The following is a 129,375-nucleotide window of genomic DNA, read 5'->3' as shown; positions in this document are numbered from 1 at the left end:
GTAGTTTGCCTAGAGGAAGAACGAATAAATTTTGTGTAACCCATTGCAGTGTGTGCGTGGTGGTTTGTTGCTGGTCCTTACTAGAATTCCTATTCTTTTTGCATGGAGGCTCTCTTAACAGACCTCCCGTAACATTTGGCGTTTGTCGACAGGATTTGTGACCAGTATACAAACCTACCTGCCTTAGACTGATTAATATGGCGGATGAGTTATCTGAAACCAGGAATATGGCGTCACCATTTTTTATCGGTGCGCCCTGGGTACCAAAATTTTGTGGGCTTAATACGAATTATGAAGATTGGGAGAGTCAAATTAGCGCAATGCTCCGTGCTCAAAAGTGGTCGATAGAACAGCAATGTGATTTTGTATTGAGTGCATTAGGAGGAGAATCACGACGTGAAATTCTTATTCTGGAACAAGCGGAGCGGGATACGCCAGATAAAATCTTTCTTCAGCTTAAAGAACTGTATGGGGACAAAACAGCCGTGGGTACCCTGCGTGCCATGTTTTATGAATGTAGACAAAGGACAGAAGAGCCTATTAGAAAGTTCACGTTACGCTTAAGGGAGTTGGGCCATCGCCTGCAGACAAAAGAGCCACAAGGGTTTCGGCGGGCTGACCTGCACCTGCGTGATCAGTTTGTCTTGGGTCTTAGGGAGGGTGAGATACAGCGTGATCTGCGGCGTTTATTAAGGCACGATCCTGACCTCTCATTTGAACAGGTGCGTAAAGAGGCTCTGCAATTGGAAGCGGATGCGCTGTATGGTGTACATGAGGACTCCGCTTGTGCTGTAGTAAGAGGGGATTTAAAGTGGCAGGATACTCTGAATTGGAGAGATAAGTTTAAAGTGGAGATCCTTGCAGAAATGAAGGAGCAAATTATGGATCTCAAAAATACTCTTCAGGAGGAGCTGAGGGAATTTGTCCGACCAGCACCAATGCCACGGACGTTTTCAGCTCCTAGAGGTGAGCGAGAAAGGTGGAACCTTAGTTCCCCTCAATATAGGGGAGGTGTTGAAGTGTCCGAGCCACCCCCGGTGACAAGGCAAACCCCACGGTTAGTGGAGCGACCACGGCACAAGTGGGATGAGCATGGGCAGCCTATTTGTAGTAGGTGTGGAGTTAGTGGACACATGGCAAGAGAGTGTCGGGGCACTTCATCTCAGATGGCTTTAAACGAGTAAATCCAGTCGCTATGGGCCAGGTGATTGGAAAGGATGATAGTGGTCCAACTCAGTTAAACCACCCTCAATTTTTAGGGGCATGCCGTCAAGTAGAAGTATTCATTGATGGTAAAGAAGTGACATTTTTGCTGGATACTGGGTCTAATGTAACATTAATGCCACAAGCCTGTTTTAGGAGATTGTTTGGTGAACAGGAGCCGGGGAAAGAGAGTGATCTTAATTGGCTAAAGCTGAAGGCCGCGAATGGATTGGCTATTCCTTACGTGGGCTATGTGTTAGCTGAAGTACAGGTGGGAGACATTACCCTAAAAGATATGGGAATTGTGATTTCAAAGGACGACCCCAATAATTCTAATGCATTACCTATATTAGGTATGAACATCATCGTTCCATGTTGGGATGTGTTTTTTTTGAAACCTCAGACGCAGACCCAGACCTGGCCTGTTGGCTCGACTGTAGACGCTCAACAAGCGTGGGCATCTGCTTTTCAGGACTGTCAAAGAATTCAGGCAGCTGTCCCCGTACCACAAGTAGGGACCCTGCGACCCGCTTACCGCCACCCGGTGAAGATCCCTGAACACAGTGAGCAGGTGATTTGGGCTAGGGCCCCACAGACACTGAGGAAAGGACAATGTATCTTGGTGGAGCCATTGGAAGGGCCTAGTACAGTTGCCGTTGCTCGATCGCTAGGAACTGTCTATAGAGGCCGGGTCCCTATCAAAGTAAGGAATCTCAATCCTTTTCCTATTACGTTACGACGTTATGAGGCCCTGGCTACATTCTCCACGGAAAATGTCGACATTCAGGAACCTTTTGAAGTCACGTTTGAGCAAACCAGGCCAGGCATCGTTGAAGTGGGCGTATCCCAGGTGAGCTCGGAACCATCTGGTAAAGCTCCTCACATTGAAGTTATGACACAAGGGCGGTCGAATCTATCTATGGAGGAGCAGGAAAAGTTAAATGGTCTCTTGAGGAAGTGGGGCGATGTGTTTGCTGCCGACGAAGAGGATTATGGCCACACAGATGTAATTACGCACTCTATTCCGACAGGTATGGCACCTCCTATTAGAGAGCGGTATAGGCCAATCCCCCCTAAAATGTATCAGGAAGTGCGAGAATTGCTGAATAATATGATTCGATCAGGGGTGGTGCGAGAGAGTACAAGTCCCTGGGCAGCACCCATTGTCCTGGTAAGGAAAAAGAATGGGGAATTGAGATTTTGTGTGGATTACCGCAAGTTGAATGCAGTGACACATAAAGACGCCCATCCATTACCTAGAATTGAAGAGACCTTGACGATGCTGACTAAATCAAAATACTACTCCACCCTTGATCTAGCAAGTGGGTATTGGCAAGTGAAAGTTTCTGAAGCTGACAGGGAAAAAACTGCATTTTGTACTCCTTTTGGCTTGTATGAGTTTGAAAGAATGCCTTTTGGATTGTGTAATGCTCCAGCAACATTTCAAAGGTTGATGCAGAGTTGTTTGGGAAGTCAAATCACAGAGTCCGCTTTTGTCTATCTGGATGATGTGATAGTATATTCACCGGATTTTGACAGCCACCTAGAACATCTGCAGGCAGTGTTTGCAAGATTGAAGAGCTATGGGCTGAAGTTGCGACCTGATAAATGTGTTCTTTTCCAGCAACAGGTGAAGTTCCTGGGTCACCTGGTGAACAGTGAGGGTGTGGCTCCGGACCCTGATAAGATTGCCGCTGTACAGAAGTGGCCGGCCCCGCAGACTATTCATCAGGTGCGTTCCTTCTTGGGCTTTGCCGGTTATTATCGGCGGTTCATTGCAGGGTTTGCGGGTGTTGCTAGGCCTCTTAACTCGCTGCTAGTGGGAGTACCGAAGAATAAAAAACAGAATATCCCCATAAATTGGGATGAGGATTGTCAGCAGTCCTTTGATCTTCTGAAGCAGAAATTGCTCGAGGCTCCTATTTTAGCTTTTGCTGATTTCAGATTACCCTTCCGGCTTTATACGGATGCCAGTAAAGTGGGCCTTGGTGCAGTACTGTCTCAAGTACAAGATGGGAAGGAATGTGTGATAGCCTATGCTAGCAGAAGCTTAGCACCCGCCGAAAGGGATGATGCAAACTATAGCTCCTTTAAACTGGAGCTGCTCGCTTTGAAGTGGGCGGTGACTGAGAAATTTAAAGATTATCTATGGGGGTCTCTGTTCACAGTTTATACTGATAATAATCCATTGGTCCATTTATCGACTGCAAAAGTGGGCGCAGTGGAACAACGGTGGGTAGCCCAGCTCGCAAATTATCAATTTGATATTAAGTATCGGCCTGGCCAGGAAAATGTGAATGCTGATGTTCTGTCTAGAATGCCATTGCAGGTGCAACCCCAGGATTTGGTGCCTCCACAGAGTGTGGACGAAAAAGCATGGGTTCAGGCTGTGAACATCGATTGGGATCCAGGATGCTGGCAAGGCTTACAAGAGCAGGACCCCACGCTGCATAGTGTGAGATACTACATGGCCCGAGGAAAGATGCCATCTGGGGAGGAAAGACGCCAGGAGCCTACTGCAGTCTTAAACTACATGAAACAATGGTCACGGCTGGAGTTGTTGGAGGGTGTTCTGGTCCGCAGGGGGGTGGATTCCAACACCTGTGAGGCGTACTACCAAATCCTTGTTCCTTTGGAGGAACAGCAACCAACATGGAAGGCTTTCCATGAAAGGAATGGTCATTTGGGGGTGGCAAAGACACTTTCGATGCTGCGCCGTAGTTTTTATTGGCTTCAAATGGAGAAGAGAGTGCGGGACTGGACAACGTCCTGTGAACGGTGTGTACGTCATAAAGGTCGTGGTGACGGTCGGGCCCCACTTAGTCCTGTTCTTACACACGCACCTCTCCAAACCGTGGCAGTTGATTTCCTGACATTAGGTAGACCGGCAGACTCATACCAGTACATTTTGGTCGCCACTGATTTGTTTACAAAGTATGCTTGGGCAATACCTACCAGGGACCAGACCGCTGCAACTACAGCGAAGATGTTGTTGAGACATATTATTCAGCCAATTGGATGCCCAGAACAACTGCACTCGGATCAAGGTGCTAATTTCGAGTCCGCCCTCATAAAGGAGCTCTGTCAGTATTATAATTGTCGGAAAAGTCGAACTACTGCCTATCATCCTGAGGGAAATGGGGCCTGTGAACGTTTCAATCAGACATTAATAAATATGCTGTCCACCCTAGAGGAAGAGAGGCGGACTCGGTGGGTACAATGTTTGCCCGAACTGCTCCAGGCTTATAATAACTCTGTCCATGCGTCTACAGGTTACACCCCCCATTACCTGATGTTTGGATGGAATGCTCGTCTGCCAGGCGAGCTGTTTATGGGGACGAAGAGACCCATGGAGTCAACCATGACGCAGGAGTGGGTGAGGAGACATCATGAGCGCTTGAGGCTGGCATACCAGATGGTGGAAAAGAGCAGCCAGAAGGCTGCAGGCCGGATGAAGGACAGGTATGATGTTGGGGCTAGGGCAGCACCATTGCTCCCGGGGGAAAGGGTTTTAGTCCATACGACAAGAAGGGACGGACAGGGTAAACTGGCAGCACACTGGGAGGAAGAGATCCAAATTGTAGTTGGCCAGCCAAACCCTATGAACCCAGTCTACAGAGTTCGGCCAGAAGGTAAAGATGGGCCTGTTAGAGTGGTCCATCGTAATCGCCTGCGCATATGTACTTTCTTGCCTTCCGTCAATGATAAAACAGGAGGTGGCGCCTTAGAACCAGGAACGGCAGCTGCGCATGATATAGCGACAGCCTCAGACCAGTGGTTACTTCTATGGAGTATGGCACAGCAGATGCCAGGGCCAGGTCACTATCCGTCCTCCAACAAGTCCGCCCCTGCAACTCAGGAGGGTTTAAGGAGATCTGCCCGTGAAAATCTCGGGAAGCCCCCACCTCGATATACTTAGTAGAGTGCCCGAGGACGGGCTAGGAAAAAGTTGGGGTGGGTGTTACGGAGTATAGCATGGTGGGAAAGGACGGAGAGAAACCCCCCCCCCCCTTAAGTTTTGTTGGTTTTGTTTTTGAGTTTGTTTTGGATTAATTGCATGTTTTTGTGTTTATTTACGGTTGTTGCACCTGTGTGGGAGGGGAGATTTTACTCTAGCCTAGCTGCCAGTGAGGCGGAGTTGAATACAGGGAGCGGCTGATTGGAGTTCCTCTTTATAAAGGGGAGAGGAAGCAGGAAGTGTTGTTGTTGTTTTTAGTAGGACCTCGGTGAAGCAGGAGAGCCCCGGAGATCCAGGACAAAGTGTGCGCATTTTTAATAGAAAGGATTTTTTTAGCCTGGCCTGGTTTTTGCTTTTAACGAAACGGAGGACGTGGAAAGGAGGACGTATTCCTATGGAGCTGTGAGAGGACGTGCTGGAAAAGAGAGGACGTGCTGGAAAAGAGAGGACGTGCTGGAAAAGAGAGGACGTGCTGGAAAGGAGAGGACGTGCTGGAAAAAAAGGACGTGTTGGAAAAGAGGAAAACGAGCACTAGACTGGAGACCTCCTGCGCCCCGATAAGAAGAACTGGACCAGCTCGGGGAAGTTTAACTGCCGGGAGGTAATGTGGAGACCCAGCCTCGAACAAAGTTAAAGCCTGAAAAGGTGGGTGGCAAACCTGTTTTATGGAGCTGCAGGATTGATACGGTTGGTTGCGTGTTCGTGCAGTGACCCTCTCTCCCCTGTTTGTAACTAGGCGAAGAACTCGGACCGCGGTGGTCTTTGGGCTTTGGATCCCTGGCCGGGGTTGTCTTCAGCCGGTAGTTTGCCTAGAGGAAGAACGAATAAATTTTGTGTAACCCATTGCAGTGTGTGCGTGGTGGTTTGTTGCTGGTCCTTACTAGAATTCCTATTCTTTTTGCATGGAGGCTCTCTTAACAGACCTCCCGTAACACAAGCAGAATCATCTGCAGCTCAATTTGACAAAGACCAAAGAACTGATTGTGGACTTTAGGAAGACCAGGATACCTGTGACCCCTGTTTCAGTCCAGGGAGTCGATGTGGACGTTTGTAGGACTGTAAAAACCTTGGAGTATGCATAGATAATAAACTGGACTGGGTTAAAACACATCTGCACTTTACAGGAAGGGCCAGAGTCATCTCTATTTTCTTAGGCGGCTTAGGTCTTTTAACATCTGTCAGACAATGCTCAGGACTTTCTATGGGTCTGCTGTGGCCAGTGCCATCCTCTATGCTGTTGCATGCTGGGGCAGCAGCTTGAGGGATGCAGATTCCAACAGACTCAATAAACTGATCAGCAAGGCCAGTAATGTTGTGGAGATGGAGCTGGAATCTCTTAGGGTAGTGTCTAAGAGCAGGATGTTGTCCAAGATAATGAAAATGCTGGACAAAACCTTCCACCCACTCCATGACATGCTTGCTAGTCACAGCAGCACGTTCAGTGTGACACTGAGATTACAGAAAGGCACAACTGAATGACACAGGAAATCATTCCTATCTATGGCCATCTCTCTGTACAACTCCTCCATCAAATGCACTGTAAACACTGCAGTAGTTACACCCTTTTGCACATCCTCGACAGTGAAAATAACAAATAACAAGTTTTACAGTTTAGAGTAAAATTCCAATCATTTATATTTCACCTCTGTAATATTCTGGATATTGATAATTGGAGCTTTTTGTATATATTAGAGCTATTTCTTATATTTTGTAAACTTTGTAATATATTGTATTATTTAATTTAGTTCAGTCTGTTACTGTTGTTGTCTTGGAGCAACTGTAACCACATAGCTCAGGGATAGCTCAGTAGGTAAAGTGGTCGCCCCATGATCGGAAGGTCAGCGGTTCGAATCCACTTAACGGCTACCCTGAGGTACCCCTGAGCAAGGTACCGTCCCTACACACTGCTCCCCGGGCGCCTGCTTAGTGGGCTGCCCACTGCTTCACTGAGTGAATGGGTCAAATGCAGAGAAAAAACAAGTAATTTCCCCATGGGGATCAATAAAAGTATCCATTATTATTATTATAATTTCCTTAGGGATTAATAAAGTAATCTGACACTAATTTCAGCAGAGTAATGCATCTTGCTACAAACTAAAAATGGTCCAGGAATGGTTTGAGGTTCACAATAATGAGTTTGAGGTGTTGACTCAAACTCATTTTTTTAGTTAAGCATCTGTGAGCATCTGTGGGATGTGCTGGAAAACAAGTCCTTCCATGGACATTCATGTCGAAATATATGCGAAATATATGAAACTATCTAATCTCTACGCCTGGTACTGCTTGAATCCACAGCACTCCCTCCTTCCTCTTACTCAAACTGAACAGTTTTGCAATACAAAATCCTGTCAGAGTGCTCTGCAAACCCAAGTTTTAGCATGCATGTTTTACTACAAAGCAAGGGAGGGCGTGAGTGGAAAGTAGGAAACAGAACATGATCTTGCTCAGCAGGAATTTACTCTTAACAAGCACCAGAGAACAGTGGAGAAAACAATTCTACATACAGTGGAAAGTCATCAGGTATGTGTGCACTAAAAAGTGTTTAGTTTAGTGCTTAATTTACCAGCTATATCATATGAAGAGTATCAAGTGATTACTTCACTAGTACTTTATAAGTTTATGTTAAGAAAAGTATTGTTACATTTCTTCCATGCTGATTGCTGACATGTCACAGTGAAATGTTTATAAGTGGGTAGATCATGATACAAAGCAAAAGCATGTAGTGAGGTTAATGTGTTAAGTTACTGCTCAGTGTGGACAACAGTACTGTGAGCTCAGAACATCACACTGTAACTTTAAGATGTCCAACTAGGGCTGCTGGAGTCTCCCGTTTACTTTGGATAAAGGCTGCACAGAAGAATTACTGAGGTATCTGGCCCAATCAGCTGTACTGAAATTATGTTAGAACACAAATAAATTATTGCTGGTTTAAAGGGGCAAAACTATGCAACCATTACTTGGTCTGTAAAGCAGTTTACAACAAACCTGAACAAGCTTAGAGGAACTGGGTAGCTTACTCAGGATAAATAACTGGACAACTGGTCCCCCAGTGCCTTTTTACTTCCTTCCACAGGAAAGACTAAGAAGTTCTATTGTATGACATCTTGATTCTTTACTCCACACCCTGTGTTTCCTGCAGTACAGTACAGTACAATACAGCCTTTTTGTGAGTTGCTAACACAAGTTTACTCTTCTTGCTTCAGGTATGTGCTTTTCAATCTTTCCAACATTTAAAATTTTAAACTTGTTTCTGGATTGTGTAAAGTGTTAAAGAATTTTTTTCTGTCCACATTTGATCCTGCAGTGCTTTCTTTCAGAAGAAGAAGAGAACAAAAATGGGGTGCAGAAGAAAAGTGCTTCTTGCTGCAATAATTTTCATGCTTGTCTGCTATAAAGTAAGAATTGTGTTTAAAAAAAATATTCGAAGGTTAGAAAAATTATACATTTAAAAATGTCTTTTTAAATGTGATACACCTCACTTAAAGGTGGCCGCAAAGGATACAAGATTACTGGATGTCCAAAAGACCACAGATGTTGTAGATGACCAGTACAAAGGATGTCGTGAAGAGGCCATGAAGAAGTTCATCGAGTCAGACGTGTTAAAAAAAGAACTAAGCAACAGTGAAGGATTTCAGAAAGCGTGGAATAAAAGTAACGAGTGTTCAAAGCAGATCCCTGGAGGAAGAAAAGAGCATACTGCTGCACTTTCAGTCTATCTTAAAGGAGACCAGCCTTTCATACTAGCACTGAACAAAGCAATAGAGACAATGGGTGGAAATGTTAGCATCTATAAAAACCGATTCCAATTCAAGTCTCTTCATTTCCTGCTGATGGACTCCATGAGGCTGCTGAAGCCAAAGGAGTGCAAGAACTTTTATGTTTTTCGAGATGGTAAAAACAAACCACAGAAAGGCTCCACAGTGAGATTTACAAGTTTCACTTTAGCTTATTCAAACTATGAAGAGCTAAAGAGACTTGAAGATGTCAATGAGAATACTATTTTACATCTCACTTCTTGCTTCTTTGTCAACCTGAAAGACTATGTGTGCGGTCAAGAACAGGATGAAATACTCTTATCTCCAGCAGAGGTTTTCACTGTGCAACGAGTGAAAACAAAAACTACATCGGATGGTGACGAATACCTTGAGATTGTTTTAAACCACTCAGGACTGAACAGCTCACACAACTGTTACATGTTTTCACGGTAAGATTCATATTCTCTCAATTAAAGTGAAATATTTTTCATATTAATTTCACAAATTTTGATCTTGGAACTGCAGTGTGGTGTTAAAGCTATAAATGTTTACCATTTAAAGCACATGAAAACATTTCGTATGTCCAGCTACTTAAAAAATGCATATGTATCTCAAATAAATTATAAATTTCAACATTTTCTGAATCTCAGAGGTTTTACCATCTGGAAATGTATCATGTTCGTGTTTTAGTAACTAAAAAAAAGATTTTACAGTAATCCCCCTCTCTGCTTTGTTTCCATGTCTTCAGGTCTCCTCCAGCTGCTGTCTCCACCCTGTGGCTTGTATCAGTGCTTGCGGCCTCATCTTTGTTTTCTTTAACTGCTTAGTAAGAACAGTTTCCTGAGTGTTATCATCTACAGTACTGCTTTGTTTATTCATTTTACAATTTGTTGGCACTTTATTTGGCAGATTGTAGTATCTATCAAATAAAGTTTTAAAGTAGGCTGCCAAAATATTATCAAATATTCTTTTCTGCTTGTCATATGTTATGAATTACAGACCCAATTCACATATATTATTTATGCATGTGTTTATTATTTCTTGTACTTGTGTACTTTAAAAGAATGAAAACAAATGAGAGATGGGAATTACTTGCAGCTGTTCCAGGATAAATTGAGTCTGAGTATTGTGGAGCTTTAACTCCTCACAGCAGGAGTGTTTCCAGGATTTTTTTAATGGGCTGTCATGAGAGGACTAAAAACAAGGCAGAGTGGCACATAGAAAATCCAAATAATTGAGAAATTTAGTTTTTAGGTTCAGAAAATTGGTGTAGACCATGCTGGGTTGTCACATGTAAATAACCTGTGAGTCTGACGGATGAACTGAGTCTTTGAACCAAAAAATAGAATTTAGAATCTTAGGTATCAGTTTTCTCTCTTTCTTTAATTAATCTGTGAATTCATCCATTTTTACATTTTTGTCAGTGAACATTTTCTAAGTTGAATATTGTTTACAACTTCCTTCAGTGTGTATATATCTGTAAATTACTAGCTCACAAGTTTTAGAATGCTTTTTTTAGTCGTTACAGTCAGCAATGCTCTCCCTCTCAAACTGCTTGTAAAGACACCACGCCTCAAGGATTCCTTCTGTTTCCCTATCAAATAAACAACATGCAAAAATCAAAAGGCTTTATAACAAATTGAATGTGATCACACAAACATTTTACCTACAATTAACGATTTTTTTTGTTTTGTTTTTACAAATATACACATTAAGTCCTACTTCCCCAAATTAAACACCATAATACGTCACTCACCCAGTAGCCGGACAATAATTACTGTCTAAATGTAACACTCATCATTAGACTTCACATTAATGACACACACAAACACACATTCACACTGTAAAGGCTAAATATGTCTTTTTTTTTGTATTCATGTGTGAGTCAGCAGCAAAATATTTAAATATTATAATACATATTATTATTATTAACAAATTACTTACATTAATACCTACATACTGTTAGAACACCTATATACAGAAAAACCACACAGTTCACACGGCACATGCTTCCTGCAACTACATCAGCAAGCACTTGTGAATTAACATGTACAAACATGAAACACAGGTAACATCTGAACACCTCCAAAAACAGTGTCACTAAAACTGATTTAAAGACATTAAAGTCAGTAAAGCAACATTACTTTTGATGCTGAAGTTGATCAGAGCCACTGAGATCTACAATGATGTCAAATGTGTTAATGTAATCAAAACCAACAAGAGAAAATGAATTTTTTTTAGACCTTTTATAAAAAGTTCTCACTTTTTACCTCTGGGTACTCAGTAATGGAAATATTTAAAATTCTTTGTTATGCATTTATGAGAAATTAAATGTAGTCACAGTTGTATGGTGTGATTTAGTGCCTTCCCCCACCCCCCAAAAAAGGAAAGAAAAAAAAAACACCACATTTGTAATTTCTCACATGATCACATAATTCAATTTATACACATACGCCCACAACATTCATGTAGACAAAGCAACGAAAAATATGAAGTTTTGACATTTTATTAACAAAAATATATTCAGAAACATGTCATAATAAAAAAAAATGAAACTATTAAACATTTTAATGACTGGAAGGCAGTAATAGTAAAGCAAAACATTTCATAGTTATATTTATTCTAAAATTAGAATAATCCACAAGAGTCTTCATCAAAAAAATATATGTCTATGATGTATGTGTGTTCAGGATTAATGCACCATCGCTTCCTTTGTCAGCTGTCAGGCACAATAAATGGCCCAAATCAACAGCCAGGGCTTTACAACTACATACCTGTTTTTCTTTTTGTTGGTTTGTTTTTAACCACCAGCATAGAGGCTGTCATTCTTCTCGTTCTGCGCGCAATTTTAGTCCTTCATAATAAGTAAGTAAAGATTATTTGTAGAGCACTTTTCACAGGCATTAAATTCACAAATCGATGTACAACAATTAAACAAAATTAATTACAAGAGAAGCATTTTAAAACAGAATCAAAATAAATAAAAACACACATAAAAAAAATTCATCAGAAGGCCTGATTAAATAAAAATGTTTTTCAATTTTGTTGTTTTTTTTTTCTTTTTAAAAAGACCTCACAGAGTCTGCTAAACAAAGCCAGAGTGTTAAACTGTTTCAGAGACCCTTGGTGCCACAGACTGAAAAGCTATCTTCCCCCCTGGTCTCTTTTCTTGTACGAGGGGCAACTAACAGACTTTGAGTCATAGCTGGACTGGCCATCGGGCATACCGGGCACTTGCCCGGTGGGCCGCTGGTGATTTTTTGTTTTTAATGGGCCGATAGATTTTTTTTTTTTTATATAGGAAGGGTATATATAATGAAAGGTGTTGGATTGGCCAGTTGGTCATGATCGACTTTGGGCTGGACCAATTACAGCCGAGGAGGCCGGATGGACCCTCCCCCTTGTTTAGCAATCACGTGGCTTTCACGCATTGCATGCCGGGAACTCGTGGCAAAACAATCCAAGTACCGCATCAAATGCAAGCATTTGCAGCACCGCAAAACGTTCATTCTCCGGTTCCAATACCTTCTTTTTTTTCTTTGCCGCACAAAAAAGGAATGTACAAAACAAAAGGAGAACAATGCCGGTCCGTACAAAGACAGACTTGACGAAAAGACAAAGAAAAGATACGAGGAAAAATCAAAGGAGTGAAAGGGTCAGACCCTTACGAGCACACAGAGTGGACAAAAGACGTCAGCGTGCTGCCCAACTTTCACCACGCTCAGATTTATAATTATACGGTTCTTGGAGTGAGTGCATACACTCATGAAGTTTAGTAACTTCAGGTCACTGCAACAAGCCCAGGTACAGTTTGCCGACGGATGGGTACAGGACCTTGAAATGCACCGTGTAGAACGAAAGACCATCGTACGAACAAAGGTAAGTTTACCAGTCTCACAAATCGTCGTCATAAATACACATTCGTTAACCGTTTATTAATATAACCTTTGAGCTCAAGGGTAATTAATTAGTAGTGGAAATAATCTCTGGTAGCATCACAGAAATGTAGCAGTGACAATAATATTGTATGCTGTAATCGTACTGGACAATTAGTGATACAAAACAACTGTTTTATCCTGTGAATAAAAGTATATGTTTTTGTCAATGTACCATGGTAATAACAGAAGCGAAGCGCAATATTGTGTCAGGACAATTTACTATTTATGCACAATAAACAAAGGAGCATAGCGCGACAATTTCTGTTCAGCGCGAGACTTGCTTGTAACCTATATCACCAATTATGTTATAAAAATGACGTATTAACGACTACAAAACTCTGACCTTTGTGGGAATGCTTGGAGCAGACTAACATGTGAGCTGGAGTGTTCTGGGACGTTATATTCGGCATATCCAGACCATCCGTCTGCTCTTACTTCGGAAACATGGCTTAAAAAATTTCTCTTCAACAACGTAATCCGATAAAAAAAAACGATCTCTCTACCCGTCGGCTTCCCGTGGCTGTCATGCCACCGGCTATTGCAGTTAATAATACAACAGCTTCTTGACATTTTTTGTGTTTCTTTTTATCGCTGTGTAACTGAGTTCAATTGAAAGCCTGCATGCGCTAGTACCTCTTGCCACAAGTTCCCAGAATCCTTTGCGGTTTTACCCCTGAATGACGTCACATTTTCAATCTTTATCCTGGTGGCCCGGTCTCTAGTCAAAATGCCCGGGCCGATTTTTTGTCCCAGTCCAGCCTTGCTTTGAGTTTGTGAGTGAAAAAAAAAAAATCCACAGGAAAAAAAAATGAAGCAATCAGTTCAAAATAATGTAAATGAAATAAATAATCCACAAATAAATAATTCACGTTTAGCTGGAGTGCGCTCATTGGATCAAAAATACCCTAACTATCTTTATTATTCAGCTCAGAGTTGGGTTTTGACCTGTTTCCACGAGTGCTCTTGTCTTTGCTCAGGATGCTGGTGCACACGCTGCTCTGGTGACACGGTCGAAGTCTTGTGCTTTGGAGCTCCAGCTCATCGTAGCTCGACACCCGGACAAAAGGACACCAGCGGAAAACCTGCTTGAAACCAGCTCGAAACCTGCAGCCAACGAAACGCTGACATGCAGTTATGCTCTGATTAGTGTTGGTGAGGTGATGACTGACTTGGACTCACCTGCTATTGAGGCAGCAGTAGATGATGGGATTGTACATGGTGGAGCTCATTGCAAGCCACAGCACTGACAGGTAAACCTGCTGGATGTACTTCCACTTGCTCAGACGCTTGTTGAGACCCGTCGCGATGAAGTAGACATGATACGGCAGCCAGCAGAGGGCGAAGGTAACCACTACAATAATCATCATCTTCACCACCTGCAGGACACAAGCCATCAGCAGGAGGGCAAATCAGTAGGCGGGCCCCCGCCCCCAGAAGACATTCTGACATTTCACAGGAAAGCGGAAAAGGAGAGGCACCAGTAATAAAATGAATGATGGCTTAATTCCGTTCAGCTGCTTCTATTTTTGGGTGCTGGTATTTTGCATGCTGGCTCGCTGCCACACTGTCGTGTCTCGCTGGGGCACTTGAAAAGAACAGAGCCTTCATTAGTGTCAGGAGTGACACGTGATTTTCCTGCTGTCAAAGTGCTGCAAACGGGTCTGTTTTACAGCACAGTGATTTTTGACAGACAGCCTTCTTCAGTGTGCAAAATGGCAAATGTAACATAAGTAACTGCGAGAAAATGTGCTGGTATAACATAATAACACAAAATCCTTGTCTGGGGAATTATGAGATAAACTCAGATGTGGCATCTGAGACAATACAACATGGGAAAAAATAATCAGAAGTTTTGCAGCAGGCTGGTAGCATCACAAAAAAACTACTAAAAAATGTTTTAAAAAAATATGTACAAATGACTATATATCATAATCCGAACCATGAGTAGAAACAGGAATAAATTATTCTTTCCAGCTTTAGTTTCTTAAAGGTACAGTAAAGGTGTCTTTAAATCACGGTGGTCTGGCAAATCTAAAGCAAATATTTGATTGCACAGGATTTTATTATATATGGGGATGTACCAGTGCAGTGAAGGATAGATGCATGAAAACTGGAGCTGAGAATATCTGATGTGCTGAAGGAAACCAAGACATCGAATCTTTTTAACAATAGTCTTTGCATAAATGATAGAACACTGACACAAGCCCTTCAACTGGAAAATTACCAGTTATTATTATTATTAATACCAAATGGTTCCAATTGGTATCAGTCAGTGAGGTTTTGATTAGGAGGAATTCCACTAGTGCTGAATGTGTTTTTTTTATGTAAGCTCTGTAGCTTGGGAACGCCTTGGGGAAGAGATTGAGACCATTTAAGTTGTATAACTCCAAAGATGTAAGCGTGCAGCAGAAACTCAAATGGATGTGGGTAATTTGTTTTCTTTGTTTTCGTTCTGGTGTGTGTATGACCTCCTGCCTTGTTTGTGTATGTCTTGTCTTTTACCCCAGAATGGCTCTAATGAGAATGAAAATAAAGACTAAAGAAAGAAGTAAGCTGCTTTATTTGTCTTCCTCACTAGACAGTGAAACAAAAAAAATCTACATCTGAGTTGTCAGACCACAGAATATCTGAATAAAAATCTGATGTTGAGTTTGTAATTACCTATTGGCTGCTCACTGGGCTGAAACTGAGCTAAACAAAAAAGTGGAGGATGTAAAACTGAATCTGAGCTGATAGATACAGAGAAACGCTGTTGGATGATTGATTTGTCACTATACTTTATACCTTTCACACTACATATAGTTTAAACCGTATCCAGCAAATCTTCATATTCAAAAGCTACATTTTTGCTACTTTAGATTAATTCAACTTTGTCACACTGAGCAATTATTCCGTATTCAAACTTCCATACTATCCATACCTGCATCCTAAACATCATTCTTAGCAGGAGAAATATCAAATTATGAGTGCAAACATTTCTCTAAATGCTACTTAAGCATGCAATGTCTGGCACCGTGGTAGCTCAATGCACAGCGTAGGAAATAATGAGTTTATTGACCATTTTTATCTCTCTGTAATTATAATTTCGATTCATTGAGTCCAGGATGGCTGTCATGAGGAGAGGGAAAGGTCAGGGATGACGCACCAGTACCCAGGAGGTTTCAGGTAGGATGGAAGAGAGAGCACCGCAGAACGCATCAGCAAGTTACAGCACAATGCAAAGCTGTGGGGGGTTAAAAAGAAGCAGGCAGCGATTCATGAGCAGAAGTGCATCTGCAACAGCATGCTTTCTTATCTGATGCAGTGCCATGAAATATTCTTAAAAGACTCCTGCAAGCAACAGACTTTTTTTTTTTAACTTTATAGAAGTATGTGGTTGTTTTGTTTTCTGTCCCCAGTTTGCAGGAAAAAAGTGCCAAATATGGCTAAAACCATATATGAGATCATTAAAATCAAGCTGGGAAACTGTTGCTGGGTCAAAGACAAACAAAACCACAGATTTATTCCTTTTAATTCCATCCAAAACACCCTTAATCAATGAATACTTCCAGTGTCTGACCCTTAGGGTCCCTCTTTGAATAATCCTACATGGAGCATTTATCAATGAACTGGCTTTAATCCCAGGCCCATCTTGATAGACGCTCGTCATGACATCTGCAATGACCTTAATCCCTGCTCAACCCAGCGCTCACAGTAGCTGCTGGAAAGTACACTGTGCCGTCTGGCTGAGGAGTGAATCGATTGCCTCCGGATCCCATCCTCTGCTATCAGGATGTGGCCAGTTTCTTTACTTCTGTGTGATCAGGCTGTTTCGACGTGTTGTGTTTGCAAAGGTCAACATTAGTGCCCGGCAATAAAGAGATAGCTTGTGCCGGTGCATTTGTCCTGGTTTTCAGATAAAAGCTGAACCTCTGCTGCGTCACATTTTACTGATCAAAGCTGGAGGCAGTCAGCAGACATGCTCGTATTTATTTTTTTATATATTTCGTTTGATTGTTCATTGTGTTAGGATTTCCTTTAAACCTGCAGATGTGTTATCAAACATCTGCACTCTTATAGTTGTTGTGCACTAGCATATCATTGCTTCTCCGGGGATGTTTTAACACAGTATTAACTTAAAGCATTTCAACATTTCATTACTTGTTGTATCAAATTTAAGATGGAAAGACTTTGCATGTTGCATTTCAGTCACAGAGCTGGTAGTTTTCCACTCTGGTTTAGGTAAGTGTTTTTTTTAATATATATATATATATATATATATATATATATATATATATATATATATATACATATTCTCAAATAGGAGAAATAACTTTGCCATTTTTCTTGGTTAGCTACAGTAAACGTAGAAGACCTAACATTTGTCTTTTCTGTAAAATGTGATATTTTTTCCTTCACGCAAAACTGTGTTTTTATTACAGCCATTTACAAGTTATGTTAAATTCAAGTTTGTTTTTCCCCATAAACATTTTACACTATTAATCAAAAGTAAATCGTTAAAGCAGAGGATGAATGCATTGGATGAGCACAGTGATTACCTTCCTTTTGGCCTGTAGCTGTCCTTGGTAGTTATCAGATGAATCTCCAGGGATCTCACCTCCCCATAGTGTCACCCCCACAATGGTATAGGTGATGCCCATCACCACTAAGGGCAGTATGTAGACCAGAACTGTAACTATGATATGATACCTGTGCAAATAATGAAGCAGATGCCAAGCTTTTAAAGGAAGCTGTCTGACGTTGCTTGACCAAAGCAGCTTTAGTGGGAGTGATAGCAAGCTAAGAGAAACAAGACAGCTGAAATCTGAATTGATAAGGATGGTTAAGTTTTCAGAGAAAAACAGAGGAGGGTGTCAGTGTGATCTCACATGAAGGAGTCTTCGGCCATGCGGGGCCAGGCCACGTAGCAGACGGTCCTTTGGGGCAGAGTTCGGATGGTGGAAAAGTAGCAGAGCGGGAAGGCCAGAACCACAGCCAAGCTCCAGATACAGACAATGACCCCCAGAGTGGCTTTAGCAGGCAGACGAGGCTTCATAGGGTGGATGATCGCCATGTACCTACAACCGAGAGCCCACAACTTAGTGAGTGAGTGAGCTCAGCTATCAGTTGATGCCCACAAGTGTGAGTTTCTCCATGGTAGGTGGGATGCAAACCCTGAAATGGCCGTTACTGTGGCAGAATACTATGATTTACCCAAGACCTCATTAGACCCAAAGACCCATTTTCAGGCATTTAAAGCGTGTAATTCATCAGCTGTAGTTTATTTTTAAAGTCAGATTAAAGATGGGAAAAAATAAAACTGTAACAATTTTAAAATAAGTATTTTCAGACCAAATTCAGACAAAAAAAATAAACGAAACAGTAAATAAAATAACACTGAACACCACTGTTCAGCTGCAACTTATATACAGCGGGGGGGGAATAATCTAACTAATCTAACCAAACTGGAAAAAAAAAAGTGTTCGTAAAAAGAGGTCACTGAAAGGGCTCTTGCGTCTCTCCAGCTTAATAATAACACGGCCGTACCTGTCGATGGCGATCGCGGTCATGGAGTAGATGCTGGCAAACACGGCGGTGACTGGAAAGAAGTTGTGGAACCTGCAGTACACCTGGCCGAAGTACCACTCTCCGTGAGCCGCGTAGATGAAGTTGATGAGCGTGTTGAAAGCGGCCATGGAAACGTCAGAGAAAGCCAAGTTCAGCAGGAAATAGTTGGTGACAGTCCTCATCCGCTTGTGCGCCAGAATAATCCAAATCACTATCAGGTTCCCGAAGACCGCCACGGCCAGTACTGTGCTGTAAGCCACCGACCACAGCGCGACGCGCCACGGAGGCTGCACGAACTGGTTGGTCAGACCTCTGGTTGTGTTTTCCATTCCTCAGGTGTGCTCGATCCGATCTGTTTCGCTCAGTCTGCTGCTGCCAGAGGTCTCTACAAAGATGCGCCACAGACGCGCGACGTGCTCAAAGGACATGTGACCGGTGAGGCAGAGAGAGTTCTCCACATGCGTCTGCCATCGTTCAACAAATCAAACAAACATATAAACTCTCTGATCGTAGTTTTCACATTTTAGTCTGCACAATTAAACAAGCACACAGATTTTTAATGAGAAATTGATACTTTATTCTGTTCTGTCTGTGTCTGTTATTAGAAACACACATTGTTTTTGGTTGAAGTCATGGACCTCTTTAAGCTAAATCACATAATTCAAAGGCAAATAAACAACTAATTTAATAAATAACTGGGTTGCTATTTGGTATAACTGTTATTGGCTACTTGCACTTCCGCAGTACCATCACATCCACATTACAAGCCTTTGGAATTTATCACATTCCTAATTTCATATGGAAAAAGTGACAGACAACGAATCTGAAAGACAAGGAAATGTTCTACATTCATAAATTACAGACTGCTAATCACACTGGTTTAAATGACGATTGAGATTTTACAGTTTTTGTTTGTTTTTACTTTTCAAATTTTGTTTGTCCCTAGAAATGCATTTGTATTATCTGTGGTTGATGGTATTGTATGTTGCTTATGTACATTTGGTTTAAATGTAATAAATATTTTGGATATCATGTTGACACCCTTTTGGTATCCTGCATCCAGGTTTTGAAAGTTCTTTCTATTGGTGGAGCATCGCTGGTGGACGCTTACCACTGGTGGAACATGAAGATCCAGCATTTCGATGAACTGTGTTGATGAAAGCTTATCTGCTTAAAGATGTTGGAGTATTCTTGGTCAAACGTGACAATAAATGTTAAAACAAGTATATTTTTTTCCTTTTTTTTGCTAAAATTTTGGTCATAACTCCAGGAGAAATCAAATAAATTTCATTGTAAAACATAAAAAATGTTGCTGTAGCATTAGATCTGTCTGAAGCTTTAAATCAGCCTGAGGGTGATACTGTTAAATCCTTAATAACTGTTTCATCCAAAGCAAAGCTCGTGGTGTCAGGATTTTATGGGTTTGTCTGTATTATGTAAGAGGTTTAGCCAATGTGAGAGCCCAATAGGTTAGCCTGACTTAGTGGTTCATGTACAGAATCTGTTTGTAGAGAATAAAGCTCAGTAAAACCAGTAAGTGTCGAATATAGTCTCTTTAGGGTGCTACATACAGTATCTCACAAAAGTGAGTACACTCCTCACATTATTGTAAATATTTTGTTATATCTTTTCATGGGGCAACTTTGAAGATATGACACTTTGACACAATGTAAAGTAGTCAGTGTACAGCTTGTATAACAGTGTAAATTTCGTGTCACCTCAAAATAACTCAACATACAGCCATTAATGTCTAAACTGCTAGCAACAAAAGTGAGTACACCCCTAGGTGAAAATGTCCAAACTGTGCCCAAAGTGTCAACATTTTGTGTGGCAACCATTATTTTTCCAACACTGCCTTACATCTGTTGGAAATTGAGTTCACTGGAGCTTCACAGGGTGCCACTGGAATCCTCTTCCACTCCTCCATGATGATATCATGGAGCCGGTGGATGTTAGAGACCTTGCCCTCCTTCACCTTCCATTTGAGGATGCCCGACAGATGCTCAATAGTCTGGAGACATGCTTGGCCAGTCAAGTACCTTTACCCTCAGTTTATTTAGCAAGGCACTGGTCTTTTTAGAGGTGTGTTTGAGGTTGTTATCATGTTGGAATACTGTCCTGCGACCCAGTTTCTGAAGGGAGGGGGTTGTGCTCTGCTTCAGTATGTCACCGTACATGTTGGCATTCATGGTTCCCTCAATTAACTGTAGCTCCCCAGTGCCAGCAGCAATCATGCAGCCCCAAACAATGGCATCCCTCTACCATGCTTGACTATAGACAAGAAATGCTTGTCTTTGTACTCCTCACCTGCCACACACCCATAACACCATCTGAACCAAATAAGTTTGCCCTGGTCTCATCAGGCCACAGGTAATCCATGTCCTTAGTCTGCTTCTCTTCAGCAAACTGTTTGCAGGATTTCTTGTGCATTATCTTTAGAAGAGGCTTCCTTCTAGGATGACAGCCATGCAGACCAGTTTGATGTAGTGTGGCGCATGGTCTGAGCACTGACAGGCCGACCCTCCACACCTTCAACCTTTTCAGCAATGCTTGCAGCACCCCTACATCTATTTTTAAAAGACAACCTCTGGATATGACGCTGAGCATGTGCACTCAACTTCTTTGATTAACTATGGTGAGGTTTGTTCTGAGTGGAACCTGTCCTGTTAACCTGCGTTATGGTGTTGACTACTGTACTGCAGCTCAGTTTCAGGGTGTTGGCAATCTTCTTAAAGCCTAGACCATCTTTATGTAGAGTAAAAAAAATTTCAGATCCTCTGAGAATTCTTTGCCATGATGTGCTGTGTTAAACTTCCAGTGACCAATATGAGAGAGTGTGAGAGCAATTACACCAAATACAACACACCTTCTCCCCATTTGCACCTCAGACCTTGTAATACTAACGAGTCACATGACACTAGAATCGAAAATGGCTAATCGGGCACAAATTGGACGTTTTCACCTAGGAGTGTACTCACTTTGGTTTAGGCAATGATGGCTGTATGTTGAGTTATTTAGAGGGGGCAGTGAATTTACACTGTTATACAAGCTGTACACTGACTACTTTACATTGTATTAAAGTGTCATATCTTTAATGTTGTCCCATGAAAAGATACAACAAAATATTTACAAAAATGTGACGGCTGTACTCATTTTTGTGAGTATTTCTTGTTTCAGATTAAGGTGAAATCCAATCTTTTTTGGATGTAGGACTAATTTATGAACACCTCTATAAAAGATCTATTTTCTGTCTCTGAGCTTCTTCATGACAGTAGATTAAAACAGCAATTGTTTTAATTTTACCTTGGTACATCGCAATGATTAAGGTCAAACTGTTATTAAACCCAAACGTTGCATTTGTTAATAAAAACTTACTTTGTGTACTAAAAGTTTACTCATTCTCACAGGGTCAGACTTCCGGCCTATTCTGACGTGATTTGCTTTTCATTGATCAAACTTCACACAGAGATCAGACACTTGACAAGAAGACACATCCATACCCCCCCCCCCACTGCCGCCCCCTACTAAATAACTGATGCCTGAATTATTCAAAGCAAGAAGAGGGTGAAAGTTTAGGTTACAGCTAATGATACTATCAGCTGTTACTAAATAGCTCCTGACCTTTTTAGTATGGGAGTAAGGGCGTGTTTACAACAATTTCGAACACTGACATTTTAAAGAGGGAGTGGCCCAGAAGAGGTGGCCTCTGGGTAATGAGTTCTTGCTGAGAGGAAACAGACTTTCTGACCTTCTTTTGGTCTTTTCACAGTGTGCACAGCTTAAAATGGCCCACAGCCTCTATTATAAAACCCAGCAGAGTGCAGCCTTTCAATAAATACATATTGAAAACAAGTGAATATGGAAACATCAAACAACCCACGTCACTGAAGAGCTCATAAAAGCAAGATTGCTCGAGGCGCTTTTTGAGGTAATTGCAGTCATACACAGCAGGAGAAAAACAAAACACTTACTGGGCATTAGAATTGTGACGCTGATGTCTGCGTGGCAACACATCAAATAACTGATTTGTTATTAACATTAGACAACCTCAAGTGAATAATGCAACACGCAGCACTGGCAAAGCACAAAGCAGGATTTTACAAACACAGATTTCAAGAGTCCTCCGGATACACTTGTCTTTTTTAATAGTTTATTCATGATTTTATTTAGCCAGAGTCAGTGAGACAATGTGGAGGACTAGAGGACAGTTGCAAGGAAAAAGGAGGAGTCAGAACGTAAAATACGATTTTCTTATTTTTATATATTCATATCAGCTGATATTATGAACAGGCTCAGTATTTAAAAAATGGTTTCAGTTCGCCCTCCCTCAATCATAAAATCATGCCAGAAATACAAAAGAGCAAAGAAGAGCCCGTAAGTAGTAAGAATGTACTACTCAAGGTCAAGGAAGCATTTCGAAATGCATAAGTGTATCCAGCTGACCTGGAGGTAAAATACAGCTGTCAAAACGAGGTATGAACAAACTGACCTAATTAAGTGAGACACAACATTATACTCACAAATCAAAACATTTAACAGCCAGAGGTGAAATAAACACCACCCCCCTGCTGTCACACATGATGGTCTGGTCCTTTTGTTAAGCCTCAGTGTACTCCACCCTTGCCACGTCAGAAGCGCGAAACTAGTACCGGTAACTGAAAGATTCAGCAACGTAGCGCGTGTAAACTACTGACAGGCCAACGTACAGGCCTCATTTAGCACCGCAGTATGTTAAAAAAGATTTAAAACATCTGTTATATAAGTTAGGTAACTACAAAGGTGACTGAGTATGGTAATGCTGTGTGAGAGGGTGAACCCAAGATCTGTGTTTGACTCTGTTAATTAATGGATGAATATTGCTCAGTCGTTCGTGTTTGTTTTTTGTTTTGTTTTTTAACTTTATGCTAATATAGCTAACAATGAGTCGGGCAGCACATGTGCATTTTTTTCCAAACCACACTATTCCAGCCTAGTTTTTTGTCACTGTGAACAATGTTTGTTGTTGAAAATACCCTAGTTTAGAAGAGAGTTTAATTATTTACTTTAAGTTAAGAGAAAAAACTTTTAGTGCTCTTGGAAAGTAATATTGTTAATTTTTATTCTGACCTCGTTCATCAGAGATTAACTTTTGCCCTTTGGACCAAATCTGAAGTGTCTCCTTTTTCAGACACTGACACAGCATGAATTTGGCCTATATCTCCTTTACTTTAAAACAGCAAACACACTGTACAACATTTGAAAAGCTTTTGCTTTAATATCTATGCATATCTACACAATGCCTGGTTTATTATTGTTGAAGCATTGTCAGCATGCACTTCACAGAGGCTAGAGCTCAAAGGACCTGCACCATACACAGGGTCCTAAAGGGCAAGGCCTCATTGGTAGCAACAAGAGCAACATTACTATTTATTCACTTAGCTGATTTAAATATACATTTTGTACTTCTGGCAACACTTCCAGCCATGTTTAGATCACTCCCATATTGACTTGCATTTGCTCATCTACATGTAGGGTGACTCTCCAGCTTTAGTTTTAGTTTGTGTCTCCACAAAATGTCATGTGATGGGACAGTTGCAGACACCAAAGTACAGGTTGTGTTTGCCAGATTTCACAGTATACACAGATGCACAGTTTTACCACAGAACATACCTTAATATGGTGTGTCTAATTCAGACATATAGATCTTCTTTCAGCTGTTTTCTTATCAACAAGACAGGTAGTTCTGCATATTTTATTTATTTATTTATTTGTTTTCCAGATGCCCTTCCTGACCCAAAGAGACTTGTGTCTGCTCCTGGAATCAAACCAGGGATCTTTCACTTATTAAATGTATTTGTATACATATATGTACAGTATTTGTATAGCGCTTTTCTAGTCCCTAAGGACCCCAAAGCGCTTCACATCCAGTCATCCACCCATTCACACACTGGTGATGGCAAGCTACATTGTAGCCACAGCCACCCTGGGGCGCACTGACAGAGGCGAGGCTGCCGGACACTGGGCCCTCTGACCACCACCAGTAGGCAACGGGTGAAGCGTCTTGCCCAAGGACACAACGACCGAGACTGTCCAAGCCGGGGCTCGAACCGTCAACCTTCCGATTACAAGGCGAACTCCCAACTCTTGAGCCACAATATTAGAAAAATGAGTAAACCACTATTCAATGGAGCCACTTTGTGAGCTACTTCCTGACAAATAGATATAAAAATTAAAAAAGAAAGCACACATTCACACAACCAAAAACAACCAACAACATAAAAACAAGGAAAAAAGGAAGAAATATCTTCATAAATACAGGAAATCAGAGCACCATTAGCCAGCAAAGCCTGCGGGGTAAAAGCAAAAGATAAAATCAAGTGAATTGAATTGAACTGACAGACAGAGGCGGAGAACGAGAAAGAGAGAGCGACAGAGTGAACGAGTGAGAGGAAGCAGCTTATCATCAAGCGACGGATCAAAGAGGATTACATGTCTAAATGGAGCTTAGGTCTTCTTTCGAGAGTTGCAGGGTGTGAGAAAACGTACGGTGGTATGGAGAAGAAAGATTGCAAAGTTGTGAGGTAATTAACATTTTTAGACTACAGATTCATCAACTAGATTCATTCATTTGAATGATTCGTATGATATTGATGAAATAGATGTCCAAGAACTGCTGCTGCTAGAAAACTACTGTAATTAAATCCTACCTATATCACTTTAGACTGCTTCACCTTTCTTTAGGCAATAAACTAAAAAATTAAGCAGACTTTTTCCCAAAAGCACCCATGCTTTTACTGCTTGTTTACTAATAAATTATCAGATATATATATTTATTTATAGTTAGCAGTGGTGGTGGAAATGCTTGGAGTGTTTTGATACAGCTGCAATAAAGCATCTGCCGAGGTTTGGGTTCCTCTGAAGTGAAACATCTTATGTGCCATTTACTTGTTGTTGTTGTTGTTGCAGCACCTCAAAGTTGCACCACAGGCCAAAGAGCAATGAGAGCGGCTCCTGCTGGTTTAGCAGAAAACAACAGAGTGACTTCCTGTTACATCACAAAAATGAAATTTGAGCTGAAGAAACGGATAGAGGAGGGCAGCTGTAAGAAGGTACAAACATAAGGAAGCTTGAAGGCGGGCGCAGTCAATCGAAGCAGTCTGTACTTGCATGTGGGTTGGTTTGTACTGTGTGAATTGTGAATAGCTAAGCAGCTGCTGTGGGCTGAAAAGTGTTTTTTTTAGGTTATGAAATAGCACACTTCTGCCCCGACACAACTTCCCCTCTGGGTTCAAAGGTTGATGAATCCAGTGAATGCTAAACAAGGTTGAATTTTGACGTGAAAGGTAAGACGTGGAGTCAATTTAATGTAGTTTTATGCTTATTTTATTGGCTGTATTGACAGAGGCAAGCTGCCAAAGTCTTAAAAACCAGTTTCTCAGATTTTACTACTTTATTTTTCTCATTTACTGCTGCTGCTGTTGTAGTAGATGTAACTATGCACTTACTAGTGCTTACAGTCACATTGTAATATGATTGTATGACAGCACAGTGTGCTCCTATTTATATTTCTGCCATCACTTACATTGTAAATAGCAGATCCAGTTCTTCAGCTGGGATCATATCTGTGATCCAAAACCTGGAGTATAATGAGTATAATGACACTGCAGCATTGAGATGGTGTGTGTGTGTGTGTGTGTTTGAGTTTCAATCTTTACATGTATATTTCTGCTGTTATTTATTTATTTTTTTGTTGGAGGTGAACCTGAATTCATCATTTGTTCCACTAGGAACACCTTGATTCTGTTCTAGCTTTCCTTAAGCTGCACCTCAAAAAGCTCAAAGGTTACACTCCCTTTAGTCAATGAATGACTGCCAGGACATCATCGGTACTTTTTTTTGGTTTGTTTGTTTGTTTATACAACAGAAAAAGAGAATCCAACATTAACCTAGCACCCTCTTTTTTTTCTCGTGGAAACAGATGGAGTCTGTGTCTTTCCCACCGCTGTCCAGGGTTGCCGTTTGTGGTGGCACTCATGGAAATGAGATGACAGGGGTTTACATGGTGAGACATTTGCAGAAAGAGAAGATAGATAAAATTGGATCTGTTTCTGTCTCCACTGTCCTGACAAACCCACGGGCTGTGGAGATTTGCAGGAGATACGTAGAAACCGACCTTAACCGCTGTTTCACAGAAGCCTTGCTAAAGTAAGTTCAAAAACGAAACTGATGCCAAAGCTTTATGTAGGTAATGAAGTTTTAAAGGTTTTGGCTAACTGCGCTACACTGTGAGAGCAAAGTAAAACTTTTCAAATCTGCCATGTGTGAGAGACGTCTTTGTTTTATTTTCCCGATTCTAGTTCCCCTGTAACAGATTCATCACCCTATGAACTGAGGCGAGCTCAGGAGCTGAACGCTCAAATTGGGCCCAAAGGAAGCAAAGAGGCCATGGACCTGATCATAGACATCCACAACACCACTTCCAACATGGGCCTCTGCTTCATCTTTTACTCCATAGACTGGTTCACCCTGCACATTCTCAAGTACCTACAGGTACAAGAGTACTACAAACAGATATTTCGAGTCATGCACTTGGAATTTGCACCTATAATGTTTCTGATAAAGAAAATATGCATAAACTGTGAACTACTAGAGGTCTCATATCTTCAAGTTCAAATAACTTAAATTTTGCTAAAAGTCAGGTTAATCTTCGCAGTGATGGTATGGTGAGATAGCAGCAGCTGTTTTCAAAAGCAAGAATGCACAAGGCAAGGTGGATCCATGCCTTTATGTTGTTTGAACCAAAGTCTGACCCTACTATCAATATGTTGCATCAGAAATCAAGACTCATCAGACCAGACAACATTTTTTTAAATCTTCTGTTGTGCAATTTTGGTAAACCCATATGAATTGTAGCCGCAGTTTTCCAGTCTTAGCTGATGGCAGCAGAAGACCACACTGCAGAGATGCTGTTCTGCATACCTTGGTTGTAACACATAGTTATTTGGGTAACTGTAGCCATCTTGTCAAATTGAAGAAGTCTGGTTATTCTCTGCTGACCTCTAGCATCAACAAGACATTTCCATCCAGTAAAATGCTGCTCACTGGATATTTTCTCTCATTCAGGCCATTCTCTGTAAACCTTAGAGATGACTGTATGAGAAATTCTCACTAGATCAGCAGTTTCTGAAATATTCAGATAAGCCTGTCTGGCGCCAACAACCATAATATATTCAAAGTCATTACCCTATTCTGATGCTCAATTTGAACTTGACATCTCTACGTGCCTAAATGTGTATTGTTGCCATGTGTTATCATGTCATTAATAGCACAGACAATAACAGATACAAATACAATCCTGTCAGTAATCCTCCCAAACACCAAAGTTAACCCCATTAAGCTGTATAATGTGTTGTCTTCAAGCACCAATTTTAACTAAACTGTCTGAGGAATTTTTCTTAGTCTTTGTTTTAATGTTTCTACTGGGTAGTAGTATTTTCCAATCAAAAAAATTAAAAGTATGTCTGTGTTGCTTGTACATCACTCATGCAATTATGTTCTTAACTCAATAAAATCAGGTTATAAAGCTATAATCAAAATCCGGGATAAACATGTAGTTTATTTTAAAGCTCAGCCTATCGTACCTAAGCACAGTGTGCAGTCGACAGTAAACATATTTGATTTTCAGAGTAAAATGGCTTCTGTGGAAGTTAGAGCAATCCAGCTGGACATACCGATCGCTGAGGCTTATTCTTTAGAATCGGTCGGCAAGCATGGCTTTGGTAAGTGTGTCTGTGTGCATCTTTTGCAAAGCTGAGCTTATTAAATATTTAGATGATTGTTCCCCTTGTTCTTTGCAGCAATAGAGGCCGGCCCACAGCCCAATGGTGTGGTCAGAGCAGATATCCATAACATGGTGAAAGAGGCAGTGGATCATATATTCAGTTGGCTTCAGGAATTTAATTCTGGTAAGATGCTACCGCTTTTAAAATGCCCCTTCTTATAAGCTTTGGTTGAAATATTTATTTAAATAATTTTGTAGTCTGCAGTTGTTCAGTTAGCTGCATTTTTTTACAATTGCCATGGCAATATCTTCAGCTGTGGCCAAGCTTTTAATTGCTGCATGCAGGAGAGCTATCACGTATCACACAGAGATTCATATAGTCAGCAGATAACATAGTTGAGCAGGCTACACCAGGTCACAAATCTAAATATGAGAATAAACAAGAATGTTTCCCATTACACAAACAAACAAAATAACGAGGTGAAACATATCGGATGCATATGCTTCCCCACATGTGTAATGTACTGTGTAATTAACCAATTAATTATAGAATACATCCTGTGGCTGGAGCTTCACCTCACCTGATGTTTCAATGGGAGCAGGGCCTAAAGTGGCCTCTGCAATTTGCTATATATAAATATTTGGTTAATGGCACATGTTTTTTGTCATTTTGCTGCTGTATGCTACAACAGTTGGTTCAAACAGTCATCACATGAATAAAGTGCAGACTTTTTACTTTTATTGAAGAAGTTTATCAAAAGCATTGCATTAACTTTTGAGGTATTACAGTCGTTTTTCAACACAGTTCCCTCATTTTCAGAGGGGTAGCTTCACTGGAGAAGCTTTAAGTCATCACAAATCAGTAAATCAGACAGTGGGGTTAACCGTGAACAATTATGCAATGGCAAACAACAACATCAGGTGGACCTACAGTGGCAAAATCAAACCATAGCTCTTTGTGAAATGACTCCATTAACTCTGCAACTTTTATCCTCATCAGGAAGCACATTTGAAGGGGGTGAAGTGGAAGCATACACCTTGGTGAAAAGCATAGATTACCCGAGGAATCCAGTTACTGGGGAAATCACTGCTGCCATACACTCCCAGTTACAGGTACAGTACAAGATGGGTGCACGTTTTATAGTCTAAGCTTTCACACTTTTCATTATCTGAGTCTAGGTCACAGTTGCAGCAGTTTTAGAAGCACCTAGGTGCTTCCAAGCTAGCTGAGAGACTTAAAACCTCTCCAGTCTATCCGTCTAGCTTATCCTTATCCTCGGGTCTCCTGCCCATTAGACATGTCCAGTGTCCACAAAATAAATACTGAGTCCTTTGGCAGAATCCCTCACACCCTCAAGTATCCTTGAGAGGTTGTCTAAAGGTTTGGCCTTAAACAAGCCTTCCTAACCTGGTTTCATCTGAACATTTACATTCATGAATTCAAAGACTGTCAAGCAGTAAATGTCGTATTTGCATGTCTTTCTCCAGGATAATGACTTCAAGCTTCTGCAGCGGGGCAATCCGATATTCATGTCATTTTCCGGGGAGACAGTGAAGTATGATGGCGAGGACCTCTACCCTTTCTTTGTCAATGAGTGCGCCTACTACGAGAAGAAGATCGCTTTTCATTTAGCTCGAAAGATAAAGTTGACACTCCCACCCATAAAAGTGACAGGCTGAGAGTGCTAAATTTAAATATCCCAATTTTAAATTATAATAAAGTAGGAAATGAGAATTATTCTGATCATTTGAAATATGCAAATGAACAAACGTGATGTCATGACTGACAAATATAAGGTGTCTAAAACATAACTCCATCCTCCAGTGCAGTACAGGAGCTCTGCTAGTCCCTCTGTTAATATGTAAAATGAAGCTTATTCGAGCTTTATCTGAGTGGTGTGTTGCACAGGCTCTAGAGTTGGAGTCCACGCATTTTATGTTTTTTAAAGCTAAATTTAACGTGCAGAAATCCTTTTTGAATGAATGACTGAATAAATGAACATGAATGAATTTTAACTATAATCTTCTTAGCATTGTGTATTTGATTTGGGTTTACATAAAATAAATGGATCAGCTCAATTATCAGCAGGAATATGCTCATCGGTCAGAGCAACTACATGCTCCAGTGTGTTTATCAAGTACACTTTACAACATTGGTTTGTCCTAACGTTACACTGTGAGTGATGAAATGATCAATGAAAGATGCAAAAGAAATCTATCATATTTATCTACTGTGCTTAAAAAAGACTTTGATGATTTCAGTTGTCTCTGTATACCTTACACACGTTTTTAAATCTTTCAACAGACACTTTATAACTGTGTTAATGAAAATTTGTTATAAATAAAGTTAATTGTATAATACAAGCATGTAGTAAGTGGTTCTTAACACAGTGCACAGCTGCAATTGAGAAGCCTTTGTTTTAAAGTAATGATCAAAAAAGCCCATAAAACAAAGAATTTTACTTTGACCTTGAGCACAGTTCAGATGAAGACCCATTAAGTGGTCACGGTGTACAACTTTGAGTGAAATCTGACTAAAACTCTGGGATGAGAAGTGATTCTTGTCAACTGTGGACGAAACAGATGACCGACACCTCTCAGATCATCAGCAATATCTTAAATATTTCTACAATCAGTTCCAAATGTGCAAACACTTTTTTAACTACTTACACTAAAATCTGACACTGCAGGATTAGCTGTAGGTCCTGTTCTTTGGAGCAAGCTGCCTGCTGACCTGAGATCAATTGGATCTTGAAAAACCCTTCTTTTTCACACTCTATAGGAGTGCATTTTTCTTTTTCAAATTTTCTTTTGTTGTTTTCACAAAATATATCAAATTGCCATTGTTCTTCCTGAAGATGTGTAAGACAAGACAAGACATTGTAAGCTTGTAAGTAAGAACTCATCTTTACTCGTCTCCTTTAACCTCCTAAGACCCAAACTCTTTCATGGCATGCATTTTTAATTTCTGTTTGCTGATTGGGATCTGATGAATGTAAAAACAGAATTACCTGATCTTTTTTTTTTTTCTTTTACCTGATTTTTGTTTGAGAAAAATTAGATCCACATAAGAGGTCATTCATTTTAAATTTCGATAGAACAGTGGCAGTATGTCCTCGTAAGTGGATATCAGGCCCTTGTAGAGCAAAATTTAGTATTTTGGTCTAGACAACCCAAAATGTGATGACCACATATGTGAACGCCAGGTCCTAGGAGGTTAAAAGGGATTACATGAAACAAAGATAAAAGTCAGCAAATGCCAAATTTATTAAGACATAATCAGTACAGTGTGCTTCTGGATACATAAAAACATTTACAAAAAGCCAGAGTGTATACACGTCAGACATGTAACAAATCATTCTGACACAAAACATTACAGTTTGTTTTGTTCAGTGCTGACATATTACTCATTTTGGACTTTTGTACACACAAAAATGTGTAAATGGTCACAGATTCAAGAGGATTTGAACTTTTTGGAAAATTTGATTGTTATTTTAAAAAGTCACACTGAAACGCTGACATACTGTATCAACAGTAAACATCTGAAAGCTTACCAAAGCCGTCAGACAAGTAACTGTTTGAAAGGATGGGAGAACCGACTTAAACTCCAGCCTGCAAACATTGAGGTGGTGTTGAGCAGCAAACCCTGTGTAAAATGGCAGTATAGCAGATCATTTGGGGCTTAAGGTCACAGGTTTGTGTGGCATCACTTTAGCTTTTTTGTTTGTCTTTTTAAATATTCAAACTAACTAAATTAATACATCTACAAACACAGGCGACAGATGAGTGGTCACATTTGTGATGACACTTAGAAAATACCACAGGCTGAAATGAACAATCACCACAGACGATGATGAAAAGGCATGCACAGGCTGGATATTTTAAATTATGTAAAAACAGAACTGCAGAAAAAAAAAAAAAGTAAAACAAATAAAATAAAATAAACTCTTGTTTAATATTTTTTCATGCACAGAGAAAGCTACCATGTCCTGGATAACTCCAGGTGTGAAGTTAAGGGCAATGTGGTGAGCAGCTTCAGAAGAAAATGGCAACCAAAAAGAAGGCAATAAAATAATGCACAAAAAAACATGGTTTACACCAGAAATAGTAAGTGATCTGCAACCCTTAAAGATTAAAACCATTAAGAACATGCTTTGGGTAAAACACAGGTTAGAAATGCAAGAAAAAGCACTGGTTAAATAACTCAAATGGTATTAAACCAACACTCCTTTCTACAGGTCTGAGATACTGTAAATTTTTTTTTTCCTTTTTTTAAGTATGAAAATTCTGTTACAGATGAAGTGAAAAGCACCCTTTATCCTAGTTACATCCTCTCCTAACAGGAAACCATTTTCTGAGGATGTAATGAAACCCGTAAGCTGTCTTAAACTGTATGATTGTCAGTCTCTCTTTTACGCTACCCTGTAAGCGGTCATGCGAGTGTAATTTTTGCGGTGACTTTTGGCCGCCCACAGGAACAGAGCAGCTGCCATCATCTGCAGAGGGAAGGATATGAGGGCAAGGTAAAGAGACCAGCCCAAAGTGCCCTCCACCCCATCAGGCAGAGGGAAATTCTGGTGGACCAAATCCACCCCGGCCAGGAAACAGCAGACGGTGCCCAGAGAACACAGACCTGAGGAGTCAAAAGCAGTGATGAAGGAACGGGATGAGATCATGTAAACGTTTATGTTTGTGGTCATTTGGAAAAAGGACTAAGCTTCTAATGCAAAGCAGAAACAAATCTAGCAGATGAACTCCACCTTCGTTGTACTCTGGCTAAGACCAAAGTAAATGAATGAAAGCAGAGGGAAGTTTTTTGTTGAACAAATGTTCTGTGCAGTGGTTTTCAAAGTGGGTTCTGGGGACCCTCAAAGGTCGTCAGTCTCAAAGCCTCAGGAATAAGCACCGCTGGTTTTGGATGATTTGCATACATTTTGACTTCTGTTGTGAATCTTTGTAGAGACTGCGATGTAACCTGGCTGACATTGGTGCTGACATTTATCTCGGGGCAAGTGCATTATTTGTTAATTGCCGTGTGGTCGTGTCCGAGGGTTTTACACGCACTGCCAGCCAAGATCAAAACAAACAGAATTCTGAGACTTTTTTTCCCCTCCTGGGTCCCCACTCGTTGTTATGGTCAGTTTTTTATGGGGCAAACATATTTGTCCCTCAACTTTTTCCACTTCTCCCCTCATGTCAATTCCAATAGTTTCAACAAACTCCCTCCAGGAACTTGGTGACAATCATACCGATGCTATGATTGTTTTCTCTCACTGATAAATTAAGTAAATAAGTAGCTGGAAATTCACAGGAGGAATCGATGGCACTAAACAGGACAATCACAGTGGTTGCAGGCTGTGTGAACCAGGCGTGTAGTTACATTTCTAGGAAGGTGCACATCAGGTTAAGCTGTACGTTATGGTGTAGGATTTTATAGGGTTCTGGGTATCTATAGCCCTAGTAAGCCATGCACAGCTGAAGCCGAAAGTCACTACAGAGGGGTGTACTACCAAGTATGTTCATAGCCAGGATTACTTTGTGTAAGCTAGCTTCACAAAAGTTAAAGGTCCACTCAGAGATAATAGGTATCACACTGGTGGGCATTGACCATCTTTGTTCAACCGGGCTTTGTGCTTCAGGTTCTCACATAAAAAAGGTCATTTGACACATCATTGGACTCCTCTTCAAAATGGATTGGCTGAATCAATCGGAGATGTTATCAGAGAAACGGATAACAGGGACGTAAATGTAACAATATGGTGGGGAAAAGAGGATATTAACACTTGCTGCTCTGTGTTTATTTCTACCTTATAGCTCCAACTCTAAAACTTTAAACTGGATGCAGTGAAACATTAAAGGTTTCTCACTATGGTCAGTTAAAACACTGTCTCAAAGTCATGTGGAGTCATGTGTATAAAGGGCATTTGGAAATCACCTTTTAATCACTTTTTGTTGCCTGATCAAAGAGACACTAATTGTATTGAATGCACCTGTAACTTGTAAGTTCAAAACTGCATGCCAGTAGCTGCAAGTCCAGCTGTGTAAATGACATTCAGCAGCAGATAAGGACCAACCATTCAGTCTGCTTGACCTAGAACTGATTGTGCCACTCGTTTTTGTCAACATTACTCATGCAGTAAAAATAGTAAGAAATTAAACTGTCAGTTCAGAAAAATGCAAGATATTATAGTTTTTATGCTCATAAATGTGTGTGTTTCTTTCACCTGCAAGAAGATGGAGCACTCCCACACAGAAGGTCGGGGTAAAGCTGCGGCACAAGCAGGCACAGACCCCAACGAGGACACTGAGGAACACCAGTGCCAGAGACACCAAGGGCAGCAGAAACTGGCACCTCCACAAGTCTGCACAACAATCATTGCAGGTTAAACTCAAACTCTGTCAATAATTTCTAATGTTTAACAAATGATGTGCGAGTAAAGACAGTGAAGGGAGCAGATGTGACCAAGATGGGTTAAAAAAAATGTAAGAATCGTTTAGTAAAATGAAAAAACAAAAACAAAACAAAACATATTTTATGAACTACAGGTCTCCCTGGATAGATTGAGGGAGAGTAAGGATACACTCACATGTTCTTAGCAGGTCTTCTTCTTCCTCATTTCCAGGTTTATACTTTGTACCTAACTGATCAGAAAGACTAAAGCTTGAACAGCGGGTTTCCATCTTCCGATCTAAAGCCAAAAAAGTCAGAGAACACAAATCCAACTAAGTCTTCTCATTAATTAACAATGTAAAGCATTTAACATGGGACTGGGCATTATAACAATCAAGTGCACTGGTTAAACCAATGCTGAGTGCAGAACAGTCAGTGACGTAAATCAATGTGCAGAATTAATCTAAATAAAATTCCTTAAAGTTAAAAATAGAGTTTAACAGACAAATCTTGTTCCAGATTTTCTTCTTAAATTTAGAAGGCAGCACTATCATCAAACAAAGTATTGGTCAGTGAGGACGCTGAACAGGTGTGCCACTGTGAGTAATACCTGGAGATTTGAACCAGTATGAGGGGCTGGCTACCAGGATACACCTCCACCATAGTGCCCGAGTGCCGTTGGGGTATACGGGTTCGCTGTGCGTTGTATTATTAACTTCTGGGGTATTGTACTCATACCAGTGCTGAGTCCCCACAGCCACGGAGAGGTACACTGTGGCCAGCAGGCTCAGCACGGAGCCGATAACCAGAGCTGTGGCGTACCGGTTATCCACCATGGTAGAGAAGAAGACAGCTCCTTAGGAGAACAAACACAGTCTGCAGTGTCAAATGAGGTTTGGCTTCCTGAGATGGAAGGCTAACAATTAGTTGTCGGCTTGTTGCTTTGGCTCCACGGCATGTGGTCAGTAGGCACTGGAAGTGTCACAGTATCCGAGCATTGTGCTTTCTTCAGTTAAGCTGCATGTTTGCTGCAGTTTCGATTAGGTCCACAGAAGCGTTCACAGCCTGCCGAGGAATCCAACATAAAAAATACATAAGCAACAAGTACGCAATACGAGGTGGTTAGCGTCGTTTGTAGCTTAATTAGCCAGTAATTAGTGATCATAACTGCTTTGTACCCATAATTAATGTTATTAACGTTAACTCTGCTTCACATTGCTAACAATAACAAAGTGTTATTGTCAGGAAGTTAGCATCCTACTTGCCAGCTAACGCTAAACATAGCTTCTTGCAGCAGAGTGCGACATTATCGAGTTATTTAACAGACACCTGAACGTTACAGATTTCACTCGAGCTCTTTTTTTTTTTTTTTTTTTTACCTCATTATTGGCCAAAACCTTCCAGTTATAGCCTTATCTTATCTTCTCTGCTCTATCAATTTGTAGCTGACCACCGCCTTCTTCTTCGCCTGTTTTTTCTTCTTCGTTTGATGGAATGAGTTTGTGCATTATGGCCACCTTCTGCTTCGGAGGAGAGGTGTCGCGAAATCTGATGATAATCCCAGGTAAGAGAGTTCGCAATAACAGTATTGTCGCGATATCTGTGGAAAGGGTGACGCTTTAATAGTAATCAGCCAGATTCCGTCATAATTTAAAAAAAAATCATAATTCATAGTATAAAATATGTTTTAATTATGAATGAATCTGACTAACGCAAGATAGAGCGTTGGAAACTGAATGTAGAAACCATAACCAAGCGAAGTGCCTACAAACTATAACAATTATAAATATTACATAATACATTTGAAACTACACTTATTTATAAATGTAATCTTTTAATTGTCGTGGTTATGGTAGATATTGCATCACATATAGGAGACCAGACATTATTCAATTTATGCTTAGTTCAATTAAATGTGATTTGTATGGCACCAAGTCACAAGAACAGTCATCTCAAGGTGCTCCCAACCAACACTGCCTTGACACAAACTGTTTAGGTTCAGGAATAGTCACAGATATGTATGCAGTTGGTAAAACCTCAATTTTACTCCTAAAAAACTTTAACACACACACAAAACCTTTTCTAGTCTTGCTTCAACATGCTGAACAGAAAATAGTGTGTTTGTGTGTTATTTAACCCAACATGTAACTGGTGCTGGCAGACCCTTTGTACATATGAATAGTAAATCACTTTTTCCTCCATCATCTGACCTGCTGCCAGACCAAACCACTGGCTCAGTCTTAGCTGTTCCTAATCCCATAGTCCTGACATGAGCCAGCCCCACTGATACCTAAAGTAGGGGAGTTGTCTTTTGTAATAATAATACATTGTCATTATAAGCCACATAAAAAGAGCAGTGTAAGTGCAACTGCATATATTTTGCACACTGTGACTGTTGCAGGTGGTGAGATCTTTCAGTAAGCTAAATCAGTTTAAAAGCTATTTGAGCTTCACTAGGTCTCAAATCAGAAACATATTTTATTTTGCTAGACTTTGTTAGAAAATTAATATCCAAATGATTATTTAAGTTATATTTGCCAATACTTTATATAAAAATACAAGTTTTTCTTTTCTTTTACACCATTTAATAGATGAGAGTTTAAATTTACTTACCAAAAAGTATACACATATGTACCAGTCAATGTAAAAAGAAAATCTAATAACACTATAAATGGATAACACATATCTCATCAATCTTCTAAACATCTTCTCATCTTCTTTCTAAACAGAAAATTGATCCATGTTTGCAGTATTAAAGTGGCGGGGTCGAAAGTGATATATTTTTCATGGGACTCCAGATCCCTGGTGGCAAAAGAGGTAAAATCAGTCGAAAAGTCCAAGGTGCTTGTCTCAAGGAGGGCTATCATTTAAAACAGGCTACATCAAAACACATGCGTGCAGCCTGGGACAAGCGGCCTGATAACAAGCAAGGAGCCTCATGGGAGATATTTTTCCTGCTTTACCAAACTGCTTTAAGTTACCTGGTTGAAGATTAAGTTTGCACTCTAACATGTAGTGGTGGTGTCTTTATGAACTTCTAACAGGAATGACGCATAATGCCTTCTCCTAAAGATTAAACGTGACCCTTCACATCAAGCTGCACAGAGACCCAATAAAAGGCATCATTTTTTATCGGGTTATATCTAACACATTATATTTTTACATTAATGCTTTCTGAGAGTTTTAAATGTTTTCTTAAAACACCAAAAGTCTGAATATTTGCAACAAATTGTACAAAGTTTATATCCTAGTTGTTTTGTTTAGTAACTTGAAACTAGTGAGCTTATTTGTGTAAACAAAAAAACGATGTGATCCTGTGAGAGGTTTGAACTAAAAATTATTTCAACTAACCAGTGAGAGCAGATTCTTTAATACTCAGTATATGTGGAACTTTACCAATGGTATTTATTTTACTGATATTTGGGCACAATTACATGCAAAAACAAATAAGCCACCTTTAGCAGTAATAACTTGAAGTAATTATTTTCTGTATGATGTTATCTGTCTGTCACATCATTGTGTTGATCTGTGGAACCCAGTACTTAAAATCTGGACTGGCTCTCTGTTTAAAAAGTCTAGTCTCTGATCCCATCGATACTACCCAGAAGGCAGTGCAGAGCTAGGATGGAGCCAAAGGGTGAAAGTATTCACCCAGTTCTGCCTATCTATCCTGCCTACTCTGATAAAGTATCTGGCGCTAGGTAGCCTTGCAGGTCCGGTATCCTACTTTACTTATCTTTACTTTAAAAAAAAAAAAAAAGAATGTCCACAATTTAGACTTTTTGAATGCTGGATATTTTATTAGAGCAATTTAACAGGAGAAAAGCTCGCTTTTCATACTCATTTACCCATTTGCATCTCCCCTCTTTCACTTTTATCTTTAGACATCCAATCACCATTGTTGACATACAATCACATGACTTCATAATACAACAGAACCAGGAAACAATATTTGATTATATTTCACAGATACCACATTCTGCCATATAAACTATGCAAAACAATTACACAAATAAGCAAAGCAGTATTGTAGAAAACAATAACTGTTTTTACTAAACAGATAAGGATAAGGCTGCAAACACTAATACAAGCCACAAGGTGGAGACAACAGCTTGAGGAGACCTGAAGACATGGACGCAAAGCAGAGAGACAGATTATTACTACTACTAATAATAATAATTTACTTTTTTGTGTGTGAAGTATTTTTATTATATTTTTATTATATCGAATTGGCACATGTGACATGTTTGTATCTCCTTTAAATATTTAAATACTAGTTGAACTAACAGTTCTAAGCTTAATATTTGAAGAATGAATATACAAAAAAACTCACTTTAATTGAGAGAATATGAATCTTACCGTGAAAACATGTAACAGTTGTGTGAGCTGTTCAGTCCTGAGTGGTTTAAAACAATCTCAAGGTATTCGTCATCATCCCATGTAGTTTTTGTCTCTACTCGTTGCACAGTGAAAACTTCTGCTGGAGATAAGAGTATTTCATCCTGTTCTTGACCGCACACATAGTCTTTCAGGTTGACAAAGAAACAAGAAGTGAGATTTAAAACGACCTCCTCATACAGATCAGTTTCACTTTTTAGCTCTTCATAATCTGAATAAGCTGAGGTGAAACTTGGAAATCTCACTGTGGAGCCTTTCTGTGGTTGGTTTTGACCACTTAGCAGAACATAAAAGTTCTTGCACTCCTTTGGCTTCAGCAGCCTCATGGAGTCCATCAGCAGGAAATGAAGAGACTTGAAGTGGAAGTGGTTTTCATAGATGCTAACATTTCCACCCATTGTCTCTATTGCTTTGTTCAGTGTTAGTATGAAAGGCCGGTCTCCTTTAAGATAGACTGAAAGTGCAGCAGTATGCTCTTTTCTTCCTCCAGGGATCTGCTTTGAACACTCGTTACTTTTATTCCACGCTTTCTGAAATCCTTCACTGTTGCTTAGTTCTTGTTTTAACACGTCTGACTCGATGAACTTCTTCATGGCCTCTTCACGACATCCTTTGTACTGATCATCTACAACATCTGTGGTCTCTTGGACATCCAGTAATCTTGTATCCTTTGCGGCCACCTTTAATTGATATATCACATTTAAAAACCCATTTTTAAATTTATAATTTTTCTTACTTTCTAATATTTGTTTGAATCATGATTCTTACTTTGCTGCAGGCAGCTGTGAAAATTATTGCAGCAAGCACTTTTCTTCTGTTCTCCATTTTTTGGCCTCTTTGTCTTCTACAGAGTGCAAGAAAGCCCTGAAACATCAAATATGGATAGAGAAAGTTCGGTAACACTTTACATGGTCCAGAAACTTGGAAGTGACAAAATCTAAAAGACTGAAAAGACTAAAAACTTACCTGAAGCAGGGAGAACAGCAAGGGGCCCATCAAACTGCAGGAAAGCGAAAGCGAGGGTTTGAGGAACTGGAACAAGTTATCATACAGCGCAGCCCTTTAGTCTTTCCTGTGTAAGAAAGTAACTTTTTCTGCTTTCTGCTTTAGTGAGGAACATTACTGTGTTCCTGTAAGCTGGTTCAGGTTTAGCCCCTTTAAGCTCGACCATAAATTACCTTTATAGCTCTGATCTAGCATGGCTTCAGTATAGCTCATGGGGGCAAATACCTCAGTACCTCTTCAATGCAGACTTTATAAAAAATGAACTGGAGCCTCACAGATGAATATAAATAACATTTAGCCTTTACAGCGAATGTGTGTGTGTGTACGCAATCAGCTTTTATTTCATTGATGTGTAGCTTAATGATGAGTCTTACATTTAGACAGTAGTTATCGCCCTGCTGCTGGACCAACGATGTAATATGTTTTCAAATGTAACATAAGAAAAAAAACTTACTGATGTCTGAAATGTCTGTGTGATAAGATTAAATTCATTGCAAAGCATTTTACATTTTATATGCTCTTTATTTGTCAGAGAAATGGAAAGATACATCAAGGTGTGGTTTCTTTAGAAGCAGGAAGATAATCACTAACTCAGGAAACACACTGACGGCATGTTTATCGTAAAAATCCGCTCCCTGAAAAATCGTCACTGAGGAAAATGTAAAAAGTGAAGAAGTTCACTAATGTTGAGAGAAAGTTCAATAAAGAAATTGATGTTGAATTTAGTTTTATGGATAGAAAATTTCAGTTTTTCTATCACAGTCACAGTTCATTGATAGGCGGCATTGGCTATGCTCAGGAGCCTGAAAATTGAACCCAGTGTATTTTATGCCAATTTTCTGCACCCCTTTATAAATTTTTAATAAACGTTCTGATTTTCTATGTGCCACTCTGCCTTGTTCTTGGTCTTCTAGTGCCAGCCCATTGACAAAATCCTGGAAACACTCCGGCTGTGGGAGTTAAAGGTGCCACCATAAACTCCAGAATACCCAGTCTGAATCCAGCTGGGAAAAGCTGCAAGTTATTCCCATCTCTCGTTTCTTATCATCCTTTTAAAGGCACACAATGCTTAACAAGAATCATTGAAATTATAACGCATATTATCCATGAATTCAGCCTATAATTTTAACATATGACAGAAAAAGAAAACAATATTTGATTATATTTTGGTAGCCTAATGCAACACCTTATTTGGCAGATAGCACAATCTGCCAGACAAAGTACCAACAAACTGGAAGAATAAACCAAGCAGCATTGTAGATGATAAAATTCTGAATGATAACTGTTTTTGCTAAACAGTTAAAGAAAACAAAGATAAGGCCGCAAGCACTGACGCAAGCCACAGGGTGGAGACAACAGCTGGAGGAGACCTGAAGACATGGAAACAAAGTAGAGAAAGAGATTATTGTAACAGCCATCCATCCATTTTCTGCCACTTGTCCGGCCTGTAGATATGGAAATAAAACTGTAATAATAATAATTTACCTATCTCTCTCTGTGACAGTTATGAAAGGTTCCAGTTCTCCTGAGACCCTGAATTATAAGCAGAATATAATACTTTAAGCGATGTGCTGATGTGTGCGTTCGTTTACTAATGCTGTCAGCATTATCAGGCCAAACTATTCAAACCACATCCAAAACCCTACCAGGGTTTCATAATCCTGTTTGGGTTTTTTCACTTTTTATGTCACCTCATGCTTTCCAGCTGGGAAATCTTTAAGTTTATCAAAACCTCGAGTATAATCCAGTCATTTCTTTGTATTTCCAGCATTTGTTACATCCTGTAACGGAGCAACAGGCTGTTTTATACAACACCAATTATTTTCCCCGCTTGTTAGAAGTGTTCAGCTACATTTAAAAAAAAAAAAAAAATTAAATACCTATTGAGACAAATAGGTATATTTTACAATTTTCTTGTGTGTCTTGTGAAGTATTTTTCTTATATGTACTTTGGACAAGTTAAATGTTTGTATCTCCTTTGTGTGTTTAACACCACAATGAAAATTATTTAAGCGCTTCAAAGTTTAATGTTTGGGAAATGAACCTACAAAATATTTCACTTTAATTGAGATAATATGTGTCTTACCTCGGAAAGATAAAACAGTTGTGTGAGCTTTTCAGTCCTGAATGTTTCAAAACAATCTCAACATATTCTTCACCATCCTCCACAGTTTTGCTATTTACACCATCCACAGTGAAAACTTCTGCTGGAGATAAGAGAAATGTATCCCCTGCTTTAGTGCAAGTGTGTTCTTCCAGACTGACAAAGAAACAAGATTTGATATTTAAAATGATGTCCTCAAACAGATCATAATAATTGTTTGGCTCTTCATAGTTTGAATGAGCTAAGGTGAAACTTGGAAATCTCACTGTGGAGCCTTTCTGTGGTTGGTTTTGACCACTTAGCAGAACATAAAAGTTCTTGCACTCCTTTGGCTTCAGCAGCCTCATGGAGTCCATCAGCAGGAAATGAAGAGACTTGAAGTGGAAGTGGTTTTCATAGATGCTAACATTTCCACCCATTGTCTCTATTGCTTTGTTCAGTGTGTTTATGAAAGGCCGATCTCCTTTAAGATAGACTGAAAGTGCAGCACTATGCTCTTTTCTTCCTCCTGGAATCGGTTTTGAACACTCAATACTTTTATTCCACGCTTTCTGAAATCCTTCACTGTTGCTTAGTTCTTGTTTTAACACATCTGACTCAATGAACTTCTTCATGGCCTCATCACGGCATCCTTTGTACTGGTCATCCACAACATCTATGGTCTTTTGGACATCCAGTACTCTTGTATCCTGTGCAGTCACCTTTAATTGAGGTGTATCACATTAAAAACTCATTATTTAGTGAATAATTTTTCCAACCTTCTAAAAAAAAATTTGTATGAAACACATTTCTTACTTTGTAGCAGACAGCTCTGAAAATTATTGTAGCAAGAAGCACTTTTCTTCTGTACTCCATTTTTTTATCCACTTCTTTTTCTAGAGACTAAAAGAAAGCATTGCAGGATCAAATGTGGGTAGAAAAGAGTTCAACACTTTTCACAGTCAACTTGGATTTGGAAAGATGTAAATAATCTAATATTTGTTTGGTTTTCTTGGAATATGTCAACTTAAAAATGTAAATGTTGAAAAGACAGAAAATCACATACCTGGAGCAAGAACCAAAAAAAAAAACTTGTCTTAGCAACTCACAGAAAAGAGTCTATCCAATTTCTGAGCAGCGATGAGCACAACACACTCTGGGGAGTAAAATAAGTTATCCTACAATGCAGCTCTACAGTTTTTCCTGTAGAAGATTGTAACTTGTCACTGTGGGAAATGGTGTCCCCTTATTGGCTCTGCCTCAGATACTGAGTTCCTGTAAGCTCTTTTTTTTTTTTTTTTTTTTTGGCGTAACTGGTGAGGCCAAGTCCCACAGTACTTCTTCAATGTAGACTTTTTCTAAAATTGAAAAAAAAAAAAAAAAACTCAAGCAGTTCCATGCCCACTTTTAAATTTTGTACTTTTTCCCAAAGAAAGGGGTTAACTACAAAATTGCATTTGTTACTGTTTGCTAAAGCTAAAGCTCAGGTCGGCAGAGCACTTTGACAGCACTTTTTATTACTAAACTCTACAATTTGGGCTACTATTAGGTGGATTCACGCAATGTCAGGTTTAGAAGACAGTCAGTGAATGGTAATTTTGTTGAATAATAGTATTAGTAATGATGAAAAGATGATAACTAAATTAAAACTAATTCACGAGGACAAAAACTATGATGAAATGTAATGACACTTAAAAATTAAATAAAATTGTTCTGGAGAGATAAGATCCTATTATAACTAATGAAGTTGTGTAGAAAGGCAGGATGAGTTTGGAAGTCCTTGTGTAGTAAATTTAGACAAAAACATTTTGATCCACCCAGGGTGGGGAGGGAGGTTCAGCTGACTAAACCTACTGTAATCTTAGTAAACTAAAATTAGACTAAAGCTAAAAAAAAAAAAAAAAAAAAAAAAAAAGCTGTTTCTATAGCTATAATAAAACAAAGTAAAGTGATTTCAGGATTGGTGGTCCAGACAGGACTTCAATTCAGATGTTTAAAGTTGTGAATAAGCAAACAAAGACATGTTTGGTGTACTCGATTTAACATGCCTCCAGAGCTTTTAAAAAGGTCCCAACAAGTGATAATCAAACAGTTGCTCCCCGCATGAGGTGGAAACCTGTGTCTGTCTGTGTGTGTTGTGTGTCTGTGAGAGAGAGGCTTTTGTATCACTTAATTATAAGTGTTACATTTAGGCAGTCATTACTGCCCTGCTACAAACCTGTTGGACTTTGTAAATGTAACACAAGGAAAAACAAATGTATTTGTCTATTTGTGTGATCAGATTATATTAATTGCAAAGCTATTTCAATTTTCCATGTTGTTTATTTGACCGGGAAACAGAAATTCCTGGTGTCTTTAGAAGCAGGAACATTTGCTGCAAGTTATTCCCATCTCTCATTTCTTATCATCCTTTTAAAGGCGCACAATACTTGACAAGAAATAAAGTTTGCAATATATTTTTCTAACATGCATAAAAACAAGATGTAAATTGAGTCTATAATTCATAACATATGATAGAAGCAAAAAACAAAATTGCACAATACTTTGGCAGCCTGTTGTAACACCATATTTGGCACATACCACAATTTGGCAAATAAAGTGCCAAACAATTATATGAATAATCAAAGTAGAATTGTAAATACACTCAACAAAAATATAAACGCAACACCTTTGTTACTGCTCCCATTCCCCATGGGATGGACGTAGAGACCTAAAATTCATTCCAGATACACAATATAACCATCCCTCCCAAACAGTGGTCACAAATCAGTCCAAATGTGTGGTAGTGGGCACATCTGCTATATTGAGATAATCCATCCCACCTCACAGGTGTGCCACATCAGGATGCTGATCTGACATCATGAGTAGTGCACAGGTGTACCTCAGACTGCCCACAACAAAAGGCCACCCTGGAATGTGCAGTTTTGTCTCACAGCAAAATGCCACAAGCAATGAGGGAGCGTGCAATTGGCATGCTGACAGCAGGAATGTCAACCAGATCTGTCGCCCGTGCATTGAATGTTCATTTCTCAACCATAAGCCGTCTCCACAGGCGTTTCAGAGAATATGGCAGCACATCCAACCGGCCTCACAACCGCAGACCTCGTGTAACCACACCAGCCCAGGACCTCCACATCCAGTCTCTGACCTGATGACCTTAGAGATCGGGAACCGGAATGTGGTTTCAGCAGGTCAAATATGTACTGGGGCTCTTGAACATGTAGGGCCCTAAAGGTTAGAACTAAAATTTTTAAAAGAAATGTAAACCTTACAGGCAATCAGTGAAGGGAGGCTAAAACTGGAGTAATATGAGATCTTTTGTTGGTGCCTGTTAAGAGTCTTCCTGCAGCATTCTTCACAGTCTGAAGACTATTTAAAGCTGATTTCTTAAAACAAGTAAAAAGACCACTGCAATAATCCAAATGGGAAGGGGAAAAAAAGCATGAATAATCATCTCAAGTTCAGCCTTTGACACCATTAGTCTGAGTTTTGAAACATTCCTTGGATGATAAAAACAGTTCTGGACCCGCTGTTTGGAATGTTGCTCAAGGGAAATGGAGCTGTCAAATATGGCACCAAGGTTTCTAAGGCTCAATTTAGCAGAAGGCTCTAAGCTGATATGCTGCCTAATTTCTGAAATCATATTGTTTGGAGCAATAATTAAAGTTTGTTTTATCACAGTTTAGCCGGAGTAAGTTGTCGTTTAACCATTGCTTGATTTCTGTCAGGCAATTACTTAAACTAGACAAATTATAAAGCTCAGAGACTTTAAAAGAACAGTATAACTGAATGTAATCTGCGTAGAGATGATAGGACATATTATTGCAGCTCCAATTTAATTTGGCCTAGGTGGAATAGATATAAAGCAAAAAGAGAATTGGACCCAGGACAGATCCCTGAGGCACCCCACAAAACAAAACTGTTGATTTGGATCACTTGATTCATACAAACAGTAAAAGATCTTTCAGATAAGTATGACGTGAATCATTTTGACATTGTATGAATAATTGCAGCAATATTATAGATGATAAAACCCAGAAAACTCTGAATGATAACTGTTTTTGCTAAACAGCTAAAAAACAAAACAAAGATAAGGCCAAAAGCACTGATACAAGCCACAGGGTGGAGACAACAGCCGGAGGAGACCTAAGGACATGGAAACAAAGCAGAGAGGGGAATTATTGTAATATTCATACATGCACACATTTTCTGTGTGTATGTATGAATATTACAAGCACAAGTTATAACAGATGCGACAAACATTTTATTATATGCACTTACATCTAAAATTAAACATTTTTTAAAAATATTTATATCTTTAAAAGTATTTTGAAGTTTGACTTTACATTTCGATACTAAACATTTGTAAAACTAACATGGAAATTGTCAAACTTTTTCCACTTTAATTGAGAGACTGTGACTCTTACCGTGAAAAGATGTAGCAGTTGTGAGAGCTTTTAAGCCCCGAATGTTTCAAAATAATTTCTACATATTGAGAATCATCATCTGCCTCCACAACTTTGCTATTTATGTCCTCCACAGTGAAAACTTCTGCTGGAGATAAGAGTATTTCATCCTGTTCTAGACCGCACACATAGTCTTTCAGGTTGACAAAGAAGCAAGAAGTGAGATTTAAAACGACCTCCTCATACAGATCAGTTTCACTTTTTAGCTCTTCATAATCTGAATAAGCTGAGGTGAAACTTGGAAATCTCACTGTGGAGCCTTTCTGTGGTTGGTTTTGACCACTTAGCAGAACATAAAAGTTCTTGCACTCCTTTGGCTTCAGCAGCCTCATGGAGTCCATCAGCAGGAAATGAAGAGACTTGAAGTTGAAGTGGTTTTCATAGATGCTAACATTTCCACCCATTGTCTCTATTGCTTTGTTCAGTCTTTGTAATAAATTGTGATCCCCATTAACATAGAGTGAAAGTGCAGCACTATGCTCTTTTCTTCCTCCAGGAATCCTCTTTGAACACTCGATACTTTTATTCCACGCTTTCTGAAATCCTTCACTGTTATTTAGCTCTCGTTTTAACACATCTGACTCGATGAACCTCTTCATGGCCTCTTCACCACATCCTTTGTACTGGTCATCTACAACATTTGTGTTATTTAGAAAATCCAGTAGCCTTGTTTCCTGTGCGGTCACCTTTAATTGAGATTTATCACATTTAAAAAACACATTTTTAAGTGAAGAATGTTTTAACCTTCTAATATTTGTTTGTACAAAACTTAATTCTTACTTTGTTGCAGGCAACTGTGAAAATTATTGCAACAACAAGCACTTTTCTTCTGTTCTCCATTTTTTGTCTTCTTGTTCTTCTACCAACTGAAAGAAAGCACTGCAGGATCAAATGTGGTCAAAAAACAGCTCTGTGACATTTTACATACGAAGGACATACACCAAGTCTGGACTGGATACTACAGTTCTCTGTATTTGGGTCTTGAACACTCATCTCTCCATTGCATTCAAAATTCAAAATGTTGCTGCAAGTCATTTAACAGGTATTAAAGGGACGATTACGTCACTCATGTACGTAGTCTTGATTACATAGCTTAATTTTTTACCTTGGCTTTTAAGTTCAGTTTGAGTCCCATCGGGGGTTATTTTATGTTGTGATGCCTTAGTTTTACTTTGTTTTGAGTTTTAATTCATTGTCTTCATTTTATTGGTTTTACTATTGAAATGTGCCATCCAAATAATATTAAAATTGACATTGACACAGTCCAGTAAATTTGAATCTGGCAAGATTTAAATTAACAATTTCTTTTCTACCTCCTGGAATTCAGCAAGTTAAAAAATTTAAATGTTGAAAAGACTGGGTACATACTTGAAGCAAGGAGATTGAACTCATATTAGCAACTGCTGGGAACCAATAAGAACAACAGCCTGGGAAGTGAGACAAGTTATTTTACAATGAATTCCTTAGTCTCAGTCTAGTTCCCAAAAGCTTGTTCAGATTTGTTGCACAATGATTTATAACCAGAGTAACACTTAGATAATTTAGCCACTTTAAGCCCAGCCCAGTGATAGCATATCTTTGTATCTCTGTTCTAACATGATTTTAAATACCTCAGTGCTTCTTCAGTGCAGTTTTTGCCTAAAGTAAACAGGAGGCACCAGCAATCATAGTTGGAAAATCTGGGTATCTTGAAATTGAAGGAATGAAAATGCACCAAACAATGTGAATAATCTGGTCTCACAGAACTGTTCACCCCACTGGGCAGTAACAAATTAACTTAACTGAAAACACTCTGATGTTGAAATATCTGTCCACTTCTACATTTTTCTGTTTTGCCCACCTGAAGAGCTAAACTAGAAACTTGGAAATGTTGAAACATGCCCTGATTCAGCTTGGATGAAACATGCCCACTGACACTTTTTCAGTGCACTTTATATTTCACCCTGCTCCACCCTGACCTTGAAAAATGACTGACAGTCAAGCACCAAATCTTGATTTAATTTCTTTAGTGGAGAGTACTCACAGACATCCAGCAGAGGTCTATACTCCGATTGCAGCTGATTATCTGGAACTACCAGTTGTTTCACACTTCTGTCTGTAGCATTACAAAGGCTGGTACACATTCAAATCCTACTCTGCCTCTCCACTCACTCTCCGGTGTCTCCCAGTGTCTCTCATCCCGCCCACTAAACCCTTTTTAGTCCTCTGGCTGATAGACGTCTGTCCTGATTGGTTGATGCCAGTGTCCTTCAAGGCCATGAGCTCACACAGGTGTGAGCACTAAAAAATCAACAAATTTGCAATGAAAGCATGCAATAAAATTCACAACAGTTAAAGATGAACTCATGCAATACAAAAAACAAACAAACAATAAATCAATAAGAAGACTTCCCCGACAGTGCTGTTGTTGGCAATATCATCATCTGCTGGCTCAGCTACAGGTTACAAACCAGTCTATCCTACAGCCTTACCAACACATTTGAAGACATTTGATACTTTATATTTAGACATTAAATGCTATTTTGTAGAGTTTTATTTGTTTATCATTAGATCAAGATAAGGATGTTTCTGGTCATAAGTCTGAATATTTGTAAGAAATTGTACAAGCGTTATAAGTTGTCTTTTTTTAGTAACACATAGGTAGTGGGCTTTTATTACGCAGCATATATGGTGCTTTAAAATGGGACTTTGTTAAAGACTTCATTACAATAGTCACAGTCTAATGGAAAAAATGTCTTTGCATAAATGTTTTTAAAGGTGTTTACTGTATTTTATAGGAGAATTGTTGCACATTGTCAGGTGTGTCTGTCTGTCACAAAAGTATCCTATAAACATTCATTATTATTTTTACTTTAACCATAAGGAATAAAACCTTGAAGTCATATGCAAGATCGTATGCTGACAGCATTTAGCTCTACTGTTAAACTTTTTGAACTGTGGACTCGTAGCTTCTTTTTAAACTGTAATAAACTGTGTTTTTGTCTTTTGGATGCTCACCTGTCCTTCATCTTTCCTCATGTTTGGTGTCTCACTCTTAATTCTAGTCTGCACTATTAATCTCCTGTGCTCTCTCCCATCTTGGTAGTAAAAAGAAAGCAGTTGTTTTGTGAAGACTGTCTTTTCCCAACTGTTGTGAGTACAATAGATTTTTCAGAATTGTATATAAAAGATTATACACATATTTGCAGTATTGAATAAAGTAAACAGGCAGCTCTTGCACAAAGCATCAGGGATATTAAATTTCATCAGTTTATTCTGGCTCTACTTGTAAATTTTGTAGTGCTGTCAAAATGAATGCGTTAACGCAAATTAAGCCACCATCGCAGTAAACGCGATTAAGATTTTTAACGCAATTAACGCATCTGGAGTGAAGAATGACTCAAAATCCCTGAAATTTCTCTTTCAACGCATTTCGGGCAGTTTGTCCAAGTAGAGTTACCTTCGCACATGCGCAAATGGGCAGTTGATCTGGTAGTGACGGGCAGCTGAACAAATCAACTCAATATGGAAGATGATAAACGCACATTGGCCCTCTTGATGGGAAATTTGTGTGTTAAAAACAATAACAAGGCGGAACAGTCGACAGACAAAGTATTATGCACATTGTGCAAGAAGGATTTTCCTTTTCACTGAAGCACTTTCAGCTGAAAATATCACATTGCCGCGAAGCATACGTTAGTCGGGGATGCTGCAACACGTTGACTGACACAATTGTCAAGTGGATTGCAACAAACTGCAATGCTATTAATATCGTTGAGAACACGCGCTTGACGCAGCTTTGGTTCCTCTTTTCAAGGACTTGAAGTGCCTCCCCAAGAATGACAGAGAGAGAGTCGATAAATGTTTCAGTTTTTTTGTTAACATGAATGTTCAAGATGTTCAATAAACATGTTAAGTGTGTATATTTTCCCTTTTTCTCGAGTCTGTTTGCTCATGCAAAATGAAATGTGATTAATGTAGAATAGAAATTAATGGTATTTAATCGTGATTAATCAAAATTAATCCACAGTAACCCTGTGATGAACCTGATTAAACACTTTAATTGTTTGACAGCACTAATATATATGATATACTTACCTATTAGTATATAGGTTTTTTTATGTTTTATTTCACTGGAAAGAACCTGTGTTAAAAGACTGAAGAAAACTATTCAAATTCTCTTTGAATGTAAGCATACATTCTTTGTGTTTATTCTGCATTTACTCCATTATATTGCATGAATGTCAGTTACAAGCTTAAATATAAAGTTGAAAAAAAAAGTAATTGCAACCAGGATATTGATCAAGTAATTGTGATTAATCAAAATTAATTACAGAAAATTGTGCGATTAATTAGTTATTCTTTTAATCTATTGACAGGACTAAAATGTTCATGTCTTTGTTTACTCACACAAACACGCTCTATATGTAGTGAGGTTCACTATTTCTCAGGGGCTGTGATTAACTTCAGTGTCAAAAGTAATTTACTGATTTTAATGTCTTTAAATGACATTTTAGTGACACTGTTGTTGAAGGTGTTAATATGTTACCTGTGTTTCATGTTTGTACATGTAAATTCAAGTGTGCTTGCTGATGTAGTTACTGTTAGCTGCATGTACCGTGTGAACTGTGTGATTTTTTTTCTGTATATTTGTGTATTAACAGTATTTAGGTATTATATTTAAAAAATTTGTTGCTGTCTCGCAGACAAATACAAATGTCATTTAGCCTTTACAGTGAATGTGTGTGTGTGTGTGTGTGTGTGTGTGTGTGTGTGTGTGTGTGTGTGTGTGTGTGTGTGTGTGTGTGTGAGATCATCTTTAATACCAATAATGTGAAGTCTAGTGATGAGTGTTAGTAATTATCGCCCTGCTACGGGACCAGTGATGTATTCTGTTATTTAGTTTGGAGAATCTGTTGGAATTTTTAAATGTAACATTAGAAAAAGGAAAAAAAAAACATATTTGTGGGTAAAATGTTTGTGTGATCAGATTAAATTCATTGCAAAGCCTTTTATATTTTGCATGTTGTTTATTTGACAGGGAAACAGAAGCAGTTTGGCAGGAAGAGCATCAGCGACTGTTTAGGACAGAGCGCTGTTGTAGGTCCTTCAAATCAGTCAAACTGTCAGTCAAGTGTAGTTTACTGTAGCAACATATATAGTAAAAAAAAACAGGCAAAATAAAAACCATATATAGTAAAAAATACTTTTCTATAGTATTTTCGTTTTTGAATTGTACACTAAAGACTGTAGCTGCACGTGAGCCTGAAACGCAGTGTATTTCACACTAACCGGCTCGGACAGTCTCGGTCGTTGTGTCCGTGGGCAAGACACTTCACCCGTTGCCTACTGGTGGTGGTCAGAGGGCCCGGTGGCGCCAGTGTTCGGCAGCCTCGCCTCTGTCAGTGCGCCCCAGGGCGCAGGGCGGCTTTGGCTACAATGTAGCTTGCCATCACCAGTGTGTGAATGTTTGTGTGGATGGGTGGATTACTAAACGTGTAAAGCGCTTTGGGGTCCTTAGGGACTAGAAAAAGCGCTATACAAATACAGGCCATTTACTAACATTCTGCATCCCTTTAAAATCTTTATCAAATATTCTGAAGTCATGGAGTCTATAATTCATAACATATGACAGAAGCAGAAAATTGCTGCTAAGACAACTAATTCAACACAGTGTGTCAGATAACATGTAAAACAATTGTATGAAGAATCACAGCAATATTGTAGATGATAAAACTCTGAAACTCTGAATGAAAACTGTTTTTGCTAAACAGCTAAAGAAAACAAAGATAAGGCCGCAAGCACTGATACAAGCCACAGGGTGGAGACAACAGCTGGAGGAGACCTGAAGACATGGAAACAACGCAGAGAGACAGGAAGAGATTACTGTTGTTGTTGTTGTTGTTGTTTGTTGTAATAATAATAATAATAATAATAATAATAATTTACCTGTTTCGGTCTGTGACAACTGTGGTAGTCTCATGCACTCCTGGAACACTGAATTAGAAAAGACGAAATAAATCAACTGATGATGATAATAATAATAATAATAATAATAATAATAATAATAATAATAATAATAATAATTTACCTGTTTCGGTCTGTGGCAACTGTGGTAGTCTCATGCACTCCTGGAACACTGAATTAGAAAAGACGAAATAAATCAACTGATGATGATAATAATAATAATAATAATAATAATAATAATAATAATAATAATAATAATAATAATAATAATAATAATAATTTACCTGTTTCGGTCTGTGACAACTGTGGTAGTCTCATGCACTCCTGGAACACTGAATTAGAAAAGATGAAATAAATCAACTGATGATAATAATAATAATAATAATAATAATAATAATAATAATAATAATAATAATAATAATAATTTACCTGTTTCGGTCTGTGACAACTGTGGTAGTCTCATGCACTCCTGGAACACTGAATTAGAAAAGACGAAATAAATCAACTGATGATAATAATAATAATAATAATAATAATAATAATAATAATAATAATAATAATAATAATTTACCTGACTTGCTGTGTGACAGTTGTGGTAGTTTTCTGCCCTCCTGGAAGACTACATTGGAAAAGAAGAAATAAATCAACGGATAATAACAGCAATCATAATAATAACAACAACAATAATAATAGTAGTTTACCTGAATTGCTCTGTGACAGCTGTGGTAGTCTCTTGCCCTCCTGACCTCCTGAATTGGATAAGCAGAAGAAAATACTTTAAGTAAAATGTGCTGACACATTATCAGGCCAAACTATTCAAACCATACCCAACTCCACTGGAGAAGTATCGTCCCTGTTTTTGCCACTTTTCCCCCAGTTATTACTGTGTACTTACTCCATAAAAACCAACATAAAAAACATATTTATATATTTAACATTACATTGAAAGTTAACTTTGCAGTTTCAAGTTTAATATTTGTAAGATAAAAAAAAATTTCACTTTAATTGAGACAATATGAATCTTACCGTGGAAAGATGTAACAGTTGTGTGAGCTGTTCAGTCCTGAGTGGCTTAAATCTATCTCAAGGTATTCGTCACCATCCGATGTAGTTTTTGTTTTCACTTGTTCCACAGTGAAAACTTCTGCTGGAGATAAGAGTATTTCATCCTGTTCTTGACCGCACACATAGTCTTTCAGGTTGACAAAGAAACAAGAAGTGAGATTTAAAATAGTACTCTCATTGACATCTTCAAGACTCTTTAGCTCTTCATAGTCTGAATAAGCTAAAGTGAAACTTGTAAATCTCACTGTGGAGCCTTTCTGTGGTTGGTTTTGACCATCTTGAAAAACATAAAAGTTCTTGCACTCCTTTGGCTTCAGCAGCGTCATGGAGTCCATCAGCAGGAAATGAAGAGACTTGAAGTTGAAGTGGTTTTCATAGATGCTAACATTTCCACCCATTGTCTCTATTGCTTTGTTCAGTGTTAGTATGAAAGGCCGGTCTCCTCTAAAATAGGCTGAAAGTGCAGCACTATGCTCTTTTCTTCCTCCAGGAATCTTCTTTGAACACTCGATGCTTTTATTCCACGCTTTCTGAAATCCTTCATTGCTGCTTAGTTCTTGTTTTAACAAGTCTGACTCGATGAACGTCTTCATGGCCTCTTCACGGCATCCTTTGTACTGGTCATCTACAACATCTGTGCTATTTAGAAAATCCAGTAGCCTTGTTTCCTGTGCGGTCACCTTTAATTGAGATTTATCACATTTAAAAACACATTTTTAAGTGAAGAATGTTTTAACCTTCTAATATTTGTTTGTACAAAACTTAATTCTTACTTTGTTGCAGGCAACTGTGAAAATTATTGCAGCAAGAAGGACTTTTCTTCTGCACTCCATTTTTTGTCTTCTACAGGCTGAAAGAAAGCAGTGCAGAATCAAATGTAGTCAAAAAACAGCTCTGTGACATTTTACATACGAAGGACATACACTAAGTCTGGACTGGATACTACAGTTCTCTGTATTTGGGTCTTGAACACTCATCTCTCCATTGCATTCAAAATTCAAAATGTTGCTGCAAGTCATTTAACCGATATTAAAGGGACGATTACGTCACTCCAGTTTTTAGCAAGTTTACATTGGATGCTTGTCCATTTTTATATTGATTTGAAGATTCTTTTACTTGCTTTCAAATCTTCAAATGTTATGGTGCCAACTTTTAAACCAAACTGCTAAACTTACATGATCCGAGAAGAGCACCAAGATCATCTGCCCAGATGTTTTAGTGCAGCCGAGATCTCGATTTAAGCATAGAGAGTTGAATCCACTAGACTCTCATATAACAGGTCATTTGATATTCCTACTGCAGAGTCTATGTAGTCTTTAAATCCTGTCTTAAAACCACATTTTTTTACCTTGGCTTTGAATCTAAGTTCATGTTGAGTCTTATCAAGGGTTTTTTATGTTGTGGTCTCTTTATTTCAGTTTGTTTTTAGTCACATAATATTGTAATTGTTTGCATATATAATATATTGTATTGTCTTTATTGATTTTGCTATAGAAATATGCCATATAAATAACATTAAAAATAACATTGACATTGAAATTTGAATCTGGCAAGATTTAAAATAACAATTATCTTTTCTACTTCTTGGAATTTGGCAAGTTAAAAAATTTAAATGTTGAAAAGACCAAAAGGTACATACCTGAAGCGAGGAGATTGAACTTGTATTAACAACTTAGCGAAAAGAGTCGATTAAACTGCTGGGAAGCAATGAGAACAACAGTCTCTGGGAAGTGAAACAAGATATTTTACAATGAACTCCTTAGTCTTAGTCTAGTTCTCGAAAGCTTGCTCAGATTTGTTGCACAATGATGAGTAATACTTACATCATTAAGCCCATTTTAAGCCCAGCCCAGAGATAACTTATCCTTGTATCTCTGTTCTAACATGATTTATGTATGTATTTATTTAGTATGATCGTGGCTCAAGAGTTGGGAGTCAGAAGGTTGCCGGTTCGAGCCCCAGCTTGGACAGTATCAGTCGTTGTGTCCTTGGCAAGACACTTCACCTACCGCCTGGTGTTGGCCAGAAGGGCCGATGGTGCTATATGGCAGCCTCGCTTCTGTCAGTCTGCCCCAGGGCAGCTCTGGCTACAACTGTAGCTGCCTCCACCAGTGTGTGAATGTGTGTGTGAATGGGTGGATGACTAGATGTGTAAAGCGCTTTGGGGTCTCTAGGGGGGACTAGTAAAAGCGCTATACAAATATAGGCCATTTACCATTTCAAATACCTCAGTGCTTCTCTTTACTAAAGTTAACCGGACGCATCGTAGTTGGAAAATCTGGGTATCTTAAAATTTAAGGAATGAAAAGTCACCAAACAATGTGAATAATCTGGTCTCACAGAACAGTTCACCACACTAGGCAGTAACAAATTAACTCAGCTGACAACACTTTCATATTGAGAGATGTCATGATCTATCCACTTTTGAAGTTCTCATTTTTGGGAAACTTGGAAATGTTGAATCATGCCCTGATTCAGCTTGGAGGAAACGTGCCTCCTAACGTAGGTTTCCAGTGAACTTGTGTGACGGTACTTTTTATTTCAAAACTTTTCAGCTTGAGTATGAGGAAGTGGGTACTACTGGGCAGATTCAAGGCATTCGTAAAAAATCATATACTTATATTTCTGTGGAAACAACATCCTTCATATTTCCATGAAGCTTGTTCTTTAAAGTGTTTTGAGTGCTCATGTACAGTAGAAACACACCACTCTACTTGCCACCTCGCCAAGTGCTGCACCCCCAACCTTGGAAAACAACTGACAGTCACTTGATTTACTTTAGTGGAGCAGTACTCGCTGGAACTGCCAGCTGTTTCAAACTTCCGTCTATAGCATTACAAAGGCTGGGACACAGGCATAGCCTGCCCTGCCTCTCCACTCTCTCTCCAGCAGCTCCCTTTGTCTCTCATCCCTCCCACCAAACCCCTTTTAGTCCTCTGGCTGAAAGAGGCCTGTCCTAATTGTCTGATGCCAGTGTCCTTCATGGCCATAAACTCCACAGGTGTGAGCACTAAAAAAACATACAAATGTAACAATAAAAATCAAACAATACAAAAAAGAAATAAATCAATAAATCAATAAAAAGAAAAACAATATTCCCCGGGATGACTGAGCAGATGAAATGACATGATGTAAGAAGGGGAAAAAAACATATTTGTGGGTAAAATGTTTGTGTGATCAGGCTAAATTCATTGCAAAGCCTTTTATATTTTGCATGTTGTTTATTTGACAGGGAAACAGAAGCAGTTTGGCAGGAAGAGCATCAGCGACTGTTTAGGACAGAGCGCTGTCGTAAGTCCTTCAAATCAGTCAGACAGTACAATGCGCACACATCACAGATACCTACTAAAATACATACGTGTATATGTTATCGGTCCCACTGCACTTTATATACATATAACATAATCTCTGTGACATGTCTTGCAGTGTATTTTACTACAGTAACATACACTTTTCTATAGTATTTTGTTGTTTTTTTAATCTGTATACATTTTTTCTTATTTCTTTTCTAATCTATATCAAATTCACCTTTTTTCTTGCTGACCCCTGTGCCGCTAGAACAAATGAACTGTGCAGGCTTAATAAAGTCTATAAAACCTATCAATATATATCTATCGATCTATGTGACCATAAGAACAAATAAAAGCATCTCATGATTGCAGATTATTTCTAGTTGGTCTTGACAGCAGCTGCACATGAGCCTGAAATTTGAACCCACTGTGTTTTACACCAATTTTCTGCATCCCTTTAAAATCTTTATCAAATATTCTGAAGTCATGAAGTCTATAATTCATAACATATGACAGAAACAGAAAATTGCTGCTAAGACAACTAATTCAACACAATCAGTCAGATAACATGTAAAACAATTGTATGAAGAATCACAGCAATACTGTAGATGATAAAACTCTGAAACTCTGAATGAAAACTGTTTTTGCTAAACAGCTAAAGAAAACAAAGATAAGGCCGCAAGCACTGATACAAGCCACAGGGTGGAGACAACAGCTGGAGGAGACCTGAAGACATGGAAACAACGCAGAGAGACAGGAAGAGATTACTGTTGTTGTTGTTGTTGTTGTTGTTGTTGTTGTTGTTGTAATAATAATAATAATAATAATAATTTACCTGTTTCGGTCTGTGACAACTCCTGGAACACTGAATTAGAAAAGACGAAATAAATTAACGGATAATAATAATAATAATAATAATAGTAATGATAACAATAAAAATAGCAATAATAGTCACCTGGATCGCTCTATGACAGCTGTGGTAGTCTCATGCCCTCTTGAAGTGCTGAATTGGATAAGCCAAAAACAGTAATTGAAGTAAATGTGCTGACACATTTTCAAACCACACCCAACCTCAACACTGGACATGTGGAGAGATAAACCTCACTTTTAAAATCCCGTTTTTGCCACTTTTCATGCCACTTCCACTCACTTCATGCTTTCCTGACAACACCTATGATTTTTCTTAGTAGTTTTCATTGTTTAGGTGTATGCACATTTATTGAGATAAATAAATATGTGTTACTAATATTTTTGTTATATTATATATATATATTAGGGGTGCAACGATACACAAAGTTCACGGTTCAGTTCACTTCACATGAAAACCAAGATAGTTCCAAACGCCAGATCTGAATGAGGGTGGGGGAGGTTCAATTTCGGGTAGCATTGAGGAAGTTGCCATGTTGCAACGAGCTTAGCTTCTGTCTTGCTAGCTTGCGCTGCGCTCAGTGGATCTGCGCTCGACAGTGCAGCCTAGGCGGAGTAGTCGAACGCAGATCCACTGAGCGCTCAACACAGACAGCATCGTCAGAAGAAAAGTTGATGAAATAAATAAAAAATGTTGTATTGTTCGATACATATGCGCACTGAACCGAAAGCACTGTATCGAACGGTTCAATATCGATAGGAGTATCGTTGCGCCCCTAATATATATATGTTATATAGAAATACAGAATGTATGGGGCTTATGAAGTATTTTTATCATATTTTTATTATATGCACTTAGACTACGTAAAATGTTTGTATCTCCTTCGAATATGTTAACACTCACATGATAAACATCACATTAAAAGTTAACTTTGCAGTTCCAAGTTTAATAGAAAAATATTTCACTTTAATTGAGAGAATATGAATCTTACCGTGAAAAGATGTAACAGTTGTGTGAGCTTTGCAGTCCTGACTGTTTCAAAACAATCTCAAGGTATTCGTCACCATCCGATGTAGTTTTTGTTTCCACTTGTTCCACAGTGAAAACTTCTGCTGGAGACAAGAGTATTTCATCCTGTTCTTGACCGCACACATAGTCTTTCAGGTTGACAAAGAAGCATGAAGTGAGATTTAAAATAGTATTCTCATTGACATCTTCAAGTCTCTTTAGCTCTTCATAGTCTGAATAAGCTAAAGTGAAACTTGTAAATCTCACTGTGGAGCCTTTCTGTGGTTGGTTTTGACCATCTTGAAAAACATAAAAGTTCTTGCACTCCTTTGGCTTCAGCAGCCTCATGGAGTCCATCAGCAGGAAATGAAGAGACTTGAAGTTGAAGTGGTTTTCATAGATGCTAACATTTCCACCCATTGTCTCTATTGCTTTGTTCAGTGTTTGTATGAACGATTTATCCGCTTTAAGATAGACTGAAAGTGCAGCAGTATGCTCTTTTCGTCCTTGAGGGATCTGCTTTGAACACTCGTTACTTTTATTCCACGCTTTCTGAAATCCTTCACTTAGTTCTCGTTTTAACACATCTGACTCGATGAACGTCTTCATGGCCTCTTCATGACATCCTTTGTACTGGTCATCTACAACATTTGTGCTATTTAGAAAATCCAGTAGCCTTGTTTCCTGTGCTGTCACCTTTAATTGAGATTTATCACATTTAAAAACACATTAATAGAGATATATCATTTTTAAAAGCATTTTTAGGAGGATAATTTTTCAAATCTTCTTATATTTGTTTGTATGAAACATAATTCTTACTTTGTAGCAGACAGCTGTGAAAAAAAATATTGTAGCAAGAAGCACTCTTTTTTTGTACTCCATTTTTTTTCCTCTTCTTCTACAGACTGAAAGAAAGTACTGCAGGATCACATGTGGATAGAAAAAAGTTCTTTAACACTTTACATGGTCCAGAAACTTTGATGTGGAAAAAATATATAAGTAGAAGACTAAAAAAAACTAAAAGGCACTTACCAGAAGCAAGGAAAGTAAACTTGTGCTAGCAACTCACAGCAAAGGGTCCATCAAACAGCCGGGACACCCAATAGGGTCTGGAGAAGTGAAGCAAGTTATCTTACCATAGAACTTCTTAGTCTTTCCTGTGGAGGAAGTAACATGGCACCGGGGGATTTGTTTTCCACTGATTTTTCCTGTTATTTGTCCTTCTGGAGCTACTGAGTTTCTGTAACCTTGTTTAGATTTGTCAAGTAATGTCTACATAACTTAGCTCTTTTAAGCCCAACCAAAGCACCAAATTGCCTTTACATCCCTGTTCTCACATTATTTCAGTATAACTGATGGGACCAAATACCACAGTCCTTGTTCCATGCAGATTTTATCTAAAGTAAACAAGAGACTCTAGCAGCCCTACTTGGACAAATGAGGGCATATTAAAGTTACAGGAATGAAACTGTATGAAAACAAGCTGTTGTTTAACAGAACTGCTGTCCACACTGGGGTGCACCTTAACTTTATGTACGTAATGTAGGAAGGAGTAAGAGCAGCACATTTAAAAAAAAGTTCCTTTTGAGATTAAAGTTGAAATGGGCAGATTACAGTCATTGTTTCAATTCAAACAACTGACACAATTCCTATACCCTCAACAAATTTCCTTGTGTAGATCAGTTAGTGAAACAACTTGATCAGCTGTGTTATTGTGTATTCAGATACAACATACATCGTCCTTATTGCACAAGGGTGTAAACATCAGTATTCTTGCATCTGTTCATTGCACAATTTCCTGGATGCCCTTATACTCATTACCACACTGTGTTTACGCGTTAAAAGAGCAATAACTTCCTTGCTACTAAAACTGATTCTGAAGTATGATTTCACTAACTCATGTTGTATAATAGATTACTATTTTGAGTAATGACCCCAACACTGAATACAACCTTTGCCATTGTCTGCCATCTTTGCTCTACACCTAGTTTCCCAGTACTCCTGTCTACTTTCTTCATCTCCCTCACTATCCCGCTTTTTCTTTGTTAACCTTTGTTCTTTGAATATTTTTCTTTGTAGAGCACCAAACATCTTGCTGCCAGTTTCCCTCAGCCCTGCAGCTGTCATCTGCTAACTCTTCGCTACTCCTCAGAGGCTGTCGCAACTCCTTCATGAACTCTGTGTGACATTCTTACTTCCTCAACATTCACCATTTAATCCTTGGCTCAGCCTTCACTTGTTTCCATTTCTTGATTTCTAAAGCCATGTGACAGCCTACCATCCACAGCCTAGCCACATTCTCCCCCGACACCACCTTCCAGTCTCCTCTGCCTTTCAGGTTGCACCTTCTGCAACAGATATATGGTGCTATGCATTTACTGCCTTCCTGATTTCTATTTTTTTAAACCAAGGAGATTCTGTTTTTAGTATTGGGTTTGCATACTCTGTTTTCTTCCCATCTACTGGAGAGAGAGAGAGCGAGAGAGAGAGAGAGAGAGAGAGAGAGAGAGAGAGAGAGAGAGAGAGAGAGAGAGAGAGAGGAAGTGCAGTTGCAAAGGTCTTAAGCAAACCCTCAAATCTTTATAAAACAGAAAGTTGACACAGTGGTTTAGTGAAATATGTTTAAACAGCCACACTACAGTCAGTGACCAGAGCTGTGGTCCACCATTGCAGAGAAGAAGACAGGACAAACACATCCTGCAGTGTTAAATGAAAAAGAATGAGGTCTGGCTTCCTGTCAGGCTCAGGAAGTCTCACAATATCCGAGCATTGTCTTTTATTCAGTTCAGCAGCTTCTTTGTTGCATGTTTTTCAATGACGTCCACAGAAATGTTCACAACCTGGTCAAGAATCAAACATGCACAGGTTTCGTGTTAGCCTAGATTCTCTCGGTTAAGTGATGTCTGGCTGGGTGGTTGGCATCAATCGATATTTAATTAGCAAGTAATTAATTATCAAAAAAAAAGCAAGAATGACCCTACCAATTAATCCAGATTGTCTAATAAATCAAAAAAGCTATGGCAAGTACAATTTTCTGTCAATATTACTGTCTTAATTAGGGATGGAAATCGAGAACCAGTTCTTCTAGAAAACTGGTTCCCAGTAGTCCAATTCCTTGGAATTGTTCACCTGCCTATCGATCAGGCTTATTGGTTCTTGCGCTCGCACTACAATCAACCGATATCAGTTCACGTGTCAGAGGAAGAAAAAAGTAACACCGTCTAGTGTGGACATGGACATTTAATTTATTTTTATTGCTCAAAAAGACAAGATAAATGGCAAAGTGCAAAACTGCATCCAGGACAGAAATAACCGCATTATGCTGCTGACACTAACTTCAGTACTTTGCAAGCATCAGCCAAGATAGCATGCTAATGCTAAGCTAGCCAAGAACCCAGAGTGAAAGCTGAGTGAATGCCGACCCCAGCTGCCAGACCCTGAACCTTGACAGGTAACAAGAAGATGAGCAGTTAAGCTGCAGCTTCACTTTCTACCTGTTTATGTTTCTAATCAAAATCCCTGTGGCCCTTTTTGGTGTTGGTCTTCTTTTTCTTTTGGTGTGTGGTCAGCTTTGTATTCTACTACGAGAAAGATGTTAGAGACGTGTGTCCTCATTAGGTATTTGTGTTGGTGTGTATAACCTTAGCCTCAGGTTATATTGTTAAATGGTGATTATGAGTCAGTGGGTTTCAGCTGTTTTACAGAGTAACAGGAAAGTAACGTAATGAGTAGTAAAATGAATTACTTTTTCCTGGCAGTAATTAAGTAACGTACAGCTTTAGTTTTGAGAAAAGTGTTCTGGGTAATATGTGCAGTAATTACTTTTTTGAGTAACACTGATCACAGCAAAGTGAGGAAATACCTCAACAAACATGCACAAATATTTGACCCACAGCAACAATTAATTTGCATGAATGTAATTTAAGTTTATAAGTCTGAATATTTGTAATAAATTATACATAATTATTATTTTTAGTTATTCGGTTTAGTAACATGAACGAAGTGGGCTTATTTGTGTAAACAAACAAAATGATCACGTGAGAAGTTTCAGTTTTGTAAAATCTCCAGTGAAAGCGAATTTATTAACACAGGATATATATGAAACTTTAACAATGGCAGTTCATTCATACACTGGGACACACGAAAAACGAATTCAGTTTGAATAAAATGTTATTTATATGGCACCAAACCACAACACGTTGCTTTATATTGTAAGAAAAATCCCTACAATAATACCAATTAATAAAGACTAAACAAAACCAAAAACCTAAGTATGCCCATGATTCAGTAGCTTGTACAAACCCCTTTAGCAGCAGTAGCTTGATATAATCATTCTCTGTATGACTTTGTCAGTCTGTCACATCATTGTGGAGAAATTTTGGAAGTTGCTTCAGTTTCTTGAGGTTTGCAAAAATTTGTTCATGCACAGCTCTCTTAACAGCTCAGCATTTCAGGTAGATTGTGGTCTGGACTTTGACTGGTCTCAGTGCAACACCTTCATTCCTTTCTTACTCAGCCATTATGTTGCAGATTTGCTGCTGTGCTTGAGATCATTGTCCTGTTGCATGAGCAAGTTTGAGTCAAACTTTAAATGTCAGGCAGATGGCCTCACATTTGACTCTGGAATATTTTAGTATACAGATGAGTTCAAAGTCCACTCAGTGACTGCAAGTGTTGGGTAGATAGCTTGTACTGGAAGGACTGTAAGGTGCTTGTTCAGGTTTGCAGCTACCACTCCCCGGAGTGTCGACCAGAACACTGCTCAAGGCCCGGATGAATGTTCAGAAGGGAGACAATGAAGACACCGAGGATAGTGCAGACTCTTGTATTGACTTCACACAGTTGAAGGTAACAGGGATTGTCAGAGGAGCAGGTATTGCATACAGGTTTAGGTGCGTGGGCATGGGTGTGTGTGTGTGTGTGGTCTGTTGCTCATTAACGCACACTTCTCACGGAATAACCAATTCTCTGCCGGTAATCTGGAGCAGAAAAGCTCAGGTGCTTTGCCCACGTTTCTCCCTGGACATAGTCTCTCATACAAAGCGGTGGGGTGACCTCTACTGGCCACTCTAAAAACTACAGGTGAACTAACAACTGAACAGAATAAAACCATAACTACGGGGCCTTTTGTACAGCAAGGTTCCCAGGTCCTGTGACTACAAAACAAGCCAAAGCAGCTTTACAAATCTAAGCTGTGCTTCATGATGTTTTTAGATAGAAGAAGCTTTATCCTGGCAAAACCTTCAAACAACCTTCATACCTGTTCAGAGTTTTTCTAATTGTCCTAAAGTTTAATACAGTGGAACCCTGACTTACGAATACCCCGTTTCACGAAAAATTCAAGTTACGAAGGCACTGAACGGCAATATTTTTGCCTGCCTGCCGCCAAGATGCGGTTTGTGATACATGTGGCAAGAAAGTGAGGTGTTGTGGCGACACCATTTACCTCGTCAAACACCTCAGAGTAAATCATATCACAGAATATGACAAGCGTATGTTGAGGCGAACTAAAGACGAGGAGGGGGACAGGTGCTGCTAGGGCGAGACAGACGACTCTCGAGGAGTCCTTTAGTGCTGCAGGCAGGCAACATGCTCAAATGGCGCACAACTTCAGTTTTCTGTATGATAATTCTGCATTATTAAGTGATAAGAACAAGTAATCTGACGTCCTGTAATCATTATGAAGCTATAATTTGAGATACAATAAAAGATACAGTAAAAAAAAAAAGTTTTTGTACAGAGTATCGGTATCGGATCAGTATCGCCGATACCACCCTGAATTATACTTGGTATCGGGTCGGAAAGAAAATCAGTGGTATCGCACATCACTACTGAATGCCACTTACCCTAATCAGTAAGGGCGTATTTAGTTTAGTCCTGTGAATCATACATTAAAGTTTTCCTGAAAGTCGTTTATGTTGTAATATACATATATTAAATATAATATACAATCATTTTCCAGAATTGCATTAAAGAATTATTGTATTTCCATTGTTGAATACTTGGAGGTACACCAGAAGCAACTGTACCAAACCTTTATTCTGACCTTATCGACACATATCGGCTTTTTTCATTCCCATCACTCATTTCCTATAATCATTTTAAAGGCATGCAAACCCTAACAAGAAATAATAAACACATACTGTATATATATTTCAAGTATGCTGTACATTTTTCTAGCGTGCATAAAGAAAATAAAAACTGAGTTTATAATTCATAATATATGACAGAAGCAGAAAACTGTATTTGACTATATTTTGACACAATACTGCAATTCACCACAATCTGCCAAATAAAGACCTAAAAAAAGGTGTATGAATAATCAAAGCAATATTGCAGATTATAAAACCCAGAAAACTCTGAATGATAACTGTTTTTGCTAAACAGCTAAAGAAACAGAAGATAAGGCTGCAAGCACTGATACAAGCCACAGGGTGGCGACAACAGCTGGAGGAGACCTGAAGACATGGGAAAAAAGCATATTATTATTATTATTATTATTATTATTATTATTATTATTATTATTACAAAAATAATCATTAATAATAATAGTTTACCTGTCTCGCTCTGCAACAGCTGTGGTAGTCTCCTGACCTACTGACATCCTGGATTGATAAAGGAGAGAAAATACTTTAAGTAAAATCTACTGACACGTGGTTTTATTTAAACCACACTCAACCCCAGTGGAGATGTGGAGAGCAATCCTCACATTTTAAAATCCTCTTTTTGCTACTTTTCACATCACTTAATTTTACATCAGAGTTTATAAAAGCTTTGATAAGCTGAGTATTCCCCAGTTATTACTGTGTACTTACAGCAATAACAACCACTAAGTTATAACAGAGTAACAGACTGTTTCAGACACCAATATTTCCCTCTTTTGATTTATGGGGCTTAAGTATTTTAGTATATGCAACTAGAACTTTTTTTTTTCAAATACATAAAAAACATATTTATATATTTAACATCACACTGAAAGATACATTTGTAGTTCTAAGTTTAATTTCTGTAGAACTAATAAAAAAAAAATTCACTTTACTTGAGAGAATATGAATCTTACCGTGAAAAGATGTAACAGTTGTGTGAGCTTTTCAGTCCCGACTGTTTCAAATCAATCTCAAGGTATTCGTCACCATCCGATGTAGTTTTTGTTTCCACTTGTTCCACAGTGAAAACTTCTGCTGGAGATAAGAGTATTTCATCCTGTTCTTGACCGCACACATAGTCTTTCAGGTTGACAAAGAAGCATGAAGTGAGATGTAAAATAGTATTCTCATTGACATCTTCAAGTCTCTTTAGCTCTTCATAGTCTGAATAAGCTAAAGTGAAACTTGTAAATCTCACTGTGGAGCCTTTCTGTGGTTGGTTTTGACCATCTTGAAAAACATAAACGTTCTTGCACTCCTTTGGCTTCAGCAGCCTCATGGAGTCCATCAGCAGGAAATGAAGAGACTTGAGGTTGAAGTGGTCTTCATAGATGCTAACATTTCCACCCATTGTCTCTATTGCTTTGTTCAGTGTTTGTATGAACGATTTATCCTCATTAATATAGACTGAAAGTGCAGCACTATGCTCTTTTCGTCCTTGAGGGATCTGCTTTGAACACTCAATACTTTTATTCCATGCTTTCTGAAATCCTTCACTGTTATTTAGTTCTTGTTTTAACACATCTGACTCGATGAACTTCTTCATGGCCTCTTCACGGCATCCATAGTACAGATCATCCACAACATTTGTGGTCTTTTGGACATCCAGTAGTCTTGTTTCCTTCGCAGTCACCTAATTGATATATCACATTTAAAAAGACATTTAAAAAGACATTTTTAAATGTATAATTTTTTAACCTTCTAATATTTGTTTGAATTATGATTCTTACTTTGTAATAGACAGCTATAAAAATTATTGCAGCAAGAAGCATTCTTCTTTTCTGCCCCATTTTTCTGCCTCTTCGTCTACAGACTGCAAGAAACCACTGCAGGATCAAATGCGGATAGAAAAAAGTTCTTTAACACTTTACACAGTCCAGAAACATGGAACTGACAAGATGTGAATGATCAATTATTTGTTTAGTTTCCTTTGAATATGACAACTTCAAAGTGTTAATGTTGAAAAGGCTGAAAGGCACATACCTGAAACAAGGAGAGTAAACTTGCCTTAGCACCTCACAAAAAAGGGTGCAACAAACTGCAGGGAAGCCACAAGCACAGCAGGCTCCAGGAAATTTGGAAAATATATATTATGCAGCAGTAAGTGTCATAGTAATCCAGAAGTTAATAAATTGCTTGTAACTGCATACGGTAAAGTTTGAACAGGATGTGAAACTCATGATCATGGGCCTCATAACGAGAGCAACAGGAAACAAAACAGAGTGAAAGAGCGTTGAGACTGTAAGTGGGTGTGAACATTACTGCCTTAGAGGGGGATGAAGTTAACTGTCACTGTTGCATGATAACATACTTTGCTTATGCAGACAGTGCGTGTTCAGCCCTTTAAAATAGTGAAGCCTGTGTGCTTCCAATTTGAGATCTACCGGACTGCGCTTTGGGTGGTGTCGTGTGGATCTACCACATATATGTGCTTAATAAATAATTGTTGTTGACCGGACCTGCTCTGAGTATTTGTTGTTTATTCTCAGCCCATCATAAAAGAATCGGGACAGAAATGAAATACATTATCTTACTATGCAGTTCTTTAGTCTTTCCTGTGTTAGGAAGTAACTTCTCACTGGAATACCTGATATCCAGTCATCCTGCTTTATCCACTGAGTTCCTGTAACCTTGTTCAGATTTGTTTTATAACCAGAGAAATCGCCACAGCGCTGTGAAAAAGTATCTTCCCTTTCCTGAGTTTTTCTTCTGTGTGTGTGTGTCTTTTTCCCACACTTACATGTTTCAGATCATCAAATAACTTTTAACAATTCTGTTTTCAAGGATTCAAGGAAGCTTTATTGTCATTCTCATCGCATGTTTACATGAGATGGAACGAAATTACATACCCACAGGTTTTCCACAGGTTTTCCATAAAAACAACAGAATGACAGGTAATAAAATAGTACCAAATAGTAATAAAATAATACAAATAAGTAATAAATAATACAGATAAGTAATAGAATAATACAAATTAAGTAAAGTGCAACAACCTGAGTAACAGTATAAAGTATAGAAGTGTAGGTATAAGTATTTTAGCAGCAAAGTATCTGTAGTGATTACACCACAGTAGCAGTTTCTTGTCCATTATGTATTGAGATGTCTCACAGCTTCTGGAATGAAGCCGTTTCTCAGTCTGGGGGTTTTGCATTTAATGGTGGTTTTGTTTTGAAACAATGATTCCATATAAAAGAAAAGAAAAGCAAAGTTATCCAGCCTACTGTGTAAAAAAGGTTATTGCTCCCTAAAGCTAATAACTGGTTGTGACACCCCTGGCAGCAAGAGCTGCACACAAGCATTTGGCAATGAGGCCTTCACATCTTTATGGATCAATTTTATCCCACTCTTTTTTGCAAAATTGTTTTAATTCAGTCACATTTGACAATTTCAAATCATGAACAGACTTTTTAGGACGTTCCAAAGTGTCTCGGCTTATTTCAAGTCCAGATATTGACTTGGCCACTCCAAACCCTGTTTTGATGAGCCATTCAGAGATGGACTTGCTAGTATGTTTCCAATCATTGCACTGCTGCATAACCTGAGCTCTTGAACGTCAGGGCATAAACTGATGGCCGGTCATGCTTCTTCAGAATTTTTTGGTAGAGAGCAGAATTCATTCATCCATCAAGTCGTGCAGGTCCTGCATCCTGACACAAGGATGGATGTTTTATATCCAATTCTGACCCTAGCATCCAAATGTTGCACCAGAAATCAAGATTTGTTAGAGCAGGCAATGTTTTTCAATTCAATTTTATACAGCGCCGAATCACAACAACAGCCACCTCAAGATGATTTATATTGTAAGTTAGACCCTACAATAATACATACAGACAAAATCCCAACAATCATATGACCCCTATGATTAAGCACTTTGGCGACAGTGAGAAGGAAAAACTCCCTTTTTAACAGGAAGAAACCTCCAGCAGAACCAGTCTCAGGGAGGGGCGGCCATCTACCGCGACTGGATGGGGTCAGAGAAGGAAGACAGGACAAAGTCATGCTGTGGAAGAGAGCCAGAGATTGTAAAATACTACCCAATCTACTTATTGTTGCCTTCCTATCAGCTGGAGACAGTCTGGCTATTCTCATCTGACCTCAAAACACTTTCACTCAGAGAACCGCTGCTCACTGGGTTACACAGTTTTGTGCAGGAAAATCCCAGCAGACCAGCACTATCTGCAATATTCAGACCACGTTCAGTCACTTGGACTTTATCAGGTTGTTTTCACCATGACTACATATCTAAATGCTTTGAGTTGGTGCCATGTGATTGGATTATTAGACATTTGTATTAACAAGCTAAGTATATCTAATAAAGTGGCCATAATGGCTTTGTTCGCCTTATGGTGATGGATACATCACACCCAGTATTTCCCACCACAAACAACGCTTACCTTTTATAGAGAGGACTACATGTTTTTGTGCACTTAAGTGCAGCCTCACCCAAGGCCACTTCAGAAGAACCTACAGCCATGTTTTTGGACACAGACAAGCCTCGGCAGCAGATCCCAACCCTTCCAACCACTGTACCACCACAGCAGCCAGGCGGACTGGTATCTTTTCATACAAAGACAAGACAAAGGGGATTTCTGAAATTCCAAATTATTTGGTTTTTATTTGAAAGGTGTATAAAGGTAAATCAAACTCAGAGTGCATGTAATGTAATGTAAAAGAATAAAAGCAGCAATCCCGCAGTAATTTAAAAATACAATAATTCCCTGATCTGAGTTTTGAACAACAAAGAAAAAAAAAAAAAACAGCTTTCAGTAGCTTTCACTTCATTCCCTTTTTGAAGAGGAAAAAAAGTCTGTGAATTTGGAATCATGTGGAATCAGTGAGGTAGAGAAACCCGAAGTTAATGTGCTGATAAAAAACAGGCTAAAATAATTCAGCAAAATGCACAAAAACACACATCATTGATATTATTTCCCAAATTTAACCACTTTTCATAGTTTAAAAAAAAAAAAGAAAGATTGTTGAGGTGACCCAACAAGTGCTAAATCAATGAGTCTAAATGTGCAAATAGATCCCTTTTGTGCAGCGGAGAGTTTTCTTATCGTCACAGTAAATCCTCTTTAACAACTGTGCTGTTTGTAGTCAGACTGGACTGTTGCATTGAGGATGGGGGTGTTGGTGAACTCCACAGTGCACGCTTTAGAGCCGCAGAGAGCCCCTTCAAGCTCCAGGACGGTCACATTGTTTGGTGCAGCTGTACTGAGGATGTTAGCAGGGACAAAAAGTGTCATCTGAGGCCCTCGAGTCGGCCAGTAACGTCCTACATTAAAGCCGTTTATCCAGATCTGTCCCTGAAAAACACAAAATCACAAAGACAAGCTACTTAGCCCATTTTTCATCAAAATAAAATTAAATAATTAACAAAAATTAAAAATATCTTGTGTATCTATCTAGATGTCAAAGGTCTAATACACCACCTGGTCCTAAAAAATTGTACACAATAATTTCATTTACCAGGATGCAACTAAAAATGAATATTCAGTCTGTATACAGTCACATAAACACATGTACTTTGAGGTCAAACTGTCACCTTCTATCCAGCAGACCCTCTAAAACCAAAAATATTAAATGCATAAGAACATTCAGCAGAGAAAAGCAAAACCTGTCTTTTGACAAGTTAGCACCAGTGCGTGCTATAAAACATGTCACATGCCTTTCTCCAACTGCTCAGCTTGATGTAGGTGTCCTGAGGGAGGTCTGGGATGCCGTCGGGTATCACGAAGCTTCCCCCGTAGAAAGCTGGAGGGGAGAGATCAGCTGGCTGAGGTGGATCAAAAAGTGCAGGCTCTTTTTCTCCGAGGAGGCCCTTCATGACTGCTTCATCAATACTGAGACTGTACATGGTCCAGTCGGTGAGAAGGTCCGCCCCCAGGGTCAGATTAGACACCAAGCCCTGTGATAAGAGAAGAGAAGATCTCACGGGACTGTTTTTTTAAACAGCTAACAATAATAATAATAATAATAATAGATAAACAGAAAATAGTTTTGTTTGTGTGTCAATTATTATGTTTTATTATCTGATCTCTGATTGATGAAACTCTGAAGAACCAAAAAAAACCCTACATGAACCTCTGGACAATTTTTACAAAAGTGACCAAATTCCGCATGACCATAGACCTGGGATACTTACACAAACACTAAAATGTCCAAAGGACAAACATCAGCACGACATGTTGTAGCACAGAAACAAACCTTGAAATCGTTGATCTGTTTTCCGTAGTTTACTCGGCCCATGTTCTCCACCAGTATGTCCACCTGACTTCGAGCCTTCCCGGTTACATTGATGCTTAAGACTTTATCCCTTTCAAGAATTCCTACAGCCAGCTTGAGAAGAAATAAAAAAAAATCTGTAAAAAAAATCCAGATTATAGCAGAAATAATCACATTTTCTTGATCAGTGCAAAGCAGTTTTTGGGGAAAAAGTGGAGATTATATCAAGTTTAAAAGCTTAACCTGTTTTGTTTACTAATCTATCTTATTATACTACCTGTAGTTTTAGACTTAAATGAAAATGTAAGAAAGATTAAGAACCACGAGGAGGTAACGGAAATGGCACTTTTAAAATATTATTTTCAAAATAATAATAACAAAAAACCCCACACCAAGTATCACATCTGAAAAAGATTTTAAAGGAAATTTGAGGGAAAACTAAACATCTAGAGCTCCTTTTTCTTTTCTTTTAATTTCAGTTCTTTTGAGATGAAGGAAGAAGAATCCAGATGCAAAAAAAATAAATAAAAAAATAAAACCTACTCAGTGAAAAAGGAGAGAATGATTTAAAGGTCTAATATATATATTAGGGGTGCAACGATATTCGTATCGATATTGAACCGTTCGATACAGTGCTTTCGGTTCGGTACGCATATGTATCGAACAATACAAAATTTTTGATTTATTTTATCAACTTTCCTTCTGACGATGCTGTCTGTGTTGAGCGCTCAGTGAATCTGCGTTCGACTACTCCGCCTAGGCTCGACAGTGCAGCCTAGGCGGAGTAGTCGAACGCAGATTCACTGAGCGCTCAACACAGACAGCATCGTCAGAAGGAAGAGCGCAGGGCATTCAGATCTGGCGTTTGGAATTATTTTGGTTTTCATGTGACGTATGACCCTGAAGGTAAGCGAGTCATGGACTAAAGTAAAACAGTATGTTTGCCATGCAATGCTCAATTACATGGGTGGGAGCTAGTGTGTTAACGCAGTTAGCTCGTTAACATGTTGGCCATCTAGCCCCATGCACGGGGCGATCGGCGGTAGCTCGTTAACGGAGATTTGCCGTGTTGTGGCGTTAAGGTCATTTCAACGAGATTAACCTGAAAGCACTAGTGGGAACACAACGAATATGACTGCACATTTACGCCGACATCATCCTAGTGCAAAGACAAGTGGAAGCAGAAAAAAACAAGCAAGCATGCTACTAACTTTAGCCGAGTCATTTAGACAGCTGTTGGCACATGATTCTCCTTATGCTGCTGAGAATATAGCCCAGAAGAAGCGGATAGTATAGCTTTTATTTTGGAAAGAGACATTTCTCTGTAATAAACTCTCTTTTCCAAAGATGAGTGATTCCTCAATCAGATACAGGGCTCGCAATATCGCTAGCCCGACGTCCCGGGGCTAGCGATCTTTTCAGTCGGGCTACCAAAATCTATCTCTTCCCTGCCCGTCGGGCTATTGTAGGAAAAATATATGTCAATGCTTTTGCATTCTTTCGGAAATGTAGCTGGGTAATTATGTCATTGGCATCGGTGAGCCACTGTCAATATGTGACATATTGAAATCGCGTTTGAATTTGCGCTTGTTTTTTTGCTTTCACTTTGCAATCGTGCGAACTGTGTATAGAGAGCGACAGCACTGATCTGTGAGTGATGATAATTTGTGCACCAATTCCTCTGACATCGTCTTATTAATTGTTAGCTTACTATGCAAACATGACAAGTGAAATCTCCCGCAGCAAGCTTAAACATGTGAGAGGTTGATCGCGCAGAGAATCGCTGAGCTTATGTGAGTGCGTGTGTAAAAGCAGCAGGATTTATATTTGACTACGATGACCTGGATGACTGAGAACCTTCACAGACAGATATATATTTTAGTTCTGCTGAGCCAAATAAGACAGGTCAGGGTGAAGAAGTGACAGCCAAAGAAAAGCTTACCACAAAACGGAGAAGTTATGACAAATCAGACTATAAGGCAAAAAGAAAGTGCAGCTTTATGGTTTTATGGACAAAAGAATTTCTGTGGCTGCAATATGACGAGCTAAATAACCAGGGCTGCACATAAGTGGTCCGCAGGTGCGCATTCGCTGTCAAAATAAAAAACACGCACAAGGGTTAGGGTTAAATTTAAAAACTGTACTTTTGAGTTAAAATATATATTTATAATTTTAATAAATGACAAATTAAAAATGCATGAACATTTTTTTTGTATCGAAAAAAATATCGAACCGTGACACCAAAGTATCGAACCGAACCGTGAATTTTGTGTATCGTTGCACCCCTAAAATAATATATATATATATATATATATATACACATACACATATATATAGCCCACCGATGCCTTCTTGTTCCAGTAGCCCACTTTTCATCAGGGTGCCCTGGTTCCTCAACACCTGACGCGGACCTTGTTGATCCGGGCGACGTCCGAGCCGGCATGCCTTCATATTTATCTGTCTCGCTCATGTCTGCGGTAGGCTTGCTTAGCATAGGGGGTCTAGCCTTAGGACCCTTACTGGATACAGACACCCCAGGCAGGAATCGAACTTGCGATCCTCTGTTCCAAAGGCGTGTAGTCTAACCACTACACTATCCAGCTGCTTGAAACCTGTATCCCCCGTAGTCGGTTACCAAGATTACGTGAAGTACCCTCAGAAGGTCTGCTAGATGATGTTAATGCAGCACTACGGACGATACCTACAACCACGATTACCGACACTAACAAGCTGATCTACAATACGGCAGCAGTGATCAGTGAGATGCTTGGCTACAAGTTGAACAGCCACAAGGGGCAGTACCCTCCATGGAGAAGGAGGCTAGAGGGCAAGATCAAAGTAGGAGGGAGGTTAGCCAACTAATGGAGTTGCAGAAAGGTGCGACACAGAAGGTGCATAAGAAATACAGCAAGCTGTCCATACCTGAGGCCTTGGAAACTGCCAAGCAAAGACTCACAGCCTTGGCCAGCCGCTTGAGGAGGTACACCAGAGAGATAGAAGGCAGGAGAATAAACCAGCTGTTCTCCACAGAACCAGCAAAGGTGTACTCTCAGTGGCAAGGGAACAATAATAATAATAAGAGAACAGCACCACCAAGGCTGGAGACGGAGCAATACTGGAAGAGCATATGGGAGAAGGACGCAACCCATAACGGCAATGCTCAGTGGCTAGTGGATCTGAGGGCAGACCACAGCGACCTCCCTGAACAGGGTCCAGTAACCATCACAGTGGCAGATATCCAAGAAAGGGTCTCCAGTATGAAGAGTTGGACAGCACCAGGGCCCGACATGGTTCACGCCTACTGGCTGAAGAAGCTGACTGCACTCCACGAGCGTCTGGCAGCACAAATGAACCAGCTGCTAGTTAACGGGAGACACCCGGAATGGCTAACTGAAGGCCGGACGGTCCTGATCCCCAAGGACCCCAAGAAGGGACCGGTCCCCTCCAACTACCGACCAATAACCTGCCTCAGTACTACATGGAAGCTCCTGTCAGGCATCATATCGGCTAAGATGAACAGGCACATGGGTCAATACATGAGCGGGACACAGAAAGGGATTGGCAAGAATACCAGAGGCGCAAAACACTAGCTACTGGTAGACAGAACAATCAGCCGAGACTGCAAGACCAGACTGACCAACCTGTGCACTGCCTGGATTGATTACAAGAAGGCCTATGACTCAATGCCCCACAGCTGGATACTGGAATGCCTAGAATTGTACAAGATCAATGGGACCCTAAGAGCCTTCATCAGGAACTCAATGGGGATGTGGCGTACAACACTAGAGGCCAACTCCAAGCCCATAGTACAAGTCACCATCAAGTGCGGGATCTACCAAGGAGATGCTCTGTCCCCACTGCTGTTCTGCATAGGCCTGAACCCCCTCAGTGAGATCATTAACAAGACTGGCTACGGATACCGACTACGGAACGGAGCAGTTGTCAGCCACCTCCTGTACATGGATGACATCAAGCTGTATGCCAAGAGTGAACGAGACATCGATTCACTGATCCACACTACCAGGCTATACAGCAATGACATTGGAATGTCATTCGGACTGGAGAAGTGTAGTCGGATGGTAACAAAGAGAGGGAAGGTAGTCATAACTGAGGGGATTGAACTACCAGGAGGCAACATTGCAGACATAGAGGACAGTTACAAGTACCTGGGGATCCCGCAGGCGAATGGGAACCATGAAGAGGCCACTAGAAAAGCTGCAACCACCAAGTACCTGCAGAGGGTCAGGCAAGTCCTGAGGAGTCAGCTGAATGGTAAGAACAAGATCCGGGCCATCAACACGTACGCCCTGCCCGTGATCAGGTACCCTGCTGGGGTAATAGGCTGGCCAAAGGAGGAGATAGAAGCCACTGACATAAAGACAAGAAAGCTCCTTACCATGCATGGAGGGTTTCACCCCAAGTCCAGCACCCTGAGGCTGTACGCTAAGCGGAAGGAAGGGGGCCGGGGACTGGTGAGTGTCAGCACCACAGTCCAGGATGAGACAACGAACATCCAAGAATACATTGGGAAGATGGCCCCAACTGACCGAGTGCTCAGTGAATACCTCAGGCAGCAGAAACCCAAGAAAGAGGAGGGAGACAAGGAACCATCATGGAAGGACAGGCCCCTGCACGGTATGTACCACCGGCAGATAGAGGAGGTGGCTGACTAAATACTTTTTTGCCCCACTGTGTGTGTGTCATATATTTATATATATATATATATATATATATATATATATATATATATATATATATATATATATATATATATATATATATATATATATATAAATATAAATAAAGTTCAGTTAATAAACTGAACTAATAAAGACGAAATGACTTTATTAGTTCTACCTTAATTGTGGAATATCTCTTTTTTATTTATCCTGCTGTTGTTTGGCAGTAAAGTGTGCCGTCCTTGTCGTGTCATTGTATGCGGTTGTACTTTGTGCTTATTGCAGATCAGTTCTTTTCAGTGTTTCATTTCTGTTTTCATCTTTTGTAACATATCCAGCTGCATCTTTAATGATTTTATTATGATTTTTTTTCTTGTTTTATCCACAGCGGTTACTGCAAAAAAAATTATGGGTTTTGATGCAAAAGACATCGAAGTTTGTTAATGAATAAATAAGTGACTTACTAAACATGAACACAGGAGCCTAATCAAAAAAAACAAGACAACAACTTAATGAAAGCAAAAGTTGTGTAAGTTTAATGATGCATACGTTTGGCTTCCACCGAAATATTTAAGAACAACAGCTAGTCTAAACTTGAACTGACTGAGCGAACTGTGATAAAGTCTGGCTTCATATGAAGAAGAACCTCCACCTAACATCTGATACTCACCCCGTCCACTGACACGTATGCTCTGTCATGGACCCCATTCAGTGGAGATGACAGTGGAGTTGGTGTGGTGCAGTCCATGGGCAGGATGGTCCTATAAAGCATAAAACCAAAAGCCTAGAGGAGCATAAGAGACTCGTTAATGACAGTACAAAGTTATTATTGCTGATAAAACGGGAAAAACGGAACAATTACTGGTACCTGATTCAAGTCGATGAAAGTCTGAGGATGGATGCTTCTGACAGGGCCAGAGAGAGACAGTACGTCTAGGGCATCCGACACGGTCTGGAGCTGCAGGTGGCACAAGGTCAAACTTTAATCTTTAATTTTCATCAGTCCATAAGCTTCATTATCCATTTTTTAATAAAGCAATGTGAAAATCATTATTAAAGTGCTAAAAAAGTAGCTGTTTGTCAGAGATTTACAGTTAACAAACAGTCAGGTGAATAAACAACACTGAGACACTCGAGATAGTTAACGTGCTGCACGGGTGAATCTCAGACAGAGCGACACCACGAACTGCAGCATTCGTTTATTTTTATAGGTTACATCGTCAATATGCAAATATAATCACATTTCCTGTTACGCAGGTCCTGATGCTGTCTGTGTGTAAGCTGTGTGTGTGTGTGTGTGTGTGTGTGTGTGTGTGTGTGTGTGTGTGTGTGTGTGTGTGTCACAAAGTGTGTGTGCTAATAATGTCACAGGGTGAGCTTCCTGTTTCTGCAGAGTTGGTACATTGTGTCTGGTGAAATATGTGAACATAAGTATAACATAACATTTGAAGCATAATCCAATAAAACAGTAAAAACTCTATAACACTGTTTTAATGACTTTATTAAAGGTGATGAGTATCACCCACCTTCTTCATTGTTACGGCACCATACGCATACTTTGGAGTTGTTGGTGGTATCGGCCCTTCTGGTACCTTACTGTACTGTTGGAAAAATGCAAGTTTGTCAAAATGGCTTATACAAGAAAACCATACTCAAAAGAAACAATGAATTACTTATTGTAACTACAGTTAGCGTATGCTAATGAAATGCTGCCAGTGTTTTATTACCTTCACAGATATTAGACACTGTAAAAGTAGAAGCTTACGCTTGTTCGTACCATTTTGATCACCTCTCGGATGGCAAAATATTTCTCTGTGAGGTCTCCGGCTTCTGTGAGCGGAGCATCGTAGTCATAGCTTGTTGGCTGTGCAGCGTATGGCATATTGGCCCCTGAGGGTATTAAGTGACAGTCAGACAAAAGGCAGTGTTTTGTCAGAAGTCATGTGAAACAATCATCATCTCAGCAGATCAGTTTGTCAAAGTGGACTCACCATTCCAGTATCCAAAGTTGGTTCCTCCTATGAACATGTACCTGTGTGAGGAGGAAGGAAGGTGAGTACCGGTATATAAGCTAAAATATGCACCTGCTGTATTTGCAAATGTAGAGCAATTAGCTAGTATCCAATTATTTTACATAGCAATGTGTATATTCTTACAATAATTTAGCCCATTTCAATCACTGTTTGCCATAGTTGCAAACTCAAGATGGAAATGTTCAAGTGTGGATTTAAGATCAGACTCATTATTAATCACACACTACACAGAGTAATAATGTTTTACAGATCTGCTTCTTTTCACCTGCTCCCTGTAGATGTCACCTAAGAAGCTCATATGCCTCTTTGTTACCGTTATTCACAACTGTGTTGTCAAAGGAGATGTCTTTTTTTTTTATTGTAGAAGAAACATTTGGCTGAAACTTTTTGATCACACCACCCTGACACACTGTGGAAATGTAGAATGGTGTATAAACACAAGAGAATGAAAAAGGTAAATGAAGGAGAAATGCAAAGTGCATTATGGGATGGGGTGGTAGATCGGTACCAAAGATTTTTGTCACTTAAGCCTGTTGCAAGGTTGTTGCTAGGAACAGCTAATTTAATGTTTGTGTGGCAGTTGTAAAATTAAAACGATACAATACCAGTGCATAAATCATTTTAGCATCTTGCTAAGTGGCTGCTAAGCAACATGATGCTGCCATAATGTCTGATAGATAAGAACCTTCTATCATTTACCTGTGCACCATGTTTGGCCAATCACTGTATTAGGTGGCAGTTGTAGCAGTGGATTGATCCCTGGAGGCATCACTTCACCAATACATTTCTAGCTTTAGATGATACAGCCCTTCACTGTCTCTAACAATCAGTCTCTGAGATCCATAAACTCACAAGTTGACGTTTGCTCCCATGAGCAGCATCTCGCTGAGGACCTTAGCCACTGGAGTGGGCGACACAACCGAGTGATGTGATCCCCAGTGGTCCAGCCATCCAGTGTAAAATTCAGAGTTCACCTGTGAATTAAAAACAGCACCGTGAGCACCTAAAGAGAAAACGTACCATGCTGTGAGAACATTGTGAGGGCGACCCTTACCAAAGGCCCGTGAGGTTGAACTTGTCTCTGTGCTTTAAAGGCAGCAGTAACATTAGCACCTAGCAAAAGGAAGAGACAATAATAATCATGCATTTGTTTTTGCTACTTCCCTGTGAATGACTAATGAAATGTGACAAGGAGTCAGTGCAGAAAAAAAACAAGAAGTTTTCAGCTTAGAGTGTTCACCTCACTCTGCATTTTACCGTTGACAGATACCTACCCGGCCCAAAATCCACAGTGGCATAGAGGTCTTGTATTGAGCCACACTTGAGGTAGCCCAGCCCAGCCCCATCTGTAGTGAACAGCACCACCTCATCACCCAGGTAAGAGCGGAACAGCTTGGACAGGTGACGCATGTAGTTGTAGTCACAGGCAAAGTAACTGCCGTATTCATTCTCCACCTATCAAACAGGTATGTAATGATGATGTAAAACATAACAACAGCAGCTAAAGCAGGTACAAATCCAAACACCAGGAAAGTCCTGGACTCACCTGAACAGTGATGATCGGACCACCATTCTGATAGAGATACGGCTTTATCATAGGCAGCAACTTCCCCATCCATTTATCCACTGCTGCGATGTAGTCTGGAATACACAAATGACTCTGTTGCGAATTGTGCTGTATATACAATTTCTACTGGTTACATTACCATTTGCTTTTGTTTCTCACCTGAATCTGTAGAGCGCAGTACGATGTCTTTCTTTTTGAGAAGCCAGGCAGGCAGACCACCCTGGTTGGCAGAAATACACAAAAATAGATAACGTGAAATTTTAAATACACCATAAAGTCCAGTGAAACTTAAACAGCAGAAATATAACTTGCAATTCATACTAATATTAAGAAATTTTTGCTAAATGCATGTTTAAAGCTTTGAGGCATGGCATAGCATAGAAACTCAGTTTCTATTCGTTGCTAAAAAAGACAATTACTATGGGGACCACAGAGTATGTATTGCAGTAGAGGTTAATTATGAGGCGTGATGGGTTTCTGGGAATGTTATGATGCTTTGCACCAAAGGTTGGGAAGCTTTGCAATTCGGTTCATCCAGAGGGAAATATAAAATTTTACAGCGGTGTTCCGGGTCCCGAGAGGATCAACTCAACACTTGAAATTTGTTACTTATCCTTTTATCCATCAATTATTCATCAACAGTTTCTGGCCAAACATTTAAATAAAAAGAAAATCACTGCTATCTGATTCATAAATTTCTGCAGATTTCAGATGAAGATGATACTAAACTGCACAGTGCTTCTGTTATAACAGCATGACTTTGCAGCCTGGATGATGAACAGGCTTGACTGCCTTCCAGACTTCTCACCATCTAAAAGCATTTAGCTTTAGTAAACCAAAAATACTGCAAAGAAGACCCCCAGGGCTGTTGAGCAGCTAGATCTGATATGAAACAAGAGCAGGACAATAGTCCTCTCCCTAAAGTTGGTCACATCAGTTCCCACATGTTTAGAGACTGTAGTTAAAAGAACAAGGGATGCTACAGAGTGGTAAACATGGCCCATCCACAACCTTTTTGAGGCATATTGATAACCTTCAAATCCAAAATTACCTTTTTTGTGCTCAACTGTGAATAAAAACATCACCAAATCACTGCACTATCCGGTTGTTAAGTCTGACGTCACTAGCAGTGTCTGGACCTAAACTCCGCTGCAGGTCCATATATCAAACGATCACTATGGCATTACTGAGAGTTGAAAAACTGTCTAAAGTCTTTCATCTTTAATAAAATGATCAGCGTTCTGCTCTACCAGGTGTAACAATTGAGTTTAACATCCAGGCATCCATGAAAACGGAATTTATGACATTTAACGGAGTTAGAAGTTAGCAGGGAGTTAGCTCGCTAGCTTCTATCTAAATACAATATAGCATGTCCTGACTGCGGGGTTTTGGAAACAAATTAAAACATACAGCTCTGTTATCACTTCCAGCATAAATGAAGACGGAAAACTAAACAGCAGTGACGTTTGTAGGGTTACTGAAGTTGGGCTAGCTGGTATATAATGATGTGCTAGCGACACAGCTATGTTAGCATAATATAAACAAGCTAACTTTTTTTCCACTCGATAAAAGTTAACGTGAGTGTTCTCAGTGGTCAGGAACAAATGTAATCGCATGGCAGGATGCTGTAAAAGGACCAAACTTCAGCCAGGAGAACAACTGAGATAATCCATCCACAATACGAGGTTAGTCATTCATATACTGCTGCATGGGCTGGGCTGTAGTTACATCCTAAGGTTTTAAAAACTGAGCTTAAATAAATGATTAGTGGTAATAAAAGCCGAGGGAGGTCAACAGTGATCACTGACTGTTTTTTGAGATTAAATAGAAGAAAATACATAACATTAAACATGTTAACAACACAAAAGGCATATTAAACGCAGACTACTTTAGGCCCGGAAGTAGGATTCGTCACGTCATCACTTAACGACCGGATACACGGCGTCCCAGCTTTTTTGGAAACGACTGTGTAGATGACCAGGTAAGAAGCGGTTAAGGCTGATGGAGGGATTAGACTCTCCACATTATTAATAAAAGGCAAGTGCATGTTTTAAGTGTCCTGTAATAGTTTATTATAAAAACACAGTCAACAAACACTTTCACTCACCATGTCCCACTCTGCACATATGTACGGTCCTGGCCGGAGGATGACCAGCAAACCGATGTCCTGCGCCAGCTTAAGGAAATGCTCCAAATCTCTGTCTCCACTGAAGTTGTACAAGCCTGGAAGCGCTTCATGGTAGTTCCAGGGAATGTACCTGCAAAGTGACTGAAACGTCAGTGTCATCCAAACAAACAGGAAACCTGTCAGATGTGTTTGTGCTTTCATTAACATGAAGCTTTAAATCAAATCATACATCCTTAGTTCTATAACTATTTTGTCATGATTGCGCCATAAATTAATTTGGATTCACTAACATGTAATCTATTTACAGTTTAGTTTATAGAGCATCATAGTGCTAAGATTATGTGTTTGTTTGCATCAACAGAGCAAAACTGCCACAGTTATTAACTTATAAGCTGAGTTCATTCGCTTCAGTTTCCACATCAGTTCCACAGATATGTGAAGATTACAGAGAGTGAGAGGAAGTAAGCCTACGTCTGGATGGCGTTCAGGCCTGCCATGTACATCTTGAGCAGCCGATCTTTCCAGTAGACTCTGGGTATCCTGTTATAATGGATACTTCCTGATATGTATTGAAACTTCTCCCCATCTTTACAGAAGCAGTCATGCTGGTAGTCCACAGTGAATGAAGGAGATTCCCCGAGCTGCAGACAGATCACAACACAACAGATTCACATCTGAATCTTTTTTCCCCTTTTTTTTTTCATATTTGTCACACATAGATGTTTCATATCATTTTACAATTAGACATGGATAACCCAGCCACATACAAAATATTCATTTTAAATGATCATTTAATTTCTTAAGGGAAAAAAGTCATCTAAACCTACCTGGCGCTGTGTGAAAAAAGCTATTGCTCCCTAAACATAATAACTGGTTGGGCCAATCTTAGCACTAACAGCTATAATCAAGCATTTGCGATACCTGGCAACATCACTGTGGAGGAATTCGGCCCGCTCTCCTTTACAAAATTGTTTTAAATCACACACATTGGAGGATTTTCGAGCATGAACAGCCTGTTTAGGGTTGTGCCAAAGACTCTCAGTCGGACTGAAGTCCAAACTTTGACTTAGCTCAACAAAAGAAACCTTCATTTCTTTTTGTTGAGCCATTCAGAATTACTGGTGTGTTTCAGATCACTGTTCTGCTATGTAACTCCGGTGAGCTCGAGCTTCAGATATTCTCCTTCAGAATTTGCTGGTTGAGAGCAGAATTCATGTTTCTGTCAATTACAGCAAGTTGTTCAGGGTCTGAAGCAGCAAATCAGCCCCAGAACATAACAATAACACCACCATGTTTGACTGCTGGTATTATGTTCTTTTTATGCAGACCTTCCAAAAAGTTCAGATTTTGTGTCATCAATCCACAGAATATTTCCCCCAAAGTCTCGGGGATCATCAACATGGTTTTTCAAATGTGTGCCTTTGTGTTCTATGTGTTGGTGGTTTTCTCCTTGAACTCTCCCATGGATGCCATTTTTGCCCAGTCTCTTTCTTATTTATGGGGCGATCGTGGCTCAAGAGTTGGGAGTTCGCCTTGTAATCGGAAGGTTGTCAGTTCGAGCCCCGGCTTGGACAGTCTTGGTCGTTGTGTCCTTGGGCAAGACACTTCACCCGTTGCTTACTGGTGGTGCTCAGTGGCGCCAGTGTTCGGCAGCCTCGCCTCTGTCAGTGCACCCCAGGGTGGCTGTGTAGCTTGCCATCACCAGTGCGTGAATGTGTGGATGATTGGATGTGTAAAGCACTTTGGGGTCCTTAGGGACTATTAAAGCGCTATACAAATACAGGCCATTTTATTTCTTATTCTTGAATCATGAACTTCACTGAGGAAAGTGAGACCTGCAGTTCATTTGATCTTGTTCTGGGTTCTTCTGCGACCCCCTTCATGAGCTGCTGATGCGAGGCCGTACACTCCTGGGAAAGTTCACCACTGTTCCACGTTTTCTCCTTTTGTGAATAAAGGCTCTCACAGTGCTTCACTGGAGTTTATGTGTTTCTTTAGATTGTCCCATGATGTGTTACTTTTGGAGATTGTCAGACTGGTTCTGTTTAAGTGATTTCTTGAATCAGCAGGCCTGGCAGTAATCAGGCTTAAGTGTGGCTAATGAGTCTGTGTATATTCATAATTTGAGAACGAAGGACATTAACTTTTTCACATAGTGCCAGGTACATGTGGATAACTTTTGTTTGTTTGTTAAAAAATGAAATGATCAGTTAAAAACTACATTTTGTATTTACTCAGCTTATCTTTGTCTAACATTACAAATGTGTTTAATGATCTGAAACATGTACGTGTGACAAATATGCCAAAATATAAGCAAACCAGGAAGCGCTGTTTCTTAGCGCTGTATATTGCAGTGGTCATAATTTAGCAAGTTCGTGTTTTTATGGCACAGGGCTGACATCTCAGGTGATCTCAGGATGTCTCAGTAAAAGATGTCTCATTAAGATCCTGTAGTTATCCCAACATGGTTTTAAATGTTTCAGCTCTGCTAGACATTCCAGTGTAACCTATCGACCATTCATCTTTATAGTCTAAAACTCTGACAAACAACAACCGATACATGAGCCTGACACTACTGATGTTAAAAACCTTTATGATCTCACATCACAGCACCCAATTTCATGTTCGTGTAATGAGGCTGCAGAGTATGCACCAGACAAGTTTAAAACTTTATCTTTAAAAGCGTAGTCTACTCACTGATCGTCCAAAGAGCATCAGCAGAAGCAGCACGCTGCCAGTTTTGAGCACCAACATGATTACGAGTCTTCTCAGGAGTCCTGCTGCTCTGTTTCAGGCTCGGAGCGCATCCAAAGTTACCAAAACATGCAGAATTTATCTGAACACGGTCGGCGACAGACCTTACGTCCCTGGATCTACTGCGCGTGAGTCGTTTCATTTGGGCTCGCGGAAGTGAAATCATGTGATATGCTGGTGGAGTGTGGACGCTTTTACATCAGCAGAGGGCAGTGTTGAGCTTTTTATTCAAAGGGTTTGAAATAATGACAGTCACTGTTTTGAACTATGGGATAGAAGCCTTTTTTTTAAATGTACAATCTGACAGTATAGAGTAAAAATACAATATACAGCAGAAGGAAATATGGGTAAGAGAACGACAATGTATTAAATCCGCAATATTTTTATGTCTGGAAATCATGAGAGAGGTGAGGAACAGATGGTCTGGACCTGTGCGGAGGAGGGACAATGAATATACTGGATGAAGGATGTTGAATAAGGAGCTGCCAGGCAGGAGGAAAAGAGGACGTCCTAGTTTTATTTATTTATTTTTATTATTATTTTTTAAAATATTATTATTATTGTGCCGTATGGTGGCGTATGGACGCTTTTAAGCCAGCAGGTGGCAGTGTTGGGCCTTTTATTTAAGGCACTGAAGACGTTTTTTTTTTTTTTTTTTAAATATTCACAATGTAACATTTTACTTTAAAAGGTGTGTCAAGTAAGCTGTTTCATTTGGACTGTGTGTGTGTGTGTGTGTGTGTGTGTGTGTGTGTGTGTGTGTGTGTGTGTGTGTGTGTGTGTGTGTCTTTTAGTTACCTGCATTTTTCTCTACTAAGTAAAACCCAAGCAGATGAACCTATGAGGGACACTGTGGGGTGGCCTACAGATACTTGGCCTTGTCCTCGGTGTGAGCAGGGACACTGTGTGAGAAAACTGTTTGGATGTGGTTTAACTAGAGATAAGAATGTGGAGATAAAGACTTTGTGCAAGTTTTTGAGAATTTTGTTAAAAAATAAAAACAGTGGAGGTTCACCTCTGACAGGTGAGATCCCACCCTGAAAAACTTTAGAACAAAGTCAGGCAGTACAGTCACGAGTTCTTGGCCCTAAAGTTTTTACACCAATTGGTCAGGCACAGTCTAATTCTACTTAAAGCTTCGATCTTATCGCAGTTAAAACAAAATATTGAATTCTTTATAAGCAATATAATTATACAGAAGGCTGATGAGCCTATGAGCGGTGGGATGGCCATGTGTGTGGAGGGAAAACAAGTTCAGGTTCCCCTGTGATGGGCAAGATTCCCCTACAAAACAACACCCATGAACACTTGAAAACACTTGGCCTGTTTTCTGCTGTGAGCAGTAACATGTGCAACAGTCTATCTTCTGGGACCTTGCAAAAAAAAATAAAAAATAAAAAGCTTTCAAATTTACAGCAGATAGAAGTGAGAGGGGGCAGAGCTGTGCTATTTAAGAAGGCTTTGGTACGCTTTGACGTGGATTGACTTTATTGATGCCCGGGGCTTGGAGTGGCAACTTCTAATATGCTTTTTTCAGGTGATGCATCCTTATGCTGAAAAATACTGACAGTTAGTGTACCAGAGACTTGGATCAAATACAATTATTAAATTAAATTACAATTACAACAGCAAATTAAATTACAACAAGCAAACCTGTCTCAGTGTTCCTGTCAGTACCTGGTTAATAATCGATTAACATGCCCTTTATGGTTGGATTAGACAGAAAGGAAGCTTTGGGAAGGTCTAAAAAGGTGAAAGGTCAAATCATGTCATAGTTTCCTGTCCTCCAGGTGCAGTTCTGTTGTCTAGCTCTATAAGTTGCATGCATGTTCTTTTCCAGGAGTCGGTGTGGTCGAGGGAAGACTCAAGCAGGCAAACCTGTTTCGCATTTCCACTTACTGACAGCACTTTCCTGTCCCAATTCCTCAGTCTCATCAGAGACTCCTCTGTTCTGGAAGGTTAACTGCAAGCCTTACCCTCCCAGTTCCTATGGAAATACTTGTCTGAATCCATGTTTTGGTAACACTTACCTGAGGGAAGTCCTGGTCCTTGGAAAACTGCTTGTGAACATTGTGTGCTGTTGCACATTCCTGAAACTGTTCACTGAAACCTGTTAAATGGTTTAGCTGTCTCCCGTCACTGTGGATCTTGGGTAACACCTAAACACTAACACACTTTGCCAGGATAGTGATGAAGTCACTCTGGCATTAAAGTCAGACTCTTCCATCAGGGTCTGAAGGGTGACTAAATGTAATCACATCAATGAAGGAAGAGGATTTTTAGTTAAGAAAAAATGTTTTCACATCTCCCACAGTTAAGGCTCGGCTAAGGTTAAATGGCATGACTGAGGTCTCAGTTTTAATATCTGCTTCTAATAACTTCTGGTATTTATACCTGTCATAACTGCACTATGAAATATAAAAATACAACAAATCAAAAAAGGGGGTTGCAAGCTTTACTACTTGCATGGGTGTGATGTGATGAATCCAAACAAAGCCCTATTCCTTCTTTTTAAACTAAATTTGCTGCCCTTAAGGAAAAAAAAGTGTAAAATTGTTAGCTTATTTAACTTATTCAGTTGCATTTCTGAAAATTAAATCAGTAATAAGTTTGTAAATCGGGATCAGGTTGAGATCAGTGAAGCGCAAACTGATTCTGAGGGTTCAAATCTTTAAGGACCTCTACTGGTCTTTTTGGCCTCAACCCAAAAAGCTCAAAAAGGCCTCACAGCAGCTACTTACATTACTGAGGTTTACATGACATTTGATTTGAAATCCCCCTGTTTTAAATTTAGTAAAATATGAAACAAATTAAAGTTTACATATGAAGTCGGCCTATGAGGTTCTTCAGCCTTCATCAAATACTTTGACCACTTTCCTCTTGTTTGTATTTTAGCGTCATTTCAGGATCTTTCTCTCTGTGTTCTGTGGTTCACTTCCAGCAACCTCGCCTTAATAAGACATGCAACCAAAGACACTGACTTCTCAAATTTGATTGTGGCTGTAAAGAAAGAAGACACCCAAAATCCAAGTGTGTTTAATTAGTGTATATGTGAACTGTGACAAGCTAAATTCACTCACTATCTAACTCTAGAGGTATCTCTGAGACTGACTCACTGATGGAGCTAACTAAGCTACACATTGATGGTGTCACATTTATATGAGCATTATTACAAAGAGCAAACACCACAGTTTTCATGATAAAAGCTAAAGCCAAACAATGGCGCTCCTTAGAGGAAGTTCAAATTTGTAGTTTGCCCTCCAGAACTGGAGGTGGCGGTAATGTGAAGCCATGTTGTTTATCGTCGACACCGGAAATAACGCGACGTACACAACGCTGGGAGAGCTCACACGTGGAAACAGAAGTACGGTTTAGTAATGAGCTGTTACTTTATTTAAAAATATGCCAAAAAGAGGAAGACCCGTGTCAGAAGAGAAAGCCGCCGATGAGGCGGAACCGGGAGCGGAGCAGGTCCAGGAACCACCGGCGGAGGGCAGACGGACCCGCAGCGGCCGCACGTTCCGGACTCCAGCACCGGTGCTCGGCTCTGAAGCCCCGGTGAGGACTCCCAGCCGGAGGAGCAGGAGGTCAGTCCTCCAGGAGCTACCGGTAGAGGTGGAGGAAACAAATACAGAGGAGAAACCTGTGAGTCCGGCCGAGGACAGGTCCAGCATGCCAGCGGAACCAGAGCCCTGTCCCGGGGCAGAGCAGCCGACACCGGAACCAGCTGAGCCACAGACAGTGACTCCAGCGGCGGATACAGAAAACAAATCCACAGTTAACGGCAGCGGAGACGCTCCTCTGTCCAGACCTGTTCCAGCAGAGCCGGTCCCGAAGAAGCCCCGCCCAGCTCCCAGTGAGAAGCCCCGCCCGGCCATTCCTCTGGGAAAACCGAAATCTGGAAGAGTGTGGAAGGACCGGAGCAAGGCGAGGTGAGGACGATATTATTATTATTATTATTATTATTATTATTATTATTATTATTATTATTATTATTATTAAGTACTGTATGTGAATGAAAAGTACGTACATGGCAGTTAATGAGGATGGTGATGAGAGTTCTTGGTAATAAGGTTTCGTTTATAATGAGATGTCTTGTACAGATCGCCCTAAAGTTTGTTGGTAAAACTTTAGTGTGAACCTTTTTTGTCTTCTAAGGTTTTCAGCTTTAGTGAGAGACAAACAATTGTGCTCCTCTTGGGAAAAGAAGATGGAGGCCAAGCGGGAGAAGGCACTGGTGAAGCAGTATTCTTTGCAGCTTAAGGATGAGAAAGCTCGGCAGAAGGAGGTAAGGAGGCAGGCTGTGTGAGTGATGCAGGTCTGCTTGACCATTGTGTTGTCAACGCTTTGCACCTCACTTGTTTTTGTGTTTTTGCCTGTTTTAATAGGAAAAGAGGAAAAGAAGAGAAGAAAACTTAAAACGTCGAGAAGAGAACGAACGCAAAGCTGAGATTGTTCAAGTGGTATGTCGACTTGTCTCCAGCTAAAAGAAATACTGGCATATTCTTCAGTCCCTCGTGTGTCAATGCTTTCTCGGTTTATTGTAATATTCCAATCAGCTCATATTTGACTTTTATGTCTCATTTGTTTCTCAGATCCGGAATACGTCAAAGATCAAGAGGATGAAGAAGAAACATCTCAGAAAGATTGAGAAGCGAGACACGCTGGCTCTGCTGCAGAAGTCACAGAAGCAGAGCGGCAAACCCACAAAGAAACAGAAGAACTCTGACCAAGATTTAACTTAAAGTCCAGAAATAAATGTGATAAAATGTATCTGTTCTGGATTTTGACTCATTCTTGTCTTCCACTCATTTATTTATTAAAACTTCACTGAGGCTGAGGGGGAGCACTGGTGGCTGACAGTATTTTTATATCACTACAAACTCATTTCAGTGCAACTATAATAATGCTGGTTTTATATTTGTGAAACTGTGTTTGATGATTAATGGGCTGTGAACTGATGGTTTATTCAGAACTTCAGAAATGGGAGTCTGAGATCATTTATGAGCAGATTGTCCTCCAAAAGTACATTTTTGAACTATAAAAGCATCGCGTTCTTAAGATTTAAAGTCTTGCTAGTACTGAGTTTGACCCCCTTTTTGCCTTCAGAGCTGTTTTAATTCATGGCGTAGATTCAACAAGCTGCTTGAAACATTTCGTCAGAGATTTTGGTCCATATCACTGTCATGTCCTGTGGGACGCAGCCATCTGAAGATAGGTGCACTGTAGTTTTGTTTTTTGTTTTTTTAAAAAGAGTCCAATTCAATCAAAAGATTTTTCTTTGTGTCTGGAGTTTTTGTTCTGGAGGAAGAAAATCTAACATGTTTTTCTCCAGACAGCCTAAGAAAAATAGAAGTTGTTTAAGTGCAGTTAAAAAATGATTATATGAATAAAGCAGAATCATCCTGCTGTAAGAGATGATGTCCACTGGATGAGTCTGTGGGACTTTTCTTCTAACCTTGGTCGTGACACGTTAACGTCACCAGTAAGTATGCATACACAAGACATGGCTTTAGCATGTTGAACACACGCCCTGCTTCTCTTCACCTGCGACCAACCCGATTCCTTTGTAATCTGTCAATAATCTCACAATCCTGGAGATGCACGCATGAACAAAGCAGTTTGTTAAACTTAGGTGACTGCTGTGAAAGGAATGGCCATCCTTCAAAGGTGTCTCTTTCATGTCATTCCTCATGTCTGCCATTCACAGTATAAAAGACGGGAAGAACTCACAGCTTGAGGCGAAGTTGCTCATCTGAGGTGCAAGAAGACTCGGCACTGAGACAAGTTCGCAACTGAGCTGAGAGAAATTAAAATACAGGAGTGTTGTAAGTAACACACTTTTAATAGGTTGTTCAGCTTTCTCTTTTAGACCATTTGCTTGTTAGACAGTAATGTTTAAAGTCAAAATATTACAATTTTCCTTTTGGTTTTCAGGCATTACAGAGATCAAAAATGCTTCTGACCATTCTGATACAGATCCTGATCATCGGCGAGTAAAACACAGTTTCTCATTTATTCTCTTTCTGTCTCATACGGATGTTTTACTCATCAATCAGCAGCATCAGCAAATGCCCAGACAAATTCCACTGTAAATTCAACCGCTCCCACCTTTGCCACTGCCACGACTGCAACAAACATGACAAGCACAATCAGCACCGCTACTGCGAACAACACTGCAACAACATCTAACAGCACTTCAAGCAAGGTGGCCTCTCCCACTGGGATCATGTTCATGAGCAGTCTGGCTGTGTGCTACTTCACTGTCTCACTCTTTAAGCGCCTCCTTCCTGTTTAGCTTCTTCTTGTGTTGCCTTCATCTGATCTTTGTTATTCACAGAGAGGCATCGCACACAATGTATCCTTAAATATCAAACAGTGTAATCATGACATGAAGCACTTCTGTTGACAGGTTTTAAGATCTAGGTGATGCAAAGTGGTCACGTTTTAATAAAAGTGATCAAACCGAAAGTTTGTTGTTCTTTTCTCTTCCTTACTTTAAATATATGTTGAAATGACCTTTTTGATCACTTTGACTCAGATGGAGTTATAACACTGTAATAAAAAATCTTATTATTTCCTGAAATAATTCTGAAAATCGATTTTTATGTAATTGACATAAAGTAAGGAAGTCTACCTTCGATTATCTGAATTCAAGAAGAAAATAAATCAGATCATGGAGTCTTTTGAAGCAGATTTTAAAAACAGGATAGACAGTGGAAGACCGATCAATAGTGTGATCCCAACAAAACCGGGACATGAGGTAAAGTGGGCCATCTTATCGCTTTAAAATTCAACAGAGAGTAATTGCAAACCATTTCAAACTGTTGCCAAAGCAACACTGGATGTTCAGCATTTAATTGATTTTGGTCTGAGGTGGCTGAGAGGACCAGGCCTAGTCCTCGATTTCACATGAGTGGGCTGATGTATCTATGCTAACTTGTCAGTTTTAGGGTTGATAATTAAAAAAGACAAACAAACATCTATCTATCAAGTAATACATCATAATCTATGTCAGGACAGCCCCTTGTTAAATAAAATACTGATATTATACTGATAAACTGCATTTTACGAAAAAGCATTTTTAGACACTGGACCAGTTTCCCATCATGGGTCAGATCAAATGAGTCGTCTATTGGAGTTTTCACAGATATTCTGATGGTTTCTCTTCTTAAAAACAATATAAAATATTTGCTAGCACTTTATAATAATGTCACACTATTAAGTATTAAATAAGGTATTAGCAAGTGCTTAGTTCATCTTTTACAGAGCATTACTCCTCCTTAGTGTGTCATTTATAAATATATAATCATAATGATGTATCTGTATTTATAAATGTCATCATAAATGATGAATGAAGCTCTTACTAGCACTTTACTAATATATTACTAGTGCTTAATAGCGTGACATCATTATAAAGTGCTAACTAATATTTATAGATTTTAAGTTTGTGGGTGCTAGTTTGTATGTCGTATGACACAAATTCAAACGCTCACTAAAATGTGCACACAAGACATGAGTTCACAGTCAGATAAAAGGGAGAGGCTGAAATAGGAATGCTGACATAAAAGTGATTGGTGTTGAAGTAAAGTAGCATTACACTAGCATTAGGATAACAATGTCCTCAAACTTGAGACCATTTTACAGGGTGACAAAAGCAAGCCACACCAGTACTTTCTCAGCCTGTTCTCTCTGTCAGTTATTAACATGTGTATGAGCCACTGTTTACTGAAACAGACACAAAACAGACTGAGTGTGCTGTGCCCTGATGAAGGGTTTCTAACATGAGTTAAAACCAGCTGCTGTGTCGAAATGCCGTGTGGCCAGATGTTACTGAGTGCTCCCATTTGTTTAAGTAGAAACAACCTTATAGTAGCCACGACAACAGTGGATGAGTCCTGAGGACGAGAGGCTGGGGACAGGTTAATTGAATTTTGACATCATCCCTTGATGCAATAAATGCATATATTCTTACTGACAGGTAAAAATATTCAATTTAAAGCACAAAGTGAGACTGTTAGAGTGTCCCTGGCTGTAACAGTGGTTGGGAACATTTTCCACTGTATTTCAAATAAAAGGACACCTACGAAGGGTACTGTAAGTCCAAGTCTTATGCACTCAAACCACTTTTAAAAACCATGCAAATCAATATTGAAATTAATATTTTAGATAGACTGAAGGCCACTATATTAGGTAAACCTGTTCAGCTGCTCATAAACCCAAATATCTCATCAGCCAGTCATGTGGCAGTGACTCCGTGCATTTAGGCATATAGACATGGTCTAGGTGACCTGCTGATGTTCAATCTGAGCATGAGAATGAGGAAGAAAGGGGATTTAAGTGACCTTGAATGTGGCATAATGCTGGGGCCAGAGTATTTGTAGTCTGATTATTGCAGTAATCTGAGTATTTCAGAAACCAATGATGTGCTGGGATTTTCCTGCACAACCATCTCTAGGATTCACAGAGAAGATTCTCACAAGCAACAGTAACTCCAATAACTTAATTGGATATGCCTAGAAGCATCTCTGAATGCAAAACACGTTGATCCTTGAAGCAGATGGACATACCGGGTGCCACAACTAAGGACAGGAAACTGAAGCTACCATTCACACGGGCTCACCAAAATTGGGCAACAGAAAATTGGAAAAATGTTGTCTGGTCTGATGACTCTCGATAACTGCTGAAACATTTGGATGGCAGGGTTAGAATTTGGTGTAAACAACATAAAAGCATGGATCCAGCTTACCTTGTGTCAATGGTTCAGGCTGGTGTTGGTTTAGTGATGCGGGGGATATTTTCTTGGCACCAGCTGAGCATCATTTAAACACCACAGACTACCTGAGTATTGACCATGTCCATCCCTTTGTGGCCCGGTGTGTAGTACCCATGTGTGTGGAAGAAAAATGTTTGCAGCTACATCAAAAAAATGTATCAATTTTGTCAAAACTTGTTATTAAAATTGTCCTGCTTCCTTTCATATGCAGGAAGAATCCTACTGGGCATGCCCAGTGTCATGATTCTAGTTTATTTCTTTTTGGAGAAAATAAAAGTGTTACAGTTGCCTCTCGTCTGTCCTGCTCAACAACCAGGACCGCATCCACCTGCAATACCAGGAAGTATGCAGTCAGCAAAAAATTATTATATTGTAACTGAAAATGCAGTTTAAACATTTGAGTATTTAACCAGAAGGTGGCGCTGGTGCATCATATTTACTGGCAAACAGTCCCAACAAGGAGTAAATGATATCAGTGAAGAAAAAAAAACCCCAAAGACTTAAGCAGAGGTGGCCTTAATTTTCTGAAGCCATTGTCAGTCACCAGGATAACAGTGGAACATAATTTTGATTTATATGTATAATTTTGATTTAATTCAAATCAGGTTTATTTATATAGCATCAAATCACAATAACAGTCGCTTCAAGGTGGTTTAAACTGTGGGGTAAAAATCTCTAAAATATTCTGGAGAAAAATTTAGACAACTAAGCATGAGCAAGTTTGTGGATTTAACAGGAAGCCAATACAGAGAATTTCTAGTGTCACAGTATAGTTTTGGATCAACAGAAGGCTTTCAGGGAACTTTTAGAACACCCTGCTAATACTGAGTTACATCAGTCCAGCCAAGAGGTACTGAATGCATCTTGAGACAGGACATACAAACATTATTTTTCCTGAGTTGTCAATTTAGTGATACATTTTGACTACATCTGGAAGAGGAAAAGACAAAACACAACAAATATCCTTCCAAAACTTGGAAACTTTATTTACAGTTCAACTCAAGTCACATGCAACATTTTCTTGAAATGAATACCCATGAAATTAGCAAAAAACAAGAAAAAAAAAAGCATATTATTTTCTCCAAAATAACAATATACAAAAATAGAGCTTACAAATACTGACTGTCTCCAAAAATATTCTGGCTGCAGAATTCTTAGTTTTACAAACAAATGTCTGTGAAAGTCCACAAACGTAATCAGTGTTAACAAAAAAGAGGCAAGAGGGTGTGTTCAGGTACGCTGCTCAAGCTGGGAGGTGGGAGGATTTGTTTGGACATTTAAAATAAAAACGGGGGGAGGGGGGGAGTATTGGTGGGTAAGGAGGTCACTACTGGAGCAGTGGTGAAATAAATAGCACACCATACAAACAAGAAGAAAGTTCACTTCAGGGCGTCAGTGATAGAGATTTCAAAATAAAATAAAATGGTCTGGTCGCTAAAATCAACCACGGAAATGTAACGCAACCCTCATCTGAAAGGAAAAGGTAACAACTTGACTCTTTTATGAATAAAACTGAGTCTGTCACATTCCCCCATCAAACGCCTTGCCCTAAAGGGACAATAATAAAAGTGGCTTGTGAGGCCGTCTTTAGGAAGCTCTCCACTCACAATACGAGTAGATTCTCGGTGTAAAACTGTGCTCCTGACTGTCGTCTATTTATAGCCCGAGGTAACTCAGGAGCGGCGCTGACGTCAACGGTGATTTCAGCGGTGGGAAGTCGTTCATTACTATATTCATGACTGGCTCAGCTTCCAGCCTCTTCTGCTCACAGCCTCACAGAAACTCCCTCGCATCTCTTTGCTCGATCAATCTGATTCACCGTGGGTTGGCGCGCTCTCTTTTAGCGGGATCGGGACGGCACGCGGGAAGGAAAAAAAAAAATCAGGTGGAAGGTGTTTTACAATCGAGCAACATTTAAGATAGAGCAGACTGCGGGGAAGTGTCAGCTGCCGTTCAGTTTACAGGAAGGAGCTTTTTCTTCTTTGTGCACCGTGTGTAAATACACTATTTACGTTACTAGCATCTACATACATCTACAGTGGTGAAACAAAGTGGCAACTTGACTACGCAAAATAGCACATTTTCACATTAAATCTCTCCTTTTTCTCCTGAAACATACATTCAAAGACAAATCCACTAGCAAGAACAAAGCATTAAGACTTGTGTTATTACCAGCGTCTATCGGGGGACAATGGAAGAAAGATAAAGTGAAGATCTGGGATTAATAGAAGTGCAGAAAAACAGTCACAGCCTTTTTGTAACCGAAACCGATCGAGAGAAGGCAACAAATTCTGCCCGTCACACGCTGCAGGATTTGATGCTGCTTCATTTGTTCAACATAAAACTCTTTTGAAGTGGAGATGTTGTCTGATACACGCCCTGCTCACCTAGTGTCCTAATAAGTCTGTTTGGGATTGGCCAATACGTTTCAATCAGCCTTAACATTTTTATGTAGCACCGTGCTGCTTCCATGCAGGAGGAGTGACCGTCACACAAGACAGAAAAATAACCCTGTTTTTGTTCTTATTTAATGTCCACAGAGGTCAACACTGCGGTGTGTGTGGCCTGACATTCAGATCAAAGCAACAATGGAAGAAGCATCGTCCACGTATTGTGAACCTCAACCTTTGTGTAATAATTGAGAAAGAAAGCAGCCAGAAAACAGAACAATCAGTTAGCATGTTAGCCCTGACAGAAAGCTCACTTTTTGTAGTGGGGGCTCATTTTTTGTTGCTGTTGTTTGTGCTTCTAAAAAAGGTAACACACAGCTGTTACTGAATATCACACATCATTGATAAAATGACTATCTCTAATTCATCTCAGAGTGATGAAGCTTTTTTCTTTTAGCCCAACAACATATTAACAGGAGACAAAAACAAAAACACAAAGGTCAGGGGTTCAGGGTTAATGTATGTGTGGCACGAAACAAAAGCACCCTGTACTATACAGAGAGAGGCGAGGGGCGAAAGCGCCAGAATACGACGGCCAAAAAGCTGAACCTGTGTGCGCGTGTGTGAATGAAACTGCTGCTTCATTACAACCTGCTGACTGCTACCTCTGTGGGTGGGGGCCAGAGGGGGGTTCGCGGCTCGAGCCCCTCCCAATGTATGTGTGGAAATGTTGCCTGAAAGCTATGCTGAGTCCACTAACTCGTTCTCTCTATGAAGCTGTACCGAGATATCACAATAAATATATATATATATATATCTATTTTAAAAAAGCATAAATACTAGAGCGGAAGCAAAAACAAATTCAGCGGTAAAAGCAGCGTGCTTAAACTCAGAAGTCATTCAGATTCAGATTCAGAGGGACGTGCGGTGATATTTCGAGTGACGCCGACTCGACCGTATGACACTTTGTTTCTGTGAAATGTTTGCGAAGACGAGTCTCTGCGGCACCCGCGCAGCTCGGCTTCAATGAAATAAAAACGCTGCGAAGCAAAGCGCAACATCTGTGTTAGTTGGGAAACGTCTGAGTGCTTGATTACTTCCGTTGGGTCTGTTTAACTGTTTAAAGATTAAGCATCAGTGCATACACACCAACACAATTTGAGGTTAAAACAGTGGGCACTGTGAAATGTTGATTTCCTGTGACTGATCCCAACTGTGAGTAATGCCTGGATTGTGGAGGGCTGACAGTATCCACACATGGCTGATGCTATAATTTGTTCACTGCATCATCTTTATGTGTTTGAATCCTTACAAAAAAGGAGAACTGTAACATTATGAATGAGTAATGATGTGGGAACAAATTCTTCATGTTTCATCTAAATTGTGTGCGTGTGGGTTGTGTGCGTGTAAAAACCTTTCACATTCAGTCAGACATAAAGTCGAGGATACTTTGACTTCGGTTTCTTGTGTGTGTGTGCAGCACAAACTAAACAAACTTTCCAAATTTTCCCTTTCTGATGTGTATGTACATTTTGTTTGTTAACAAAAAAAAAATCCAAAATGACCTAACCCTGGTTTATTTGTACTGTACATGGAAATGAGCGTTAATGATAAAATATATTGACCTTGGGACTACGAGCCACATGCAAATTCAGGTTTGCCTTTCTCATAAAGTGCTTGTTAAATAAAAGAAAAACTATTGAGATTTTAGTGTACTGTAGTTCTTTTGTCTTTTCCTTCTTCCTCCTGGTCTTTCGCTGGTGTCCCCAGAAAAGTGCTTTGGTTGTGAAAAAGTTATCGACCGTCTCGGTCGAAAAGGAAAACTTCTTCGTTATCAGCTCTTCTTCATTGTCCGTGAAAATAAAAATACATGAAAACACATGACTCTCAGTTAGAGCAGATGTCAGGAAATCCTTTTGTGAACCGATGCAAAAAGATACGAGAGGTGGCGATGGCGGCAGATTCGCAGCTTTTGTGTAGATCTGAGCATTAGCTCCAGTTTCTCCAGTCTGTCCACGCACTCATACCAAAAGTGTACCTGTACAGGTAAGAGCATGAGTGTCGGGATGCGTGTGTTTGTAGTGTACTGTGAAGGAGGCCGTCAGTCTGCTACACCAAGTTCTCAATACCAGGCAAAGGCTGCTCTATCTGCACAGGAGGGTCTGTGCTGCCGGCCTGCTGGGCGAGCTGCAAGACGGGCATGTTGCACAGCGGGCACACTTTCCTCACCTCCAGCCACTTAATGAGGCACCTGAAGGAAAGAAAAAGCACAGCGCTTATAGTTAAAGGCAGGGATGAAAGAAGCGAGTGATTCAGAGGGTACAGGAAATATAGGATAGCAGCTTGTAAGCAGGAAAAAGCATCAAAATCAGAATCAGCTTTATTGATTATTATGGGTTCACATACACGGAGATGGGCTCCGGTTAGCTCTTAGCTCTCAATGTACGTAACGGAATTGATAACTGACAACAGCAATACGTATGGCATATTTATATTTACATGTGCAGTGGTGCCACAATGTTGTAATAAATTATGGAATAAACAAAATGTGGTATGTTTAAATCAATTTAGAGAATGTGCCATGACAGTTTTTCCACCAGTGGGCGCTAATAAATCGCATGATGTTGCCGTTAAAACATTCGCTTTACGGCAGCGGTCCCCAACCTTTTTTGCGCCACGGACTGGTTTATGCCCGACAATATTTTCACGGACAGGCCTTTAAGGTGTCACGGATAAATACAACAAAATAAAACTAGAACCGGTACCGAAAAAAAGAAGATTTATTCATAACACACATGAAAAGATCCAGGAAAACAGAGTTAACGATAAAAACGATAACAAAATAACGCTGAAAACCGATAAAAACCCTGAAAACCACACATTTCACACCTGAGCCTCAACTCTCGCGGCCCGGTACCGGTCCGAGGCCTGGGGGTTGGGGACCGCTGCTTTACGGGGGTTACACTTCTTTATTAAATCTACCCCATAGGGTACGTCATAACCACAGACCCCTTTGATGGAAACGAGATGGTAACGAAGTATGAAGAACTATGAAGAAATGCACTGACACTTTTGTAAACAAATAAAAACAAGACAAAATTTCTCTGGAGAGACGAGATCCAATCAGAATTAATCTCCTGCAGTAAGGTTAGACGCACACGTTTGATCAGCCCCCCCATTTTTTAAAACCTAAAACTAGACCAAAACTACAAGAATTTAGATGCCTAAATTATGACTAAAACTAAGTATGAATTAAAGACTTGCACATGAGTCTCAGGAGGGGTCACAAGTTAGTGATGTTTTACATGATAAATTACATCTGGAAGACCATCTGGTATAAAATCTATCCCAAATTTAAAAAAACAAACAAACAAAAAAAACCCACGCAGAGTGGAAAATAAAGGGGGCAAATAAATATAAACCTCATATACCAAAGACAACTTTTTTTTCTGGGTTTATCCTAAAATATTTGTGTCTGCATGTTCTCCACATGCTTGCGCGGCTTTCTATCCGGTTGTTCAGTCTGACGTCACTAGCAGTGTCTGGACCTAAACTCCGCTGCAGGTCCATATATCAAACGATCACTGTGGCATTACTGAGAGTTGAAAAACTGTCTAAAGTCTTTCATCTTTAATAAAATGATCAGCGTTCTGCTCTACCAGGTGTAACAATTGAGTTTAACATCCAGGCATCCATGAAAACGGAATTTATGACATTTAACGGAGTTAGAAGTTAGCAGGGAGTTAGCTCGCTAGCTTCTATCTAAATACAATATAGCATGTCCTGACTGCGGGGTTTTGGAAACAAATTAAAATGTACAGCTCTGTTATCACTTCCAGCATAAATGAAGACGGAAAACTAAACAGCAGTGACGTTTGTAGGGTTACTGAAGTTGGGCTAGCTGGTATATAATGATGTGCTACGTGACCGCTAGCGACACAGCTATGTTAGCATAATATAAACAAGCTAACTTTTTTTCCACTCGATAAAAGTTAACGTGAGTGTTCTCAGTGGTCAGGAACAAATGTAATCGCATGGCAGGATGCTGTAAAAGGACCAAACTTCAGCCAGGAGAACAACTGAGATAATCCATCCACAATACGAGGCTAGTCATTCATATACTGCTGCATGGGCTGGGCTGTAGTTACATCCTAAGGTTTTAAAAACTGAGCTTAAATAAATGATTAGTGGTAATAAAAGCCGAGGGAGGTCAACAGTGATCACTGACTGTTTTAGGAGTTTTTTGAGATTAAATAGAAGAAAATACATAACATTAAACATGTTAACAACACAAAAGCCATATTAAACGCAGGCTACTTTAGACCCGGAAGTAGGATTCGTCGCGTCATCACTGAACAACCGGATAGGAGTTTTATTTCCACCTGGCCTAATGGGGGCGCCCTTTTAAAAGCGTTCTTTGCCACAAGTTTCATCTCATAAGTAAATACGTGTTTTGTTTCTCAGTCTTTTGGTCATTACCCAGAGCTCATAATAATAATTAAGTGGTCAAATGTAGATCACCAGAGGTTTGGCTTTCTGTCTTCCAGTGGCTGTGTTCAAGAGGAAAATATGAAACATATATCAGCTCATTAACCAGCAAAAAAAACAACACATACATTTGCAAACCGTCGCACATCTATTCCTAGAGCCGCTCAGACCCAAGTGTAGCCAAAATCCTCATAAAGAGACAGCCAGGTGAGAGGAGATTTATTTCCAGCTCTCAGAGTGCAACACTTTAAGCCGTTAATAACCACAAACAACATCTACAACTGTATGTACACATCCACAAATCTTGATACAGATTTTGATTACATGCAAGGATCAAGACAAACATATCTCTAAATTCACAAATAATTCTGCACTTGCATGACTCACTAGCACTTCTTTTATTTTATTTCTTTTTCATTAACCAAACATTCACTGGAACCCTATTTTTCTTGTATAATTTGCCTCTCTTCTCATCATTTGTAAAAAGATCTACCCAGCAATACCCTCCTCAATAAACCTTTTCCTCTGCACAGCGGCATGCCTTTCCTTACCTTGCACTAGAGCAGAGCAGTGTGTATATATAGAGGTGAGAGGTCACTACTCTTGCAGCAACTGCAGAGAAAAACTAGGCCAAGGGAGGCATCGTGCTGTTATAATGAACTCAGTTGAAGTAGGAGGCCATGGGGGGAGGTGTGGGACAAACAGGCTGAAGCAATCCAACATGTCATCTGCAGTTCCCAATTCATAAACACTGGGCTTTAGTTTAGTGTCCCAAAAACATGCAACTCTGAGGCATTTGTTATTGTTGGCTTCCACACAAACGCAACAAGCTTGACAATAATTGTTCACCCTAAGTCTCTGAAATTGCAGAACATCTAGCGATTTGTATTTACTATACCTAAAAAGTGGGAAAATCAATGGAAATACACCATCCAGATAAAGAAATCTTTAATGACTTGTTTGTCCTTGACTGGATGTGTACAAACGTGTGTGTCTGTGTGTGCTTGTGCATGTCAATAAGACCGTGTACTTACTTCCTATGAAAGGCGTGTTTGCATGGACAAATCCCCAGCTCATCTTTCTGTTTGAACTCCTCCAAGCACACTGCACAAATCTGAAAGAGATCGGGGGAGTTAGGAGGTGCTTTCTGTATAAAGCCATGCATCATTTTAGCTTTGTGTTAGTGAAAAGAACAAACACACACACACAAAAAAAAACTTTTACCAACAACACCAAAAACTTAACAAAAACCCACCCCAGAACAGCCTGAAAAAAACCCCAAAACCACGGAAAAAAGTCCAACTGACCAACTATGCCTGTTGTATAACTCTGATGCAACACTCATGGGGACTTGTTCCGTTCGCGGCCAAGAGGCCACACATTACAGTAGTTTTGGTTTTCCCCTTTTCAACAGGAAAGCAATCAACACTGTAATGCAGATGGTGAGAGATTATCAGTTCATTTCTGGAGTCGTAAGTTAGAAAAGCTGAGAGATCTTCAGATCTGGTTTGAATGAAACAAGAAAGCATACTAAAGCCCACACTATGACTACAATTCAAGACTTTAAACTCGATTGTAAGACAGTAACCATTTCTGGGCAGTTCAGCTCAAGTTCCCTGAAAAAAAAGTCCTTGTCAGGGTCATTGAGAAATTCCCGATGAGCAGGATGTGGATGCCATTTTGGTTTAAACAAAAACACTTTCAACTAGCGTAACAGGTCACCTTATAGTTTTAGCTAACTGTTGTGGTTGTGTGGAATTCTTGGAAATTAGGAAGTGAAACATGTGGGGATGGAAAAAATAATATTCCACTGATCCGTTCACCCCTCCACCGCCTGCAAATTCTATTTTGGTGGCTTTAGATGAGCGTGATGATGAGCCCTTGGCCTTTAACTGGGTTAAGAATAGATCCTGGGTTCGTAATGTTGTCACAATCGATTGCAGTAATATTATGATAGCCTATTATGAGCAACACTGGCTCAATCATCCCCTTCCCCCTGACTTTGAGTAACTGCAGGCCTTTCATCAAAGAAACAATGCAGCCCTTTCATGTAGTCGCTGGAATTCAGCGCTCATCAAAATTCCCCTATGAGAGACCCAGCAGAGAACGTTATTTCTAAAACTCCTAGGAGTTTTAGAAATAACGTTCTCTGCTGGACCTACAGCATCCATCCATCTATACATTTTCTTCCACCAATCCGATTCAAAGTTGCAGAGTTACTATAGCCTATCCCATCTGTCATAGGGTGGAAGGCAGGCAATTAGTTTTCCCCCATACAATACTGAGTTTAAATTAACTGGCAACTCAAGAAAGCATTGTTAAACCCAGATTTATCTTCATTACAACTGCTTGGGAAGGCTAGGAGAGCTTCCTAGCCTTCTTGGTAGTCTTGGTAATGTGGCCAGACTAATTTAAAAACGGTTGCCATTACTCCCCAACTGTTTTACATGGATTATGACTTTTCTGCACTTAGAGTAACAGGTTTTCTTCACTTCACCCATCTCTTTTTTGCTTCATTTCATACATATGGAAGGGAACAGACATAAGTATATTACTCCAGAAATAGAAAACTAGACTCTGAAATCACATTAGCTTCTGTCTATTTTCTCTCTTTTTTGTGTTTGATCAATGTAGCTGACTGACACGCACGCTCATTTTAAATTTGTGCAGAAGTGCAAGCATTGAGCGATGCCTGTGCATGACCGTCGGTGACGCAGGTCTTATTATGATGGAGATGCTGACGCGAATCTATGGTGGGGCAAATTATACAGTTCACAAACACCCAAGAACCACACGGCACACTAAGCGCTATTTGACGTGCTACTTATTTCAGGCATGCTGGCTACATTTGATCAATTCAGATGCAGATGGATTTCTCTTCCAGTAAGAAGAGTGCTCTCTCAATTTAATGTTGCTTGAAACAAATTAAAATGAGAAGTATCCTGCAAGAGTCATCGTTCCCAACCGTTCCTATAACTTGCAGCAAATCTTACTACCTATCCATGCCATCAATGGCCAGCTGGGATGATTTCACAGTGGAGGTAAAGTCTAGGGAAGTATTGTGAACTCTGAAATAGATAAACTGTTGGTCTATGAAGCCAATTTTCATACAGCCTTTACAGTAGAAGCTTTTAATGAGGGGCTCACTGGCTATTCAAACTCGACGACATTTTCTCTCTAACTTCTATTTTACAAGTGCTGAATGGATGACTGTGGATGAAAAGAACAGTATGGGGGGCTTTAGCTTCCACTCCTGAGGAGTTTTGGACACACAACACTTCTCTGTTAAGATGTCTGCTTTGGTCTCTTGATTGGTGAATAGATCAGTGTTCTTGTTTTTCTCAGTGCCTTTTTCTGTGGCGTCACCCTCACGGCTTAGATGTGACACTGTCGGCCAACTTTTGACAGAACCTATTTTTTCACTGTTAAGTGGATTAATCCTGCAAGCTTCCAAAAACTGTACAAAAAAACCCCAAAAGACACTCTACCCTCTTGTTGATTTTATTGAAGCAAGAACAGTACATGAATGCCAAGCAATGCTCTGCACGTACAAATTTACCAGACAAAGAGCGTTCTTCATTCAACTCAGCCAAGCAACAGAAAGAGATCAAATTAACAGGTAGAGAAAAAGACCATCCGAGGATCAGCGTAATGCTTAAAACGAAATTGTGAGAAAGAGCAGACGTGTGAAGGACTCCGATCTCCTCATCTCTAGTGATGAGAACATGTTGCCTAGCACGCTGGGACCACAAACTGTAATTACCACCCACAGTCTTACCACTTTCTACTGTGTAAAGAGGTACTAAGAGGAACATTAATACCAAGAGTTTCACAGTTTCCCCATCTGCAGACGTTTACTTTCATTTCAATCTCTGCATGTACACTTTTTAAAATTAAAAGTTTAGAGGAAGCTGAAGTTTATGATGATGCACTTACATTAAAATCAGGTTACTAACCTTTAGCCATCATTTTTTAACAGGAACACACAACATGTAACATACAGTTAAAAAAGATTTTTTTAAAAAAGCTCCACCAATGTGTAAAAGAAACAAAACACTCGCCAAAACCCATCAGTGACAAACAAAATGACGCTATAATGTATTAGATGTATTCTTTGAATTTAATGCAGCAAACATCTCTAAAAGAAAAGAAAAAAAAAAAGCAAAATAAACTCCTCACAAAGCAAAACGAACCCTTACAATGCCAAATATTTGCTACATGAGTTTATGATACCTCCATATTATCAATCTAATTCTATTTTTTTAAAGATACAATGTAAACAATAACTTGCCCAAATTCCAAATAACACAAATTAATTAATTTCGTATTTGTCAGAAACTTCAATAAACACTCTAGTTTCAAATAATTTTACTTTTCTGGGCTTTTACACGGTTAAAACAACTGAATGTTTACAATAGGCAGTTGCTGCCACTTGCTAACTGTATTCTTGCATACATATTCCCAGGCTATTCATCCAGCTCAACATCAATAACTCTCAACATATGACCAACAACCATATCAAACTGATAAAGCAAATTACACAGCACTAGATAAGATGAATGAAAGATAAAGATATGAAATCATTACCTCTTCCCTACATAGATAGGAAAATGCAACCACAGCAAATAGACACAGTGTTATGTATTGCACTGCTGGAACATGACAGGCATATTTCATGCAGGTCTCAAAGCGTGACTTTTAGTTTTTTTTTAATCAAAGTCATTCAGCACTGATGTGTTTGTGCAGCTTTTCCTATTTTAAAAACGTCCCAAAAACAACACGATACACTTGGGAGTTGGGGGGAGGGTTTCCAAGCATCTGGTATATTTTTAGATGTGTGCACTTGTTTATAACTACAAATACACACACACACACAAAAAAAAGTCTGAGAAGACACAGAAGCATGAACTTCATGTGATGCTATTACGACAGCCACTCTTTACATAAAACCGACATAACATGTAAGACTGGGATCAAAGCCATGCTAAAAACAGCACCAGCTTAGGATGGTGCTGTTCAAGTTACAGACTTATATAAACACTCAGTGGGTTCCATATTACACTGCTATGCTATATAGACCAAATCCACGTAGCTTAGGCTGTGCTCATTTCCACCGGGTAATCCTGTGAGCCTGGAACTGGGTCAGCCTTGTGTGCATATATATTATTGTCCTTAAACACAGCTTGGTTACTCTGTCACGCGCTTCATTCACACGACACTTTGTGATGCTTTCTCCCTCGATTCCTAATAACATAAATAAAACCCCGAAGCCTGATGGGACAGCAGGAAATTCCAGCACGGCTGATGAGAAAATATGGCCATGCCTGTGCCAAAGCACACACGAAGATGCTATTTGTTGACATTTCATTTTCGCTGCTCTGTTAAAAGGCTGTCCGCAAGAAGCGATGCAGCTTTACTTCTGCGTTTGTAATTTTCCAACCACACTGAGCTGACACCGAGCATTACGTAATAATAACAGGGAGGACGTTAATGCCTTAACTACACCTTTTCACATGACAATGAGTGAAGACACATGTTGAATGTTGGATGACAAACAGTGCGTATCAGTCATCACTGTTGTCAAACCAAATCTTAACAAACCCTGTTCAAACACGGTGAACGTCTGTTCGCGATGTTTATTGCATAACATCTTTGCGGACGTCGCACTCGTTTTACATTGTGGGCCACATAGGGATCACTTTGATGTTAATCCCAGAGATATCTTAATATAAAAAAGACATGCAATTCCAACAGCATGTGTCAGTTTCTCTACACGATAAAAAAATAAATGTTTGAAATTACAGATAAAGTTTTAGTTAAAAGACTAAAATCTCTGCCCTCCTTCACTTGTTCCAAAGCCATCCAGTTGGCCAGATTGGAGTCTTTGCCAGGCCAATTCTAGCCCCTGGATCTTATGTTTGATACCTCTGCTCTAAACTTTTTTTGTAACATTAAATTGTTGCTTCACAGGCCCAGAGCTCTGGACTTTGTTTTAAATTAAATGACGACCCAGGACATCTCCTATGCAAGTACAAAACTAAGAGGATGAGATTTAAAAACCTGAATAAAAACACACGGTGGGGCTACAGCTAAGACGTTTGTGACTGACAGGTTTAAAATTGACAGAGAAAAGTGTCTGCTGCTGATACTGCGTGACAAACTGTTGCAGTAGACGCAGCAAGCCTTGACAGTGATGCCTGATATTAGCCAACGAAACAGAAAAGCACTTACCTCATGCAAATTTAGCTCTTTGACTTTTTCCTTCTGAATGACCTAAAGGTGCAACAACAGAAGAAGAACCATTAGTTAGATTAACACTGTATGAGAATAATTATAACCAGTTCCTGAACAGAAACATCACAATATTATACACTAAAATGTGTGATTAACAATCAGAGAGACACAACGCACAAAACATGTGTTTATATTCTGTGATGCCATGTTTGGATGCTTTTTGCATGCTGGTAATACGCAGTATTACATAATGTAAGTTTGTTAACACCTTCCATCTCTCTTTCTTTCTTTACACGCTATTATCTGCTCACATCTTTCACATAACCGTGACTTTTCCGGAAGTGCTGGACGTGCACGCGTGCTTACAAAAAACACAAACCCTTTAAAATTCTTGCTGCTGCCTAAGGAGTCAGCAATGGGAATTTTAAATGATGGCCAATGCACAGCTGATATAAACTAGACACTGCAATGATACTTCATTTCTGCGGTGCATTTAGCTACAGATGATTTCCTATCTCTGAAGTGTGTGTGTGTGTGTGTGTGTGTGTGTGTGTGTGTGTGTGTGTGTGTGTGTGTGTGTGCGTGCGCGCGCTTTTTCTTACTTGTTTGTAAGCATATAGCTCTTTGTGCGCCTGGTGCCGTAACCTGGGGAGAAGTAAAGACAAAACACCTTTTTGATTAATAATTGGCCTCCTTCACTTGACTCTATAACACAGAAACAATCCACATGTCCTGAAAATTTTTTTTCCTAGAGTCAGTCTACTCTAGTTTATCAGCAGGGGTGCTTTAATTAAAATGATAAACACTGTCATAACTTGGTGTACATAACTAGTTCAGAAATTATTTCGCTAAGAGACAGAGCAGTGCGCAACCATGAGATATGTTTGGGTTGTGCATTTTTCTCGTGAGTGCACGAGTCCTGCTTCTGGCAAGCTTCACCCCCTCACACAGGGTAAGTAAAATATTTCTAAAGCAACATGTTTTTAAATCTTTTTGACTAGCAATGCAGAAGCTGAGAGCAGGGAAGAGAGCCTGGAGAGCTGGAGGTATGCAATGGAGAGGAGAAAGAGTAAAGGCAGCAGAAGCGAGACAGAATACACGTGTGTGAATGAGAGGGCAAGTGCAGGAAAGGAGACCATGCAAGGATGAAAGGCAGTGAAGGTCGATGAGTTTAAATACATGGGGTCAACCATCCAAAGAAACAGACAATGGATAAGAGAGGTGAAGAAGAGAGTGCAGACACGGAGGTGTAGTGAGACCTACTATGATGTATGATTTAGAGACGGTGGCACGGACAAAAAGACAGGAGGCTAAGCTGAAGATGCTAAGTTTTTCACTGGGAATGACCAGCAGGGATTAGAAACGGGTACATCAGAGTTTGGACACAAAGTTGAAGCAGCAAAGCCGAGATGGTTTGTTGCAAAGGAGGGCTAATGGATATATTCATAAAAGGGTGTTGAAGCTGGAGCTGCCAGGCAGGAGGAAAAGAGGAAGATCACAGAAGTTCATGGATGAGCAACAGAGGACATGCAGAGGGTTGATGGAGGCAGACGAGTCGCTGTGGCGACCCCTAAAGGGAGCAGCCGAAAGGAAAGAAAGAAGACGATGAAGGAGAACGCAGTAGTAAGCAAATTACATATTAACAGATACTCTTGGTTTCCTGTCAAAACAAGCACTGAACCTAAGGTAAAATATCAACTCACATCACCAAAAACACAGCGGATCATACATTAAAAGCATTACTGCAGGTTCCTGAGGCACTCTATAAAAGCACAACAAGAGTACCGGTCGATACAACCCGAGTTTAAGCTACAAAAAACATTCAGACAACAGGAAGAACACTGGATAAGAGGTTCTAGGTACTGAGAGGCAGAATAGCATATGCAAAAACAAACAAACAAATAAATAAATGAAATAAAAAATTAGGGAAGGAAAAAAAGAGCAAAAGAGATAGGAAAAATTCATAGGTTTGTAAGATTTACCTCCATTACAAGTAACCTTAACCTCTCGCAGCAGAGTGAGAGGGATCTGTAAAACAAGCAGCACAGTCTAGGAGAGAAACTGACATTTTGAAAGAGGTCAGCAGGTAAAGGTGCAGAGACTCCCAGGGGTAGGGGACAAGATCATGGGAGGGTGGGTCATAGGTGACTGATGGGGGGGAGGGAGGGGGGGGTGCTCATTAACCCACAAGTACAATGTAAAAGTGGGCAAAAGTGGGAGAATACTTAATATGAGAACCAGGTGCCAAATAGGATAGAATTACGCTGCAGTCAGTGCCACCTACATAAAAACATGTATCATCTGCCCTGTGGTATCATGAGCACGTAATGAATATTATAAACTGCAGTGATGACTAACAGATTCAAATATACTTGCCGCATTTGTTCAGTGCTCCTTTTCCACGTTACAGAAACACCCAATACTTAAGACTCTTTGAATGTTTGTGCAAACTGAACTGCATATTTTGCACCTGTGTGTGTATGGATTAGAGACTCGCTGAGAGATGTGGTTGCGTTTCTCTGTGAGAGTCTGCCTTCTGTCAAAATGTATCTGCGAGTATATGTCTGCTGGAATCTTGCGAGTGAACTCTAACGTGTTACTTCATCTCTCCTTTCTCGCCCCTGCCGGTGATGCTTTACTGCACAGAAACCTTAAGATTCCCCCTTCATGGTGGTGTGAGCCGTGTCCACAGAGCTCCACAAAGTATTTCCCAAATATGGAGCAATCGTGTCATTTTTTTTAAATTATCGGACACCATGAGAAAATTTATACATATACTCATAACTGATTCACCCTTTGGGAGACTGCATCTTTAGAAGTCTTTTTATGGAGCCAAAATCGCTCATTTGCATTTAGAGAGTGAACCTGGCAATGTCAGCTTTTAGTACTGAATCATGGGACTGCATCAAAGTCATTAAGTGTCTCTTTACAGTTAGATGAGGAATTGTAAGGACACAAGAGGAGTTAATCTACTTACCATTTGCCCTGCAAGACAGGACATGACAAGACGGCGAGGGGAGAAATTTTTGAGCAACTGCTGCTTCTCACTGTTTTAGATAAAAAACGCTGGGCATTATTTGTGTTCAGTCTGCTGCTGCCAGGATAAAACCCGTGTTGCAACAGCAGCCGGGACAATTTGATTAGGCCAGTCGGCTTACAAAAGGAGCTAGCAAGGGAATGAAATCATGTCCACACTAATACGTTTTCATTTTAAAAAGCAAAACTTTCTGGATGTTTATAGCTAGTGTCCACATGGCCCTGACTCCTACAGCAAAGTTCTGAAAATGCTGCTGGACACATCTTAGCTTGTGCTTTTTTATTATTCAAACTAGGAGCGCCGCAGATCAAACACAGTTTAATGTCAAGTCCAGCTAATTAGGATCTTTTAGCTAATGGCCCTGCTAGGTCATTCCTAGAATAGCTTAGTGTGTGGGATAGGGCTGTTCGATATAACGATATATATCGGATGACGATATAAAAACGTCTATCGTTTCATTTTACGCTATCGTTTGTTTCGTGGTGTCGCAAAATAAACTGTTTATGGCAATATTTTTTTATCGTTTTGATGGTCACTGTAGTGGCTATATTAATTTCTTAAAGTTCTCTCTTTCTCTTATATTTTATATAACCAGTGTTGGGGAGTAACGGAATAAATGTACCGCCATTACGTATTTAAAATACAGAATATGAGTAACTGTATTCCGTTACAGTTACCGTTTAAAAAGGTGGTATTTAGAATACAGTTACTTTGTTGAAATAAATGGATTACACGGCGGTATTTTCCTGTTTCATATTGTGGCGGGTCAGGACTGTTTGGGTTTTGTTTGACAGCTACGTTCTGTTGTTCCAGGCGGCAGCGTTACGGTTGCCATGGTGACGCAGTCTCTCTGCAACTGTGTGTTTCCTGGGTGAGAGAGCGCTTTTTTGTTGTTGTTGTTGTTGTTGTGCTAAGCTAATAGGCCTAATGAATGTAGCCTTATGGCAGTGTAGTCCGTGCTGCAGGGAGAATGGACTGCCATACCAGTTATGTGTCTGTGAGCGCGAGGAGGGAGAAAAATGTGAGTGAAAAAGTACGAGCTGTCACCGAGCAGAAACAATAATAACCACTTCAGCCAAGAAGAGTGCCTGACGAGCCCAGTTGTAAGTTAACTATTAAGACTCGACTGTACACCGTGTTCGTGTTTTCCTCCGAAACAATAAGTTCCGTTGGAGCAGCCTTTCAACGCCTCTCTCTGTCTCTATTTTTCGGCTACGAGCCCGACACGGAACCAACGTATTAGCCAGAGGTCCCTTTACTACGGTTCGGAGCCACGGACCTTCAGTAATAGTAATAAATCACACAGCAACAGTACATTCATGCAGTTGTAAAAAGCATGATAATATATCCAAAGTAATCCTAAGTATGCAGAATACGTTACTCTCATTGAGTAACGTAACGGAATACATTACAAAATACATTTTGGGGCATGTATTCTGTAATCTGTAGTGGAATACATTTTAAAAGTAACCTTCCCAACACTGTATATAACCACACTACGGACGGACAAGCGCCTGTTTTTATGCGTTGTCGTTAGCAACAACGACGGTAAAACCATCGCGTGTCCGCTTGTTTATGTTCCACATAAACCTTTCACAATAAAGCTCAAGATCCTGTTGAGACTTTTCAAAATAAACTGAATCACGTGAAAGAGCAGATTATTTACAGATGAGAAGTAAAAAAGAGCCAGCAGGTGCTAAAAAAATAAACCTTAGACTCAAACGTTAGAACAGGCAACCCGCAGCACGCCGTGTAATAAATACAAAGAAAACGGCGGCCGGTACAACTTATGTCTAAAAATGTATCATTTCATGCATCGGTTAAAACACTCGACTCCGGGTAAAGGACGCGCAAGTCGAGCTGCCCGAGATTCACAGAATTTACAGAAAATGTTACATTTTTGTGATTTATATCGTTATCTGGACGATAAAATTCTTATATATCGGGATATGAGATTTTGGTCATATCGCACAGCCCTTGCTGGGGATGTTTTAAACTCCCCAAAAGAAACATCCTGTTTTGTTCTTCTGTTAAATGAATATTACGCTGTCTCTTCACATTACAGACAAGCGGGACTTGCCATGCTCCAACATTACTGCTATCTTTCTATTAACTAGCTACAGCCGCTAACTCAATGATAACTTAACGGAAAAGACATGTGGCTGTGTGGTAACATTTAACTGTGTGCACTGGCCTGGTTAATATGTACGTTAACAGTTGGATACTTGTCAGTGTCTCAGCTGCTTTGCCAAGTCTGTTGCGTTGCTGTGGCTGCGTGTCCGTGAAGATCGCACCATTAGGATGATTGCAAACGAGTATCTAAATTTTGGTACTAAATGCTATAGTAAGAATTGGCCTCATCTGGACAGCCAGACACGCATTTGGAAGCAGTTAGTATTTGCTGTCCTCTACCTCATGACCTTCTCTAGAGAACAAAAAGACATCAGCCCTGGCTAACTGGACACTTCAACATGGATTATGAATCACAACACGTTCACACCACTTCTGTCAACACAAACAGTTATGCGATGTACGCTTTTAACCATTTCAGTAAGTCCAGAGATGGTTTTCGTAACGTTACTAAACAGATGAGTGTTCATCTGTTTAGGGATGGTTTTTTGTCAAAAGCAGCGTATCAAAATGAAAACGTATTAGTGTAGATGTAGCTGGTAAGTAGCAATCTCTGAATTTTCCTTTAAAGGAAATAATTACACTAAAGATGCTGTGCTTACAAAGGGGCTTAAAAAAAAGATTAGTTACAAGCAACATGTTTAAACACCAGTGGAAGTTTAATGCATATCCTAAAGGTTTAGGTTAGGTTAAGTGGCAATAAAGCAGCAAATAAATAAATGAATAAAAAAAGTTATTACTAGTTTCTTTGACATGTAGTGCCATGATCATCATAATGTATCAAAAAACCACTTTGGATATCAGCCATTTTTAAATATTTTTTAAGATATCAAATTGTTATATATGTATATCAGAGAAACTTTCTCCAAACTGTGCTGTTGAAACATTTTTCCCCACTTGTGAGAAAACTATTAGCAAATGCTTATTAACACACATTTCTCAAAAAAAGGAAGAAAACAAGAGCTTTTTTCTTTCCCCACAAAATCTCAGCCTAAAGCGGCAGTGACAAGTGCCATACAGTATGTTGTTAAAGGCTACAAGGTCATGTTATGTAACCAGCTCGCACGTATGCACAAGCATTTCCATGTTTCTGAATTACTAGTTATAAAGAACTCATTAACATTAAGCCATTTTCAGTACTCAACATCTCCTCACATTATGCAAAAATATGGACAGAGCTAAAGTGAAACAGTACAAGGGGAATTCTGAATGAATGTGAGGCAAACAGACCTAGAGAAAGAGCTATCGTGCCGTTGCATAATGACAGTTTTCAAGTGTCAGATGAGCACTGGCGCTGATGGTTTGGTGGTCAAGTGGTACGCTGTGTTCTAAATCACCATCGTCTTCGAAAACAAGCTTCACACAACCTCTTCTGGACAGAGCTGTGTGAATTACAAATGTGCGCGCAAATTCCAAGCCTGCTGGGGCTGATTTACAGGAATGGGAGAGTAATGATTGGAATTTGCTTCCTAATTTGCACATGTAAATGAATTTGTATAGGCAAATCTGGGAGCCTTCTCAGGTTAACTGATTTACAAATACCAACACAAAAATCAATAAATAATGAATGTATTAAAAAAAATACAACAATGTGTCTCTTTAAATGATTAATAAATGTTTGTATCTTCCATCCTAGCTTTTCAGAGACCACATGCGGTACTAGCACCAGATTAATCTTATGCACACACTAATGTTGCCTGTATGACACTTTATGCCACAAACCCGCATGGCAAAGCAACCATTTCTCTCTCACACACAGACACATTATAAAAATTCCAATCCTCCGCTGATCCCAAGCTAAAGTCTGCATGACTCTTACCTTATTAAGTAGCAGCAGAAGAGGAGGCTGAGGATGAAGACAAAGATGGCTGTCCCAAACACCACAATGTAGATGTTAAGGGGAAGGTTCTGGAACCCTATATTTGGCATCCTGAAACTGTAGTGTGGGAAATCGGAGCTCATGGATAGCCTGGATGGAAAGACACAAATGGACATAAGTACTTCCAGACACCAACACAGTCCACAGAAAGAAAACCCCTTTGTACCAGTAAGAAAACTAAATGACTCTAAGGAGCTGGAGCTGAGGGCATGTCATCATTTTAGAAGTGCTGCTTAACTGTAATACCATATATCTACAAGTGTTACAATTAGTTAACCTTGATGAAGTGATGTAAAATACAATGTAATGATAAAACACGGGTTAACTGGGACTTGTTGTCCAAAGACTAAAACCATCCTGCATGAAGGTAAACTTAAACCTCAGAATCTGCAATGAAAACAAACAGCAGGGCAATGATGCAACGAGTAATAAAGGGCAACTCAGAAAGCACAACTGTGACATTATAGCATTCACGACCTCTTGGTATCGAACCACTAAAGCTTTGTTTCTACCAAAACAAGGCAAGAGAACAGAGAAAATTGTTTATTTATGTAATTTATATCATTTAAAAAGAGTGTAAACACATGTGCAGGCAACTTTTGTTTAATATTTTCTTCCATGTTTGTACTTCTGATAAACTTAATCCATCAAATCCAAGGAACACTAACAAGGATAAACTGGCCAAGTGCTCTTACTCAACTTATGAAAAAGGACAAGACTGGGCATGTCTGAGCCTACCCACAGAAGATGAGGAGGGGGGACCGGAATAACTTTTGCTCCTTTTGGACCCGTGTCTTGTGCTCCTCCCTCTTCCCTAAAGGCTTCATTCCTGTACACTTCCCGAGTGGAAAGTTTTGGAGGTTTTACTGAGGCCATTAACAATCCCCTGCTCACTGTATAACTGTCCACCCCCCTCCCCCCAAAAAAGCTTTCTATTACATAACAGAGTCACCTCCATATGGTGGGCACTTTCTTAGCTTTATTTCGAGGCGCTTCTACATGACATTACTCCAGCTGGTATTAGCAATCATGATAGCTGCCTTGCTCCAGAGCTGCAAGTCATCCATACATAAACGTGGTTGGCACAGCGTCTCTTTCTAGCTTTACACAAGAGCAATGCAAGGCACATGGTTTATGATACAGGAGAAGTAAAGGACCTGATGTTCTCCTAACAAATGTTTCAGTGGCTCAGCATGACTTTGAAACTGTCAGCTTACAAAAAGACTGTAAAAGCTACGAGGACCGAGATTTATCCCTTAAATATAAAGAGCTCTGAGTGAACTGAGCACATGGAGTCACCAGTTTAAAGGGGGGTGAAACGGGAAAAATGTCCCAAATATTAGGCACAACAGCCAGGTCAAGCTTGAGTAGTATCTCAGAGGAAACTGAGCCCAAATTGTATGTGTAAGTATCACATCCCAGAGGATGGAATCCGGCGTTTAAGATAAGCATAGCTTAGATAAGGAATGAAGCTAGCGTGCTGTCTTCAGAAGAGAGGCTATTGAACTCAAAAGCTAACTGAGTTTTTTGTTTGTTTTTTCCTCCAAAGACACTTTGAAAAGACAATTGCTGACTCAGAATAGAAATGAAATTCTTGTGACTTTAACAACAGTTTCCTCTGCTGGCCTGCAAAACATTGTGGTGCATGTAGAGATCAGAGTATTACATGAACATCAGGGAAAGTCTATTATATTCAATTTCAAATATCCTAAACTCATAGGGCTCCCAGTGGCCCCGTGAGTTTAATCATTCATGAACGAGCAGCAAAAAAGACATTTCAGTTTAGAATTTTGCCAGCTAACTGAAGCTTGGTAGCCTCGCATGTGCAAAACTCAAGCCCCAAGCTCAACTGTCTTCTTCACAAACAAAGTCCAGGCAACTATGCTCTTGTTATCCGATAACAAACATGCCTCTGTGCTGCGTACCTTTGACACAATGTGAGAAGCACCTCCAGAAACACCTCCAAAACTTGAAAACAAAACACACACTTTCATTTACAAGATTAGTCCTCTGTTGCAATCTTGCGTCAGTTCACACAGTTAGAATAATTTCTTCGAGTAGTTCAAGCTACCAAGTTACACAACTACATGTTAATGAAATTATCTCCAGACTGCATCACTTATATTTTTGTTAAATATAGAATAAAGAAACTCACATATACATACCCTATTGGTGCTTTCATGCTGAAGAGCAGAAAAGTGTGCATCTATCTGTAACACAGGCCTTTACAAAGTGCCATGCTGTGTCCTTGAGAGCCTTTTCACTGAGTGCATCTGTTTGGATCATATCTGCGCCCTGTTCATAAAGGCTCCCTGCCAAACTCGAGCCCCTCTCTGCTCTCCGACTCTTTTTGGCTTCTCTGTATTAACAAGAGCTGAGCCGAAACTGAAGTTTTGGGGCCAATTCCGACTTACAAACTGTAGAGATGGAAGGTTGGAGACACGGCTCAACTCCAAACCGCATTGTGACGCATGCTCTGTTATTTGTGAGACTCTTGTAAACAAAGGAGCCAAAGTTGGCAAACTACTGTAACTACTGTAAGACACAGTTCCTTTATCTGCATTCAAGTTCAAAGAAAAAAAAAAGCTTCTGTCTGACATATCAGGCCAATATTGGTCAACATTGTCCAACCAACACAGCCGCAGCATCATACCCGAGCTTAACTAACCACAGAAACATGCTGCGCAAACACCTCTGGAGAAATCTGAGTGCGACACACTGACAAACCTGTTCCTCATAGTAGACAATTAGGACAGAGGTCTTCAGCACAATCTGGAAAAACAGACGCTGGAAAATTGGAATAAAACTAAAACACTACAGTTTGGAAAACTAGTATTTAGTCGTATTATATATTTTTATATGTCTAGTATTATTTTTTATTATGAAGTTTTTAAATGTCATTCATAAAGAGTGGCATTTTGTCAATGGGGAACAGTTTAAATACAATAATGAGTTTCCACAGTTCCACAGTTCTTAAATATCGCAAAGTAAACAAAAGCACATAAACTGACATGTGACCCAAGCGCTGAACTTTAACTCTGTTTCTCTGAAATCCAGCACAGATATGGTTTTATTGCTTGCTATATGAGAGACACGTAGGTCAGGGATCTGGTTACTGGGATGTGTCTATTAGGTATGCTGGTCACGGCTAATACGATCACACTGAAAGATAGGTTTAAGAAGTCTTTTGCCCTAAACCATGAGGCTGTGTCTTTCACTCTGTGCAGCATCCCTTCAGTATCAAGATTCGCTGACTGACAGGGTCGTGGGTACATCAAGATCTTGAAATATAACCCCCTTGCAGTCAACAACTTACATACCTCCAATTTTGTTTGTGTGTGTGTGTGTGTGCGCGTGAGGGGGAGCGGCATCACGTTGTCAAACACAGGAGAGTATTAGAAAAGGAGCCAGTGTGAACTGGGTGATATAAATTATTCTTTTTGTATTAAATGTATCTGCTCTCCTCATTCCTCCCTTTCTTTCACCACCTGCCTGTCTCCCTCAGACATTTTTACACGGCCTCACCCTATTACGTAACCAGCAACAAGGCTATGCACACTGCAGATGCATTGGAAATGAAGATGAGTGGGAAAATCTTCACATTCCTTGTGCATGGCTTTGTTTTTCTTCAATCATGTCTCACAAAGCAAAAGTAATTATTCTATTTTCATCAAGAGTAAAATAGAAAGGAATTCATGCAAAGTACAAATGAGGAAAACATGACTTTTGATGTTCACCTTTTGTCTGACCTCTGATATTTTATTGTCCAGATTCATGTGCGATGGGACTAGAAAGAGTTACTCCACACTGAGCTCCTATATGTGGGTTTCCTAATGATAACAGCATATTCTTGCACAGAGTTTATTTCAAGAAGTTGCATGATCCACACGACCAACCACAATTCTTCAGTTTAATGTCACATCTTGGGGATGAATACACACAGGAAGAGGCATGACAAGCAAAGGAATTCCTCATAAAATGTTCACAGCTGAACACTGAAATGTCCAGTATTTTGCGTTAATGCTGAACACACGTAAGCTTGTGACGCGTGTCACAAGCAGCAGAATCACGCATCGCTATCGTCAAGCGGTTACATACACGACTATTTTAGCGTAACTGACTGCACAATGCCCAAAGTACAGTGCCGCAGCACAATGACTAAAGGACACAAAGGATACATTTTGCCTGCCGAATCATGGGATTAAAAAAACAAACAAAACAACAACATTATCGGGGTGTATCTGCAGAATTTGTTGTTTTTGTGTCAGCAGGATGTACTTAAACACAATACACAGGGCACATAACATCACGAATGTCAGCAGCAGACTGTAAAAACAACAACCATGTAATACGTGACAAGAGGAACAATTACACGCAAATTAAACTTGTGCGTCAGATCTACGTCGTAACTTACACCATAAGTGCAACCCCACCTAACCCTACGCCACAACCTTCTACGTAACCTGGTGTGCACCTCCCAATAAATGTAACTACAATCGAGTCCATGGTTTGTTTGTTTTTTACATTGTGTTATGGTTATACAAACATAGTAAAATTATAAAGCGAGCACTGATAAAGCCAGCCAGCACGTGCAGAACATTTCCCTAACCAGAGAAAACTGAAAAACGTAACTCAGATTGTTTCCACAGTTTTATATAATGAAGATAAACATGTGTTGCCTAACTTACTGGGAAGTCTCCAATCAATTTTCTACAAAAGCAAGTCATCATAAGGACACGTGAAAAAAAAAAAAAAAAATCAATGAAACTTCAGATATTTGTGTACATTTGTAGTCTGTGTTTGTTTTGTTCCTACCTACAACTGAGCCTGATTCTGATTTGATCACAAACTTTCAACTCCGTTTAATTTGAAGCAACAGCTCTCCTTAGACCCAAGACAAAAACAAGCCGGAAAAAATAATGGGAGAGCTGTTGCTTCCCATTTGTCGGAACACTGTGCTTCTCCTGGGGATAACATCAACTTCCTAACTAAGAGAGGAGCAAAGACAATGTCTCAGACTGCACTTTTTCATCTCTGCTGGCAGGCAGTTTCAACTTTTAAACTATTTCATAACTTTTTTGGGATTTTTTTTAACTGACTGCAGCCCATGAAGAAACTTTTCCAGTAAGCCAGTGACTCATGATTTATCTGTGCAACAGACTGAAAGCAAAACAATGTTATGCAGTTGTTTCACACTGTAAAACATTCACATCTACTTGAGTCTGATAGGTCAGCCTGATAGAAAAATCTACACGTACGTTAAACCCACTAAAACAAACCAGATGACAATGTAGCCACTACAGAATAAAGTCCTTATAAGAACGTTAAAAAGGGTCACCCTTGGATACAGACCTAATGTTTTCAATGAACAACCCAGGATAGGAACCTTCCCTTTCCATTCGCTCATTACCACACCTCCTGATGAGCATTGTGTAACTTATTAATGATATAACTCACTGTTTGTAAACCTTAAACGTAAAGGACACACCCCGCCTCCACCACCCACAATCCTGCCTTGAACTTCTGATCAATAGAAGCTGAACCTTTTTGAACGAGTACCACATGATCCCTCTATGTTTCTACTTTCTTTTGTCCAGCAGCTGGTGAGTTTTACTGCTACTGGGTTCCAAAGAGGAAGAAGTAGTTAAAACCTTAACAAATTAAAAAAAAACGTTACCTATATAAATAAACACCAAACTGCTTTTAAAACAACGCCTAAACTTTTAAATCTGTTGTACAGTTTCTTATTATCAGCCCTCAGCATTATAATACACAAGATGCTGTATGAAGAGAAGTGGAAATTTCCACTAGCAGCCATGAACGGCCATGAGGTTTGCACATCTGAAACTTAATATGCCAAAGGGCAGCAACAAACACCAGGGCCTCACAGGCAGAGTAAGGGGCTCTTTAAAATGTGCTGGCAGCGAAAAGTGAAATGTCTGCACTCACATGACACTTCACTTACATATCATATTTTCAGCAGTTTAATGTTCAGATAACTGAATCTAAACACAGCTGATCCTTATGCCTTAAGACAAGAGTATGATACAAGCCTCAGCGTGAGAGAAGAAAGCTTTTAAACAGTAATTCAATGAAAAAGATGGATTATGTTTTGCATGCAGCAGATAAAGACATGGTTGTGCATCTCACTATTTACTTTTGGCTAGCAGTGCCCACAAACGCTTGCTTTTCCAAAGTTGGACCAGGTTCTACAATAAGTAGGTCACTGTAGCTGTAAATCTAGTTATGGAGACGTGGGAGACAGGGTTGTCAACGGGGGCGAGCTCATAGCAACTGATGACACCTAACAGAACTGCATGCGCACTTATACATTCAGAAACATGCATGAAATCCACACATATAACAAGCAGTCTTCGTCATCATTAAGTTTCCCTAGAAAGTGTTAACAGTAAGGCTCCTTTTCTAGTGCCGGAAATGTTGAGTATACTTTGTCACTAGCAAAGACGCCGCCCCTCATTTGCTGATCGGCTGTTCGATACGGTGTTAGCCTTACTTTTTAATCTACTTGTGCATATTTACCGAATCAACACATGTGAATCAGTGAGGAGGGCGTTTTTACAATAGGTAACCAGTCATTTGTAGACTCCTCAAAATAAATCACTCTTTATTAATTTTATCTCCCTGCAACAGAGACAGAAAGCCAGGAACAGTTTTATAAAAGGAAGTCATTAAAGAGACACTGGGGACTGGTGTGATTACTTAATAATAATAGATGAAACATGAATGCAGTAGTACAGGATTTTGAGGATTTTCTGGCATGTCCCAGTTCAAAAGCCAAAACGTTTACAAACCACAACTTTTAACCATCATTAACCAAAAAGAAAAAAAGTCTCCAGCATCAACAACCTCGTATTCACTCGACTTTCATATTCATATTTTTTCCCTGCTTGTCTGTACTCTACCTGCCTTGCCTCCACACCACAGCTTTAGAACCACTGGTGTAGTATACGGAAGGGCTGTATTTGCAGTAGGCTAATTAGAGTTTTATGATGTCAGTACAGCCTGTTCCCATCCCGCCAGCATTAATTACTGCATATTTGTCAAAGCTAGTGGCTCAGTCAGGTACAAGGTGGCCTTGGAAATCTTTGCTCCTGAAACACTGGGTCAAAGCACGAGTGAATCAGAGTGGTCACTCCCACCTCATCGTTTGTCACATCTTAAACTGAACCAAGCGGCTGTCAGTGCTGAAATATAAACAGCAAAATTAAAAGGCCTTGACAATTTGTTACAAGAAAACCAAATTTAACTATAACTTCAAGCCACAAGTGAGACAAAGGCTCATAGTAGAGGTGTCATGAGCGGGGAAATAACCTACAGAGAGCAAAACCACTTGTGTACCAGGCTGTACATGGGCGTCTGTAGTCTATAGGGATTGACTCCCTTTTGGCACCAGCAACAAATGGCCATTTGAAGCTTGGCATGTTTTGGCACTTGTGCTTTGGCTTAATGTTCAAACCCCAAAGGCTCACTTGTTTACAAGTTTCTTTGAGCGTTCTTTCACTTTCACTAGTCTACCACGCTGTAATTCACTCCTTTAATCGCAAAGATTAGAGTTTACCTTTATGGTTTTTTTCTCTATGGTGTTTTGCGTGCGGTGATAAGTTGTTATTTTTCACTCGGTTTAGTCTCGATAGTGTTGCTTCTAAATGAGAAAATCTGCTGCCTACTTCATGCTAACTTTTAGAGTATGTTTTTTGAGGCTATATTCAAGCCATACTTGAACATTTGATTGATTTCTCTTCCTTTTTAACCATTTTTGTCTGTCTCCGTCTCCATGAGCTCATCATCGTTCCTCAGTGGACTTTCACAGTAACACAAGACGACACAAATACGAGAAAACTGACACACACAGCTGCCTCATAGCACTCTTGCCCCTGTGCTTCTCTGCAGTTTCTTTTTTCACCCTCCTTTCAGCACTCCCTGCCACCTCATTAACCAGTTTCCATTTGACTGTCAAAGTTTTACTTTCTTTTCTGCTCTTCATTTTATTTGCAACTTCTCGGCTGTTTATTTGCCTTCTAAAAAGCAGCATGATCGCTGAACAGGCTCGTGGTTAAATTGTAGCAAGCAGCGTCCTTTTACAACTACCTACTTTAGGGAAATGGGACCCTTGGATGTGCAAAGTGCAGGGTCACAGCTAGTATAAATAACCTGTAGTCATGTGAGGGTGAGTAAGTCAAGTAGAAACATGAAAACAAGCTGAAGTCATATCAATTCTTAGCGTTATCTGCTATTGACCCACAGGGAATCAACAACCAGCCTATGTCAAGTGCAACTTTTGTAAAGAAAACAAGCTGTAAAACTAGTCAGTTAACCCATAGTTAGTATCAGTGAGTCCATACATAAGTGAATTTAGTACTTAGCACTTAAGTACTTAGTTGAGGCCAAGAGCCACAAGTGAATGATCAGTGGGTGAAATCTAAGCATTAGATGATTTTCAAAGGGGATCATAAGTATCTCTCTTCACCATATACTCACTAATAGAAACCCTATATTTTGGTTTATTTACTATAATTAAATTGGTTATCATTTGTGAAGGCTTATTGTGATACAGATACATATGAGCACAGGAGCGTACACAAGGATTTGTGGATCAATTACATCTCAAGTGCTGCAGCCATCAAGCTTGTATTTCCAGATCAGAGAATATTTGGAACATGTTGGACAGGCTTTAAGCATACACCATGAATTTGTTAAGTCACTAGTCTATTTAACCTTTCCCTTAAGCATTAGAGCACTTGTGGGATGTGTGTGTGTGTGTGTGTGTGTGTGTGGGGGGGGGGGGCCTTCCCAGCTTAATATGACAATGCTCATTTCCTGTGAAACAGGACAATTACACAAGAAGCATTAACACACTGTAAGGAAGCATTTAGCAAGTTGACTGGAGTATAACTACTTGCTTCAATTCAATTCAATTCTATTTGTATAGCACCATGTCACCCCAACAGTTGCTTCAAAGTGCTTTGTATTTTGAGGTAGAGACTCTACAAAAATACAAAGAAAACCCCAACAATCATATGACTCCCTACAAGCAAGTGCTTTGGTGAAAGTGGGATGGAAAAACTCCCTTTAACAGGAAGAAACCTCGAGCAAAACCAGGCTCAGGAAGAGGCGCCATCTGCCGCTACCGGTCGAGGATGAGCGGATGAAGACAGGACAAAGGCATGGAAGAAAGGCAGAGATTAATATTAACAAACAATTAAATGCAGATGTGTGTAGACACATAGTAGGTGAAAAAGGTGACTGAAGAAGAAGTACTAAAGGCATCATGGGAATCCTCCAGCAGCCTAGACCTATTGCAGCGTAACTAAGAGATCACAGGTGGATGTTTTTGTATCTGTGACACAGCTTTGCCTAGTTTTTCTGAGTATCTAACAAGTCTTCAAAGAAGGCATTAAAAAAGCAGAACGGCCATTATTGATGCTCTGTCAGACAGTGAAGTAAGAGGAAGCCCAACCCCTTACTGTTACAGACATCCAGTGCTGCATCACCAGGTGCCCTTGAGGAAAAAAAACAGCCCACTTTTTAAGTAAACAGGCATGGACTTCACTCCTTCCCTCATGGAAAATTTCTGTGTAATCGGTTGCACCATCAATTCATTTCCTCTAACTAACACTATTTTTCATAGACTTACAAGCTATTACCATCATGGACTGTTCGCTGCCTGCTCTCACTGAATATTCACTTACATTTTTTGGTAGTAAACTTTTGTTACAATGTTTTCTTTTCTTTTTGATGGCTGAAACTGCACAGAATCAAACATGCTACTTCGAATGCTTGAAGGCTGTTAAAATAAGCTTTATTAAATGGATTTCACATTTATGAGCAGGTTAGTGTTAATGTACAACCAATCCACTTGAAGACTGAGTGATTGCTAATGCTACTATCTTTATCAATACGCTAGATATAGGCATTATACATACGTAACCCAATTATTACATTGTACAAATTAAATATCCCTGCTTGCCTTACTTGTAGAGGAAAGAAAAAATTGGGGGGGGGACTGCCAAGCCATTTTTACTCAGTTTTGTACGTATCATTCAGTCACATGCACCAACCTGTCATTAGTACTGGTGGATGACGTCTAAACTTTTGGAACAAGCCATTTAATTACTTCATAGCCCAAAGTCACAAAGCAACAGTTCATACAGCATGCACAAGGACTCTATTCTTAGACCCCTGAACGTCAGGGAACAGTTGAAATATAAACTGTTCAATGCTGCGACTGCATGTTTTCTTTTCCTAGAATGAGTGGGTGATTACAGCGTTGAATGTGTGATTACACTTTACATTGTCTCGAATTGTCTACTTCACAGCTGAGACCACAGCTGCAAGTCAGGTTTGCAAGAGTCAGTGCAATACTGCAACATTGCATCTAGAGTTCACAAACGAGTTCAGCACAAAGACAGCATAACACTTTTTTTTTGGCCACAATCACCTATGAGATGCTGAACCATTTACGTAACCCATGTTAAACACACTGTAATAGCAGAAAAAAGTTAAAAATATTGTTTAATATTAAAATAAAGTATAATATATTGCTCATTAATCTTTTTGGAATATGTAGATAAACAAATCATTGCCTTAACGTCTTGGAAATTCACACTATTTTTCCTCAGTTATAATCAAAATGTAGAGTCATATGTGGGTGACCAGATACCAAAAAAATTTGTGTTTGTGTGGAGCCGTGCTGCCAGGTAGACTGATATTTTCATACTGAACTTAAAAATAAAAATACATATACTCTGCAGGATGCCAGATATGCACCTAAAGGCAAAATAAATTACATCTGAAAGCTACTTATCCAACTCTCTTGATGAGTAAAAACAATAAGCCTAAAAGGGGGAGTTGAAGTTTGCTCTTATTGTCTCATACTCTTTATATTATGTGCATTGTCTGTATTTTCAGCTGCTTTTCTGTCTGCTGATCATCACTGGAGCTCAGCAGGGATGCACCCATCAATCGTTGTGCTTTTTTAAAGCCATATCTGATGATTTTGATCATTTATGTGTCACTTCAGGCCACATTTTCCTCTGTGTGAAATTGAAGAAAAACTGTATTTCCCACTGTCATTTCATTTTCTTTGAAGTAGTTTCTGTTACATTCATTTCTGGTGAATTCTTTCCCTGATGGGCACAGATAGGCTCAGACAGGCTAACCTCTACTTGAACATAGTAAAAAGCCTTTCCTGCTTTCTTCACATGCATTAAAAGCCAGACTTTAGAAAACTGCAAGTACTGCAGAGCCAGGAAAAATTTAGGACACTGTCTCAACATGTGGAACAAAGGTGACAAGGCAATAAAATGCTGTGCAGTCCCACATAATGAGGGGCATCTGGTCACGCCCCTGTTACAGGGCCAATAACTGTGCTGCTGTGAGAAGGGTTATTACTATCCACGATACAGCGAAGAAGTGGGTTTACGATTAACCTGCGGTGGGTGAGGGGAGAGGGAGACCACTGCGATAAGCACAAAGTGGGAATTTCATAGAGATAGGAGGACATCTCTGAGCTACTTTACTTTGGGTCAGCCGTTGAGCTCAGATAGACAGATAATGTTTTATGTATTGTTATCCACACGAGGCTGGGATCTCTGTGGTGTAACTGAGCCATTCATGATATGGTTGTTGCTCATTAAAGAACAGGAGACCAGTTGGGCGTGGGCTCCCAAGCTAGTAGCCGTCAGGCTAACCTTAGCTTCAAATGACATAGCATTACTTAACGTGAGCAGCCCCCCTCCACCCCCTTTCTTTTACTACTGAAAAACCATTTAAGTTCACTTACACAAATTCATGAACATTCAGTCATTTCCCTGAAACATTTTAAGTTGTTTTATAATAACTTGAAGAGTAATTTAGTGCAATACTGTTAGTTTTGGCTGGTTTTGAACTTAAATTGGGAGCATCAGTGCTTTTTACCAAGTTGGGCTCATTGGATGTTAACAGTTGACAGTAAGCTAGCAGCTACAGATAACAGGTTAATTAAAATAAAAAGAAAGTACTATCAACTCACCAGCGATCCCCCCAGCAGCCCCAGTAGTAGCCGTGCTTTTCTACAACGTGCTTCTTCTAATAGGCTTTAAAGAAAAGGCGACAAGTCGATCCAAACCGAAACTCGTCCTGGCAGCAAAGAGCCGTCTTATCTCTGCGTTACCAAATCCCCGCTGTAGGGCGACGATCTCATCACACAACCCCCCCGGCCTGCGGTGTTCACGACTCCTGGCTGTTGTGGTTATCACGATTCTTGATTCATTTGATTCAAAATCAGCGATGAGTAAGAGAGCAGCTTGCAGTGGCGAATAACTGTCTCAGAGGCGGGCGGTCTTAGTTTTTTTCCAGAGAAAAAGAGCGCTTATGGGAGTGGTAACCGAGCTTGGCAGTCTGCACGGTTCGCACGTAGTCGTTTGTTAGCCCACTACCACAACTAGCATATAGATCCCACCTCCTCCTGCTAGTCGGATCAGTGTGCACAGACCGAGACGGGCAACGCCACTGGAGGTTTTGAGGACAGCCTGTACGAGGGGAGTGATGCTAGGGATGGAGGGAGGGGAGATGCTGCACATGATGGTCACGTAGCTGATTGCAAAGCTGCACTCACAAATAATGGTTGGAGTCAGAACCGATGCTAGTTCTCTAAATGTTCATAGGTTTCATAGAAGTGCAGTCATTTCCTGATTTATCGACATAAATATCTTCTGAATTAACTAGGTTTTATGTTTTCTAAATATTTTCTTGTAAAAACAGAATATCGTCTCCAACTAAGTTCTGTTTTAATGTTTTAAAGTATTTCTATTCCCAAAGAGCAAACAATTACTTGAAAACTTTAATACAGTTTTTCTTGGTTCTCTCGGTGTTCTTGGTGAATTACTAAATTCAGTTGTAATAACAACACTTTGAGTTTTGTAACAAAACTTGTAATGGTTGAGTAAACTTCAAATACATATTACAAAATTGTTTTAGCTCCGGTCAAGCAATAATATCTCCATTTCTGTACATTCTGTAACCATAATGACAAAAAAGTAAACCTACACTTATTTTAAATTATTATTTATTGGCTTTGGTTTATTTTATACTGAGTATTATATGCATTGTAGTTCATTATATACTGCATGTAACAACTTTCAAAGCTTACTAGGTCACAAAACATTGGAAAGACCTTACATGAATTATATATCTCTTTACATGTTAGCCTGAATTTTAAATAACTAATGAACCGTATTATAGTGCACATTTGCTTTTAGCTACAACATATTTATTTCCTTTTGCTGTTTTAGTGCCCACAGGTGATATTATTATGTGTGTTTTACTTTGATTTGGTTGTGGAGGTTGTGCTCAGATCCTCAAGGTAGGGTTAGACTTAAAAGAATTTAAAGTAAAAATGTCCACATGGCCTCATATGATCAGTCTTTATAATCTGATCGTCGATTAGTTCTTTCAGCGTTTTACTCTTACAGGGATGAAACTGAAGCTTACTAGCCTGCATTTTATTTACTGAGCACAGCTGGCTCACAGATTTTTGAAGTATTTAAGTACCTTAAAGTGAGAGCTAAATAAATGCTCATCACTACAGATGAGGGTATGAGTCATAGCGTATATACTTAACATATTTCATTAAAAGCATACAAAGTTACTGAGTGAAAATCCATTAATTTACATGCTACTAACATGTTTAACTATAGTGACTCAACTGTTACCATGTTAAAGAAGCAGACACCCTTCAGTATTATTTAATGTTATTCAAACCTACAATTGTTTGTAATCTATCTCTAAATATCTAAAAGAAACAACTATTATTAGTCATCAAACCATCCAACATTATACTTTATTAGAAGGTGAAATGTTAGTAGTTCAATATAATATATACATCCTAAATATTTTTCACCATTGCTAGCCTAAAACATTTACATAGGATTCATTATTTTAAGAAGCAAATCAAAAAGACAGAATAATTTTTTTGCTGTTAAGAACCAGCACAGGTTCTAAAGTGAACCCTTGTTTTAAGGGTGGTTGTAAGCAGACATTGTTTATTCATGTCTGCAGTAGTGAACTGCATGCTCGGGTTTTTCTCAGATTTAAAAATAAATGTGGTTCTTGTCCTATTTTTTTAGTGAGGGCAGAGAAGCAGAGCCGTAACTGGCAGTAATATCTTAAAATCACCTAATTTGGAGATCAGTGCCTAATTTTAGGTTCATTTTTACCGCACAGAAAGGCAAGTGGGGATTTTCTCTGAAATCAGTTTTATTTTAATGAAATCTAAAATGATAATAATACATGACAGAGCTTTAGAGACATTTTGGTAGGTGATTCATGCTTCATCAGATTACTAACCTCTTGATTTCCTTTGCTGCTAAAGCACTGACAAGCAAAACTTGTTGCAAGGGCTCTTCTTTCTTTGTTCATTTATTTTTATAGCAAGTCTCATCCTTTCTTATCAGCCAATGTTCGGCCTGAGGTCCTCAGATAAGATCATCTTTGAAAACTACTTTTTAAAAGATTCTTTTTAGCAGTTAGTCTATGTTTGTGTTTCCTTCTATATTTAGCATATTGCAGATGTTCAGTTTTTATCTTGTTCCTCTTACCCTGGTTTATGAAGTCAGTTTATGAGTTTTATCTACATATCTCTGTTCTGTTTGTTCAAATTGATTTTTTTTTTTTCATTTTATGGCAAATACCAGATTTGATTATTAAACTTGAGCACATAAAACTAAACAAAATATGTCAAATTTAAGGTTTGTTTGTTTGTTTTTTACATATAAAAGTATATGTATTTGCAGGCTAAGAATTATTTATCCACCCACAGGTGACAAAATGCTGTCATTGGCAGAAAAATGAAATTTAAACACAGCAAAAGAAAATTTGTTACTTTGAAAACTTTAACTGTAACTCATTCTACACTCTTATGGTATTAACAAGACTATCGTTATCGTCATTGCAATTTGCCATTCATTCACAGTAGTAACGGAGTTAAAGGTTGTGGGAGGTTGGCATGTTACTTCTGCTGAAACTCGTTGCCAGCTCCTGACACACATTTCAGCACTTCCTTCCAAGAAATATGAACACCGTATCCAGGAAGCCACACTTTGGCCACCCAGCCCGGCACTTCATTTCCTTTGAAACTAGTGGAAGAGCACGACCATTCCCCGATGCACATCACCATGAGCGCATGTCAATGAGGTGCCAATGACAGGGCCGCATTGTGAGATAGGAGCAGAGTGGGAGTGCCATGTGACACTCCTGAATGGGCTGCCGGGGGTTGGCTGGGGGAGGAGGATGGCAGCATCCACAAAAGCCCATTGAAGGATTGCAGACTAGGTACAAGTCTGGCACTGGTCCTCCTTCCCTTCCATGGGACAGCAGGAGGAGGCTGCTGCTTGGTACTGCCTGAATGGTGGGATTATTTCGGAAGAATTGGAGAGAGGAGGTTTATTATCACCGTATTACACTTCCTCCAGTATGTCGATGACCATTATGCCCAGATCTGCATATACACTACTGTCTTGTGTGCTTCACCAGCATAGAAAAGACTGTTGTGTTAACGTATTTTCAGCAGTAAATGGCCCATAATGTGAGCCATGCACACACACTTGCATACATCCACCCTGTACCAAGGGCTTAAGTAACTGTGACACTCCTGTAAGTCTACTTTTAGCCATAAAATCACTTTGTTCAATCACCATAAACTGATATGTATGTTTAATGACTTGTAAAACATGCCTGAAGTTTGATATATTTTTTGTGAAAAAGTACATTTACCATGGTTTACTATGTCTAATGATCCTGGTAGTGTTTGTAAAACGAAAGCTTGCATAGAGGAAATAATAGTATAGTAAATAATATAGTAACTAATGGTTAATGGTCTGCCATTTATATAGTGCCTTTCTAGTCAAACTGAGCACTCAAAGTACTTTTTACTACAAGTGTCATTCACCCAGCCACACGCATGTTTCATGCAGCACTTTTATATGTGCCTAAGCACTTTGTCTAACATTCACACTCTCACTCCGATGGATTCAGTATCTTCAGGTCTACTTGGTGTGCAGAAAATCATAGCAAATCTCAAATCTACTGTAGCAGCGGGAACTATGACATATTATGGAGTTTGCAGATTGCCACAGCTTTTTGGATAATTAAGAATGAAAACCAGAGTTAAGTATCAACAAAAAACAAAACAGATTTATTACAGTACGTGAAGCCTTTATATATTTTTCAA

General features: G+C 39.6%; 13 protein-coding genes and 3 long non-coding RNA genes across 23 annotated transcripts; 6 read left to right on the top strand and 10 right to left on the bottom strand.

The window, feature by feature from the left end:
- Positions 1–108: 108 nt before the first annotated feature.
- Positions 109–3,635, top strand: LOC143418997 (uncharacterized). Its single transcript, XM_076884870.1, has 2 exons — positions 109–2,234; positions 2,828–3,635. Exons 1-2 carry the CDS (start codon positions 1,196–1,198, stop codon positions 2,863–2,865), a joined length of 1,077 nt encoding a protein of 358 aa, XP_076740985.1. The 5' UTR covers positions 109–1,195; the 3' UTR covers positions 2,866–3,635.
- Positions 3,636–7,721: 4,086 nt separating this feature from the next.
- LOC101480766 (ecto-ADP-ribosyltransferase 5) lies at positions 7,722–10,541 on the top strand. The gene is made up of 4 exons (XM_004549473.6): positions 7,722–8,364; positions 8,466–8,556; positions 8,647–9,365; positions 9,665–10,541. Exons 2-4 carry the CDS (start codon positions 8,497–8,499, stop codon positions 9,741–9,743), a joined length of 858 nt encoding a protein of 285 aa, XP_004549530.1. The 5' UTR covers positions 7,722–8,364; positions 8,466–8,496; the 3' UTR covers positions 9,744–10,541.
- Positions 10,542–10,625: 84 nt separating this feature from the next.
- tacr3l (tachykinin receptor 3-like) lies at positions 10,626–18,827 on the bottom strand. The gene is made up of 5 exons (XM_004549471.5): positions 18,381–18,827; positions 17,723–17,911; positions 17,393–17,543; positions 14,034–14,230; positions 10,626–13,958 (listed from the first exon to the last, which is right to left on the bottom strand). Exons 1-5 carry the CDS (start codon positions 18,728–18,730, stop codon positions 13,760–13,762), a joined length of 1,086 nt encoding a protein of 361 aa, XP_004549528.1. The 5' UTR covers positions 18,731–18,827; the 3' UTR covers positions 10,626–13,759.
- LOC143418996 (uncharacterized) lies at positions 18,769–19,934 on the top strand. The gene is made up of 2 exons (XR_013098950.1): positions 18,769–18,836; positions 19,465–19,934. It is a non-coding gene; the product is annotated as an uncharacterized LOC143418996 (long non-coding RNA).
- A 4,441-nt stretch (positions 19,935–24,375) lies between these two features.
- Positions 24,376–30,525, top strand: LOC101479803 (N-acyl-aromatic-L-amino acid amidohydrolase (carboxylate-forming) B). Of its 3 annotated transcripts, none has more exons than XM_004549468.5 (8): positions 24,376–24,961; positions 25,347–25,489; positions 26,359–26,585; positions 26,738–26,930; positions 28,066–28,159; positions 28,238–28,345; positions 29,162–29,274; positions 29,650–30,525. In XM_004549468.5, the coding sequence occupies exons 2-8, from the start codon at positions 25,379–25,381 to the stop codon at positions 29,839–29,841; spliced, it is 1,038 nt and encodes a 345-aa protein (XP_004549525.1). In that variant the 5' UTR covers positions 24,376–24,961; positions 25,347–25,378; the 3' UTR covers positions 29,842–30,525. The 3 variants fall into 3 exon arrangements, with proteins under 3 accessions (XP_004549525.1, XP_004549526.1, XP_004549527.1); XM_004549469.4 differs by lacking the exons at positions 24,376–24,961; positions 25,347–25,489 and adding exons at positions 25,496–25,723; positions 26,168–26,266; XM_004549470.4 differs by lacking the exons at positions 24,376–24,961; positions 25,347–25,489 and adding an exon at positions 25,496–25,723.
- Positions 30,526–31,410: 885 nt separating this feature from the next.
- On the bottom strand, positions 31,411–36,082 carry cldnd1b (claudin domain containing 1b). The gene is made up of 5 exons (XM_004549463.5): positions 35,932–36,082; positions 35,163–35,617; positions 34,749–34,850; positions 34,386–34,523; positions 31,411–32,794 (listed from the first exon to the last, which is right to left on the bottom strand). The coding sequence occupies exons 2-5, from the start codon at positions 35,386–35,388 to the stop codon at positions 32,574–32,576; spliced, it is 687 nt and encodes a 228-aa protein (XP_004549520.1). The 5' UTR covers positions 35,389–35,617; positions 35,932–36,082; the 3' UTR covers positions 31,411–32,573.
- LOC105940884 (uncharacterized) lies at positions 34,168–41,587 on the top strand. 2 transcript variants are annotated; one of them, XR_013098949.1, is made up of 5 exons: positions 34,168–34,306; positions 34,393–34,543; positions 35,998–36,116; positions 40,870–40,920; positions 41,255–41,587. It is a non-coding gene; the product is annotated as an uncharacterized LOC105940884 (long non-coding RNA). The 2 variants fall into 2 exon arrangements; XR_001167531.2 differs by lacking the exon at positions 41,255–41,587 and having other exon boundaries at positions 40,870–41,005.
- Positions 38,332–39,984, bottom strand: LOC101478198 (ecto-ADP-ribosyltransferase 5). The gene is made up of 4 exons (XM_024802952.2): positions 39,917–39,984; positions 39,719–39,814; positions 38,912–39,630; positions 38,332–38,674 (listed from the first exon to the last, which is right to left on the bottom strand). Exons 1-4 carry the CDS (start codon positions 39,944–39,946, stop codon positions 38,605–38,607), a joined length of 915 nt encoding a protein of 304 aa, XP_024658720.2. The 5' UTR covers positions 39,947–39,984; the 3' UTR covers positions 38,332–38,604.
- LOC111500324 (ecto-ADP-ribosyltransferase 5-like) lies at positions 41,206–46,106 on the bottom strand. Its single transcript, XM_076884869.1, has 4 exons — positions 42,855–46,106; positions 42,042–42,760; positions 41,441–41,488; positions 41,206–41,325 (listed from the first exon to the last, which is right to left on the bottom strand). The coding sequence occupies exons 1-4, from the start codon at positions 42,912–42,914 to the stop codon at positions 41,247–41,249; spliced, it is 906 nt and encodes a 301-aa protein (XP_076740984.1). The 5' UTR covers positions 42,915–46,106; the 3' UTR covers positions 41,206–41,246.
- Positions 46,107–47,050: 944 nt separating this feature from the next.
- On the bottom strand, positions 47,051–48,666 carry LOC143412358 (uncharacterized). The gene is made up of 3 exons (XR_013098948.1): positions 48,528–48,666; positions 47,285–47,370; positions 47,051–47,190 (listed from the first exon to the last, which is right to left on the bottom strand). It is a non-coding gene; the product is annotated as an uncharacterized LOC143412358 (long non-coding RNA).
- Positions 48,667–51,331: 2,665 nt separating this feature from the next.
- LOC101478947 (ecto-ADP-ribosyltransferase 5) lies at positions 51,332–55,246 on the bottom strand. 3 transcript variants are annotated; one of them, XM_076884867.1, is made up of 8 exons: positions 55,155–55,246; positions 54,289–54,365; positions 53,477–54,195; positions 53,152–53,199; positions 53,022–53,069; positions 52,575–52,622; positions 52,433–52,480; positions 51,332–52,328 (listed from the first exon to the last, which is right to left on the bottom strand). In XM_076884867.1, the coding sequence occupies exons 2-8, from the start codon at positions 54,346–54,348 to the stop codon at positions 52,250–52,252; spliced, it is 1,050 nt and encodes a 349-aa protein (XP_076740982.1). In that variant the 5' UTR covers positions 54,349–54,365; positions 55,155–55,246; the 3' UTR covers positions 51,332–52,249. The 3 variants fall into 3 exon arrangements, with proteins under 3 accessions (XP_076740982.1, XP_076740981.1, XP_076740983.1); XM_076884866.1 differs by lacking the exon at positions 52,575–52,622 and adding an exon at positions 52,880–52,927 and having other exon boundaries at positions 51,333–52,328; XM_076884868.1 differs by lacking the exons at positions 51,332–52,328; positions 52,433–52,480; positions 52,575–52,622 and adding exons at positions 52,719–52,782; positions 52,880–52,927.
- A 1,453-nt stretch (positions 55,247–56,699) lies between these two features.
- LOC112435045 (ecto-ADP-ribosyltransferase 5-like) lies at positions 56,700–60,007 on the bottom strand. The gene is made up of 6 exons (XM_076884865.1): positions 59,714–60,007; positions 59,501–59,599; positions 58,665–59,377; positions 57,761–57,808; positions 57,641–57,670; positions 56,700–57,531 (listed from the first exon to the last, which is right to left on the bottom strand). Exons 2-6 carry the CDS (start codon positions 59,561–59,563, stop codon positions 57,453–57,455), a joined length of 933 nt encoding a protein of 310 aa, XP_076740980.1. The 5' UTR covers positions 59,564–59,599; positions 59,714–60,007; the 3' UTR covers positions 56,700–57,452.
- A 4,673-nt stretch (positions 60,008–64,680) lies between these two features.
- On the bottom strand, positions 64,681–67,027 carry LOC101479530 (ecto-ADP-ribosyltransferase 5). The gene is made up of 5 exons (XM_004549467.4): positions 66,811–67,027; positions 66,558–66,653; positions 65,742–66,460; positions 65,239–65,286; positions 64,681–65,139 (listed from the first exon to the last, which is right to left on the bottom strand). The coding sequence occupies exons 2-5, from the start codon at positions 66,615–66,617 to the stop codon at positions 65,061–65,063; spliced, it is 906 nt and encodes a 301-aa protein (XP_004549524.3). The 5' UTR covers positions 66,618–66,653; positions 66,811–67,027; the 3' UTR covers positions 64,681–65,060.
- A 2,386-nt stretch (positions 67,028–69,413) lies between these two features.
- On the bottom strand, positions 69,414–84,368 carry glb1 (galactosidase, beta 1). Its single transcript, XM_004549462.3, has 16 exons — positions 84,157–84,368; positions 81,931–82,100; positions 81,439–81,589; positions 79,491–79,551; positions 79,311–79,405; positions 79,039–79,219; positions 78,819–78,877; positions 78,617–78,738; positions 77,723–77,763; positions 77,509–77,621; positions 77,258–77,332; positions 76,600–76,689; positions 76,402–76,515; positions 71,035–71,166; positions 70,496–70,735; positions 69,414–70,133 (listed from the first exon to the last, which is right to left on the bottom strand). The coding sequence occupies exons 1-16, from the start codon at positions 84,211–84,213 to the stop codon at positions 69,903–69,905; spliced, it is 1,932 nt and encodes a 643-aa protein (XP_004549519.1). The 5' UTR covers positions 84,214–84,368; the 3' UTR covers positions 69,414–69,902.
- A 3,114-nt stretch (positions 84,369–87,482) lies between these two features.
- Positions 87,483–88,986, top strand: ccdc86 (coiled-coil domain containing 86). Its single transcript, XM_004549461.6, has 4 exons — positions 87,483–88,145; positions 88,372–88,501; positions 88,602–88,676; positions 88,809–88,986. The coding sequence occupies exons 1-4, from the start codon at positions 87,616–87,618 to the stop codon at positions 88,956–88,958; spliced, it is 885 nt and encodes a 294-aa protein (XP_004549518.1). The 5' UTR covers positions 87,483–87,615; the 3' UTR covers positions 88,959–88,986.
- A 4,965-nt stretch (positions 88,987–93,951) lies between these two features.
- rnf24 (ring finger protein 24) lies at positions 93,952–125,661 on the bottom strand. Of its 3 annotated transcripts, XM_004549459.3 has the most exons (7): positions 115,313–115,800; positions 115,073–115,115; positions 113,088–113,237; positions 106,704–106,746; positions 106,099–106,140; positions 100,902–100,981; positions 93,952–97,630 (listed from the first exon to the last, which is right to left on the bottom strand). In XM_004549459.3, exons 3-7 carry the CDS (start codon positions 113,228–113,230, stop codon positions 97,489–97,491), a joined length of 450 nt encoding a protein of 149 aa, XP_004549516.1. In that variant the 5' UTR covers positions 113,231–113,237; positions 115,073–115,115; positions 115,313–115,800; the 3' UTR covers positions 93,952–97,488. The 3 variants fall into 3 exon arrangements, with proteins under 3 accessions (XP_004549516.1, XP_004549515.1, XP_004549514.1); XM_004549458.2 differs by lacking the exons at positions 115,073–115,115; positions 115,313–115,800 and adding an exon at positions 125,179–125,661; XM_004549457.3 differs by lacking the exon at positions 115,073–115,115.
- Positions 125,662–129,375: the final 3,714 nt, after the last annotated feature.

Source organism: Maylandia zebra, linkage group LG6, assembly GCF_041146795.1.
Source record: "Maylandia zebra isolate NMK-2024a linkage group LG6, Mzebra_GT3a, whole genome shotgun sequence".
Taxonomy (NCBI): Eukaryota; Metazoa; Chordata; class Actinopteri; order Cichliformes; family Cichlidae; genus Maylandia; species Maylandia zebra.
This window is presented reverse-complemented; position numbering and strand designations above follow the sequence as displayed.

Coding starts and splice junctions, on each gene's coding strand:
- LOC143418997 (XM_076884870.1), top strand. CDS start 1,196: ATGGGCCAGGTGATTGGAAAGGATGATAGTGGTCCAACTCAGTTAAAC. Junction 2,235..2,827: donor TACGCACTCTATTCCGACAG/GTATGGCACCTC, acceptor GTTCTTTTCCAG/CAACAGGTGAAGTTCCTGGG.
- LOC101480766 (XM_004549473.6), top strand. CDS start 8,497: ATGGGGTGCAGAAGAAAAGTGCTTCTTGCTGCAATAATTTTCATGCTT. Junction 8,557..8,646: donor TCATGCTTGTCTGCTATAAA/GTAAGAATTGTG, acceptor CCTCACTTAAAG/GTGGCCGCAAAGGATACAAG. Junction 9,366..9,664: donor AACTGTTACATGTTTTCACG/GTAAGATTCATA, acceptor CCATGTCTTCAG/GTCTCCTCCAGCTGCTGTCT.
- tacr3l (XM_004549471.5), bottom strand. CDS start 18,730: ATGGAAAACACAACCAGAGGTCTGACCAACCAGTTCGTGCAGCCTCCG. Junction 17,544..17,722: donor ATGGCCGAAGACTCCTTCAT/GTGAGATCACAC, acceptor TTATTTGCACAG/GTATCATATCATAGTTACAG. Junction 13,959..14,033: donor TACTGCTGCCTCAATAGCAG/GTGAGTCCAAGT, acceptor CGTTGGCTGCAG/GTTTCGAGCTGGTTTCAAGC.
- LOC101479803 (XM_004549468.5), top strand. CDS start 25,379: ATGAGAGCGGCTCCTGCTGGTTTAGCAGAAAACAACAGAGTGACTTCC. Junction 25,490..26,358: donor AGGAGGGCAGCTGTAAGAAG/GTACAAACATAA, acceptor TCGTGGAAACAG/ATGGAGTCTGTGTCTTTCCC. Junction 29,275..29,649: donor CCATACACTCCCAGTTACAG/GTACAGTACAAG, acceptor GTCTTTCTCCAG/GATAATGACTTCAAGCTTCT.
- cldnd1b (XM_004549463.5), bottom strand. CDS start 35,388: ATGGTGGATAACCGGTACGCCACAGCTCTGGTTATCGGCTCCGTGCTG. Junction 34,524..34,748: donor AGAAGACCTGCTAAGAACAT/GTGAGTGTATCC, acceptor ATTGTTGTGCAG/ACTTGTGGAGGTGCCAGTTT. Junction 32,795..34,385: donor AGTGCTCCATCTTCTTGCAG/GTGAAAGAAACA, acceptor TTGACTCCTCAG/GTCTGTGTTCTCTGGGCACC.
- LOC101478198 (XM_024802952.2), bottom strand. CDS start 39,946: ATGGGCCCCTTGCTGTTCTCCCTGCTTCAG. Junction 39,815..39,916: donor TGCTGTTCTCCCTGCTTCAG/GTAAGTTTTTAG, acceptor TTGATGTTTCAG/GGCTTTCTTGCACTCTGTAG. Junction 39,631..39,718: donor TCACAGCTGCCTGCAGCAAA/GTAAGAATCATG, acceptor TATCAATTAAAG/GTGGCCGCAAAGGATACAAG.
- LOC111500324 (XM_076884869.1), bottom strand. CDS start 42,914: ATGGAGTACAGAAGAAAAGTGCTTCTTGCTACAATAATTTTCAGAGCT. Junction 42,761..42,854: donor TCAGAGCTGTCTGCTACAAA/GTAAGAAATGTG, acceptor CCTCAATTAAAG/GTGACTGCACAGGATACAAG. Junction 41,326..41,440: donor ACTGTCACAGAGAGAGATAG/GTAAATTATTAT, acceptor CCATGTCTTCAG/GTCTCCTCCAGCTGTTGTCT.
- LOC101478947 (XM_076884867.1), bottom strand. CDS start 54,348: ATGGAGTGCAGAAGAAAAGTCCTTCTTGCTGCAATAATTTTCACAGTT. Junction 53,070..53,151: donor GCTGTCACAGAGCAATTCAG/GTAAACTACTAT, acceptor TTTCCAATGTAG/TCTTCCAGGAGGGCAGAAAA. Junction 52,329..52,432: donor GTTGTCACAGACCGAAACAG/GTAAATTATTAT, acceptor CCATGTCTTCAG/GTCTCCTCCAGCTGTTGTCT.
- LOC112435045 (XM_076884865.1), bottom strand. CDS start 59,563: ATGGAGTACAAAAAAAGAGTGCTTCTTGCTACAATATTTTTTTTCACA. Junction 57,671..57,760: donor GCTGTCATAGAGCGATCCAG/GTGACTATTATT, acceptor TTTCTAATTCAG/TGTTCCAGGAGTTGTCACAG. Junction 57,532..57,640: donor GTTGTCACAGACCGAAACAG/GTAAATTATTAT, acceptor CCATGTCTTCAG/GTCTCCTCCAGCTGTTGTCT.
- LOC101479530 (XM_004549467.4), bottom strand. CDS start 66,617: ATGGGGCAGAAAAGAAGAATGCTTCTTGCTGCAATAATTTTTATAGCT. Junction 66,461..66,557: donor TTATAGCTGTCTATTACAAA/GTAAGAATCATA, acceptor TATATCAATTAG/GTGACTGCGAAGGAAACAAG. Junction 65,287..65,741: donor AACTGTTACATCTTTTCACG/GTAAGATTCATA, acceptor TTATCAATCCAG/GATGTCAGTAGGTCAGGAGA.
- glb1 (XM_004549462.3), bottom strand. CDS start 84,213: ATGTTGGTGCTCAAAACTGGCAGCGTGCTGCTTCTGCTGATGCTCTTT. Junction 79,220..79,310: donor GTCCGATCATCACTGTTCAG/GTGAGTCCAGGA, acceptor CCTGTTTGATAG/GTGGAGAATGAATACGGCAG. Junction 76,690..77,257: donor GTGCCGTAACAATGAAGAAG/GTGGGTGATACT, acceptor TGCCACCTGCAG/CTCCAGACCGTGTCGGATGC.
- ccdc86 (XM_004549461.6), top strand. CDS start 87,616: ATGCCAAAAAGAGGAAGACCCGTGTCAGAAGAGAAAGCCGCCGATGAG. Junction 88,146..88,371: donor AAGGACCGGAGCAAGGCGAG/GTGAGGACGATA, acceptor TTGTCTTCTAAG/GTTTTCAGCTTTAGTGAGAG. Junction 88,502..88,601: donor AGAAAGCTCGGCAGAAGGAG/GTAAGGAGGCAG, acceptor CTGTTTTAATAG/GAAAAGAGGAAAAGAAGAGA.
- rnf24 (XM_004549457.3), bottom strand. CDS start 115,353: ATGCACACTTTTCTGCTCTTCAGCATGAAAGCACCAATAGG. Junction 113,238..115,312: donor AGCATGAAAGCACCAATAGG/GTATGTATATGT, acceptor CTTTCCATCCAG/GCTATCCATGAGCTCCGATT. Junction 100,982..106,098: donor AAGAGCTAAATTTGCATGAG/GTAAGTGCTTTT, acceptor GATCTCTTTCAG/ATTTGTGCAGTGTGCTTGGA.